Source organism: Pungitius pungitius, chromosome 14 (assembly GCF_949316345.1).
Source record: "Pungitius pungitius chromosome 14, fPunPun2.1, whole genome shotgun sequence".
Lineage (NCBI taxonomy): Eukaryota > Metazoa > Chordata > Actinopteri > Perciformes > Gasterosteidae > Pungitius > Pungitius pungitius.
In genome coordinates this window covers 13,853,208-13,997,386 of record NC_084913.1, presented here as the reverse complement: position 1 = coordinate 13,997,386, position 144,179 = coordinate 13,853,208, and the positions used below count along the sequence as shown (strand labels likewise).

Genomic DNA, 144,179 nt, shown 5'->3' with positions numbered 1-144,179 from the left:
GTGTATTAATGCCAAATACCAAAACCATTAAAAAACGTTGACGTTAGACATGATGGTTGTACCATATACTAAGTTATATTACATTTTAAGTAATACACAGAATCTGTACAGTTTATTCACTGCGTATTAGGAGGAGAGCAAGACATGAAAGCACTGAAATTTACACACAACTTGTATTGTGATGTAATTCTTCAAAGAGAATTCCGTGTCCATTAATTATGAAGTTATCTCACTTGTGAGGGAATTTCAAAAACAGCAACTTTTGGTTTGACTTGCTGAAGTATGTCCTAGCAAGTCACTGGACCCAGCCAAGAAACAGTCCTCTGCACATGCTAAACTACGCTAATTGTCTTCCTATTTCACAGGACAAGAGAGTAGTACACCTTCTCACTCTACCCTCAGCAGGAGCGAGTTACATGCAACTAAGTATAATGTCGAACTTTCCTTTTAGATGCAGAAATCTTACCACATGTTTTAGCGGTGAAGTTCCCTTGGAACTTCCCATGTGGAAATAATGTTCATATTGGGAACTACATGTTAATCAAGTCAAAGTTGTCCTTGTCAGTGGGCTGCAAAGCAACGTGCACCACTGAGGAGCTGACATTCCATCCTGGCAAAGGTTTACCACAACTTCCTCCTTGGCCAATCAGCTCCTTGACAGTCAAAGTGACCCTGATGCTCCACAGACTCTATTTTTGCTTCTGCACCAAGGACAGCCGTGGCACAGGCATCATGTTTCAGGGTTTCCCTGTCAACCTGTCTATATGTACATCCTCACTGGATAAAATCTAAAATAAACTGCAACTAGACCGGTTGGCACAGTTATTTAACTGTGAGGTGGTCATCAGTTTTAAGTGTCTTTGCTGCATTTTCAGTTTATTCATATTTTTTGCTGAAGGCTATGAATCAGTTCACCCAGAAGGTCCGTAGTTCACTTGAGCGGTTAAAACCTTCTTGCCCCCAAGGCTGCTTCAGGCTTTTAGTGGAAGAAACACACAAATGTCTCTATTCTGGTGTTACAATATATGTTTGTGTTGAGATCAAAATGGGAATTTCTTATTTATTTCAACTGAAGCAGAAAGTATAGTCTAACCACCAACAGGTGTAACTATTAATCATTCTTTAATATCCATACTTAATTGGAAGTACCCCAATGGTTTCATGTAATATCACAAACTAATTCCAATTTACGTTTTGCGTGCTCCTTCCTTAACACCAGCAGATTTTGTGACTTCTGGTTTAATCTGTCCGACAGTAGGACATCCATATTTATTCTCGAAAAGTGTAAGGTGCCATTAGCTAGTGGCTCTATATGATGGGAAGGCAGGGATTCCTGCAATAACAACTCTATCCAGAGTTGTTATTTTTTTTCTATTTGGAAGCAATTTCTTTGGACCCATCAACACCTTTGGCCGCCTGTTGATCTGAAATATTCATGGTTTTTCAGATACATTTTACGGTCCGCTGGACACCTATGGCAATGACGATCCTGTCCAGTGCATAGAAACCGGCTAACGGTGCTACTGTGTTTTGTGTTTTCAGTGTCTGTCTGCCCCATATTTATCCGATGGATTGAATGTCCATGGGTCATTTCCAAAGGCGTCTGAAATCGACAGCATAGCATCAGTTTTTTAAGCACCCTGGGTCAGAACGATTTTTCAATGGTTCATTAAGACAAATTGAATATGAATAGAAACTTAGACTATACAAAGGACTTATGTCTGCGCTATTTTTATGAAGGCAAATGATATGTCTTAGTTTATAGCCTATATGTATTAACGCTGGAATGGGTGTATTCAGAAGAACTTTTTTCTTGTTTTGTTGGGTGCAAACAACAAGACAGTCGTGCTGGAGACCCCAAACACATGCACAGACAACCCAATCAATGCCATAACAATGAGAAACGTGTGTGTCAAAGGATGAAGAGAAGGGTATCGGGCCGAAAGAAAAAACAACAGGAACACCATGTGAGGAGCAAAACATGTCTATGGTATTTCGAACAGCAAAGAGCTATTGACTTTGTAATAATGTCATCCATTGCTGTCTGCTGTTGAGATTAAATGTTGAGTGTTCAATGGTGGATATCAAATCAAATAGTTCAACATGAAGTGTACATGGATTGCACTGGTTCATCACCTGATAGAACAGGTAGGTGGGTGAATTGCTGCACAATTAAATGATGATAAGTCCAAAGAGGCTGAAACTAAAGGTGTTTAACCAATGGATCCAACAAAGTCAGATAATTACCTCCCCAAGCTTCAAAAACCATGTTAAATTGCACTGTGCAAACCTAATTCTGGGGTGCTTTCATGAATGTAAAAAATGTGTCGCAGTCTGTGTCAGCAGACTGCATTCCTTCCATCTCCTGATCACCCCAGCAGTTAACAGGTTGCATTTAAATCAATTCAAAGATTCAGTTAGCTTACAAACATAAGTAATGATGCATGAAAATGATTTATTTTTTTAGTAACAGTATTTGGATTCTGGAGGAGAGACGCTTTGGTAAAGAAACTGTTGTAATAAATTACAATGTTGCCATCCCCTTAAAGCATACCCTGCTTTACGTTGTATTTCTGACTGAATTGAAAAAAAAGACTGCACTATTGACAGTGAATACTGGGGTCTTTGATCAAATGAGAAGTAGTTTCCTTTTTTTACATTTTTAAAAACATTAAATTTTTACATGGACTTTTGTGGACAATCTGACTTGTTGATGCACATTTAAGGGACTGAAGCATCGCCTTTAATCTTCAGAACCAGATGTTGCCTACTGTTCTTAATATGTGTGGCTCAGAATAGAGGAAATGCCACAAATGGAAATACCTTTTTATTATAGTATATAATCATTGCCTTTAACATTTGTTGTCTCATTCTTAACTGAAAATGAATCACATTACAGCCCTGGCTCTAACCTGAGGTAAAGTACAAAGACCAGGGGAATGTTTTCTGGCATTTCTGAGAAAGTAAGTGCACACTGCAGTCTTGTGTATATATATTTTTTTTATTGACCTTGAGATTGTGGGCAATAGCATCTTGTACTTCTACTGGCGCAATGAGCCTTTTAAAAACACTGTTACACTTCCAGTTCATCTTTGCACAACAGTACATTTATTAAATCATACAGCCGTGACCTTTTGAGGTCTGTCAAGATCTGCACTTACTTTCTTTTTTTACAATAAAGAACTTTCACAGACCAAAAATTACAGTTAGTCAGTTCTTGCATGAACAAATTATTATATGAAAAATAGGCGCCTGTGTAATGGGTAAAGTGGATCAAATGCAGCCCAATTGTTCAATTAGTTCAGTTAGCACTTTTGAAAATACTCTTGCCATTGAGCAGTTCAGGGGGTTATATTCTAGCTTTGTATTGTACCGTAACTGACACAAGAGGAAAAAAAACAGCATATTCTTGGACCATCCTTGGATTTTTCAAACCAAAGAGGCCTTTTTTTCCAAAAGAAGCTTGTTAACTCAATGTTCTGAGAGTTGTTTTGAAACACCATCAATTCTGGTCTCTCTTTAGAGGCTGGGGTTTGCTTTTACCTGTGGGAGATTTAGTCGCAAACCCAGGTTACAAAAATACAATTTAATTTTTTCCTTTTCAAAATCAAAAATCCAAATCAGGCAAACAATCAGGGGGGCAGTGACAGCACAAACACGTGACAAAATAAACAGACCGGGGGAAACACGTGGCACAATCACAAAAAATGTCTCTCAGCAAATTACAGATCTTTCCACGTATATTGCATTTTAAGACCTAATCAGGTGTCCATGTTGGCTCATAGATCTTCTAGATTTATTTCATAGAAACAAAAACATTTACTTTCTGCATTAAAATGTTAACAGTGATGAAATATCAGCATTATAGCAGTGCTGGCCAAAACATCCCCCTAATCATCATTTCCTCTTTCAAAAAAACAACTGAGCTAAAACACGCTAACTGGGTAGCTAATGTTGAAGGGCAGATTTGTTTCATCCAACATTGTCTTCTTTATTTCACACCATTTAGACTCTTCTTACTGCAATGTAAACCCATCTGTGGGAAAATACTACTGTGAGAATAACAAGGAACGTTCAGAGCGAGTGAGGGAGACCAATTTGCATAAAATAAAGAGCGGTAAAGAGTTCTCATCGTGGGCGTGAAAGGAGGTGGACGGATCACCCATGAGCACAGGGTTCAGTAATTACATTGCTGACGTACTATGCGTCCATCATTATATTTGAGCGCTTATCGTGGTGAGCCGTAAACGTTGCTTGACCTGCTCGACTAATTCAAAGTGACAACCTGGTTGCAGAAGCTGTGGAACACTTTCAATTCAATTCATTTTATTTTGTATAGCCCAAAATCGCAAATTACAAATTTGCCTCAGAGGGCTTTACAGTCTGTACACATGCAACATCCTCTGTCCCGAAACCCTCACATCGGCACAGGAAAAACTCCCCAAAATATGAAAAAACCCTTCAGTGGGGAAAAAAGGGAAGAAACCTTAGGGAGAACGTCAGAGGAGGGATCCCTCTCCCGGGATGGACAGACTGCAATGGATGTCATGTGTACAGAATCAACAATGTAAAAGATGTACAATACATTCAATTTCTCTAACTGAAATGATACAAGTAATTGCAAGTAGCAGAAGAGGTGTACGGCAGGACCACTGCAGGGACAACCTCCATCAGATCGAACCACCATCCACAGAGGCTTCTGTGGGGAGGGAGAGCAGAAAGATGTTAGTTTTTGATGACAGTAATATGAGTCATATTTAAAGTAATGATGATGGCAGCAGCAGGTGTCAGCAGAGCCATGAGCCAGCAGTCAGAACCGGGGTCCGCACGAAACTATGATCCACGGAGACCTGCTAGGCGAGAAAGCACAAAAAACTCCCGGAAAGAAGCTTAATTAGTGATGTACATTAATAAAACAAAACATGGATGATTGTGGGAGGAGAGAGTGAGAGTGTGAGAGTGAAAGAGGGGCTCGGTGTGTCCTAAGAAGTCCCCCGGCAGTCTAAGCCTAGAGCAGCTTAACTAAGGGCTGGTCCAGGCTAACCTGAGCCAGCCCTAACTATAAGCAATATCAAAGAGGAACGTTTTAAGCTTTATCTTAAATGAACTGACCGAGTCTGCCCCCCGGACTGAAAGTGGAAGCTGGTTCCACAAAAGAGGAGCTTGATAACTGAAGGCTCTGGCCCCCATCCTACTTTTTAAAACTCTAGGAACCACAAGTAGCCCAGCATCTATGGAGCGTAGATGCCTTGTAGGGCAATACGGTGTAACAAGCTCTTTAAGATAAGACGGTGCCTCACCAGCAAGTGCCTTGTAGGTGAGGAGAAGTACCTTAAATTCTATTCTTGATTTAACAGGAAGCCAGTGCAGAGAAGTTAATACAGGAGTTATATGATCCCATTTCTTAGTTCTTGTTAATACACGTGCTGCAGCATTCTGAATCAGTTGGAGAGGTTTAAGCGATTTACAAGAGCAGCCTGATAACAAAGAATTACAGTAATCCAGTCTAGAAGTAACAAATGCTTGAACTAGTTTTTCTGCATCACTTTGAGACAGGAAGTTCCTGATTTTCGATATATTCCGTAGATGAAAAAAGGCAGTCCTTGAAGTCTTCTTTATATGAGAGTTGAAGGACATATCCTGGTCGAAGAGAACTCCAAGATTTCTGACGGTGCTGTTGGATACCAGAGCAATTCCATCCATAGAGACTGTATCACGTGACAGCTGACTTCGAAGGCGCTCTGGGCCTATCATGATAACTTCCGTTTTTTCCGAGTTTAACATCAGGAAGTTGCAGGTCATCCAAGTTTTGATGTCTCCAAGACAGTCCTGAAGTCTAACAAGTTGGTTGGTGTCTTCTGGCTTGATCGATAGATACAGTTGAGTATCGTCTGCATAACAATGGAAGTTTATGCGGTGTTTTCTGATAACGTCGCCCAAAGGAAGCATGTACAGGGTAAATAGAATCGGTCCAAGCACAGAACCTTGTGGGACTCCGTGACCAACAATTGTGGTCCTCGATGATTCACCGTTCACAAACACAAACTGGGATCGATCCGATAAATAAGATTTAAACCAGCTGAGTGCAGTTCCTTTGATGCCAATCAAGTGTTCCAGTCTCTGCAGCAGGATACGGTGATTGATGGTGTCAAATGCAGCACTGAGGTCCAGCAATACAAGAAAAGATACAAGTCCTTGGTCCGATGCAAGTAGAAGATCATTTGTAATTTTCACCAGTGCCGTTTCTGTGCTGTGATGCATTCGAAATCCTGACTGGAAATCCTCGAACAAAGCATTGTTTTGTAGAAAGTCACATAATTGATTCGCGACAGATTTCTCCAGGATCTTAGCGAGGAAGGGAAGATTAGAGATGGGTCTGTAGTTAGCCAACACCTCTGGAGCTAGGGTAGGTTTCTTCAGAAGAGGTTTAATTACAGCTACCTTGAAGGACTGTGGTACATGTCCTGTCAACAAAGACAGATTCATAATATCCAGTAGGGATGTGCTAATTAACGGAAAAACTTCCTTAAGCAGCTTAGTTGGAATCGGATCCAGGAGACAAGTGGAAGAGTTGGATTTCAAAATTGTAGAAGTCAGTTGATCAAGGTTGATGGAAGAGAAACCATCCAAGTAGGTATCAGGGCCCACGGCTGCATCCAAGGATCCTACATCCGCGGACGGGTTGGCTCCGGTTGGGGGTAGTAGACCATCAATTTTCTCTTTGATAGTCAGAATCTTATTATTGAAGAAGTTCATAAAGTCGTTACTACTGAGGTCCACAGGAATACACGGCTCGACAGCGCTGTGACTCTCTGTCAGTCTGGCTACAGTGCTGAAGAGAAACCTGGAGTTGTTTTTATTTTTCTCGATTAATGATGAGTAATAGGATGCTCTTGCGTTACGGAGAGCCTTCTTATATGTTTTAACGCTGTCTTGCCAAGTTAGCCTAGATCCTTCTGATTTGGTGGAACGCCATAACCGCTCAAGTTTCCGCACAGTTTGCTTTAGGTTCCGGGTTTGAGAGTTATACCAAGGGGCGAACTTCCTTCTTGTTGCCATTCTTCTTTTGAGGGGAGCAATACCGTCCAGTGCCATTCTCAAAGAGCCTGTGGCAGTATCGACAAGATGGTCGATTTGTGACGGACTGAAGCTTTCACAGGAGTCTTCTGATATCTTGAGACAGGACACTGAACTTAGAGCAGAGGGAATGGTTTCTTTAAATGAGGCTACAGCGGTGTCCGATAAACATCGACTGTAGAAACCCTTGGCAGGAGGAGGAGATTCCGGCAGTAGAAATTCAAAGGTTATCAGACAATGGTCGGACAGGAGAGGGTTCTGTGGAAAGATTGTTAAGTGTTCTATCACAATACCATACACAAGAACCAAGTCGAGGGTGTGGTTAAAACAATGAGTTGGTTTGTTTACAGTCTGACAGAAACCAATTGATTCCAGCAAAGAGAGAAATGAAGTACCAAGGCTGTCGTTATCGACATCCACATGAATGTTAAAGTCACCCACTATAATTACCTTGTCCGTTTTAAGGACCAAACTCGTTAAGAACTGTGAAAATTCACATAAAAATTCAGAATCATGGGCATTAATGTCTCGAGTTTATACCAACTGTGTGTGTAAATTTAGAATACAAACATGGCATGTTTTTGAAAGAATTCCATTGTAATTATAGCTGTTTAATGGATTGTATTGCACAAATGGCTGGATAATCAAATATTATTCAACAAATTAATAGACTATCTTTACAGGACACAAATGACACACAATTACAGCCGACTATTAGAAGAAAAAGGCCCTGATCAACTGTCATGTGACACCAAGGACAACAGTGCGGATTATGCTTATGAAAACACTAAATTTTCACTAAATTATGTGGTCCTCGGTAGATTGGTTCAGTCCGTCTAAATATAGCTTCTGGAAATTGTGCAGAAGTGGTAAAATGAGTAGTTCCCTTTGCAGTTTTACACTGTAGCAATAGAATATATTGGAGACTAATATCCCATTTATCTTATGTGTGTGTTTCCTGTTTTATTTTTGCAACTAACCTCTCCTCTGATTTCAGTCTGTCCTGATTTCTCATTCACTACATATGCATTAAGTGATCTACCCCTGGTCCTCCCCCCTGCTGACCGCACACTTATAAGCGTCTCTGCTCCAGTGACAGATTGTCTGTTCCACCCTGTGTGCTCATTGTTTTCAGGAATTCCTAACTTTGCCTGTTCTGATTTCAGCATGCTCCCCGTCGGATTTGTTGTCTCTTCTGACTGACTTCCCATGCATGACTACCTTGCACTAAGTACAAGACCATGCCCACTCCTCGTGCCCCTCGGGTTTGTCAGACCCAGAATCGCTTTTCCCCTCTGGTAAATGTAAGCTTTATCTATTGTATTTGCATGTTTCCATAGGGCTATAGATTTATGCATGTATGTTGATTCCATGCACAGCATGTGCAGCCTCTATTCCCAGTTGATTTAAATCGTCTTGTTCTTCCTGCTGCAAGACTAAGAAGGGATTATCGTGTTTTTGGATGTGTGTATCTGTCATTGTGTGTGTGCGTGCATGGAGATGGTTTTGGAAACAGTTGGAAGGAAACTGATGTCATTTTAGTTGGATATCCCATCATGAGTTCTTAGGGACTGGTCTGTCCATTATTATGGGCACAGTGTGTGTGCAGATACCATGAATATGAGAAGGGGGGAGGAGAGAAACAAAAGGTGCATTAGGATTTCCTCTTCCTCAGGCCGAGCATACATGTAAAGGTATATAGGGAATGGTGCAATGACTACTTGCCTTTTTAAAGTGTCTGACTTTTCTGCCACAACAAAACCCTGCAAGCATTATTTTCTCTATTCCCTTTTAGGCAACTAAAAAAAATGGTACAATCATAATGATGATCCAAACATGCAGCAGTACTAAAGAGTGCAATTAATAAGTTACATTTCCAGCAGTGCTGTTGTTAATGAGGGTAAATTGTTTCTCTCTTTCTCTCTGTTGTCCACAGATGGTAACTGTAGCAGAGATGAAGGTCATCTACGCTGGTTTCTCTTTACGGACACGCTGGTCGAGATGGCAACAGACTTTATTTTGACTTTCTTGTTCGCTGCAGTCTGCTCCAGCCTCTCTCGCTCCCAGTCCTGCTCACTGCTTATATGAAGGGGAGACACTGCGCTTGTTAACTACCGTCACTGTTCCCTGAACCACTCCCCCTCTGCAGCTGAGCTAAAAACACCCCGCCACCACAGTAACTTGTATCTTTTAATTTCAGGTTAATCATCTGTCTGTATTATGGAGCTACGGTCTTAGGTTATCCTTGACCCACTCAGGTCGGCTTGTGGCTAGAAGGCTCATCGGGTCATTTAAGTTGTGGATAAATCCACAATAAATCCCTTCTTGGAAGTGATTAAGTGGCACTCGCCCCTCTATCATTGCCCACTGCTGTAACGCCCTGAGCAATTGGCTCGTTGGCATTAGCATAAAGCAATCAATGAGATATGCAGGTACACCAACAGGACTGCAAGTAGTGTTCTTATTACAGCAATTTTCTTTACTTCATTTTTTCTTGTTGTGAATTAGAGATCAAAAAGATCTTGGAGCTTGTGGCCAAGACCGATATCTAGATCGGGGGGAGTAAAGATGGGGAGAAAGATTCAATAAACTTGACCCTTGCACTTTGCGATCCATCTTCAGCAACCTGACCACTAAAGCCTCCCAGTATTATATGTTTTTTGTCTAAGGTGGTAGAGTGGTTTGTCCATTAACCTTATAGGGTTGGCACATCCGTCCCGACGCCTTTTGTATACGTTATAGTAACATGAGGAATAGATTGCCGCTGTTGGTGTGTGGGCAGACTGTATTGCACTCTCTCACGTTAGTGTATTAAAATCGCTTAATAGTCCACTTAACATTTTATGTTCTTTTCTTATGTTTAGTTCAGGTCAATATTAATGTATCTTCCATCAGCTAAAATCAAGTAATGTATCAAGCTAGTCCATTATACGTCTTTTATTTGTACTGAAAACCTCAGGAGAATATGTGTGAATATGTGGCTCCAGGTGCAGCTGCACTGAGCATGCTCTACTCTACAAGTCCTATGCAGCCATTTAACACAACACAAATCCCTTTTTATGATTGAATCTCTGCAACGCGTCAGACAATGAGGCTGGGCACAGGGCAGATGATTAGGCGAGCACAAATGAACCCACAGCTAATGAAGCCAATCCTGAATTCACAATAGCAGCCAGCAGTGAAACACAAAATGTTTTCCCTCTGCTAATGTCCATGAACTTGGAGCACGCTGTCCACTTCACCTCCTGTTAATCATCACCTGGATGTTCAGCGTCACATCCCCCTCTGGCAATCTGCTCTGCACACCTCCGCGTCCTACACACATGCTTTAAGCAAAGATGCAATATTACTTATGAAATAATGAAAATGTAATTAAATTATTATAATTACTACATTCTGATGACAATGCCAGAAGACGGAACACAGCATACTGCAACTGGAATTTAACATTAATACAAATATGGTCAGGTCTTGATCAACTTTTAAGTATTGCTTTAACTTTGTCTACAAATGAACAGCTACTGTTGATGAAAATTTACTACGACCACTACTATGTGTTTGTACCTTTTGACAAATTGGTACAATTACGCTCTTTTTCTACATCACAGCTTTCTTAGAACAAAAAAAAAGACTCACCCAGCTTTTGTTTACCAGTTATGCAAATAAGACTGTTAAAATTAAAAAGGTTGTTTGAGGGTCCTGCAGATGATAATAGCATTATTGTGTATGACATGCAGCATTATTAGCTCAACTCTTGCATTATGCCAGAAACTACCGTTTCCTTTCTATCATTTTATTTAAACTCTAGCAGATGAACATTTTGCTATTTTTGATCTAGTGAAACAATAAAGAGCAATTTATGTTTCAAAAACTTCCCCAACTGTAGTTCTCAGTTTATTTGATACAGAATATAATAATGTTCTGAAAATGTAATTGTTGCCTGTGTTTTGGGTTTTATTCAGATTACAATACACTTAAAAGTTGCCAATAGGGCTTTTTAAGGGCAAAAGTATATGCCATTATGTATAATGGCATGTACAGTATATGTCACAGGGGGTGCAGGTCGAAGGCAGGCAGGGAGGACTCAAACGCAGGGTTATCAACAAAGTGCTCTTTAATATTTTCAAAACAAGGAACCGACATGCACCAACCTGAACGGGTATCAGGAGACAATGACGCGACACGAGACAATGAGATAAGAGACTGACAGGGCTTAAATACACAAGGGAGGTGCAGGTGATTGAACACAGGTGGAAACAATCATTGACACAGAAGACAACCACAGGGGAAGACAGGACAAGGCAGGAAGTGAAGTTACCCAGGAGACATGAAACTACAAAATAAAACTGGAAGCAGAACCCAAACCGTGACAGTATATTAACCAACTAAATTATTGTCATCTTATATTCAACATTTTGTTTGGTCCTGCCGTAATCTCAAACTGTAGAAATTAATTAAATCTAAAGCCGAGAGCTGTAAACAGTACCAGTCAAACGTTTAGACAACTTCTCATTGAATGAGAAAGTGTGTCCAAACCATTGACTGGTACTGAGCATAGATGTGGAACTGGATGACCATGGGAGCAGGAGGAAGAGTAAATGAAAGTAGACAGCAAAGGAAAACATGTCGAGGACACGTGCCTGAGCAGTAAAGCTTAAAATAGTATTGCGGCTGTTGCTCAGGAGATTTTTAGTGTGCAACTGTGGTATTAAAACAATGTTTTCAGCAGCAGAACAGAAAGAAGAGACTGCCCGTGTTGTTGTTTACCGGATACTACGTATGAGGATGAGTAAACATCAAATTGAACATGAGTCTCTCAGGGTAGACCTGGTGTGTGTGAGTGGGATCTTGCTATGGAGATGACCTAAACGCTGAAGGTTGTTTTTTTTTTGATGGAAAAGCAGAATCATATTTCAAATGCTTGTTGTCTGCCAGGAGAGTGAAAAGAATAGAATTCTGTGAAACACAGATTGTGGGTTTTTTTCTGGGGATCTTGTATGGTGCAGGTCAACCCAGTCTCCCAGCAAAATGTGTAATAGCTACGTTGGTCCACAATCGAAATGCATACAAATGCTGATGCTTTCTTAGATAACAAGCCGACAGTCCACCATTTTCTTTTTTCAGCTGACGGAAACTTGATAGTTGCAAGGCAATGTAAATGAATAGGCCGAAAAAAATGTAATATTGTCACAATTTTGTTGTGAGACTGGGTTGTGCATGTAGGACATCACCTTAAAGGATCTCTAGAGACTCAAACTCACATGGAGCCAATTTTTAGATTGTAAGGCAATACCGCTACTACTCGTTCACCTCACTACTTTGAAGGGAATGGGGCACATGAAACTCAACGGATTGGTTTGATGTAATGCTCAAAACAGACCAACAATTATCTAGACGGCTACATCCAACCCCTTTGCCTAATTCAGCTCACTTTGTATCCAGATCGTGTGCTGTTAAACTACCAAAAGTGGAATTAGACATGCCCTAGTTGAACTTGCATCATGTACTTCAAACCATGCACCATAAATTATTTTTAATAGAGCCTCACTTGTCCGTCTAACTAGCTAATTACCTAGAGTAGTGATTTAGCATTAGTCCTAAGGCCTGAGGTCACACAGGCACATCGTTAGTTGACTAACTGCATCTGCTTCATGCACGTACATTAAAACAGCCCCGTTCAGTGCTTCAGAATGAATTCCATATTTCCTGACTGTGAAAGCTGGCCCTAGATGCTATACATAATTAGGCAAACATAAGTAGCTCTACATTAGATTTTTACTCACACTCCATCAACCCCCAACCAACATTACTTGAGAACCTTAAATTTGCCAAAGAAATGTGTAAATAACCCCATGGGTTTTATTTTGGGTTGAGTATGCACTGATATTGTATTGTTTGAAGAATTGATAGAGGCTTTATGCTACTTTCTCTCTAATAGATAAGACTTTCATTTTTAAAATGGATCGCGGATTTGTTCTGTTACGTGTGAATGTGAACTTGAAAGTACGGATCTTGTTAGGGAAGAATGCACATTTATACATATAAAAAATGTGTTGTAGTTGAATGGATCCGTATGCAGCTGAAGCTCTTGCTGTGGCGCTGTGGTTTACCAGTTTATTGAATGTATCTGACCCAAAAGAAGAGAATAAACAAGTCATTTTATGCCACTTCATGCACAGGGATCCTAACAGTAGTTATTTATGGTAAAAACAAAGTATATGACAAACTTGTTGCTATGTTATGATGAAATTATCTGATACCATTAACCCTGTATTGCAAAATCAAAACAATGGTTATTCATTCAGTCAAAATAATGATTTCTACATGGTATGTAATCCCATTCTAATAATCCAATCCAATGTAATCTCCCAATCTCCTCACTATGCTGTTATTATTCAAATGTCATTTTTTCTACATCGATACATTCAGCCATTAATTAATTTAGTTTAATCTCTTGTATCAGTCAATCACATCCTTGATCTATCCTTTAATCCCCCCGCTGCATTTATATTTATCCACCCATCCTTTAATCCATCAATCTCTATGCAAGCCGCTCCGTGCACATAACCCGTCCTGGGATCATCTCGCTGACATAAATACATCACCACCATCTGTTTATGCTTTCTCATGTACATTACATGTTACTTATGTGCTGTAAGTGTGCATTTGAAGAGAAAAGGTTAGCGTTCCGGGTTTGATATATACTCTGATGAACCACACGTGAGGCATGTAGGTACAGGTAGATTGGACGGGCATCTAAAGAGCATATAGGACATAGGAAAAAAAAAGGCCCTGGAGGACAATAAAGCTGCTCTAGTAAACATTATAATAACCTGATGTCTTTCACTCCTTTTGTTCTCTATCCCTTAGTCATTCCCTGAACAGACTTTCGTCTGTTCTGGAGCTGTTCATCTGAATCAGTTTTGTCTCCATATTAGTAAATATCAGAATACCAGTTAAACCATTGGTGCCACACCAAAAGGAACTAAATGAAAACATATACAAGGAAAAAGCAGGCTAGCATTATAGAAGGACATTTGAGTGGTAAAAGGAGTAAAGCTGTGAAAAGCTCAGCTCAGTGTCCTCAGTGATCATTCTGCAGGAAAACAGCTTGATTCCATCTGCGGCTGCTAGAGTTGAACCTCCGGGGTATTCTGGATGAATAATAAAGGTCACACAAAACTATCAGAATTTATCTTCATTAAAATATTATCATGCAAGACTTCATATGACATTTCCACACAGTGCTCTGGAAACCTGTACCACGTGTCGCAGCTACTAAACTATTTATTTTGCCTCAGTAAGTAAGTGAGCCTTATGGGGAAAAGTTCCTTTTCAAAAGCATGCTGTGTACATGCAGCATTCATCTTTGTTTAAGTGTGCTGCATATTAACTTGTGTATCTCAGACTATGTCTGTGGATTTTAAAATGAAAGAAAAACGCATTTTATTGCTGAAATCTTCTCACAAACCCCAAATATCGAATTTTTATTGTTGGAAGTTTATTTGTGAATTGTGTAAAGCTGCCACAGTACGGTGGTAAAGGTCCGCAGCTCCATGCAGAAGCCACAGTACCAAAATTCATGAGCGTGAATTCCACTCACATCTGTGCAGCGCTAGCAACATCTGAGTTAAGGACTACTGGCTGATTCATCGTTCTATGGCGAGTCTAAATTAAACTGCAATGAGCCGGCTCCGTGTTTTTGGTGTCAGCTGCAACTGCAAAGGGGAGAGTGTTACTGTGTGGTATGTGGAAAAAACATATGGACACACATTGGCATTACCCAGATGGGCTGATCACTGGGAAACGGACAAACAACTAGTATTTAGTGATTTCAATTTGGTTGAGTACTTTTGTATTTTTTTTGTTCAGTATCTGTACAGTGTATTACAGAAGTTTTTTCCATGTTTAATATTTCTATAATAATAGTTCATAAATTGCTATTTCAGTGTTACGGCAGAGGATTGTGTCTGTCTTCGCCACCTTCTCTAGTAAGTGTTCAGAATAATGGCAACAAAATATATCCTCAGGCTCTGTATCCATTTTTTTAATCCACTTTAGGGAATTGGATTCTCTTGGTTGAATGTCGTACGTTGACTGGAGCTGATTGTATCTTCAACCTTTTATACCAGCCACCCATTATCTTCGGCTTGCACTGGGTTGCTGTGGCGCAGGATAAAAAAAGGGTATTTCTGAATTTCCTAGCAACATGTTGCAGCTTTTTGGGGCACGACCCCAAGGTGTTCACAGACCAGATAATCTCACTCTTCTGGATCTACCCCGTGGCCTTTTACTAGTTGGAGGTGCCTGCAAAAACATTTAACAGAAGATATCCCGAAGGTGTTGGCTTCTGAAAGTACTGAACAAACATTGAGGACGTGGATTCTGAACTCCCTTCCCCCTTACTGCTTCTTGAGATGCTGTGCATTAAAAATACAAAAAGAAACAACCTCACAGAGACAAAAACCTGATAATGGGTTTGACTTCATGCCCAGTATACGGACCAACTCACTGCAAGGATCAGGTGTCTTGTAGCAGCGACCCCTGAACACTTTTTACCCACATTACACCAAACTGGGTTCCCCGGGGTACATGGTCGTCATCTCCATGTCAACAAAACACACTCTCCTAAATGAAGAGGGCACAGAGGCTTTCCGCAGCTCACAGCACTTTGCCACATGGGAATGCTTTCACAACCTCAGCAATTTTCCTCAGGGGATATGAATGTTTCTTCCCTGGAGTTATTAAACTAAGCTTGTTCCAAAGACATCTTGATCAGGTGCAGGAGTCCTGTCATGCCTGGGCTTTACTCCCCCGCTGATACATTTCCATATTTTCCAAAATCTAAATCACAATTTGTATCTGAAGGTTGAATTTAACCACACATGGAATGTAAGACTCAACCAGTTGTCTCCAGTGAACGCTAGCATAGAATTTCCCCCCCAATATAACAAAATAATTTAGCAAAGTATTTGATGATTTGTATTTGGCTCTCCAGAATGTGCATGAGGCTAAAACACCATTAATGGTCAACCCAGATGAATCTAACCATAAATATTGGTATGCCTTAGTTGTGTCTAGCTTTTAAAATAAGAAATCAGCCGCCCTCCTCTGTAGACATGCTTGCATTCACAACATCAACTAATGTAGAAATTCCATGTTCAATCAGAGTAGGCCTCGTATCTGATGGTTTCAACGTATGTGTTTGTCCCCAATAATAGCTCCTCTTTTCCATTTCTCAGTCTGCATGCATGCTCAGGTCCCTCAAAATGAAGATTTAAAAAACACATACTGCCCATTCATTCATGCATATAAAGCCCCGTCTTATGTGAACAAACACAAATATATAGACCCCTCTCTTCCTTACACGTCCTTTATAGGTGCTCGGTTTTCAGCATGCACAAGCAACAAAGTTGATCTCAGTACCCTCTCCTTGGGTTTTTGTTTAAGAAACCATTTTTTACACATTTATGGATAAGGGAATCCTACAGAGACTGAGACGTCACTGCCTTGAGAAGTCAAATAAACTGGAATTATTTTTTCCATGTGAGTTCACATGACTAGCAGTATTGCACTTTTTTTCCACTTCTACTATGTATCCAAATTGGTGTGTGCGTGATAAGCAGCGCAACCTGCTCCCATGCTTCATATTCAATTCAACAACTTCCATGTAAAATTCTCTTATGAAAGTCAAAGTGTGGCGTTTACATAAGAGTCAACAAGCGTTTAAGAGCTACAGTGAGGTATTGTGGGTACTGAGGCATGGCACAGCTTGGCATTTGGCATTTCCTCAGGCGTCACATGGAGATTGTGTTTGCTCCTTGTGTCCCTGAAACATCCCTCTTTATTTGCTACGGTTTATTGTACGCTTCACTTCCTGTTGTGAAGCTGCGACCACGCCAGGACAACAAGGAAAAAATGAATTATTAGGGTCCTCGCTACGTCGTAGAGGAACCAATTGAATTTCAAGTAATTATTTTTTCACACATTGTTTGCCTTTTTGGGGCCTTTATCATATTCAAAACATTTTCAAATTTGGCATTCATATCTGGTGAAAAATGTGTTAATTTTAAGGTCTTGCATTAAAGAGACTCCAAAGCACCCCCTAAAAATTACCACACTAGGCCAGTTTTTCCCCCTGATGCCTGATTGACTTGACATTTGGCACATATGTGCTCTACAAATGCACACTTCGATTTGTGAAACATTGTGTCCGATTGTCAAAGTTTTCTGTGGATCATTGTTGGCTCAATGTCCCCCCTCATCATAAGAAACGTGTTGATATCGTCTAATTAACTTAACAAGGGGTGTGGCTTGAACTGTCAAATGACTTGGCATGCCCTCACCAAATTTGTAGCATACAGTATGTATACATTCAACCTCTGAACACACCCTAATTGTTCTGTAATATCTGAAGACTAGGGGGCGCTGTAGTTAATCCTTGGAAATCTGCCATTTTGGCCTATTTTCAAATTGGTGCAGTGTCATATTGAGAACTTGAAAATGGCATTTTCCCAGAAGAAATATTAAACTACGTGCGTACGGAGAATAAAAAAAAAAAAAGAAAATTCAAGTTGTTTTATCTCTACCACACTAGAGGGAGCGAGAGGGAGCATCAGCAAAAAAGTCTTGTGAATGACATTTTGAGAGGCTTTAACTTTGAAATGGTACATCAGAAAGTCCTGGTTATCCCTGAGTGACACCTTGGGGATGTGTACTATCAAGTAACTATTGATTGTTTTCTTTTAAATACCATCTGAAATTGATTAGAAGGAGGTTGGTGAATGAGGTTGAAGAGAAAGTTTGGTAATGTATGACATTTCCAGACGCTTTGATTACTAAAATGGTACATCAGAGTCACACCTTGAGGATGAGTACTCTCGCCTGAAGTGGAATAACTGTGTAACTATGGATGGTTTCCTTTTAATTCTAATCTGAAATAGACCAGAAGTAGTCTCGTTGTCACACATTTGACCACATCATGTCTTTGTTTTTTATTACATTACATTACATATCATTTTTTTGTTTTTCATCCAACCTGCATGCTTACTAACCCTCCTGTCATTTCACATCAGCTCATCCTCTTGTCAGCCACTCACTATTAAAGCCTGTCACATTCTGTTTTTCCCTGCCAGATTATATTGTGTGTATGCGAAGTGTTTTTGACTTAGCCTATATCTTTATGTTCTGACCTCGCCTGCCTGATTGCCATCCTGGTTCTGACTCTGCCTGTTTTTTGACCTTGCCTGAACTCATAGTAATATCCACCAGTCTCGCCCATCGTTGTCTGAGTCGTGGTTTTGTGTTCGGTACCCAAAACCACGATACCAGTAACGGTGACACTCTGGAAAGATTTTGAAGCAAGTTGGCTCATGCATGGTATTTTCAGAGGCTTTAATTTTGGAATGATACATCAGAATGTCCTGGTTATCACTCTGAGCAGCTAGAAGCTAAGTAGGATATGATTTGGCGTCACTGAACCGCCATGACAATAAAACAATTACAAAACTCTGAAGTTCCTCAGCAGACTCTGTTTTATGCTGCAGATTTTCTAGTTTGCATTGATTCTGTTGTGATAGTTTTTCAGGCATGTGTTAGACACACTAATATGTCAGTTACAGATAATCGCATTTTGCAAAATACATGAGTTGCCTTTATTGTCACTGAAGCTCGGAAAAGCCAGAAGCCCCATTTTTTTTAGACTACACTATTTCTAGTTTTCTCCTACCAGTTCCTTGCTTGTGAATGCCATCGCTGCACCTTCTTTACGGTTTCTCCGGTTTTAAGAAAACAACGACAAACGAGCAGTCGAAAAGGGCTGTAAGAAAGAAAAAGATAACCCTAATCAAAATCTATATTATGTAAATTTATAGTAATTTGCCACCCAACTAACCGTTTAAACCGTGGTGCTTTGTTTTGAAGTTATCCCACAACACAGAACGAGGCCAGCTCTGCTGATGTGACAGTTCTGGTTTCTTGCACATATCGACCCGTTGGGCAAAGAACAGCTGCTGTGCTGGTCACACTGACTCCTGTGACGCAGGGCCCGGGCCCACCCCTGGTTCAACTAAAGTGTGAGCTTGATGAGTTCATCTCCCAAATGGGACGTCCACCAGAGGAAAACCCTGCCTGTTCCGCCTATTGCTTTAAAAGTGGAACCCTCCATTAGAATTTTCCCTGTGGTACTGAATGAGCTGCTTCTGCTTTAGGATCGCCTTCCTCTGCTCAATTTAGATCACTGAAATTAGTTGCTCTTTGTGTACCAATTCTACAGTAACCTGCTCAAGGGAAATCATCACTGATCATTCTGCTTTTCCCACCTGCTGGTATAGATGCCCAGTACGCCTCACAAACCTCTGGCAAAAAAACAATAACATAATCACTATTTGCACTTGTCCCAGAATCCCTACAGGGGTCCGTTTCAAGAAGCAGGTTTAGTTGAAACTCTGGGTTGTCTGATTCAGAAAGGGTCCTCAGGGTCAGCCGCTATGGTAACTGAGCCTGTGAACCTAACCTGGTCCAGGAGGGGGTTGGTGAGGGTCTTCAGGTGGGACAGTAGTAACTGTTGAAAGGACTTCATGACTACAGATGTCAGGGCGACAGGCCTGTAGTCATTCAGTCCTTTGATCCTGGGCTTCTTGGGAACACCGATGATGGTGGTGGAAGATAACCACACTCTCTGGCCGACCCGATAGTTAGGGGCTGGAGTCCGTCGCCGATCCGCCGGCTCTTCAAACGTGCAGAGTTTTTGAGGAGGGCCTGGCGGGCTCGTTTCCAGGTGCGACGGCAACGGCGGACCATGGCCAGCACAGAGAGCACCCTGGAGTCCTCCTCTAGGGCAGGAAACAGGGGTGACATAGGCACACTAGAACAGGGAGAGAACCAAAGACAAAGAGGGGAGTGTGTTGTGCGCATATTCGATCGGTTGGGTTTTTGGAAACCAAACAGCGAAGGCCGGTCTCTAGCTCCTGATTCAAACACTCCATCTGCCAATTGGATTCCGGGTGTTAGCCGGAAGACAGACTGACCGTTGCATAACTCCTTCCAAAACTTGGACTGGGGACCCCGATCAGATACCACATCTGCAGGGAAACCATGGAGACTGAAAACGTGAGAGAGCACCTCCTCTGCCATTCCCTTGGCGGAGGGCAACTTAGGGGAATGAAATGGACCATCTTAGAGAACCGGTCCACCACCGTGAGGACAGTGGTGTTGCCCTCGGACCGGGGGAAGCCCTGTGACGAAATCCAGCAAGGTGTTTATCCCATTGGATAACCTGAGACCGGAGAGAAGGAGGGACAAACAGCCTGGTGGGGGACAACCATTAGGAACAGAGATGCTTGCGGCAGCCTACCTCACCCTCTCCTCGATTTCCCAGGTGACGGCGCCGACTAGGCAAGACGAGGGCAGAATGCTGGAGGGTTGGTTGGGCGGGGAAACAGGGTCAAAAAGCCAGGAAAGAGAGTCTGGCTTCACATTCTTTGAGCCTGGGTGATAAGACAGGGAAAAGTTAAATCCATTAAAAAAGAGGGCCCACCTGGTTTGGTGAGGGTTTAGTCTCTTAGCCGTCCTCAGATACTCCAGGTTTTTATGGTGCGTCCAAACCAGGAATGGGTGTTCTGCACCCTCCAGTCAGTGCCACCACTCCTCCAGGGCTACCTTGACGGATAGCAGTTCCCGGTCTCCAATATCATAGTTCCTCTCTACAGGTGAAAGGCTCCGGGAGAAGAAGGCGCAGGGATGCAGTTTGTTATCCTTCTCGGATCTTTGGGAAAGTATTGCTGCCACTCCCACATCTGAGGCGTCAACCTCCACCACAAACTGCTGATTTGAGTTTGGGAGGGTAAGTACCGGGGCAAAGGTGAATGCCTTCTTGAGGTGTTTGGAAAGCAGCCTCGGCGGCAGGGTTTCACTGGAACTTGACTAGAGAAGAGGTTAGTGCATGGAGCGGGGCTGCTACTGAGCTAAAGTTCCTAATGATCCTCCTATAAAAATATGCAAAACCCAAAAATCGTTGGACAGCCTTGCGGTTGCTGGGAGTGGGCCAGCCTGTGACTGACTCCACCTTTCCCGGCTACATTTGCAATTTTCCTCCGGGATAATGAACGAAGGAACGAAACAGTAGATACATGAAACTCACACTTTTCAGCCTTCACGAACAGTTGAGGATCAAGAAAAAAAGATTTTGAAAAGAAATCATTTGTTGCTTCTTCAGTGGCACTATCTTTAATTAAATGGTAAAGCAATAGGTCAAGTGAACAAACACTCAAAGGAAACCACTCAGTAATTATTCAGTTAGTGTCTTTGTTTGTGAATCTGTGAAGATAATGATCAGTAACCTCTCAGCGTCTACATGAAAGAAATAGGATGAAGGAGTTATGGCGATGAGCAACACTGCCTTGATGCTTTAATCAGTCCTTCAAAATAAGACTGATTCTCTAAAAAGTAGTCTGGAATCTTGTACAACAAATGGAAATGTTGTATTTGTCATAGTCTTGTTTGGTTCTCCAGCAGTGTTGTTTTGCTGCACAGAGCCTTTTACTGAACTTCTCATTTTAAGCTCTGATAGCATTGTACCCAAGTTAACTCAAATCTGAGATAGTTAGACAAAAAGCTTGAGTCTACTTAATCAGCATTTTATATTTTTACATCAAAAATATTCTTTTGCCTTACGCTTGGCTGCGGGAGAAATGTTTTGTGGTATGTCAAATGGGTTTTGATGTGGAGCTGAAACAATTAACAGCTTATTTGTCAATTACTGTGTGCTTAGCTAACTGTTTTGTTGGTTTTCAATGAATAAATAGCATCTATGAAGGTTATATTTGCTCCCTTCTTTCTGGTGATCTGATTCATCGCGCAAAACTTCATAGCTATTTACAACATATTAATAAGAGTTCCTATAGCAACTAACATTAATACTAATAGTAAGCACTGAGGAACTGGAGGTTTTAGACTAGAAAAAAATATAAATCCATGTATGGAACACAATAGTTCAAGATTGACCCAACAAAACAAGCAAGCACTGTTGGCAAAAACGTCTTTGCTGCACACTATCTAGTGGAAATATATGACAAATTAATTTGAATTAACAGTTGTATTTATGTGAGGGATCGTATGAAACAGTTTTCTTGCGAAAAGGCATTTCTCAAGAGATTTGATTGAGTTTTTTGAATAATTGCTTTTGTGTGTCGGTATGTTTGCATCAACATTTGGCAAATACTCTGGACTTTAAGAATAACAAAACACAGCAGATGTAGTAAGTAGCTAGTCAAATAAGCCTGAAAGTTCATTTTTTCCTATTACATCCTGGCTGAATTAACATTGTTAACAATGCTTTGATGGATTCAAAGGGAAATTACGGGACAAACAATAAATTAAAAACAGCGTTCAAGTGGAGCCAAAGCCAGTTAGAGATGATGAAAGTGTGTTCAATACAGTTCGTTAATAATTCATATTTTATGTCGAAAACATGGTATTTCTACTGTTGCTTAACTCTCCCCTTTGATTGCCCTGTAGGCTCTGACCTTCTGCTGTGGAAACACACATGCACACACGCTGTACAGGTGTCAGAGCTGGTCCTCATCTGTACAGCTGCGCACAACAGCCCTTTTGCACCAGCATGACCAAAGGCCTTGGTCCCTCATTTGCTTACGTAAGACGCAGAGTCACGCACGACCCTGAGGAACCGAGACAGCCGTCGCACTGTGAAGTTGCCGCGCTCTTGTTCTCGCCTCCTGTCTCTTCTCTCGTTAACTCAGTTTTTCTCTCCTTCATCCTCCCCGCCTGCTATTAGCCAGTCTCCTAATTTAACATCCCCACTCCTTTCCCTAGATCCTCCTCCCTTTCCGGCAGTCTCTTTTTACTTTATTAATCCTTTCTTTACATCAGTGGCCCTGCGCTCATCTTCCCTGGCTCTCATCACCTCCCCACTGTACCCTCTTCTTCTCCTTCTCCAAAGACTGGTGGTCTCGGTTAATAATTGATTACGGCTGTCACAGCGTGCTGACATAGACAACAGCAGGGCCATTAAAAGCTCCTTGTCTGTTCTTTCTTCTTGTTTTGTCTCCCATTCACTTCCCTGACACAATCTCTTGTCTCTCTTCCGCCTTGTTTTCCCACTTCTTTCACTCTCCCTCCCTCTTTCAGTAAGGAAAAAGTGGATTTCTTCCTCTGGGTAAAGTACCTGATACATTCAGGCGGTAGGAGTCACATAAAGAAAAACGGCAATGTAAAATTGAGTGTACCTGAATTTAAGTTGTATATTATATAATACTAATTTATAATAAATATTTGCAGATTAAATGATTCACCCGGGAAAAAAAAGAGCATAAAACAGGCGGATTGTCCCACTTGGCTCCACATGTTAATACCTTGTTCCTCACGCTCCTGTTGGTTCAAGGAATATTAATAACTGGTTCACTTTGAATTGCATATTTCTCTCCTTTCTTTCCTTAACTTCCCATTTTCCTCCTCTCCTGATCATGCTCCTTCATCCACACCTTTCGTTCTTCTGCATGGCCTCCTTCTTGTCCTGATTGTGGTTGTCTTCCACATGTCAGAGCAGCGCCACACCAGTGTATACAACACGCAGAGCAGCCCTAAAGCACACGCAGTCCGCCGTTCACACATACTCCTCTCCCTGAACTGTGGGTGGAGTAACAGCACTAATCTGTCACGCTCGGTCTCTCCCATTCATTGCCGGCACCATAATCCAGCACACCTCCGATGTGATCAGCCTCCAATTAGAAATCCATCAAGCTCAAGGTGCGTTTAATTGCCTTCTCTGTGTCGCACTTCCCGAACTGCCTCGCTTTCCCCCTCCCAACTCTTTACTTTGTCTCACTCTAAGGTGTAATCCTCCCAGGCAGCACAATGTAATTTTGCATTGACAGTGCTGCACTCTTGCCTATGAGAGTACAAATACTTGATGAAGCAGTGTAAACTGTTAGATTTTTTGTAATTTAGGACTTTTTACAACCTTCAGTTGTATGGCTGCAAGTTCTGAGTGTCGAACCAGTCTGTCCCATATTTGCCAACAACAATGTCACGATGGAGCTAAAGGACTCGCCTGGGGCTTCACCAGCAAGAGAGAGAGGGCGGTGCATCGATGAGGGCTTTGATACAAATCTGTAGGTGGTGTGGACGGAAACATAAACAACTATATTAACCATAATTTCATTACAGATAAAAAACCAGACATGAGGTCACTTAAACACAACATGCGACGATAATTTACATAAAGCACTTTGACTTTTGAATTCAAACCGGTATTTGTCATCTCCTGGATATGTGTTCCGCGTACCCTGACCTCCAGTGGATTTTGTCGTTCTTTTTTCTTTACCTGATGCAGAGAGCAGTTTCTCTGAGCATCCAATGTTACCACGGGTCTACATCCAAGAAAAGACAGAAGGAGGCTGAGCAGGGGAATGGTCTGAGTCAGGCCATTGGAAGGTTTCATTCAAATATATCCCTTGTAAATGATACAGTTTAGAACACAGTCATATGCATGACCACAAGACAGCAGATACACGTCCGGCTGTATGGTGAGTGAAAATACTACAGGGAGGCTGCTCTATCGCCACTTACAAAACCTCAGATAAAAAACTAGAAAATGCATTGGAATGCAAAAAGCTGAAATTAATTTCAGAAAGTTTCTTACTGTCACGGTTTGGGTCTGCTCTATGTCTTATTTTGTAGTTTTCATGTCTCTTGTGTTCCTGGGTGACTACACTTCCTGCCTTGTCCTGTGATTGGACACAGGTGGAATCAATCAGGCAATCACCTGCACCTCCCTTGTGTATTTAAGCCCTGTGTGCCAGTTGTCCTTTGTCGCGTCATTGTCTACTGTCGTTCGTCGTGGGAGCACGTATGGTCTTTGTTGGAATAAAGAGCACTTCGTTTCGGAAACCCCTGCGTTTGAGTCCTCCCTCCCTTCCTCCCTGCAACCTGCGCCAGCCCGACCCTCTGACAGAATGACGCGACCACCTAAGGACTCAGCAGGGTTTGAGGAGAAGAACCCGTTTTTGGGAACCCGTCTGGCCTTTGGTGTGCCCCGCAGCGTTCAGCAGGCTGCCCGGCGCAACGCCAACCCCGGCTCGCCAGCAGGCGCCGGGCAGCGTTCCGGTCACCGCCCTCGCCGCCCCCACCGCCCTACGCTGACCTCAGGGGAGGTCACCAGCGGGCATTTTCCGGCACCAGGACCCCCCTTAGTCTGGCGGCCCTTCCCTGGGGTCGACCCTCATGTCGACTGGGTGCTGACCTTGGCTGCCAGGCTGCAGGCTGCCTACAGCAAGGCAACACGGTCCCCCAGACTCCAGTCTCCGCCCGTTCCGGCCCCCAGAGTCTCGCCTCCGCCCGTTCCGGACCCCAGACGCCGGTCAGCGCCCGTTCATGCGCCGAGACGCCCGTCAGCGCCCGTTCCTGCCCCGAGAACCACGCCCCGGTCCCGGCCCCGCGGCGCCCGACCATGAACCCTCCCTCCCATCCTCTTGGGACCGCCTGGAAGTCGGTCCTTGAAGGGGGGTTGGGGTTGGGCCGGAGCCCCACGCCATGCAGCCGGAGCCGCACAGCTCGGCGCCCCCCGCCACGACGACGCCGCAGCCGCACAGCTCGGCGCCCCCCGCCACGACGACGACGCAGCCGCACAGCTCGGCGCCCCCCGCCACGACGACGCCGGAGCCGCACCGCAGACCCCCCGAGCACCCCACGCCCGGCCGCCGCCCCGGCAGGCCGCCGGACCATAGCTGTCGGGTCCCCACCCTCCCGCCCCTTGTCTGATTTTCATGGTTCTGCCCCCCTTTAGGACAGTCTGGAATTCGGTCCTTGAGGGGGGGGTTCTGTCACGGTTTGGGTCTGCTCTATGTCTTATTTTGTAGTTTTCATGTCTCTTGTGTTCCTGGGTGACTACACTTCCTGCCTTGTCCTGTGATTGCCTGATTGATTCCACCTGTGTCCAATCACCTGCACCTCCCTTGTGTATTTAAGCCCTGTGTGCCAGTTGTCCTTTGTCGCGTCATTGTCTACTGTCGTTCGTCGTGGGAGCATGTATGGTCTTTGTTGGAATAAAGAGCACTTCGTTTCGGAAACCCCTGCGTTTGAGTCCTCCCTTCCTCCCTGCAACCTGCGCCAGCCCGACCCTCTGACACTTACAATACAGAAATTAATTCTAAACATTGCTAAAAGAATATAAATAGGAAAAGCTGAATTTTAAGTGATTGCAAAAAATGCAGAAATACTACATTTTTAATTTATGTAGTAATATAAGTAGTAGTTATAGTTGTAAATTGTGGTACTAGTGGTAGTAGCCAGGGTTTGAAATGACTTAGGACTCTTGGGGGGTCCCCTAAAATATAACTATAAAAAATACTGAAGACTACCTTGCTACACTATATACTGCAGGCAAAATTATATTGACATATTTTGAAGGTGGATAATGGTCTTGGCATGTTTTTCATGGTTTGGGCTAGTCCCAGTATTGTAGTGGTTTCTGGAGGAGTGGATTGGCTATAATCAAACAGGTAACCCTCTAATTCTGGAGCAACAAAGTTACAGCACCTTATATAAATCCCTGACATGACAGGAAGTTAACTAAGTTACCTATATCCACCAGGTGTACTCATTATGGCAGCACCATGCACCTTCAAAGGGTTTGATCAAATACAACTGGCGTTTCTCATCCCTTATGTTAATGGCATTTGTAAAACAACTAGCCGCTGGATTGAATAATAATGATGTCTATAAAGACTACCTAGCATCTAAATCAGAGTTGCTATTCGGTCCGGTAGATAACACACCTGTACCGCCCAAGAGAACCTGTAAATATCTATAGTTCACTGCGTAGAGCAATGTGCTCTTTGGCTTTAGGATGTTTTGACCCACGGGGTCAGTGATTTACAGAGAATTCACACCTCAAACAAATGTACCCTGGTTATCCAAAAAATAATTTCAATTTTGAGAGATCCAAGACTCTACCGAACGCGTCAGTGTAGTTTTACATGTCTCTCTGTATTTTAAAATTGCTCAACTAGCCGTTTACAAAACATTTTTTTTAATATGTCGGGAGATTTGTATTGGAGCCTATGGGGCTTGAGACAGACTTTGTCTCACTCTCTGCCTCCTCACGCATAAAGTAAATAACTGTGGGATTCCATACTCATGAGTCAGACTAGCACAAGCAGGGCATCGTTTTGATAAGTTTGAAAAGTTAATATTGTGGCTGTGAGGGTGAGAGTGCATTTTTTTTTACAATATTCTGACTTTGCTCCACTCTTTTGTTAACTAGTTTAAATGGTGTCTCTAGCTGAAAGATTGGCGATGCTGAAAAAGTTGAGGAAGATTAAGAGCATTTGAAAACCATGTTAAAAAAAGTTTTATGTTAATTAATATAAATTAAATTCTAAAAACTAGAAATGTCTGAAAAGAGCTGAACATTTTAATATTCGGTTTAAATAGCTGAAAGTGTGAAAAAGTTTTAGCGTGCCACGGAAGAAATAGAAAAATAATATTAAGATGTTGGAATAGAGATTAGAAAAACAATCAATGCATTCCAATAATAGAAGTTTGCTGCTTTCAGTCTGTCTGACAAACAAAATACCCCAGGGAACCACTAAATTGGCTGGGTTAAAAGTTTTCTCCGTTATGCTATACAATGTTGAGGTTTTTTATGTCCTCCGGAAGCTGACTTATTTTGACATTGTCTTCTGAGTCCTTTTACTCCAAAGAAACAAATGTATCAGTCATTTCTAAACTGATACTTGACATCTCGCTACACTAAAAGCTCATGAAGCAGTTTTAAACATGCACCCTTTTCACCCACCTACTGAGGTATACACATTCCTTCTAGACTTGAGGGCACACACCCAATTCCATCTAAACCAGCTACTGCTACTCAGAGAATAAGACGAAGGTCCTGGGAATTTGAAAAAGCGGATGGAAAACACAGATGGCCATTTTTACACTTCAATGCAGTCAGTGTGTCAATACTGTGTTTTTTGATGATGTTATCATCTGACATAGCTGACTTTGGACACGTTGATGGCAGGTGTTAGCAGGATACGAAGAAATTATTTGTTTGTTTATGACATGCGTAGCTTATTAATTGACACTGTTGAGATAAATGTATTTCCAACAGATAATGTGCTCAATTCAAGTCTGTGCATAAACATTTGTACTTTGTGGTACACTCAGTCTGCCTTATGAATCTTGACTAGTGGGGATTCAGTGTGAACAGGAATTAATAGGACTTTTCATGTCAGAAATGGGCTGAAAGATAAACAAATAGTTATCCCTGCTTTTAGCATAAAGCCTATCGGCTATTTGGTCACATTTATCCTCATTAAGTTTGTCCAGTGGAATTTGGCTTGTGGAGTTTAACTTGCTGAACTTTGCAAAACGAATGTGAAATGTTGACATATGAAGGAGAAAAGTGCTCAAAATAAAAAAGGTTGCTATATTTTTAACATCGGATCCTTCAATATATTGAAGCCAAGATCCTTAAGGTGAGACGCGGGAACTGACAAGTTGGGAAACCTGTCAGTTCCCGGAAAGATTTTTTTTAATTGTTCGTTGACACTCCGACTTCATGTCAACATTTTCCCGCCACATATGCAAAGTATTTTGCAATATGCCCTAATGAGCAATTCATTCCTACTTTTCAACAGTATGGATTGTGGTGTCAACATATCCATTCATAACACAAGTTCAGGTGAACAAACCCCCTTTTTTTTAACATCTAACAATGATGTTCCACAAGGGCTGTGGTCTCTCGGTTATTTTTACCTCTTAATGGCATAGGAAGTAGGCAGAGAACCAAGCAGAGTGAGTGACGGGGGCAAGGCCAAGGAGACGCTGAGTGGTGAGCAGAGAGGGACAGGTGAGTGTGACATTTTTACATCGGCATCATGTTCAAGAGACAACGCTCCTCAAATCCTCTTGACATCCCACCGCTTCTGTTAGAAATACACAGGGTTACGTACGGATAAGAGTAAACTTAGAATAGACATAAAGTGAATTTACCACCTTGCCAATCTCTAGGTGCATAGAACTTGATGAGATTTAGAAGCAATGCCAACCTCATAGTGCTTCTAGTGGAAATGTCATGAGATGATAAATGTTTTGGTTGATTATTTCTTTGTTGGGAGAAAAAATAAGACAAAGACTCTTCATTTGACATCACACTATGTATGCAAATTTCCCAAAGAAAATTGCCATGTTGGAAGCCCAGCTGACATGCAGGAAAAGCTGATGTCTTAATTTACAAATAATGCTGGGTATTTTCCATGCGTCAAACAGACATTTATATGATTATATAATTAATCAATTATATAATCTTTTTTGGGGGGGGCCACGCCCCATTGCCCTTTATGGACCAGCCGTCACTTTATTCTGATCATAAGAACGGGAAATTCTGTAATCGGCACCATCTTAGTTGAGCCAACTAACATCTGCTATCACTAAACACAAGGCGCAGCCATGTCCGATGGAACATAGTTTTAAAAGTTAGCAAGAGGGAGGGACTTTGGTGGGTGATGATGAGTGTCTTCCTCTTGGATTATCTGTAAAAATGTAATGCATCTACAGCTGTTGAAATACCCTCAGTCAACACATGCAAGCTGTCAAGATAGAGAACGAGGTCTTAAAAAGCAAAGGCTTTCTAGTTATCTCGTCTCTAATTTTCATTCTGAATGATAAGTGATAGTAAGGTATACCTGAAAATCTGGCCTCCACTGGGGGAGAGTTACATCATCTTCAATAGAAGGCACATTGAACCAGGCTGATGTGACTTTTCACAGAAGTCAAGGCGAAAGCTGCACAACCATCTTTTATGTTGTTAGTTTTGTACTTTTGAATACGTATTGTGAGAACAATGTGTCGTTTGATGTACAGCAATTACCCTGACACAGGGTCCTTGCTTTCCGCTTATACCTGTTCTGAAGAGATTCACAGGAAAGCCACATTCATCATTCATAATACGTGGAATTTTACACTGAGCAAGAACAGCAGGTGATACCGTGTAGCAAATGGAGAACAAGGATAATGTAATTTTTCCAAGAAACAGCTACACAAGCACCTTCTTATACTGTTAGTATGGTGTCAGCTCTACCATTAACAGAGTATAAACTGTTCAAATGTATTGCACACTTCAGTAATCACATTAAATGACCCTCAGGTCATTAACATAGATATTAGTAATACACCTATTACCAGCTGGAGTGGGTAGCGATAGCGGTAATTTTATTGTCCAATTCGTTATTGTAGTCAGTGAGTAGAAATGCCGACAAAGAGGCATTTCATTCTAGGCAATTTCAACAACCACGCAATTTTTTTATATATTTGGCTGGGTAACTTCATGAGGACATTTAAATGAATAAATTTAAATATCTGTACTGGCTATTTTTGAACATACTGAGTAGTCATAAAACAAAAAAGGCAGAAATTAGCATGCACAGGCAAATTACTCCCATATTTACAGGCCAAAGGCCTTATCTCAGTGTTTTGAGGTGAAGATACTACATAATACACTCACCGGCCACTTTATTAGGTACACCTGTCCAACTGCTCGTTAACACTTAATTTCTAAGCAGCCAATCACATGGCGGCAACTCAGTGCATTTAGGCATGTAGACATTGTCAAGACAATCTCCTGCAGTTCAAACCGAGCATCAGTATGGGGAAGAAAGGTGATTTGAGTGACTTTGAACGTGGCATGATTGTTGGTGCCAGAAGGGCTGGTCTGAGTATTTCAGAAACTGCTAATCTACTGGGATTTTCACGCACAACCATCTCTAGGGTTTACAGAGAATGGTCCGAAAAAGAAAAAACATCCAGTGAGCGGCAGTTCTGTGGGCGGAAATGCCTTGTTGATGCCAGAGGTCAGAGGAGAATGGCCAGACTGGTTCGAGCTGATAGAAGGGCAACAGTGACTCAAATAACCACCCGTTACAACCAAGGTGGGCATAAGAGCATCTCTGAACGCACAGTACGTCCAACTTTGAGGCAGATGGGCTACAGCAGCAGAAGACCACACCGGGTGCCACTCCTTTCAGCTAAGAACAGGAAACTGAGGCTACAATTTGCACAAGCTCATCGAAATAGGACAATAGAAGATTGGAAAAACGTTGCCTGGTCTGATGAGTCTCGATTTCTGCTGCGACATTCGGATGGTAGGGTCAGAATTTGGCGTCTACAACATGAAAGCATGGATCCATCCTGCCTTGTATCAACGGTTCAGGCTGGTGGTGGTGGTGTCATGGTGTGGGGAATATTTTCTTGGCACTCTTTGGGCCCCTTGGTACCAATTGAGCATCGTTGCAACGCCACAGCCTACCTGAGTATTGTTGCTGACCATGTCCATCCCTTTATGACCATAATGTACCCAGCTTCTGATGGCTACTTTCAGCAGGATAATGCGCCATGTCATAAAGCTGGAATCATCTCAGACTGGTTTCTTGAACATGACAATGAGTTCGCTGTACTCAAATGGCATCCACAATCACCAGATCTCAATCCAATAGAGCATCTTTGGGATGTGGTGGAACGGGAGATTCGCATCATGGATGTGCAGCCGACAAATCTGCGGCAACTGTGTGATGCCATCATGTCAATATGGACCAAACTCCCTGAGGAATGCTTCCAGCACCTTGTTGAATCTATGCCACGAAGAATTGAGGCAGTTCTGATGGCAAAAGGGGGTCCAACCCGTTACTAGGATGGGGTACCTAATAAAGTGGCCGGTGAGTGTATATAAATAGGACTTCATTTAACCGTTAAAAAGGATGGGACGACGGGGAGTTAAATATAGCCCTAATATAATCTATGAATTGTTTCTATTGAACAACAAGGACATTAACAAAAGGGTAAGGAGCATTTGCACTTGAAAAATTAGTGGCAATAAACTTAGCAAGTTGAGCCTAGAATGATACCGGGAGAACATGTTTGTGCTACAGTTAATCATCTTGTCCTTTTAGTTAACAATGCCCACTTAAACTCAGAATGTTAATCTCTAGCTTCTCCTATTATTTAAATGATTGAGACATATAGAGTGAAAGAAAATGATTATGCGATAATGATACACAGGAAATCTAAACATAATGCAATTAAAATATTCTGCATGTTGCCGCAAAACTACTCTAACTCCTAAGAGTTTCCAAAATCCAACTACACACATAGTCAAACGGTAAGAAAACTACAAGTAATGTCAATACTAATACATTATACATTTTGTGCTATGTTTTACAAGGAAAAATGTCAGAATTCCTGACTGTGTACTCTTCCAAGTTGAATTCATAAGCAATTGATTTAGTTAATACCACTATTCCACAACGTCAGTAGGCATTACAAAAAGGATTTTAAATTATACTAGAGCTAAAGGGAAAGTAACATTTGCAATGATTTCATACTTATTGCAGTTAATCCTCTGGAGAAGATGGAATTTTAAAACCACATCACCTGAGTCCCATGTTCCTTATAAGCTTCATCCAACTTCATGAGTTGGATGCTACTGACCAATGTTAAAACATCATTTTACAGACATGGATTTGTGCCATATGAATAATACATTTTTGCAAACACATCTTAACACTATCAAATGCCGATCTCTATGCTCGTAAGCCGTCTGTTGAAATGTTTGCTTCGCTTTTTCTCACAGAGCAACTTCGGTCTGCATGAATTACTGCAATGGAGGAAAATACATATTTACATATACATTCATAGATGAACTATAGAAAATCCTTGTAGCTTACTGCTCACTTATTCAGTGTCTGAGGTGCATGGTGTAAAAAAATATAAATCAAGGGTTGTGTATTATTTCATTGGCAGATTTATCTGCCTTGTGAATTTTTACAGATGGCAATCATTCAATTCTAGTAGTATAAGCCAATTGAATTACCAAAGGTTTTCACTAATTATGTAAGGCTCACGTACATGTACAATGATACAATTACACTTGTATTATGCATGCCAATTTTAAAGCCTATAAATAAAGACTCCGAAAAGGCCAAAAGCCTTAAAAGAACTTGTTTTGGTTCTGAACAACTGGTTTATGTGATCTCGGCCTATTTACTCCCTAAGTCCAGATTCACCCTCTCGACGACAGACCTTGTTGAACTGAGAAACTCTAAAAAGAACCTAAACAATTTAAGATTAACTCCATACAGCCAAGGCACGCCTGTTTCGGCGCTTCTGTGAAAGAACGAGAGCTGATGACAGATGTATATCTGGCAGATATTTTCAGCAAACTGATCACACTGAATGTCTCTGCATGGGTGCATTTGAATACCATCAACCCCAACATCTGTGTAGAACATGCAAATGAGACTCTGTCTGCCTACTTTCAAGTCACTCGGTCATCGGTGGCAACAAGTAAGCCAATTGGAAACCATGCCAAATTTTTAGGGGGCGCTATAGAGCCATTTGTTCATACCTAAATGCATGACCCAAAAAGTCTTTACTGATTAGCTCTCACCCAACTTTCAGTGGCTCAGGCCCTAATAATAATTCCTAGAAATGGCAGATCTTCCCAGGTGTTGAACCCAAGCCCAGATTAAACAAGGTTGGTTGTGACAAAGGGAAGTGTTTATTAAACACACAACTGTTATTGAGATGGTATTCCAGACGTGTAGACAGGTGAGTACAGGTGATGGACCACTGATGGTGGTGGTGGTGGTGGTGGTGACTACTGCAGGGAGGTGAGTAGTGGTGAGTTGGTGGCTTGATGAAATATGGCTAATGATCTGGGAGGGGACTGGATGTCAGGTCTTGGCTTAAATAGTTATGTAGAAGATGATCACGACCAGGTGTGTTGATTGCTGATTTGGAACAGGTGGGAGCAGGCACAGGTGATCCCAGATTTCCACCCTTGTACCGGAACAGGTGACATTCAGGAACGAAACAAAACACAAAATAGACAAACGGGGAAAACATTCTCAAGGAGATGGGATTTTGACAAGAAATACAATATGTTCCTCTAGCGAGGACCCTAATTAAAGTGTTGCAACATGCTGAAAATGCACCCGCACACACACACACACACATCCTTGGGCCCCGTCTCTCACTCGATGTTAGCTTTGATTGACTCCAGCCCCCCGCAACCCTGTATGAAGGATAAGCAGCATAAGAGATGACCGGCTGTTTTCATCTTGGAATAGAATATGAAAATGCTAAAGTTGTGCCTTAACCTTCACTGATATCTTCAGTAACTTGATGTTAGATCATAGTCTTCCTGGACTTGTCACACTGACTCATCATCGCCAATATTTCAAATGTGAAAAATGTATTAAGAAAATCTTCAGATAAAAAACTCCATTGATACTGACAATGATAGCCCAGTCTGTGGGTCAATGCAGGCTTATCTTTATGAACTAACGCACATGGCCCATTTAATTTTAGCCAATTGGACCTAAGAGGAATTTGCTTCTAATTATTAGGCAGCATTTACCTTGCAGGGATTAAAACAGTTTTAATTACATTTTAAAAATCAGCACTCAAACGCAAAAACAGGCAAACACACACTCAAACACGCCAGCACTGCTCTACATACTAATGCATCAGACCAGGTTTAATTTGACTCACAGGCCTGAGGGAATCATTGAGAGTCAGGTTATTCAGCACACATCCTCTTTCATGTGCTCAAAATAATGAAGATGATAATCTAAAACAGATTTCTTCCCTTTGCCCAGTGGTAATGGAAGGGTGTGTGTCTGTATACGGGCATGAGGTTTGAGATGGTGAAGGACAGATAGTGTTTCTTTCCCCAGATGCTGATTTATATACAGCAAAGCAGAGGCCAATATGTTGGGGTAAGGGCATTCGGGTAAACCTTGCAGCTACCAGTATCTTGCAAACATCAAACATTATCCCGAGGGCAAAAACAAGCTTAGAAGACTTGCTCCGTCTACCTTACAACAATGTTAAAATACGAAAGGCAATCAAAGTGCATTAGCATTGTAAGGCTGTTATTCCATTCCATCCAGGGGGAGACTTAAACGTTCCCTATCGCAGTATAAACAGCTTCTCATAAGCCCAAATTGCTGTTCAGCAATACTTATACCTCAGAGTTATACAGTAAGCTCATGTTGTCCACCTGCTAGTTGCTATGCTGATGTTATGCAGAGTGAATGCATACAGGAGAGTTAAACATCTGCCAAATGAAGCTCTTTTGGGCAGTATGCTGTGTATTTTTTGCTAACCTATGGTTTTTGATGTGTGTTCTGCAAGATTGGTCTTTTTGTTATTAATGAATTATTCATGGCACCAGGGTGCACAATTTTAAAAGTAAAATGTAATGCTTTTTAAGACCTCAACAAATATAATTTAAGACCCAAAAATTGTATACTTTCTTTGGAATAGGCTACTCAATTTATTGCCTCATACAATGGAAATCAATACTTAAATTACAATTCGGCATATTTAAACTACATAAACCACATCTACCAACAGTTATATAAACCTCTAACTCTGAGCTAACGTGTTGTTACCTGTTAGATTGTCAATGTGACCATATATTACCTGACTGGAGCACATAACCAGTCCTCTGCCTGGAGTGGGAACACTGAGCACTGGGGGAGTGTTAGTGTTTACACCACTAGCATATGAGCTTTTAACCGCACTAACATTACTCAATTTTACACCATACTTAGTATGAATAATAGTATTCAGACACAGTCGTAAACGTTACTTACATTGAAATGACCCAACATGTCCTCGGCTCTGGAGTGACCCAAGAACACGGACCCATAGTACCGGGAGATGACGTAGTGTGTGCCAGTCTCATTATCAGTAGTCCAGAACCGCAAATGAAGGTCCATTTGTTTGTTCTTTGTCGTTTTATTCAAACTTTCGTCAAACATAATGACATATGGCTTCTCGCTAACACTGCACGATAGCTCCTTCTTGATGAATGCCATATTTGGTGACATATGCGGTTTTATTTTCACCACAGGTGAATGACTTTGCAAGCTGCGAATCAGGGAACATGGCAGCAAAGATGTCACGTATGTTCTCATTAGATTTAAATGAATTGTGCCTCGTCACAGTATGGAGAACACACAGTACTTCTGCCTTTTGGGTGTCTGGCGGTGAAATGAAACTTGTTATAGCCGACTGTGAGGTGGCGTCTGAACTAGTAGCATCGTTAGGTCGAGTTGCAAAGAATGCAGGGATTAACCTGGACCCGCTATGACTAGCTGCTGCAACGTACCACTGATGCTTTCCTACTTTCATGTGCGACTCGACGGCTTTGAGCACCATGGTCCCTGATAAAAAGGTATTTTTGTAGAATTTACAGATTGCCTCATGGTTATTTTCAGCCGGCGCCAACCACCTCCTAAATACATCCTCTTCCATCCACTTGTCGTTAAATTTACACTTTCCCATCTTTGCATTTTGAACCTCACCTCAACAACCGCGTAATGGCGGTACGCATGCGCAGACCGACGTCTGCGTCTGTAGCCGACCTACCGTAATAAGCTATTAAATCGCGGAGACTCATTTCACACCTGTTTCACACATACTAAATTAATCAACTATTAGGGAAGCACAGTGGCCACTGTAAAACATCTATCGTCATTAAGCACACCGGCTGAAAATGTAATACCTACAGCAACTTTACGGTAAATTTTAGACAATTTAAGACCTTAATTTCACGGATTTTAATTCAAGACATTTTAAGACTATTTAAGGACCTGCGGGAACCCTGGGCACTACCATGTACAATCACTCCCACACATAAAGGACACTATTGAAGATCCAATGACTAATGGCTGGCCACATACATGCTCCAAAACAAATGGGGGGGCAGAATTTTCCCCTCTGCTGTATAAAATCTACATTTACATCAAGTTATCGGCAAAAATCAATACAACGTAAATTCAACACAAAATGACTGAACGCGGTAATGCTGGCAGTGACAATATCCATGTTAGCTTATTCAGTGAGCCAGATGGCCAGAGGGGCAGGGTGGACTACGGGGTCCGTTGCCCTGTTTGACGGCGAGGTGGAGCAGCACGTGGTGCGAGGTGGAGGAGCAGGTGATGCCCGAGTCTGACTGCCGGTGTAGACTGCTATCTGGCTTGGTCCAATGGGTGCCTCAGAGTCATGAAAAGCGTCAAACTTTTCCTCCCTGAATATAATTACGGATCATCGATCTGCTTTCGCAGAGACTCTCCTCTCAACTCTGTCTTCCTCTCTTGTCTCTCACTGTCAACTTACGACACGACGAGCGGCAAAACCCCCCGGCTCAGTCGCTGTCGGAATCGGTACATGATGTAAGAGCCACTATGCAAGCATCGGAAAGGAAATAGCGTAAATACCCCAAGGACACAAGAGACATGAGACTACAAAATAAAACAAGAAAACCCAAACGGTGACAGAAAGGACCACCTCAAGTGCCGGATACCAGATGGCCCCCAAAACCGGAAGATTTTCCACTCAAACAGTCTCGGGACGATACTCTACACTCAGCCTACCAAGTGATAAGAATTGATGGTCAATGCCTTATTCATACGTTCCATGACGCAGGACAGTCATATCCGCACTTTTCATTGATTAGGGATAGACTATATTAAGTGATTCGTGACACTCCTACGGAGCAGGAAAACACCCAATTGCTGGTGCAGAGAAGCCGCCGGGAAATGCTTTTCCACGCGTCTCAATATAACCCGATGGCGGGTCACATGGGATACGGGAAGACACTAGACCGGATAATGACCCGATTTTATTGGCCAGGCATCCGGGGGGACGCGCGCCGCTGGTGTGCGTCCTGCCCGGAGTGTCAGCTGGTTTACCACCCGGCCATACCGAGGGCACCATTGCGTCCTCTACCCTTGGTGGAGGTTCCGTTTGAGCGAATCGGCATGGACCTCATCGGGCCATTCCACCGGAGCACACGCGGATATCGCTTTGTGTTAGTCCTCATGGATTACTCAACCCGTTATACGGAGGCAGTGCCATTGCGCAATATCTCTGCAAAGAGCGTTGCGCAGGCTGTTTCAGGTCATCTCCCGGGTCAGAATCCCGAAAGAGATTCTGACGGACCAGGGCACCTCGTTCATGTCGCGCACACAGAGAGAACTTTTGCGGATTATTGGGTTTAAGTCCGTTCATGCTAGTGTGTACCACCCGCAGACCGATGGGCTCATGGAAAGTATGAATAAGGCAGCGACAATTCACACCGGGAGAAACTGTACTTTTATTACTTCCTTCTTCCAACTCTTAAACTCCTGGCTAAGTGGCATGGCCCTTTCGAGGTCACACGGCAGGTGGGGTATGTCGACTATGAGGTGGTGCGGTCTGACAGGTGCGATGACACACAGATATACCACCTAAACCTCCTCAAAGCCTGGAGGGAGGCGGAGTCTGTTTCTCTGGTTTCCTCAGTATCAGAAGGAGAGGACCTGGGGCCGGAGGTGCCAAAAGCGGCCAATTCCACCCCGCTCCCGTGTGAGGCCCGTCTATCTGAGGGCCAGAGGACAGACATTGCCCATTTGCAGAAGCAGTTTGCTGACGTGTTCTCCCACCTGCCAGGCCAGACCGACCTGATGCACCGAATCAAGACTCCCCCAGGGGTGTCGGTAAGGTCACGACCCTACAGAATGCCTGAACACAAAAGAAAAGTGGTTTGGGAGGAATTGGCTGCTATGTTTGGAGATGGGGGTCATAGAAGAGTCCAACAGTGGCTTGGAGCAACCACTTGGGGGGGCGGGCAGGTGCCCCCTCAGGTGGACAAGACGGCGGCTATTGCGGCCTGCCCGCGTCCCAAGGCGAAAAACGTGTTTGGGGGCTGGCGGGGTACTACAGACTGTTCACGGACCTCACCAGCCCCTTGACCGACCTGACCCGGAAAGGTGCGTCAGATCCGGTTCAGTGGTCGGAATAGTGCCAGCCGGCATTTGAGAAGGTAAAACAGACTCTCTGTGGGGAACCGCTCATCCACACCCCTAACTTTTCTCTCCCCTTTACTATGCAGACCGACAGGGGGCTGGGGGGCCGTTTTGTCTCAGGAGGTGGTGCTATACATCAGCCGGAAGCTGTCAGAGAGGGAGGCCAGGTACAGCACGGTGGAGAAGGAGTGCCTGGCCATCCGGTGGGCGGTACACTACCTCCTGGGACGCCCATTCACCGTCTGTTCAGACCAGGCCCCGCTCCAATGGCTCCACCGCATGAAGGATACCAACGCCCGGATTACTCGGTGGTATCTGGCTTTACAGCCTTTTAACTTCAAGGTGGTCCATAGGCCGGGGGCGCAGCCTGGACTTCTCAGTCCTGATCGACCACGGCTCTTTAGCCCAACATGGTCCAGGTCAGTCCACACATTCTCCAGCCGGTTCCCTTCCTCGGTCTGTGTCAAGTAGGGTGTTTTGGTAGATTTCTCTTTGGACCCTCGAGGTCCAGCAACCAGCAGTCTTCCAAAGTTTTCTGTGCCGTCTTCTCACTCCTTTCCACGGGCAGCCTTTGTCAGTTCACTTACCTTTACCACCAGGTGTCTTTAATCTCTTCCTGGCCCCGCCTTCTTTATTTGTTCGGGCAGGTGGGAGAAACCAGTCAGCAGACTTTGGTCTGCTACAACGGGTTGCAGGACTGGCAACACCAAAGAAAGAATATACAATACTAAAACGGAAATTCTTCTGTTTACTGCACTAGATGACAGGATACCCATGATAAAAAAGTTAGTTTATATCTTACTGGCAAAGAAAAAAAAATGTGAATTCTGAGAATCGCCTAATCACTACTGGGTATCCAGGCCCATATGAAACATGGAGACACCATAAATGTCATTCTCATTTCAATTACGGTTAACTAGAAAATGTACATGACATATAGTTCATTAGTTTGTTTATTTTTAAACAATTTTATCCAAATGAATGGAAATGAGATATGCAAATAAAATGCATAAATCCTGATTACTCAAAATATTTCTGTGTGTGTTTGTACAAAGAGACAGCAGCCGTTCCTTTATTTTCATGAATATCAGATTATTACTGCTTTCTGTAGTTTTATCTTCATTGCTTTTTTAAGTGCAGGATAATTCAGTTTAGAACAAGGCTCTTTCCGTCTTCAGGACAAGGACTCTCATGGAGAGGACTCAAGTGAAGTATCCCTCTTGTTTTACTTATTCTGACGTGTTATAATTGGATCAACTTTTCACAAATATGCGATGCATGATTTCAGAGCTTCAGTATCAACCAATGTGTCAAATTTGCTCTCCACAAATTGAATTCCTAAATCAACTGTTCGGGTGATGAAACCTCAATAAATCTGTACTTTGCGCAGTGACACCACTTGGAACTTGGAAGGCTGAAAAATGATGGTGGTGCAGAGTTAAAGTGATATTTCGATATTCAGAAAGGTAGTGAACACAACTATTTACCATATTTGTATATATTAAATTAAAAGCAAAAGAATGTTATGCATTGAGTTATTGTGTGTACGTCAGTCAATCATTCTCAAACAGTAAATGTAAAAATGTTGCTCAAGCTCCCACTTTCTAAGAGGCTGAGCTAAACTTGTGGTTAGCTCTGAGGCTAACCACAACTTTAGCTCAGGCTCATTGTATAAAAGTTTTTGATAGATTGACACCTGATTCCCCACACTGCAGCTAAACTATTGTTGCTGTTTCATTTGTAAAGCTGATGATTTGGTGGTCTTTGTTCTTAATTTCTTTGAAGAAAACCATGGTTACTGTTGTATTTTGTACAAGCTTAATAACGGCTGCATACATAGGACTTTTAAAATTTGAAAGAAAACCTTAACCTCATAAATAAAAGAAAGTAAATCCACTTTTCCTCAGGCTTCTAACCATATGACCTTGTCTTCAAGCCCGACTTGGATTGCATCAGAATTTAGCTTAACATTGGCACCTCTGTTCTGCCCTCTACGTTGTGCTCCATTTCAACTTATCAGCTGAGATATTGTTACATTTTTCAACCTTATTGGTTTATCCTGATGTTAACTTTTGCATTTGTATTTCAGCAACAAATTGTCTCTGTGTAGTCCCACAATTTTTTAATTCAAAGAGCTTTATTACAATATTTACCTTTTTTGAATTGCTGTAGTGAAGCATTTTCAACAAAGTCAAAGCGCCAACAATACTATCCGAATTTTAAAGGTACATGACATGTTTTCATTAGCTCTTGCATTCTTGATATCTATAACAGTTTGACAATATTGATCTCTTTACATAATTTCCTTGATAAGAGAAAACTAATTCTATCATTCTATCGGTGCATGTCATTGTGCAGTATGTTACAATACCTTGAGGCGGTGTAATGACTGTCATAAATCATTTAGAAAATAAAAAATACACATCAAATTTCTTAATTAATAAACTGTTAACTAACTTCCCTAAACTCAAATTACAACAAAGGTTAAAATTGGTATTGGTATTAAAATTATCTGCCAGTGGAGGGTATGCCCTTTAAACACAACTCATATTTGACCTTTTAACAACAGTAAAACACAGACAATTGAGGACAGTGGGGACTCTGTGAGTCACCAAGCAGAATAACATCTCCCAAATGTGTACTATCTCGGAGGAAAAGAAGATGAAGAAAGCAAAAAATAGTTCAGGTTGGATGCTTTAAACACGTAAACCATGTTTTTGTTCTGGTTGAATATTCGTCTTGGGATGCAAATGGCAGACAGAAAGAAGAGAGGAGAGCAGAACAGAGAAACTTCTTATCAACCACATCTTTATTTAAACAGCCAATAATGTTATCATCAGATGTCTGAACAGTGATTGTTCTCACAAATATATCTGCGAACATTGAGAAGTCTAAAGGCCCTGATGTAAATGTGGACAGTGTACAAGCAGTTCCTTTTGTTTATACCACATTATAGTTGATCCCCATGTCAGGTCATTACATTTTGTATTGCAGATCGTTGGAAATGGGCTGTTAAGGAAATCTTATGGTTATGCTACAGCTGTGTGGAATCACCACACAATTGACATTTTTGTTTGAAACACCTTTTCTTGTTTTCATGGGCCTTTTCCTAAAAACTGGGATGTTTTTAACGTGTGATTATTTTCCTTTCTAGTAAGACATTTGCATTGCCATTTATTTAGAGAAATTATAAGCAACACTTTTTCACATATTCTAAACGAGACATTTTACTGAATTTTAAACGTTTTTAAAATTTTAGACATAAAATGTCAGGGACAGGAAAAAGATTGTGGAAGAGGGAGGAGTTATCTAAGACAGAGCTTAGATGCATTAAAATGCTTGAGTTCCATAATCTGCTTTCATCTCTGAGTTCAGGATTCATTTCTAAAGTCAAGTCAGCCTAATTAGGATCACCCCCTCTCACGCACAAAGGGCCCTCGAAAAGTGTCCTCCGTTTGTAAACCGTTCACAAGTGTACCTGTGACAATCACTTCAGGATCATTGTGTCTATTATTTCTTAGATTTTGTCAGCACTTTGTATTCAACTTATTGTCAAGTATGCACTTTCATCATTTAAAGGCTAGCTGTTATTTTTAGAACAGCTTTGCTGTCTCCATCACTATACTCTCATACACTATACAGTGATAGGACGGCAGTCCACAATACACACTCGAATGTTGCCATAAACCTCTGTATGGTCTCTCTAGTTGTGTTTTCTTCAACTCTAAGATATTATTTTGAAAGTGCAGTAGTTTTCTTGCATAGTCAACCTCAAGAACTATTAAACACATACATTCAGACAATATACCAGGTTCCAGGAGTCATTGCTGTGAAGTTGCTTGGGAGTCACTGCGTCCAGCAAAGAATTAGTGACACTTAAAGCCCACACAGCAACACTACAGAAATAACTTATGAGTTTTTGCACATGCCTAACAGACAGCCTAATAAGCACTTTTGTTTCATCCTTTGCTACTTTCTATTCTTTTCATGACTCAGCTCCAAATTACCCTCCAACTGTACAAACAGGAGATTAGTGGCATGACTCCATACATACACTCAGTGGTCCTTTTTGTATTTTGAAGCCATTTTACTAACTTTCTGTCATGTCTCTCCAATGATAGCATCACTGGTTGCCTTGCTAAGAATACATTCTTAATATCATAAACATCTGTAACCTGATTAAATTAAACGCAGTAAAACCGGCAAGCAAATATTTTACGTCCCTGGACCAGAAGGAACATCGTTCTTTTCTGTCGCTCTGCTTCGGAGCAGCCTCCACGTCAGTGTAAAATTGGCAACTCCACTGCAGCTGTTAAGTGTTTCCTTAAAGCTTGTACAAGATGGCCTACAGTCAAAGAAAGAGGATATACAGTAAGGTGAGAGAGGCATGCTACCATTTTCCTGTCGTAGAAAAAATATAGAATACATCTTGAAAGAGGAGAGATATGAAGAGAATGTCTACTAGTTTAATTTTCTATCTCTCTTATCCCTTAATGACCCCACAGCTTCTTTTATCTCAGTTAGTTCAGTTATGAATATAGACGGACCGTTAATTCATAATCCATAAGGCAGTGCCCTATGTATTAAACGGCAGATAATGTTCATCCATCCGCAGTAGTGATAACAGCAGCGGACCAAACTCCACAGTTACATATATTTACATTACGGGGCAGTTTTGTTGTGATTAGCAGTCTAACAGAAGCATTAAATGTTTTTTCTGTCTGTGTTTAAGAACTGTGACAGGTTAGTAACATTTGCCAAGTGCGTGTTTGGATTGATATCTAGTGGTTTGAATCTGATTTATTCACACAACTCAGGGATGACCAGGGTCGTTTTTTTCTAAAGAGCAGCTGTGCAAGCTCAAACCAATGCTGTTCTGCGCATCAGGTTTATAAAATATTTTGGTATCACTTTCTAGGCTCAGGTAATTAAAAGGAAAAGTTTTGGGTTTGGTGCAGTTCTGGTTGTGGTTTTGGTTCTGACGTAATTCCGATATGAGTAAAAGATTCCAAGGATAGTGGCAAATGTCAGAGACCCACACTGTAAAAGAAAGTCAGTAAAATTCACGGTATCCCACAGTAACAGACGGTTAAATTCAGTTGACAGTGAAACACTAGTAATGACAGCCTTCGCCTGCAATGGTTTATTGTTAAACTTCAATTCCTCCTTGTGCTCGTTGACCATGTTTTGCTCGGCCCTGGTCTGTCTATCACACATTCTGCATAAAGGCCATCCAAAGACAGATTCTCTCTCTTCTGCATTGTCTCTTTATAAGCCTTGTTCCTCCCTGGGAATGGGAAAGTTTTGAGGGCTTTCAATGTGTCGGCCTTGCCACTATGAGCCTCTTTGAGAACCTCTAAATTCACTCCTCATATCGGAACGTGGAAGCAGAGTTTATTAGTAATGGCAGCCTTGTTGTTGTTCGGTGCTGAACAAATAAGAGGCTTGCAGGGATGGCTTATCTGTCAGGCTGCACACACACAGACACACACACACACACACACACACACACAAACACTCTGAAGGAACAGACATCCTGCAAAATACAGAAACACACAATCAATAAAAAAAGGCAAATTTCCTATGACACAAAACCCACGAGAGCATCATTATGTAAGCACAGACGGTAACGCACCCTTGGACGCACACTTAGCGTAGTAACGATGAAAAACCCATAAACGTGTGTGTGCACAAGCCCACTTTGGTCATGCTGATGTGCAAGCAAGTAAAAGAGGGCTTTAGAGTGATTGTGGCCTTGTCTTGTTAGGTGCTGCATGAATAAGAGGCTTGTGGGGAAGGCTTATCTGTTAAGAAGTGCACACACTCTCTCGCACACACACACACACTCACAGACACACAAACTGCTATACACCTTTAGGAGCTTTATCTGAGTCAGAGAAGATAACATTGCGAGGCAGAGAGTAAGGAGCACATCGCACCGTGAATGGAACATGCACCTTGCTGTGCAAACCACTCGAGTGGGAGACACAAACGCACAGTCCCCCGGGTTATACAGCAGACGTTCTGACCTGAAGCCCTGTCGCTGGAGAAAAAGCAAACATGATTAACGGTGCTGTCGTCCCGGCAATATTTACGCACAGAGAAAGGCGAATGGTAGGGCTGACTGATAATGAGAGACATGTTTGGGGAGAAATAAATCACGCCGTAGCAATCGTCTTACAAAACTGGAAGCGGTTAAAACTCAATCAGTCGACTGCAATTGGTTACTTTAGAAATGGGCGAGGAAAGATCATTTGGATTTTCTCATTAGAAAATGTGTTCATGTCTGACTTGAAGAAAAAGTATTTTGTGTGTCCTATGTGTTTGATTTGACGCAGATGCTTACTTGGTCATATTGTGTTTTCATTAAGTGAGGGAATTGAAATGGTTCACTGCAACGATAGCTTTCCCTTCTGCTCTCAACAGCGTTGACTGACAACATTATTACTTGTAATTGGATATTGACAATATATTGAGAAGGCAAATGCTAAAGTAATTGGTAACATAACTTCATCATGGTCTCTGCAACTAAAAATCTGATTCATTTTCCCTGTGGATAATGTCAGGTAGGCCGCCATGGTGGTATGGTGCTTAGCACTGTTGCCTCACACCAAGAAGGGTCTGCGTTTGACTCCTGCCCGGTGCCCTTCCTGTCTGCATGTTCTCCCCGTGTCTGCGTGGGTTCTCTCTGGGTCCTCTGGCTTCCTCCCACAGTTAAAAGACATGTTCTGGGTATTTGGTTGATTGGGAACTCTAAATTGCCTGTAGTTGTTTGGATGTGAGTGAATGGTTGTTTGTCTCTGTGTTTCCCTGCGATTGGCTGGCGACCGATCCAGGGTGTACCCAGTCTCTCGCCCGTTGGCTGGGATAGACTCCAGCCCCCCCGCCACGGGTTTGAAGATGGATGGGTAGATAATGTCAGGTGCGCTGTAGTTAATATTTTATATGGACTAACTGTATTAGAAAGGCGCTGGTTCTCTCCCAAAACGTTGAAGTGAACAACAAATGTTTTGGGGAAGAAGTGAACTACTCCTACCAAGGTAGATTCCAGTAAGGACTCCTTTCACCAAGTGTAACCTTTGGTGAAGTGTTTTTCAGCTTTATCCAATATACGTATGCCAAGGTTAATGCTGACGTTTCCTTTAGAAAATTGGTAACTGCTGTGTAAAGGTTGCTGTATTCTGTGTAGCTTCTTCTCTGTAGTAACTGTAACCATGGCTTGTGGGTACTGTAGTAATTAAACCCATAATCTGAGCATCCTGGTTTAAACTGAAGAATGCAGAATGGTCAATTTACGGGGCAGGTGTTTGAAGCCATTAATCTGTGATTTTAGCTCTTTAAATATTGGTTATTGATATGGTTCAAGTCACAGTGTTGCAAACTTTGGTTAAAGCTGAGCTCACAGGACGACTTGATGCTGTAAATTGTCATCCTCCATTCCAACATCTGGACCAAAGGAAGATGGGGAGCATAAGGCTTAAAAGGCCCACACTTGCAAACATCCAGATAAAAAATAAGTCATAAAGGGTTTGATTTCCAGATTTCAGCATTAAACGTTGTCAGGTCAAGTTGTAACACTTGGTGGCATCTAGCAGTGAGGTTACATATTGCAAAATACAGAAATCACAATAGATGAAATATTAGATTTTATGCTAATTGTGGGTTTCACTTAAAATTAAGATATTCATATTTAAAGGGAGTGTGGTATAATGTAGGATATTACCTTCACTGGTGGTGCAGGGGGAAGGTCCTGTCTTATTGTGTGTGTGTGTGTGTGTGTGTGCGTGCGTGCGCATGCTTTAGCATGGAGAGAAAATGTTTCCCCGCCTTATTATTCCAGAACAGAGCTGACGGTGTCAGAGCTGTCAGAACTTTGGCTGCTAATGAAGCTCACACTGTATCTGTAGATGCCTCAAGCACAATAGATGACTCAACATTATAAAAGGCCAACTTAAGTGTTCAGCAGATCACCACTTGAGGCATTATTTTGATGTGGATAATTTTATTTTCCCATTGCCGTTAATCCCTACAATTTGAACACATCTGCTATAGTCAGAGTTTCTAATGTATGTTCTAAACAGAGCACAGTAGTGCTTCTGTCCAGCTGCAAAGTGCAATTAGCACCAAGCTGATGTTTGATCATTTGGGGGTTTCAGTTCAGTGCTCGTCTGATTCATCCATTCATTCTCGAAATGCACAGCATCGCCCCTGAAGGGATTCTGGCGCTGTCCGTGGTGCTGAACAGCTCTTATCAGGAATGAATCTGTGGCCCATTGTGATTACAGATGTAAAACATTGCTGCGTCTTTGCACAGCATATCTCTCAATCAGGGCTGAAAGGTTCGTCCGAAACAGCTTGAATTGCCTTTCATTCCAGCCGCCATGCTGAACTACGTTTGAGCTCCACAGAAGAAATTATAGGCGACTGAGGGATTACTCACTAGGTTTGCTTCTATGATATAATGTGTTTGTTTCTTAGTTTTGCATGTTGTTGCCTATTATCTGAGTGATCAATAATAACATATTTTCAGTAATCCTACTCTTATGTAATAGCACAAAAGCATTGTGGCTTTGATAATGCAACTGTGATCAAAGGACGCATTTCACTATGAAATCCTTTAAATGTATTTTTTATCATTTCGTCTAATTCCTCCCACTATTTGCTGAGCTTTTGCAATGAGATGATGTCATGTGTTAATTTTAATGATGAAAGCCTTTTCATTACATGTCGCTCTGAGTTAATTTCATATTATTCAAGGCGATGACTTCTGTATAACTGTATCTGTAGTGTACAAGACCAAGGAAAATACTGGCAGCTCAGCAATCAAAGGCAGAGTCAGTTCCACAGTCGTCCAGGGTCTTTAATAAAACAACATGTAACATAAAACCGAGGTCAGGACCGACCTCCAACACAAACTCCATAAATACCTTCTGCCGGGCCGCTAGCCGGCTTACCGGTCTTAACTATTAATTACCCTGGTGATCTTTGGGAGAAGCCACTCGGCTCTTCTCACTCTTCTCTTTGATCAGACTCCCTACTTGACATTTGTTCCCCTCGTCGATGAGGGAATCCGCTCCAGTTGTGTTTCTTCACACATCTGATCCAAATGCTCTCCCTTAAGGAAGAAGGTGGAGCCTCCGGGCTGGAATAAAGATGTGTGTAATTTGTTCATCTTGAGGCTAAGATGATCGCAAAAGACATTGTATGCGCCCTCGTTAATCTAAAGAGCTGTTTCCCCCAAAGCATCGTATATCAGAATGGTCTTAGATGTGACTCTAGATTAACAAGCTCCTCTTTTCCGCTTGTAGGAGGAATTAAATATACAATGTACGTCATCGGTCAGTGTCGGACCTCCTCTGACTGTGTCCTCATAAAGTTACCTGAATCAGCTGAAATTTCCCTAATATTAGGTTTCTAAATACTATCTTTTTTGTAATAGTCCAATTTAGGACATCCAAATTGGTAAAACAACTTGATAACACTTGGAAATAGATTACCATGTTTTCTCACTTGTGTCTCAGTGCTTCCGTGGAATTTTCCTCTAATGAACTGACCTGCACCCACTTACATGAGTCTCACTAGGCAGAACGCTGTCGACTTCAGCAAAGTCACAGTTCATTTGCATACAGTGTAAAACGAAATGCACCAATGAGCTGAAGAAATCCTTTCTTCAGAATAACTAAACAACGTCGTACCAACAATTTACTGTCTAATACTTACATATTAGTTCTATCTGTTCTATTTGTCTGTTTAAATCAGCTCAGACTTCATTATGTGCTTTGGCCCCGGTTTCCCTTGGACCTGATTATATTAGTGTTTGAAACTATGATCCAAAAAGAAGGAAAAAAAAACAAACTATAAAAGGATTACCAGCAGCAACACATTGATTGGAAAAGATACGAAAGGCTGGAATGATTGATTCATACCTGTGAGATATGACAAATAGTCTAACTCTGGGTTCTGCTTGTACCCCAGTGGGTACAATAAGTATAAAAGGATTGATTTCAGGGTCACTGGTGTTTGATACGTCACTGAATAGCTGGACAGACACATCTGGTGAGTCCAGTATTGTTTCCTTGAACATTTCAGAACAATTACATAATATAAATGTTATGTCGGGGGCCTTTATACTCGTTAAGGGGGTAAAAGACTGTGTAGGTAATACTTTGAGGATTTAAAGCCACTGCTGAGAGTGTACTTTCCGGACCACTCATCAGTGAAAGGATTTCGGTCAATATGAACTGCTGCCGTCTGCAATAGTCATAACAGCTAATCAATAGCTTGATCCACAGTGACAGAGAGCTAAAGCTTCAGAAGCTTATGTTGATACTGACGGTGCCATGTATGTTCCCATCTTTTGCTTATGCTTTAGTGGATAGAGTTATGACACAAACACCATCAGGGTTCTGGATTTTATGTCTTCAGTGGCAGCCAAGTCTGTCCCAATCAAAAGACACTTTTTTCATAAAAAACACAGTCAATATTGCTAAAACTGCAGAAGACTTATTGTTATGTGATTTAAGGCAAAGGAGGTTCTAAAAAGCAACAATCTTGAAGCAAATGTTTAGGAATTGTGTGTAGTTCTCGTAGCCTTACAGTGCATCACATCTCCTCTTAATTTGGTTGCTGGATGTCTTCCACTCTGAACACTGATCCGAGTCACACCGAGGGGATTTCCACCTAGCCATCCAATTATTTATGTCTTACTGCCGTTTCCACCATGGTCCCCAGATGATCAGACACTCAATGCACTGATCAGCACCAGTACAAAGCACTTTTACTGCCTTAGCGTGTCCAAAGCATCGGCCAGTGACACTGTGCTTGTTAAGAAAAAGCCCCTGCTCATTAATCTTGGAAAATGTAGGTCGGAATGATTGTTGGGCTTGTAAATAAGGACATTTTTTCTAAAGCAAAATTGTAGTTGGAGACAAGATGCAATTGCAAGGATCCCTTTCTACTCAAATGAGTTCTTGAAGGAAAAAAAGGGTTTGAGAAATAGGTGACAAAATGACAATTTCACGACCTACTGCCACTAAGTCATATAAGGATACATCCTCTGGAAGCTGGAATGAGCACACTGTGGTCGACAGCTCATAATATAAATTGTGAGTCTAAAAAAAGAGCACTGAAACACCAAAAGCCTGTTGATCAATGGTTCTATTGAAGCCCCTACTTGCAGCCAACTTGAGGCCATGACACTGCAAAACAATACAAAGATAGCATTTATTGCCCCCTGGGTTGATTTTATCAATAAAATGAAGACATATTTATTAGTCCTGATTAGGCCTTAAATGCTTTACTGGTTGTTGATTGTCCAAATATATGACTGCTCAAATGAACAAATGAAAAGTGATCTCAGTAGGGAGCTTTCCCATTGGACACCTGACACTGTCTCAAGGACGTTATCAATAAACTGATCAGTGGCTGCGGAGGCTTTAATGTTAGAATACGCCAGTTTATTGCCAGTGACCAATCTTTCTCGTCGCTGAGAGAACGTTGGTTGTGTGTTTCAGAAAAATTATGAGATTAATGTAAAATGGCAATAATAATAAAAACAGCCTATATATATATACATATTTATACACTTACCTAATAATCCTTTAGGTGAGTGTATATATACATATATATGTGGTCCCCCACAGTGAGCAACTGCTAATTTTAGTGCAATTTTAGTTAAGATGGCACCAGTATAATAGTGTTATAGCCATTTATTTCTACTGTTTTGAGGCACAGTAGTTGAATTTAACAACTAAAGAACTATGTGAAACATGAGATGAACACACCTATGGAAGTTCATTCAAAGTTCTATAACACTGTCACAGAAATTAATTATTTCTTTCTTTTCTCGATGAAATGCACCTATGCATTCCAATTTCAACCTCGCTTCAGGATTTGAGCCAAATTAGTGATCTGTGATTATCCACCAAATAATTGAACTTAATTGAACTTTATAGGCCTAACAGATGGAGTTAAAGGTCAATGAAACTTTGTGAAACAATTCAGTTCAGTTCCCCAATAGGACAAAAAATAAGTTCACAATCAATATTTTAAAGACATCTAAATGACAATAAAATTCAAGAGCAATGGTCTTGTATAATTCCCTTCTTAGTTATTACTGAATAGTGACTTTACGAAACAAAAACCCGCCAGAGTCCTGCTTCACTTTTCAATTATTTTGTGACACTGGCGTGACATTTGTTTTTCCCGGAAAAACCTTGCACCGCAAACCCAAGACACTCAAATCATAGACCCCCCAGTCTCTGCTTCAACAGAACACCATCAAGCTTATCAGTGCCCTGCAGAAACCCCCATATCTCCAACTTCAATGGCACTGAGAGGTGCTGCGGTCCATCAAATGTTAACAGCTCAATAAACCCTTACTGAACTCCTCAATCTGATATGGGCTGCAACTTTAAAAGTTAAAAATACTTTTATAGTTGTAGACTATAACCAATTGTTTACCAGTGTCCGGAATCATTGCCCTAATTACGAAGCCTTTCCACAAATTGAATGGATTTCTGCCCTTCCTCTGGCCTTTGTAACAGCCAGAGGGTTAAGAAAATAAAGTCTGGGAAGTTGGCATATATCTGCTTCTACGGTAGCATACATGGGCCAGATATTTGGATTTGAATAACTTCCATGTGAGCCTTTACTCCGTTCATCCGACCATGCGGAGTGTAGGATGCCACGAGGCCGGTTCTTACCAACTTCCATGCAGCAGATCTAAAGAGGAGTCAAGTTAGATAGTGTAATCAAATTTCAGTCCGGAAATACTTTTTTTTAACTTCAAGATAAAAGCTAACCACTACCTAAATCTATATCTGTTTTGTCAAAATGTTTTTTTTTCATTTACTGATGAAATAAAGGGGCTACTTGAAAGAAATTGGTATCCATAATGAGGTGATCCTTGTAATTGATAGCAAAGTGAAACTTATAATTACTTGATCTAACTGATGCTTGTTAAATTGCATTATACCCAAAAGCAATATACCACCAATTTAATAATGCATTTCATTTCACAGCACTGTATTTAAACTAACTAATCATTTAATTAATATATTAATTTAATTTTTGTTTATATGGCCCAAAAGCCGGCTTAGAATGTGTTTAATAGCATGGGGCAAAGTATTAAGTTTCCAACTTGTTTATCACACGACAACCTTGAGCTGGAAATTGATTGCCACTATTAATGTCCTTTTTCTCTCCAGTAGATATTGCAATTGAATGGTGCATACTCCACTTCACATATTTATTTCCACATTAGTTAACATAGGCGTACATAGAGTGAGGCTTTTGAGCTCCCTTTAAGTATGGGGATCTGCGGAGATCGCGGGACATTGGTTTTATTTTGAAAGGTACACTAGGAAGTCGCATTATTCTCTTCTTTCACACCTGCCAATTCCCGCTGCGCTACACGGATTACGGTGCGGGAGAAGCAGCGGGCGAGGTGGTGCACTGAGGCGCCGGACCGGGCCGGTAAAATCTTCGTGTGAATGACCGGAATCTTCACTGTGACGCTTTAAAGGACTCATTTTGTCTCATGAACTATTCATTATTCATCGTCTCCCCGACCCTCTGATATACTCCAGATATCTTCAGAGGAGACGCACCGGGCCGAGTTAACAGAGGGTGAGCGACGTAGAGAGAGAGAGGAAGAGAGAGAGGGAGAGGGGGGGGGGAGATAGTGCGCGGGAGAGAAAGCGACCAGCTTCGGCTGCGAAGTAAAACCCCCCCAAACCCGTTAAATGTACAACGGTCTCCGACAGAGCCGGAGAGACGCCACTGTGGATTTTTTGGGATTGTTTTAACTAACACGCGAAAAATTGTTTCCTGGTTAAACTGGACTTTCGCTCCTTACTGCGTGGGATATATTGTCGTGGAATTCTTCCTCATTTCACCTGCACGAGGACAGCGACCGGTGGGTGAGGAGGAGGTGAGAGATAGAGAGAGAGAGAGGGGAGGCAGTGGCGAGAAGAAGAGAGGAAGAAAAACGTTCGAAGGTGGGATCTTTTATTTTTAGTTTCTCTCGAATGGGATTCCTCCCTCACCCCGCGAATGGGGGGGTTGAAACCGGGAGTAAAAAACGGGGAGCGAGAGAAAGAGAGCGGAGGATGTAGCCGTCGGGCGCTGTGAGAATGCAAAACGGACGCACCCCTCTGGAAGACCGGATTGAACTATAAACCCATACGGAATTTACAGGCACCGGAGGGAGAGCATGCACATTCGGCTCGAAGCCTCACCTCTGGAACCTTTGCGCGTGGAGTTACAACTATAATCACCACTGGCGTTCAAATGATGCCATTTGGAAAGATAATTGCGCACTGACGCCCGGGGAACGAAGGGACCGCAACATCCCGGCACAGGTGAAGTTTAAACTCTTTATTATTTGTTTCATACGTTTGAAATGACAGCTCGGTTCCCACCCCCCCCCCCCCCACCCCCAGACTGTCGTTGTCTCGCTGTTTCTTCGAAGTCTTTAATTATTTCCGCCTGCGTCTGTTGGGGCAGAGGAATGGTTATGGTGGTTGTTTATGGGCTGAAAAAAAGAGTTATCTCTGCATTATATCTAGACCTCCCTCTTTCTGGGTGCTGAAGGGAACTCGGGTGTGTGTATGTGTGTGTAGGGGGGCGGGGGGTCATCTATTCGGGTAGCGGGAAGGGGTCCCCAGAACATGGCAAGGTCAAAATTGTGCCCAGTGTAAGTTATGAAAGCTCGGTGGGCCCTCGTGGGTGCGCGTGCGTCTGAGCACGTGGTCGGTGGACAGACATAGGCCAGATGCGGTAGGCGCAATATCAGCCCAGTAGGCCGTCAATACACTCACGCGGATGTGTGTGTGTGTGTGCCGACGCGCGCACGCACGCACACAGAAGCGCGTTATGGTGCAGTCGCACTGAAAGACAATCTGGGTGCGCGCGCGACATGTTTTCATCGCCACTTCACGCAGCTTTTGATTTCAGCGGACTCTTAAGGATTGACAGTTACCACCCAAATAGCGGCACAGCGTGTGTAAGTGAGCGAGAAAGACAGAGTGTGTGTGTGTGTGTGTGGGGGGGGGGGAGAAAAAAAAATGACCACCGCAATATAACATCCCCGCACACCTTGTTTCCGTATAGGGGCGTGGTCTCACGCGACGACAGGTGCATACGCCCGCGCACATCCTGACACACAACGGTGGCTACGTGACCGCAGGCAGCAGGACGGGGCTCAGGTTGTGTCGCGCGGGTCAATTAGGCGCCCTCAGTGCTCTCTGGTGAACTGCAGGCGGCGTGAGTCACTCCATATATGGCTCCAATACTCCTAATATGTTGTTTTCATTGCACAATTGCGTATAATGATTTGTGTTGTATTCACTTCAAAGTCAAGTTCTCTGTACAACTCTGAACTTAACAAAAATTAATTTTGTTTCGTTGGTCTTTAATGGTGAATAAATGCTGAGTGAGTAAACGCACAAACCCTCATAAACAAAGCATCTGCTATTGCTGAATTAGCTCCGGATGGGATTAGATCAACTCGGCCTATTACAGCTATATTTGGCCAAACGTACCATACTTTATGTATAATTGATATGGAAATGTTAGAAGGTTTGATACTGCCGTCAGCTCGGTTAATGGAATTGTATGAATCCATAATTGGAACCTTTTCAGAAAAACCAGAAGAAGAATTTGGCATGGTTTGGACTTCTGTTATTCATGGGGCAGACATTTTACAACACCATAGCGGGCTTCACAGACTTGGCTCAGAGGCTGGAAAATGCCCGTTTTGTGCAAGTGATCTGAATGTTGTTAATTTGATATTTCTGCCTCTGTGATGTGATCTCACTGACCATGCAGGGCCAAGTCCAGTGATGACTCTGCATTATCACGACCCACTGACAACTCTCACAATGACCTCTACTTCTACGCCATCGAAGCGTATTGTGTTGACACAGTCTCTTCGCGAGGCTTCTATGGGCAGTAAACCAGTCGTATTGATTTTTACAAATCACCAGTTCAATCCTGCCTCTTACCAATGAGGCTCTGCAGAGGGGCAATGCATGTTGTGCATTTGTCTTTTTCTCGGAGGTTGAATATTTTGCAGGACCAGAGCTGGATTTGAATGGTACACTAGCTTGCATTGATCAATACATTTGTGCTCGAGGGTCCAATCGCGCTGGCGCTGATGGCCCGCCGAGGCATTATGCAAATGGTTCCTGGCTTGGGAAAAAAAGGAGTGTGGGTGGCCGAGTGAGGGAGAGGAAATGGTGATTTTCAGTCCATTTCGGCTGTGTTCAGCCGCCTATTTACGTCTTAGAGAAGTGATTTGCTATGCACAGTTATACAATATTCACTTAGTTTCTTCGAGGTTTGATTTGCTGTTGAGGCGTCCCAGACAAGTGAACCCCATTTTTAAAGAATTTGCTGATAAAAAACTCAGTCAAAAACAATATCTCTGCTTTCCTCTATTAGGTCCCTTAGCGCTCATTATTTCGTTTGTCTCTTTCACCTCAACAACAAAATAAAGAGATATGATAGCTGTTATCAGGCACCAGTGCAGGGGAGTAAACAGGCTGTAAAGGCTGTTCTTTATTCTTTACAGGGGCAGGGAGGATTTATATATTTGCCCTCTTTTTTATCTCTGTGCAACTCTGTCTCTCTTCCCGTTTAGCTATATGACATGAGCTGCAGGATCCTGTAGAGTGGGTGGTGGAGCTCTAATTCAATTCATTCTCCTGCTCAGAAACAGACAGAGAGAGGAGAAGGATAGGAGAGGAGTGGAGACCACAGATGTTGTGGAACATTTCCTATTAACAGCAGAGAGGTGGGCCTTAGAGGGAGCTGACCTGACGCTGTGACATCTGGATTGATTCTGCGGGTCACTGAAATTGTGTGCAAGCGCGTGTTCTTTATCAAGAAGAACAAAATGTCTTGGAAATGCCTTCGATTGGTGAGTCTGAAGAGAGAACTCGGAAGACGTTTTCCCGAATGCTACACAGATGATTGGCAAGTCGGTTGAGAACACAAAGAAATTAAAGAAAAAGTCCAAACTGTTCCCTTGGAGAGAGATTGCAGAGGCTTTGAGAGTAATCTGGTATATTATGCCATTAATGTTATGTGGATTTGTTTAGCACTAAAAGAACATTCGGTTCCTTTCTCTCATTTTGTTTTGGTACATTCTGTACACAGTACGAGACTAAGTTTACATGTTGTCCTACCTTGTCATTTGCAAGTGCCTTCATCATTTCAGTGTTGATTGTGAAAATACATCCCCCCCTTAGCTAGTGCTGCATTTTTTGACATATTGAACAATACTTGCTATTCTTTTTTTACTTGGAATTTGCTTTTGATGGTCAGGCAGAAGGGCGTTATTACAGGTATTTATTTAATTTGGCAACACGTTAAGAATCAAATGTTTAATTTAAACTGAAAGCCTGGAATTCCAGCAGACCAATACGACCGTCGTCACTCCTGTTTGTATTTGGGAAATGCAGCTGCCAAGACAAAGCCCTCTACAAGCTATATGTGGCCCTCCGTGCGCTGGCTCCCACATGAACAGGTTTAATCTTTCACTGATCAGGTACTTAGAGGTAAGCTTAGCCTCAGCTTTTATTTCTACAACGGGATACTCACTGCATCTCATAGAGTTGGCCTTTAAAATACAATTATCAAAGTGATGTCTCTTTTTGACTCTTTGGACTTTATCCAGAGTTGTAATTCACATTTTTCTTTACGTTCTACAATCAAAGAGCAATAATGCACTAATGGACAAATTCATTATTCTTTATGGCCTTGAAATAGCGTGACAATATAAATAGCAATACTACTTTGCTGCTCTACCGTGTTGGAGCGCTGATGAAACACAGTGACTCTAATTAAATAGCCGTTAAGCTTTGCCAGGGCAGGATTTAGTCTTTGGCTTGCTGGTAGCTCTAGTTAAGTTCCTGCTTAAAATCCATTACCGAGTCATTAATTACATGGGAGTAGATTGGCGTGCCGTTGTTGCTCTGTGTTTGTGTGGCATCTTTTTGCTAATGCATCTCATTAGCTGTGTAATTGAAGCGATGGTGATAAACACACAATACTGAAATACATTAAATCTGTGCTGTTATGTGAATTTCAGATGTGGATTTTTTTTTCCTACGGTTTTATTCTCACTGTCCTTGCTTCTTTTCTGTGTAAGTTAAAAGAAATCCCTCACACACGTGACGCCCCCCCCCCCCCCACGCACAAAAGCTAACACCGCTTGACCCTCATCTCTTTGCACACCTGCTGCTTAGAAATCCCCCCGTGACGTGTCTGACGCTGTAGATCGTGTGTGCGTGAGAGAGGTTGTGAGCACGGGGGGTTGGTGACGGGATGAATGTGAGGCGTGTTGGGCGATAACAAGCTGCGTTCAGGACAGGAAACTGTAATACAATGCAGACGTGCTTCTGGCTCATTGCCCACAATCCCACTGCCTGTGTCTGACTGTCTGTATGTTACGTGTTAATAATGAGTATTCAGAGCTATGTCTTTGTCTCTTCGTCTCACAAAGTACTTAAAAACCAGAGCTTCCCTATTGCCATCCCGTGTACGCTTAGGAGTTTCTATGTGCAGCGCATTAGAAGAGCACTCCCATTGGTTCTTTTCACCCATGACATGCAGAGAGTTCATTCACACAGAAGGGATTTATAGTGTTGAATCAAGAAAATGTAAGTGCTATTGTAAACATGCTATAAAACATTTACGAGACAAAACCACGTAAAATGTGTGTTTAGTGGGACCGCATTGCTGCTGATTTACCTCATCCTACTGTCATACACTGTGCTAATGTCAGCCCCAGGGCGCTAAATACGTTCAGTATAATGGTATTAATTGGTGTCATAAAAGAACGTTAAAGAAAAGGTGTGTATGTAGCCCCGTTCAGAAGCTGTCATTGCCATCATTATTCAGTTGCCGGTTGTCTTTGTGACTTTAAATCCAATCTCATGAATTTACGACCTTAATTTCTGAAATTGTGATTTTTTTATCACAGCCTTCCCCCCGGCTCAAATACAATGGGCCTTATACTATGTAGTAAAGCAATGTGTATTTTATGGCGTTTCTCTAGGCCTGAATTTGGAACTGCTCATTGTACCGACACATACTGTATATGGAAAATAATTATACGGGACAGTGTCCAATCAACAAAACGATTTTTTTAATAACATGAGTGATCTGAGTGCAAGAATTCACTTTAAATAAGTAAGAGAAGGTATAATTTTATAGTGACCTGCACATTTTTAAATGCAATATGTATTGTTAATGTTTCTGAGGCTCTTGAATCAATACACACATTCTCAACCCAACACATTACAGAGAAAGCTGTAAAGAAAAAAACTCTGCGCTTCTGTGTAATATTTGTACTTTTGGAACAAAAATGTCTCCTAGCTTTAAGCTCAATCCCTTACTTTATGTGATGTTTAGTGTAAATGCATTTGGCATTGATCCTATGAAACCTTGCTCTACCTCTTTGTGCAACACCGGGCTGTCTGTGAGTCCTCATCCTTGGTTAGCAAAGCATGATGAACATGTGTGTGCGCTCTGTGTTTTTCCACAGAGCGCACACACCAACATGTCTCTGAAAACGCATAAACTATGCTTCACACCTTGAGGGACACAATGTAGCACCTTGGACAGCTACCACAAGCATGCACAACCACAGACAGCCGCGTTGTGCATGCACAACTTATATTATAGATATTTCAGACCCCCCCTCCCAATGGAATACTATATTTACTTATCTATAACAGCATAATGAGACCAAGGAAACACAAACATATTTCAAGATAAGATACTGAATTTGTTACACCAGCTCTAGTGGCTTGGACTTCATAGTGTTAAGTGAACCGTGTGGGAATCAAAGCATGTGGTGAGGGTCGGTAAAAGGCTGCAGCTCGAGTTAATGTCAGTATTTGGCTGTGCAATGCCGTTGCAGCTTCAAATAGACATTTCAGGAACGTGCTCAGCTTAAAGGCAATATTTTAAAGTCAGTATGTGGCAACAGCTTTGAGACATTTCAGCTCCTCAAAGACTTTGCAGCGTGAACTAGACAAGTTAAAGCATGCAGACAGTTCAGGAGCACAAGGAGGGGGGTGCTGCATGTTACTAGGGCTGCAACTAACGATTATTTTTGTAATCGACTAATCTATCGATTCATTTTTTCGATTAGTTGACTAATCTAACAATTATTTACCACAGTGTAGTCGAGTAGAAACAAAGAGGCAAGTATTCCTTTTGGCCACAACGTGTGGCCGTTTATTTCCATCTAATAAAATAACACGTTAATAGAAATGTAATCATGATAACAAATACATTGAATAGTAATACAAAATGTAAGTGCAAATATGCATTTAAAAGTAAAGACAGTGCAAATAAAGTTTTAAAAGTAACTCAAAATAGCAATAGTCTTTGCAAGTGACGAGCATGTTGAGGATGTTCTCTGTCCAGACTCCTTCATGTGAGGGGGCAAAACACAGAGCTTCAATTATCATGATGTAGGTTTTTATTATATTAGAGTAGATCTCTCGTAATTGTATTGAGATTATTTTACGCAATCTTGTGTTTGAAGAGTGGAGGTTAACTATTCACAACGAACGAAAACACAGGCTACAGCAATTCACTGATAAACTACATTAGCATCCTCCACGAGACGTTCTGTTCTCCAACACCTATAAACCTTACGATAAGCTAACAAGGCTAGCCTTTAGTTAGCTAAACTTACCATGAGGAGAAGACGTGGTGGCTCCAGCGCGTATTAAATGTCCGTGCATTGCCGTCATGCTGCTGTGACACAACAACTCCATTTTGGTTTGGTTCGGTTCGCTGATGAAATACTCCCAGACTTTTTGGGCTCTCCCACAATCAACTTGATCAACTTCAACACGATAAAATGATAGAAATCTGCGTTGATGATTTACCATAATTGATAACTAATCGTTGCAGCCCTACATGTGATCGTTGCCTTAGTAACCAGCTCAATATCACAGACAGCTCTGACTGGATACATCTTTCCCAGCAATTTAATTGAACTACAACTGTCATTTTGAGACTTAATCTAAATCAATAACATTAATATGTATTAACAATGTATCGGAGGCTGTTGAATCAATACAAACACTCTCAATTCAACAGTTTACAGAGAAAGTCAATTCCCTTATAAAGTGCATACATCTGCATACATCTCCTGCAGTTTTCACTGTTTTGACTAAATTTCCAAATGAAGTATTTATTAATCTTGTTTTGTTGACCTGTATTTCCTCATTTATGGGTCTATCAGTGTCACCGTGAAGAGTGAGTGTCAATTTGATTCTTGCAGATTGCAGTGTTTACACTTTCACAGAACTGCTTATAAATCAGAGGCTTTCTAATGGGATGAAAAGTGGAGTCGTAATCACCAGGACCATCAGGTCATATGTGATGAACAGTGTGTGGTTTTTTTGGGGCAGCACAGGGACAGAGTAAAACTGACTAGATTAAATGGTGCATTTAATTAAGGAGGTGGGGATCAGGAAGTCAGAGATCAGTTTTGGTCCTCGTCAACAGTAGCTACATTTAGCCTAGCTTGTTAGTGTGCGCCATCTGCTCACACAAAGATTAACACTGCACAGGAGGCGCTAGCTACGGCTACACTATCCGGTTCATAACAGTATAGGCTGCTTCTCATTAGATCTTGTTTCAACAGAAAGTCTGATGATCCAAACTGATGATGTTTACATTGATTGTCTACCAGTTTTCGATTGTCAATTAATCCAATTAAAACACAGACACTGCATGCTGATGTGAAAACATTTTATTTTCCTTTGCATCTTCTTTTCATGTAAGAGGGGGTGTATCTCATTAAACTAACCATATGTCAGTGCTGAGGATACTGTTCAGATGTTAAGATGGAAATACATCCGGAAAGTGCTGTGTTGATGGTCCCTTTCAAATCCGTAAAGGCCTAACCTTCATTCTTCAACCTATGGACAACCAACTAATGTTGCACGGTGTACCGGTACTAGAAATGTACCGCGGTACCCTTACGAAAACAGTACGATTTTGAATATTTTTAGTACCGGTACTTCATTTTAAAAAAAAGCAGCAACCAGAGCGCACTCTGTCGCTCCCTGTCCAGCTGCCTGCGCGCATTGGCTGGGTGGGCGGGGCTACCAGCTCTCACATGCAACAGGCAGCCGTCGCTCATAGAGAGTCATTGCTTGACGTTTGACTATTAGGAAAGTTGTTGTCACGCCAACCAACACAGCTACAGGGCTGCCATCTCTCACATGAGCGGAACACACACGCTTTGCATGTTCTCGCACGCACGCACGCCACACATCCAATGTCTCACGCTAAAAACACAATCCGCGCTGGTTCATCTCCAACCTCGCCGACGGTAAATGGCGCATCTGTGACGCTGATTGCTGCACGTAGGGTTCAAAGTAGCCGATGAGACAGCCCTTAATACCAGCATCAATGTCCACGCGTGTTATAACAAGCTTGCTAACGCTAACGAGGTGTCTTGCTAGCGGCTAAACTTCTGAAATAAACTTCTAAAATCTGCTAACTTTGTTTATGACAAATCAATGCTATGATTTTACCATGTCGTTTTCATTATCTTGCTGTGGGCTAATACGAATATGAATACAATTTGTTAAGTGTTCAAAAAGCTGGGCAGGAACAAGCTGGTAAAAAGGGAACCTTACAGATGTTTTATTTATTACTAATCATAGAAGAAAAAAGTGACATATCATCCTTAACACTGATTTAATCAGCGTGTGGTTCTCCATCAAAGACACGGCCTACGCTGGGATTTAGCCATGTGCTTCACAAGCCGGGATCTAATCACTCCATACAACGTAGGTAGCTGTTACACCAATTACTACAAAAAACAGCCAGCCAATCGTAGCAGTTGGCAGCATTTTCTTTGTATTTATTAATTGTTTTACTTGTTGGCTCGACATGTTTAGCTGAAGGATATTGAAATGGTTTCAGGTAGTTGCCAGTGATCCCAGGGAATATACAGGATACTCGTATAATGTAAAGCTCAGTTAACTGTGTCCTACTAAAATAACAAGTAGAACAGCATTATTTGAGTCGACTGATTATAAGTGGAATCGTTATTTGGGACATGTGTCCAAATGAGGGGGCCAGAGATGTACTTTTATACAGCACTTGAAATGACTTGACTGAAATGATGCTGGTGGCAACAGATTCCTTGGAAATGCAATATTTTTGTTGCACTATTACTGTCAAGCACTAGGTAAAAAGCTCACAAACTAGAACATACATCTCACAGTCCCCATGCATGATGCCTAGGAGTAGACCCCCCCCCCCCCCTCCTTATCTCCACCCAGCACACCCTGAGCCACACATACATATCATGAGGCCATTTTCTTGTGTTATCCTCAAAGCAGAAGGAATCCTAAGAGCAATAGTTTTATTATCACATCCAGAAGCATAGCGTATCACATATCACAGGAGGTGCTAAGGTGCTTCTTAGTCCTTTTCAGTAATCCATTCATATTTAATCCGCTGGTCCACGATGACCAGATAACAGCAGATATGTGGTACAGAGTAAATGGACAGCTTGAGCTTTGACCTATTTTTTTAAAATTATATTACATTGGTCCTTTAAATCTATTCAAGCTGTATTCAAGACTTTTTTCAAAATAGGTTGCTGTAAATTAAATAAAATGTGTGTTTTCATTTTGAAAATCTATAGTTAAAGGTACCCAGCGGTATTTTTCTTTTTAATAGGAAAATGACCGAATTACAAATGAACTTTTAACATATCAAATTTTGTCAAGATTACCAACTCTTCAAATTAAGCATAGAACACGCTGACACGTGAATGTGTATTTGAAGTAGAAATCATTGGATACTGGATTTTAAGCCGGTAATGAGGAAGACCATTCAGTTTTATGAGCTGATAATAATGAGAGCAATTTTTCTGTAGAATACCTGCAGTAAAGGCGGATATCGGCAAATTACAATTAGTCACTTTAATTACTCCTTAATACGCTTAATTAATTTGAGATGTATGAAGCAATGTGAACTAACCATGATGACAAACGGATAACTTATTAATTGTATTTTATCAAATCCAATATTGAATATTTCCCTAAAATTTATGTTGTTGAATTAATTGCAAAACAATTTAAAACCCAACATGCATAGCCTCCCTCGACCTTGTTTGCAAACAGCAAACAAAATCTTCACTTCCCCCACACGATGGGGTTCAGGTTGAAAATTGGCAGGGTGGCCCTTAAAGCCCGATATCTTGACTTACAATCCACTTATCCAACTGTATGTGCACGTTGTGCGTTGCTGTGCAGAAATGCGTGAGCACGCGGTGATGAATCGATAAGACGTGGAGAGCAGGAGGAGTGTAGATTGGTAAAAGACAAACACTACCAGAGCTTCTCTTTAAACTCCCGCAGACTGCAGATACTAAAATATCTACTTCGGCAGGGAAGTTTCTGCACGGACACACACGCAACCCAGAGTGGGCCGATAAAAGGATGTAAAACTTAACCGCAGCCGCCCTCTGAGAACTCAAGCGAAAGCAGGACTCCATTTACCAGCACCTTACAAGAGATTAACTAGGCACAGTGAGACATCCACACATGTATATGAACAGATACGTAACAGTGTCCAGGATACACTAGATGGTGCGTAGTATCATAACTCTATATTAAGGCTTTAGGAGATGTTTTATAGAATTTTAAAGGGAATTGAGCTTTATGGGTTGAAACTTGTCTATGGCAGCACCCTCGATCACAGCTGAGTGGCTGGGTCACATCAGGGTAAATAGCGACTTAACAGCATCTTGAATCCTCTTTTTGTTGACCCCAAGGGGTTTAACTTCCCACTTTGATGCAGGGATGTAGAGGTGCTCAGCAGTGTGGTAACAGCTTGAAATGTCTGACTAAAGTGGATGGTAAAGAAACACTTTCCAGCCTTATTGTAAGGTTACTGTTCAAGGCTAGGAGCAGACATGTGGCATTAACAGTTGTGTCAATATGAAAAACATGGAATGTAAGTACCAGACCTAATAGATTAAATGGGACTGACACTGACCCGCCAGAAGGTGTTACAAAGACATGCATAATCAAAGAATAAGTGACAAAATGTGTGACAATATTCCAGAGTAAATGGGCCTGTCCTTTAGGGCTGTCAAAAATGACGTTTGAATACCCCACATAAGTCACGTCCAGACTGAAAGTCACGCACGCAAGGCCGCCGCAGTGTCTTTCCTCCTTGAGGAATTCCATAGGTCGCACATTAGACCTCAATAACATGACAAATTAATGCAAAGAGACATAACTACATGTATAGGTAATTCCTTTTATGTTTAAACATATTTAACAACATATTACCTACGTAAAAATAAGTAAATGAACTAATGGCCAAGATGGCAGACTATGGCAATTGGCAATTTCACGATTCTTGTCCCAAATATGGCAGGCTTCATTTAGTGATTGAAACATATTAACATTAATAGAAGTGGATAGAGTATTGAACCGACATTGAACACTCCTAGCGAGCTGAGCTGTGGTAAACATGGAACTTTACTTTTCCTTGGCATGAAACAACAAATAATCAAACCAGTGCATGAAGCTGTTGTAGCCTGTCTAGTTTTTTTTATTCATGCAATATAAAGTCAGTACAGTAGTCCACCACCCGCAAAGCCGCTGCTTCCGCTGTTTTTTTTTTTTTTCAGAACATTCGAATATCTGTTTTTAACAACTATTCGAATATAGAGTATTCGTTGACAGCCCTACTGTCCTTATTATATCCCAACTGAAAAGGTTCCACCATCCATTAGTGGAAGGGGCAAGCAAAGCCATCACAACTACATTATGTGGAAACCACCAAGATAATAATAAAGTCTAGCAGTGCATTTAGTATTGCTCTGTATGTCGGCGGGTCGCTGCTAGATGTTGCTGCTTGGCACAGCAGCCCTGTGCTGAGGCCTTTTTGCAAGGTGTGGGCTTTCAGTCCAGGTATATAGTGCACCATGCAGTGAGTCACAGCCTGTGACCCAGTTGAGCTTTGTTGCTCAGCATGGCCTCATTCTGACAGCGCAGTTAAACAAATATGATGCCAGTGCAGCTGTTTCCATCAGACACATCACGCCAAAACATACTGGAGCAGTGCAGAGACAATCTGCCCGATTTAAGGCGCACTGGATTTCAACTTGCCACTTTAATGTCTAGCAATGTATGTGAATGCTTTTAGTCATTTGAGACAGCACAACAATTGTAACAATACTAACAAGAAATAATTAACACTAAGGCTTGGAATAGGAATGACAGTGGCACGATGCGTGATCTCAGGGGTCCCGAGTTTACAGACAACAACAGGCTAGTTGGCCTTAATCCTGCATCAGCACAGATGTACAGCTCCTGGTGTGTGTGTGTGTGTATGTGTTTGGATGCGTCATTTGTAGCACATTAACAAGCATTCATAGGACCATACGTGTGTACACACACACACACACACACAGTGTGGTGCACTAAGCTTGTTAGCAGAGCTTTGGCTCAAAGGAAGTAGGAGTATCCAGGCAGCGTTTGTTCGTGTGTGTGTGTGTGTGTGTGTGTGTGTGTGTGTGTCTGTAGGTGGTAAAGGGAAAGAGTGTCTGCCCTTTTTTCCAAATTTTCCTTTGACAACAGATGGCAGGAAACTCTTTGAGTTTGGACTTCAAGACATGTCAGTGTTCTGAAGATTACACTATCTTTAATCTGCCTTGTTTAAATGGCACTAATCTTGTTTAATCTGATACGAGGCCGGTTCCAGGCAGGGGCACATGCTTTACTAATAATTGGGACTAAAACATGGAGATAGGAGTGCAACCCCTCTGAACAGCTTTCATACAGGTCGGTCACCGTACAAAAAGACAACCAGGGGTTCGGTACCCTTTATATGCAGTCACTGATAGCAGATTTACAAACATTAAACAATTTTACTTAAGTGAAAACAACACCCAGCCCACATCTGGTTGCAAAGGCTTTTCTTTGCATCTTTTTTTATCTATTTTCTTAACAAAAGTAGCGTCTCATTTGCTCTCATTGCGTGTGTATAAAAGGAAATAGTTTTCATCTGAATGTTCTGATACAACATAAACATTTCTATCAAATCAATTATCAGTAACTACCTGATGGAAGAATAATATTTCTACAATAGAGAAAAATAGAGAGAGGAAGGATGCCACCCACAATATTGAATAGCTTGTTAAAGACTAGAAGCCATGATTCACTCTACTTTTACTTTCATAGAGCCAAACTCATTCAAATCTGCACTAAGCAAGTCACTGAGAAAGTTGGAATAGTGGCATTAGAAGTTACCTTCTTCCCCCTTGCTATAGATCAAAACATAAGACTGTGCGCTTCATAGTTTACAATCCTAGAGAACACTGTTTTCAACACTAATCACTGGTGACAAACCAACATCTCTCCCCCCCGCCCCCCTCCTCTTTAAAGCATTCCAGAAGAGGTCCTGATTGGATCTTTCTATCAGCCGACTACAGGAACCCGCGAGAGAAGGTGGCAGCATAAGATTACTGGTCCAAAGCGGTCCTCGTGGACGAGCTTTAATCTCGCGATAAGCCATTGTTGAGAAGAGACACCAGACTTTGATGAATTGATTAAATCCCAAACTATTTACGGACCCCGACAACTATCGGTGAATAAACCTGTTTTTGTCTGTTTTGACACATTCTGGCATTATGAATCCCCCAACCCAAGTACTCTGGCAGCTAAATTCTTGCTCCTTTCTAGTCACCTGGATTCACTTTGATATACGAGACATGTTGCCTTTGCAACGAAAGGCGTCACATTGTTTTGCGTGTTTGTTCACAAGTTTGTTTGTTCACGCATGTGTGTGTGTGTGTGTGTGTGTGCAATCATTATGTTGTGATCTGTAGCCATCTGGGTTGGCTTGCTGATTTGCATAGCCGGTGTTAACCAACATACATATTCATATCCAGGGTCTAAACCGGTATGAATATTCAGGTTGCCTCCAGGCTGCAGACGGCTGTGATTCCAATCAGTAGAACGGAAACAACAACCCTTTATTTAGTGGACGGACCCACGATGAGAGGGGCGGGCCCTTGGTACGCTTGGTAAACTCCATAGGTATGTGGAATGCTACGTTTGCTTTACTCTACTTATTTAATCACATCTCATTCTTGGGAAAATGGTGTCAGCAAGACCCATAGGCACATGGAGACTTGTCTTTAGATAAAAACACTTCTAAAGACAACAAAAATAACTGTCTGACGTGGGTTGGACGCTGCAGGGCAATCCATTCACCAAAGTCCGATTCTAAGCTGCTCTTGATTTGGTTGTTAACACCATGAACTGCTTCTTCAACAGTTTATTTGCAAGAGCTATAGGGCTGCAACAACGAATCGATGAAATCGATTAAAATCGATTAAAATCGATTATTAAAAGCGTTGGCAACGAATTTCATTATCGATTCGTTGTGTCGCGCGACTATTATCTTTGAGTACTAAAAGAAAGTTGCGCGCGCCGCGCAGAGCTGAGAAAAAAAAAGTTGAGCGCTCGCGCAGCAGAACATCGGAGAGACCCGTACTACTGTTCTGAAACATGCGGAGGAAGAGAAGCCAATGCGATCTAAATCGTAGCGGGCAACGGGGGGGGGGGGGGGGGGTGCTGCGGTTTTCTTTGCAGCGCCAGTAGTTTTACGTTCTAATCGCCGCGCTCGACTTCAAGGTGTAACCTTTATTATTGTTCGGTCTGAAACAGCGCGCCCAGTGACGGTGGTGCAGCAATATTGATGTGACGGGTGGAAATCAGGAGAAAGGTCGGTCCGGGATATTTTCGGGAGGGGCTTTGAAATTCGGGAGGGTTGACATGTCTGATTGTAAGATATGCAAAAGCGACATGGCCTGGCACAGGAGCACCACGGGGATGATTCATGATTTTGTGCCTAATATATTTAATTTGGCGGCTGTAAAGTATACATCATGCGATGTGTGTATGTTTTTTGTGTTAGTCCATTTTATTTGCTTACTTAGGGATGTTCAAGGAGCAATCTGTTAGTGCAAAAGATATTTAGAAAGTGCACAGTCAGTTCTATTTTTCAATAAAGGGTTGGAAATTAATGTTTTTACATTTTTTATTTTTTTTATCCGATTCATCGATTAATCGAACAAATAATCGACAGATGAATCGATTATTAAAATAATCGTTAGTTGCAGCTCTAAAGAGCTACCTTTAGCTCATTTCAACTGTTAGAATGGACTAGACAGCTGCTTGCTGCTGTACAAATGATCTAAAGTTAGCCAGGAGGTGGATTTACGCAGTCGGAGTAGCTGTTATTTTTCATCCCTGTGGCTGTGGCCTGTGATTTGGACCTTGACCAGTTCTGCCAATCATGGCAACATCAAAGGGTTATTTGGGTGCATTTTTCATTTTGTTTGATTTGAATCCAATGTGGTTGAAGCGGTTGTGCCTTTGATGTGTTGACTCGGTTCCATCTCCCCTTTGGATCTGGTTGCCTTTGAGATGGTCCTTGGTGGAATAGGAAATGACAAACATGGTAATTAGGATGATAAATGTGTGAAGAAATAGCAACAAGCAATGTTGGCAAGTAAGATATTACTCTGACGCATTAAAACAAATGCATCTGGCGTTTGCAGTCACCTCTTTAAACATCCCTTTGGTGTGTGAACCTGCACTACCCCTCTCTGGAGGCCCCGTACTCCCATCAGACCATGCCCCGGGCCATGCAAAATAACACAAAGACACACGCACGCTGTTGGAATTATATTCAACTTCAGGAGAGCTTTCAACACAGGGACAAAATACATAGTTGGACAAGTCAAACCACGTCCACGGCCACAGCCTGCTGTGGTTGGCTCACGCACCTGTCAATCAGGCAATCTTGTCAAACTGTAATTACCCTGCCAATATCATGTACCATGTATTCACAATGATAGTTACCTTTCTATATATAAGCATCATAACTTTGATATCTAGATCTATATGTTGTGTATATATATATATATATATATAATGTATATATATATATTTTTAAACCAATTTGAAATGATTGGAGCTTTGTGACATGGTGCATTGTCCTGCTGGAAGTAGCCATCAGAGGATGGGTACATGGTGGCCATAAAGGGATGGACATGGTCAGAAACAATGCTCAGGTAGGCCGTGGCATTTAAACGATGGCCAATGGGCCTAAAGTGTGCCAAGAAAACATCCCCCACACCATTACACCACCACAGCAGCCTGCACAGTGGTAACAAGGCATGGTGGATCCATGTTCTCATGCTGTTTACGCCAAATTCTGACTCTACCATCTGAATGTCTCAATAAAAATCAAGACTCATCAGACCAGGCAACCTTTTTCCAATCTTCAACTGTCCAATTTTGGTGAGCTCTTGCAAATTATAGCCTCTTTTTCCTATTTGTAGTGGAGATGAGTGGTACCCGGTGGGGTCTTCTGCTGTTGTAGCCCATCCGCCTCAAGGTTTTGCGTGTCGTGGCCTCACAAATGCTTTGCTGCATACCTTGGTTATTTCAGTCAAAGTTGCTCTTCTATCAGCTCGAAGCAGTCGGCCCATGACCTCTGACCTCTAGCATCAGCAAGGCATTTTCACCAACAGGACTGCCGCATACTGGATGTTTTTCCCTTTTCACACCATTCTTTGTAAACCCTGGAAATGGTTGTGTGTGAAAATCCCAGTAACTGAGCAGATTATAGCACCAACATCCATGCCACGCTATAAATTGCTTAAATCACCTTTCCTCCCCATTCTGACATTCAGTTTGGAGTTCAGGAGATCGTCTTGACCAGGACCACACCCCTAAATGCATTGAAGCAACTGCCATGTGATTGGTTGATTAGATAATTGTATTAATGAGAAATTGAACAGGTGTTCCTAATAACCCTTTAGGTTTTTCTTTTCTTTATGAATTGATACATTAGTATATTCAGTTTATTTTAAATTTCTTCATTATATGAAATCATATCAAGCTAATAATAAATGAATCATTTATTTTATCAAATATTCTAAAATACTTTTTTTACAAGTACACAAAATATTTTTTTTTACAGCATTATACAAATACATGGATTACATACATAGACAAGATTTAAATTTCATTCATTGCAGCCGGCAGAAAGAAATAAGTCCTTTAACTGGTTCTTCAGACTTCTGGAACTGCGAGGGAATACCACATATTGAGGACAAGAACATTAAATTAGTAGATAGTACCCACTGGCCACAGTATCACTATGTATAGGATTAGAAATACACATAGACTGTCTTGTCTGGATGTGGTTCAGGTCAGCTGATCAATAGGGGGAGGCAAAGAACCTCCACCCTCCTTCTGCTCGACTTCTGGAGAGAAAGAAACAATTAAACAACCTCTACAAGTGTTTTTAGTCACAAGTTGTGTGTGGAGAGCAGTAGCTAAAGGCGTGGATGATCTAACCAAGCAGTTGGAAGTGGCCTGAAGCTTAGACCTGATCTGTTGGGGGTCTTACGTGCTGGTTGGAACGTTGCCAGGATTCCTTGTTCTACTTCTCTGTGTTCTTCAGCTGGGAACTTGGTTGTAGCTGTTTAGCTCTGGAGAAGTCAAGGGCTCAAACAACCGACCTGGTAAACGTTAGCGACATTACCTTTAATATATATATATATATATATACACTCACCGGCCACTTTATTAGGTACACCTGTCCAACTGCTCGTTAACACTTAATTTCTAAGCAGCCAATCACATGGCGGCAACTCAGTGCATTTAGGCATGTAGACATTGTCAAGACAATCTCCTGCAGTTTAAACCGAGCATCAGTATGGGGAAGAAAGGTGATTTGAGTGACTTTGAACGTGGCATGATTGTTGGTGCCAGAAGGGCTGGTCTGAGTATTTCAGAAACTGCTAATCTACTGGGATTTTCACGCACAACCATCTCTAGGGTTTACAGAGAATGGTCCGAAAAAGAAAAAACATCCAGTGAGCGGCAGTTCTGTGGGCGGAAATGCCTTGTTGATGCCAGAGGTCAGAGGAGAATGGCCAGACTGGTTCGAGCTGATAGAAGGGCAACAGTGACTCAAATAACCACCCGTTACAACCAAGGTGGGCATAAGAGCATCTCTGAACGCACAGTACGTCGAACTTTGAGGCAGATGGGCTACAGCAGCAGAAGACCACACCAGGTGCCACTCCTTTCAGCTAAGAACAGGAAACTGAGGCTACAATTTGCACAAGCTCATCGAAATTGGACAATAGAAGATTGGAAAAACGTTGCCTGGTCTGATGAGTCTCGATTTCTGCTGCGACATTCGGATGGTAGGGTCAGAATTTGGCGTCTGCAACATGAAAGCATGGATCCATCCTGCCTTGTATCAATGGTTCATGCTGGTGGTGGTGGTGTCATGGTGTGGGGAATATTTTCTTGGCACTCTTTGGGCCCCTTGGTATCAATTGAGCATCGTTGCAACGCCACAGCCTACCTGAGTATTGTTGCTGACCATGTCCATCCCTTTATGACCACAATGTACCCAACTTCTGATGGCTACTTTCAGCAGGATAATGCGCCATGTCATAAAGCTGGAATCATCTCAGACTGGTTTCTTGAACATGACAATGAGTTCGCTGTACTCAAATGGCCTCCACAATCACCAGATCTCAATCCAATAGAGCATCTTTGGGATGTGGTGGAACGGGAGATTCGCATCATGGATGTGCAGCCGACAAATCTGCGGCAACTGTGTGATGCCATCATGTCAATATGGACCAAACTCCCTGAGGAATGCTTCCAGCACCTTGTTGAATCTATGCCACGAAGAATTGAGGCAGTTCTGAAGGCAAAAGGGGGTCCAACCAGTTACTAGCATGGGGTACCTAATAAAGTGGCCGGTGAGTGTATATGTATATACAGACACACACACACACACGTATGCCTGTACAACAATTATTTGGAAAATCAAGTCCCAAGATAGATTTTGTAGAGGAAAAAAATGGACTGAATTTAGTATGAGTAGTAAGCGTCCTGTTCGTTACTCCAGGTGATGTTGTGAATATAAAGATGATTTGGTGACAAAGACAGAAAAAGAAAGAGAAAACATCAGTATTCGGGAGAGAGGGATTGGGAAGCGCCAAACTATAATGATCTCTAATCTTCAATTACACACGCTCATACATACATGGCATTGTTTTCAAGGATTGCAGTGAATACTGATACAAATGGTGATTTGAGATGCTCAGAGAGGCAGATATTTTACTCAGACATGCCAGAAACTTGTTCTCAACAAAAAATACTAAATACTAAACTAAAAACATTTATGTACCTTCATCTTGTGTGCCCACGCATCCATTTATTATCGTAGATAATTTGCATTTTTCCATGTCCGTGCTAAATAAAACCAGATGCTGCAACAATAGGTTGTCGATAGATTTCGCCTCACCGTGTCGGCTGCCTCGTGCATGCGCATGACCGTGTGCTTGAACAGAGTGAAAGTGGAGGAATCAGGAATTAGTTGGCCTTCACTCACCTGCACAAATAATGCACAAGCATGCACACAATCCCAAGTGCCTAAGCAGAAAATACTAGGGGGGGAACAAAGAGCCTCCTTGAAGAATAGACATGAATTATTCACTCCATCAGATAAGAGGACACAGTGAATGAGAGAGAGAGCAACCGTGAGGGATGGAGATCCAGCATAGGTGTTACATGGAAGAGGCAGACGGGTGGATTGACAGGGACAGCAGGGTACGACATTGCATTAGCAGTAACGACAAGAGATTTTAGATAAGAAAACGCAGCGTGCCACCATGCACTAAATCCACAGGGTGTACAAACATGGAAAAGATGAATGAATAAATCTGCTCATCCACATACACAAACGTTACTTATCTGCTGACGACCAGGTGCTTTCGGTACGGGGGAAGTGTTCATCCCGTAAGAATCCACAACCAGCAGCGGCCAGGGGAGAGAAAACACTGCCATGTGTGTATTACTTTAATACTTTAAGTCAATTGTACTAAACAGTGTACTGAAGTACAGTATGCATTTAAACAGCGGGACTATATAAGTGATATTACAACAAATCACTTTTGTATATATAATTATTACCAAAGTCCATTTGTCATGATCTGCATGTAGTGTATTTTTACAATTATATTTTTTGTAGTTTTCTTCACGGGTTTCTTTACCTTGCATTTCTATAAATGCTTTTGATTTAATAATACATCTCCAAACGATTTGTTTTTTACGGGAAACTTAAGGTGGATTATCTCTTAAGTTTATTCAAGTAGACATGGCTATGAAAGGTACTAGAAAATGGTAGCAGCGTAGTGCTCGCTGTACTACTAGTGCCAATCACCAGGACAAAAACACAGAGAGAAATGAACGAGATAAAACGGATTAAAGGAATAACAACTGCAGGGAAAACTTTGCAATCTCATCTGCTATTCAATTGCAGAGATAAGAATGAGTGACTGGCAGGCAAGCTGAGAAAGGAAAATACTGGAGTGATTGCGGAGCCAGATTGAATTCCATCATTTATTCAATAGTCCAGGAGAAGATAGAGAAAGGTAGCCAGGTAAAGTGAGAGTGGGAGTGAAAGGGCCTATGAGGCTTTGAAAGACCCCGTTAGAAGTTCATTATCAGGTTTTCTAATCTTCTCCCTTCCATTTCATCCTTCAATCACCAGCCCCATAGCTGGCAGCCAGTCACTTGGGGAGGCGGGGCCTAAGATAGAGATGAGGTCACCTGAACTCACTTATGCACTTCTGTCCCTTGTTACACTCTACACACGATTCTTGCTGGGCTGGTGTGGTATCAAGTTACAGAAAGAGGTTTGTGGGGAGGAAGCTTTGCTGTCAACAAAGATGGAAAACAACATTTGACAGAAGCTTGAAGAAAACATATTGTTAAACCATTTGTTCTTTGTCAAACGTGTCACACTTTATCGCCATGTGACCTATACAGATATATGTGATCATTATGTTAGAAATAATTTCTTATTGTAACATGGCTATATATTCAGAAAAAAAATCTTGTCCTTGCTGCTTAATCTTTGGTGTTGAAATTTTTAAATAAGATGAGATATTGAGGCAATTGAAGTTGAATTTTAAGTGACAGTGTGAAAAAAATGAAGAGAAGGTGGGATATCGATTGAGGGGAAAGGGGCCGAAGAGTGACATACGTGTTAATAAATGTTAATAAGATGTACCAGTTGAAGTTTCTGAAAGGAACGGATGCAAGTTGTAGTGTATGAGCTGAGCACTACAGAGGATGTGTTTAAATATTTCAAATAATATCTCAAGTTTATTCTATTCAAACACCTAGGACAATGCAACGCTAAAAAAACCTTTTTAATATCCACATTGTTTGGATGAGAGGCTGCTGGGACGCGGCCCTTTGTTTGGTCCCCACTGAGTTAAAGTATGTCCCTGCGGATTTCATTTGTCTCCAAACCAGAGGTGACGCCAGCCACTTGCTTCCTGTTCACATGCACACACTGGCCCAGATGAGGTAAATGAGCGGAGGAATGGATAGGACACAGGGACAGAGGACAACAAGGAGACAAATGAGAGACAGTGAGAAGGAGACACAATGCTCGCCAGGTGCTAATGACATGACAAAGCCATATTCGAAAAGTCAGACAGGATGGAAGAAAGGGAGGGCAAGGTCTGGGAGGAGGAGTAGGAGGAGCAGCAGCAGAGGACAAATAGAGGTGGAGCGAGGATGACACTGGGAGGGGCTAGGGGAGAGGTTGATTATGATGATACTGCAAGATGACTTTATTAATACTACATTCTGGGTTTCACTTAACAATTGATTAGAACATTTATAGGAATTCCACTCATTTGATGGCTCACCTTGAGGTGGATGAGAAGACGGGTACGGCCGTTAAGATGGAGGCTCGTCACCAAGAAGCCAGAGTAGCTCCAAGTGTTAAATGCTAAGCTAAACCCATTCAAGGTTGTTTCTGGTTACATTAAAAGATGTCTGACTTTCTGCTAAACCAAACCAATGGCGTTTGGGCGCCTCCCAAATTGTGGATTCATTTCCCTTAACTCGTCCAGTGCGTCTTTTTACGACCAATTGCTCTCTACTGTCACCATTGCTAGAGCTCCCTCACAAGAGGACGTGTTTTTTTCTTTTTTCCTGCGCATTCCTCTGTAGCACGTTAAAATGAAAGAAGAAACGTTTTATTTCATGTGGCTGTGTTAGATTTGCTCGATTTGATGTTTGACTCTTTCTTTGTTCATCTGCCGTGTGTACTGACGTTTTGCTCTGCCGATTGATTGCTCCAATTGTCATGAATTCTACTTTGAAGAATGTTGTCCCATGGTAACACGCTATTTGATTGCTTCATTTGCCTTTGCCAAACAGCTTTGTCTTCCCCCTCCTTCCCTCTCTTGATGCCCCATTTATCTCTGTGGAGATCCCTCACATTGTCTCTCCAGCATCTTCTTTCATCCATCATAGTTTTACTCTTGGATCAGTAATACTCACCACTACAATGTCATATTTGTCTCAATTACAAAGATATAATGCACACACACACATAGACATACATTAGGCCGAGTATCACTCAATTCTGTTCACAGTGGGCAAGCTGGGAGCAACTTCACAGCCAATTCTCTAAATACCCCTGCTGGGTGTGTGTGTGTGTGTGTGTGTGTGTTTGTGCTGTTTGCTAATGGGAATAGTGCAGTGGGTTAACTCACCAGCATGCCTCTTCTTTTCAATTATAATGACGGCCCTGGCGAGGCCAACAGAGAGAGTGTACTAGTGTTTTTCAGTATAGATATTAGCTCACATGGGTGCTACAGATACAGAGAGTGAGTGAAAGCCCCAGGCCTGACTTTGAAGGAGCTTTTCTTCATTCTTACAACACTCAGACAGATTCACACACACGAGGCAATCCGTTCCATCCCTTGTAAGAATAAATGATTAAATGGGCCTATTAAACCCATCATCATTTCGAGGGGGGGCGTGTCTGATAGAAAACAACTAATTGCTTCCCTACGATGGTCTGAAGAGGCGTGATTGAGATGTTTGGAAAGGAGATGGAGAGAATCGGCCCATGACACAGATCCATGCAAACGAACCACTCAGACACAGACACAAAACAGATACAATCTGACCTTCTTAGTAATCATAACCATGGAGATATGTCCATTTTACTTTATTGACTTTTTATTTCTTTGCATTCATTAAAAGGAAATGCAAATGCTGTTACATTTGGAAAAAGTCTGGTTCTTTGATTTGAGTAAAGATAACTTTCTCCTTTTCTTGTTTCTCTCTCATCCAATGAAAACCGCTGAGCAAATATTCCACTAAAGACATTACTATCACTAGTACAGGTTGCTGTACGTATTGCTTTTTGAAGGACAAATATGTCGGAGAAAATAACGTTGATGTTCTTGTCTTTAATTACAGATTACACGCAGGTTTGAATGATGTGAGCATTCACCTGTCCCAAGTTTGTAAATAATAATATGTTCAAGTTACATTATGGGGATGCCCTTTTCTTTAGATTGTGTAATAAATATATATATTAATATTTAGAGCTGCAACTAACGATTATTTTAATAATCGATTCATCTGTCGATTATTTGTTTGATTAATCGATGAATCGGATAAAAAAATAAAAAATGTAAAAACATTAATTTCCAACCCTTTATTGAAAAATAGAACTGACTGTGCACTTTCTAAATATGTTTTGCACTAACAGATTGCTCCTTGAACATCCCTAAGTGAGCAAATAAAATGGACTAACACAAAAAACATACACACATCGCATGATGTATACTTTACAGCCGCCAAATTAAATATATTAGGCACAAAATCATGAATCATTGCCGTGGTGCTCCCGTGCCAGGCCATGTCGCTTTTGCATATCTTACAATCAGACATGTCAACCCTCCCGAATTTCAAAGCCCCTCCCGAAAATATCCCGGACCGACCTTTCTCCTGATTTCCACCCGGACATCAATATTGCTGCACCACCGTCACTGGGCGCGCTGTTTCAGACCGAACAATAATAAAGGTTATAATAAAATAATAAACGTAAAACTACTGGCGCTGCAAAGAAAACCGCAGCACCCCCCCCGTTGCCCGCTAGGACCCGCACCCCCCATTTCAGATCGCATTGGCTTCTCTTCCTCCGCATGTTTCAGAACAGTAGTACGGGTCTCTCCGATGTTCTGCTGCGCAAGCGCTCAACTTTTTTTTTTCTCAGCTCTGCGCGGCGCGCGCAACTTTATTTTAAAACTCAAAGATAATAGTCGCGCGACACAACGAATCGATAATGAAATTCGTTGCCAACGCTTTTAATAATCGATTTTAATCGATTTCATCGATTCGTTGTTGCAGCCCTATTAATATTCACATATGGAGAATGTGGGTACTGTCAAGAAATGGCATTTCTGTGGTTTATTCATGATATGAAAAAGTCAGAAAATATACACTTTAATGTCAACTTTAATGCATAAACTCTCCCAGTCAAATATACTGACACATGCGAGGTTTCAGATTGCATCCTGTGAGTCACGTTCCCCAGTGAGACATCGGCTGTCTGGCCCTGTTGCACTGAATTATTTAAGACTACGTGCACACCTCATTTTACACCTCACTTCTTTATAGTCCAGTTAATTAATGCTAACAACAACCAATTCTAAAGTGTAATTGCAAAGTTGCAAATATGCCAATGACATGGAAATATGCTTTTGAACACATTGAAGTATTCATAGTTTATTCTCATTGCCACAACCTCAAATGTTGATGCTTTTTACCACTGCGTGCGATACCACACATACAAAGCCCTTATTAGCAAACACATGCGATGCCCCGGGATCTCTAGTGACTACAATGTACATATTGTTGTTACGGCTGATGATGCAGTTAAAGACCAAAAAAGACACCGATGTTGAAGACGTTGGTTTGATTTAGACGACAGATTTGTCCTGTCCACACACGTTCCTTCAGTCATTTTTCAAACCCTTGCAGGCTCATTGTGTTCTATTGATTCACCTCAATCTGATCATCTCATTTTGTTCCATTATGCTACCACCAATAAAGGCCCCATTACCCACAAGATGCCACGTTCTATCAACGGCAAACAGAACCGAGCATCCGCTCAAGTATTATTACATGCTTTTGCCAGCGTTCGCTTGTCACCGGACGGCAGTTCTGTCATCTGTCTGAGAAGAGCCTCACACTCACACTTACAGACATTCCTCCCCACACATTTCTTCTCAGATCACCTGACCTCTGCACTGACCTGCCAAGTGAGAGGCACAGCAGCACTTTGTTGTTCTTTTTAACAGTCAACGTTTGCTTCCAAATGACACTTATGTGACCTGCCGAGGATAATTATGTGTATTTATTCCTTAGATAACCCTGTTGAGCGCGACTTGTCTTTAGCGTCTCAGTGGTTTTGGTCATCCCTCCCCACAGGTAACGCCGGGATAAATGGAAGGAAAAGCCAGCCATAAAATAGTGTGTATGTAAAGTTGACAGATGTTAGACTCCCGTGGTTATTATCACTATAATCACCCATAATGACAAACTGGTTGAAGTGGGAACTCAACATCCCTCCTCTCTTCTTCTCTGTGTCTCTACCTCTCTATTTGACCTTGCAGCAATCAATCAGTATGCTGCCGATTCATCAGCGATGGCAAACTGTGTGCGCCGCCCTCTTTGTGTGTAACGGGATTAGTCTGAGACAGTTGGGATATCCGAGCTGCGTGCCAGCGCCAGAGTGTTCTGGCGCATGCGCGAGGAGTCAAGAGGGAAGCGGTTGTGACATGTGGCATGCTTGGTGGGCAGCAGTGTGACAGTATGTTGCATGGAAGAGGAGCAAACACACACACACACTTAACAACCTGTCACTGCTGTCACTGCTGCATTAGAGGCTTTTAGCACTTCGTAGAGGAGCAGCGGTCCTTGAGGCCGTAAAAAGACACATTGCACGCACACACACACACACACCCTCTCCTCTTCTCATGATCAAATGTGGTTTCTGCTTTGAGGATGTGGGCCGTGTATTCTTCGGGTGTGTAGTGACAGAAGGATCTGCGGTAGGATCCACGTGGGGAGGTTAGAAAACCGTCTTCAAGGTGAGGCTCACCTGATGACCACCCAGGTAAACAAGGTGCTATAAAGATGCTCTTACTCTTCGTATGAAGATAAAATGATAGTGACAATGACCAATATGTATTGTCACTATTGTTATCTAGGCCTATCATGTTGCTCTTGCTGTGACTTCAGATTATTTTGAGAGGAATACAGAGCAAGTTGCATCTCTTATTGTGTCTACTTGTGCATAGGTCACACTGCCGATCTTTAATTGAAATTGTGGTTTTTGTAAATGATCGCTGGCAGCGCTCTACTCATCTTTACTGTTAATCATCTTTTGCTAACTGTCATAGGGCAAAGAGGGGAGGTGTTATAATGTTTGGGACAATAAACAGTTTGCTGGTGAAACTGGAGATGACTGTTCTCACTCTTAGTCACACATCTTCATTAACACGCTGCTTCTTTTTCTGCACTATGATCTGTTTTATAATGACAATCCATCTGCATCCAGGATGTGTCAACGCAGAAACCTGTGAGGTCTGGACACTTCCTGCTCGCTGCATGGTTTGGAGAGATGTTGTGTTCATACTGGACACATTTTGACCTCCTCGCAGTTGCGAGCTTAAAGGACAATGAACCAGAAAAGCGCTGAGGAAAGCGATCTTGCTACTGATGTCAAGTAAGCAACCTTAAGCACATCAGGTCAGACGCAGGGAGTGTTCAGGTATGTATGTCAGGCTTAGAAATCAAGATTGCGTGGGCGTGTGCATAAATGTTGCGGAGAATGCTTGTCAGCAATGAGCGATTGTCTTTTCGCCAGTGGAAAGGAAGGAAGAAAGAGGAAGGGAGGGAGGGAGGAAGCCGTCTGTGCTTGTGTGTGCACTCAGTCATTGAAGGAGCTGCGAGGAAACACGCTCTCTTCTCAGCCGACGGGGGGGTTGGGGATCCGCTCACCGAGAAAGGTGGACTGATGGTGTGGTTTGAGGTTTAAAGGGGGACATGCTTGTCTGCGTCAGCTCATTTACGTTCAGACATTAGGACTGAAGTAGCTGTCAGGTGGTTATTTAAGAATGTGCAGTTATGCTGCCCCATTTTTCATACAGCAGATTAAAAAGAGCTTCAACTTTGATCTGGTTTTACTTGATATGCAATTCGACTGAGTGTGTGTGTGTGTGTGTGCGTGTGTGCGTGCGCACGCACGTGCCTCCATAAGAGCCTGCACAAACAAAGCAATTAGTTGTACCGTGTAATGTGTCCGAACTGAGCTCTCAATTAGAGGCAGACAATTCCATTCATCATACTCATGAAACTTACCTCAGGTGCAAGCACTGTGAAGTGTGTGTGTGTGTGTGTGTTGTATTCATGCATGTGTGCTTTTTGTTGTGTTTATAGCACTCGTACATCATCTCCGTGCTGACATACACGCACACACACACACACACACACACACAAATAATGTAATTCAAGGTTATGGTCAAGTCACACAGTCTAATATACATGGGCGGGGGACATTGTTATGTCAGAGGAGGGTTTGGGATCTTTGTGGTCATGACTGTGTTTGTGTGTGTGCTCCTAACCAGCTATATAAAGAAAAGCATGAGGATATTCATTCAAACCTCAACAATAAAGGAAGTAAGTAGTCTTCTTGGTGCATATTGCAATATGTTGAGAGTAAATGTACTCTTTCTTAGAGTGTTGTCAACATTACACCTCCCTCATTGTCTTCATGGAGCAACAAGTACACAGGCAACCAACACTGCTCGAGGTGGATTCATTATTTAATCTACTTCCCTTATTCACATGCGTGTCGGCCGGTATCAGCCGACGTTATTGTCTTTGAATGAAAGAAAAGAGAAGGCCGTGGCCTAGCTACTGTGGCCACATGAAGGAGAGACAATTAGTGGCTTTTTGTGTTTTATTTTGCATTTGGTGGCCTCTTGTGTTTTGGGTTTCTTTCTCTTCCCGCCCTACTGAGTGTGTGCCTCGACTCCAATTGGTTTCTCCACCTCCCCAGTGTATTTAAACCATGTGTGTCCCAAACCGTTTGTGAGGTTTGTTTAGCTGCGCCTTTCAGCCCGTAAGCCCCTTTTCCTTCATTGAAATGGATCCTTTGACTCTACCTGCCTACTCTGCGTTTGGGGCCTACAAAACGGTGACAACAATAGCGTGCTCAAATCTTGTTGCTCGGCCAATGGATTGAATGCAGGATCGTATACAATAATTTGGGCTTAACATGACTTATCTCTGGACTTAATGCTTTGATTCCTTTACTATTGTCCTGTGTGGCCCGTTTGTGGTATTTGCGTTTTGCCATTTTTTTTAGGAACAAGGTGTCAGTACGAGGGGGTGCGAGGGCAAGGAGGGAGGAGTCAGACGTGGAGTTTCAGGAAATAAAAAATACTTTAATAGTCCAAGACTTCAAAAATAAACTCAAAACCACTCCAACCATAAAAGGGGGAAGGAGGGAAAAAACAAGGACGAGACGGGGGATCAACATGAACTTTGCATGACATGACATGACGAGACGTACCTGAAACACATGTAACGACACAACAAGAGACTCACAGAGCGTGAAAACACAAGGGAGGTGCAGGTGATTGGACACAGCTGGAAACAATCAGACATGGCAGAGAATCACAGGGGAAGACAGGACAAGGCAGGAAGTGAAGTTACCACAGGAACACAAGAGACATGAAAACTACAAAATAAAACAAGACATGAACCCAAAACCGTGACACAAGGCAGGCCTCATAGAGTTGGAGTAATACAGTAATTACATGAAGTGGGTTATCGTTATTAGTTTGACAGGGAAGAAACCTAAAATAAAGATGAGGAGAAAGCGTTTGATTAAAAAAAAAGATTAAAGTCAGTGAGACAAAGAGATACGCAGACAGAATGGACAGACCCAAAGTCCCAAGCGGGATGCCTTTTCAAGCTGAGGCACAGCCCCTGTCCCCCTTGCAGCGAGACTTGAGAGACGAGGGTAGAGCGAGTGTAATGTCATCTCGGCAAGCGAGGGAGGTAAAGGCTACGACCTGTGTAGCGCTCACACAGCCTGACACAATGTCTGTTAACAATGTAATTACATCAGCGCCTGGCAGACAGCCCAGCGCTGCCGAACCCGATTTAATGCGGGCAGCTCGTCCACAGTGAAGTGGTACAAGGGGCCGACAGAGGAGACACGGCCAGAGAGCCCAGCTGGGCCTCAACTAATGCAGACAGAGACGTCTTGCTGTTCTGTGGGACCTTGAGCTTTTAGTTTTATTACAGTTTACGACTATCTTTGTAAAATTTCTGGCTTCCCAAGAAGGTTAAAGGTTAAAAACAGTTTGATTATGTTTGGTTGAGTTTCTTTACTTCCGACCTAAAGCTGGGGACCAGAAAAGGACACTTTGATCATTTAGTAAATGATACCCAGTAATCTTAAGAGATATGTACATGCATGCATTACATGTATGAAGGTATTTATGTATACGGTATATGTGTGGCTCCTTTATTCAAATAACAAAAAAGAGAAAGCCACTGTTTGGTGAGAGACACGTGGCAGAAGATTAGGAATGTGTATGAGGTGGTTGTTACTTTGAAACATCTCAATTACTCTCATATAGTAACTTTTTTTCATGTTTAATTTAATTATTTGTAGCAAAAGTAAGTAAAAAAAAGAGGATAATCCATTCATCTGCTCTGACAATTTGTAGAAGTTGAGAATTTTCTGGTAACTGGGCATCTGAGGTACAATTCTATGTTCAGTGTGATTGCATAATTTAGTATTTTATGACACATCTAGTGTGTAAAAGTGTCAAGTGAAAACTGAACATAGTGTGTCCCCCTTTGTCAAGAAGCTTGAGTGGAGAAAAAAGAAGTAGGTTAGCTATTATTCATAGGGTCACTATCGCCATGGAAACCAGATGGTGGGTGTTCAATCACAATGTTATGCAATACATATATAGGTGTTGTGGGGCTGCATTTATATGCAATTTTTAGAACATGGAGTATAGAGCAATCTCTCAGAGACTTGTTCATGCCAAGGTTTGAAGCGCATGGTGGGGGCTTAAAGGTGGGCCACAGGACACATCAGAATGTGTAAGGCCTGCACAAAATTAGCATTCAAAGGGGATATTATCCATTTGTCTACTAGACAAAGACAAACATATCACAAAAAAAAGATCATGTGTTTGTGTGCGATGGAGAAGACGGGAAGGAATCCCCTAACCACGTAGTGCATCATGCTCAACAGAGGGCTACATGCAGAGATAACACAATGCAGCTTGGTCCGTCTGTGGCTCCAGCATGGTGACTACACAGGCATTTAAAACACCAACTGCAGAAATGTAGACACGTGTGTATTGGTCCAGCAGTGTAAGCAGGGCCGGGTCTAGACAGGCATGTATGAGGGGGCATTGTGCTCCAGCACCTAGTTTTAGGGGGCACAACATTTATTTGAGGGGGCCAGGCCCCCTCTTGCCCCTGCCTAGACCCGGCCCTGAGTGTAAGTGTATAATTGCGTGTCTGTATAGATAATGTATAAATAAGGAGGAGCACTCGCAGTTCAGTGGGTTCAAATCCTCCAGGTCCAGCCATAGGGAAATATTGTGCAGGACCCAGTGAACCCTGAAAGGCTGTGGACGAAAAAGTAGTTCTCTTTACTGCTTCATATCCAAGAAGCTTTGTATTCAATAATAAATGAATAGCCTGTATGAGAAGCCTTCATCTCAGTGATGACTGTATGTGTAATAAGTCACTTTAAAGCGTATGCAATACATTTTGTTCATCTCTTTGCAGTGATGCAGTGATTTAGAACTAACTTTTAGCCATACTGTTTGTGTTTTCCCTCAAAGGCTTGCAGTTGATACGGCATAACTAAACATTTAGGTGGATGTTAATTAGTTCAAAGGCCACCCACTCAGGCCAAACAGGCCGCTGCTTTCACACCCTGCAGGTTCAGCAAGCTGGTTACTATTAAGTTCTCTCGTGTCGGCTTCTTTGAAGGCTACGGGCGACGGGGGGGTGACTGCCACGTGCAGCCAATAGCGTCACAGATGCAGCAGGAGATGAACCAGCGCGGACTGGTTTTTTAGCAATTAGAAATGGGATGTGTGGCGTGAGTGCGTGTGAAACGGGCAAAAGTGTGTGTGTCACACGGGGAAACCGTGAGAGATAGCAGCCCTGTAGCTGTGTTGGCTGGACAACAACTTTCCTAACAGTCAAACATCAAGCAAGTGCAACACGAGACAAAGCAGACATCCTATTTTACCCGAACATGTGTAATAAATACTTCGTACCCAAAGTATTTCCAGAGCTCACTTCTGGCATGTTTTCCGAGGACGGTGGGCAACAGCTCCTGCACATGAGGACATGTCTCCCTGAGATGACTCCCTGTGAGTGACAGCTGCCTGTGCTCTGATTGCAACTGTGCTCTGATTGCGTGCTTTTTAATGAAGTACCGGTACAAAAAATATTCAAAATTGTACTGTTTTCATCGCAATGGTACCGCAGTACCTTTCTAGTACCGGTATACCGTGCAACATGAGTTGCCAGTATGAATAATTCTTTGGCTTTTTGTCAATTTCTGTTAAGGTACAGAGCAACATTTTAACCGCTCTTGACAGATGTTCCCCAGTTTCCTAGCAACAAGACTCTTTTCATTGTCTGCCAAAATTATTTATCTATGGCTGTCAATTATTTTTTTCTTCTCCAAGAAACAGTGTTGCATCATTTGTCCGTTCTAGTCTTCACACACACAGTGTGTGTGTGTGTGTGTGTGTGTGTGTGTTTGCTGATTTTCCATATTTTTTCTTTTTTTTTTATCTCTGCATCAACTCTTTATCCTTGAACACCTCTTTTGCTCTTTGGTTATGTATGCAGACCCAGCTGAAATACCAACACTACACACTTTACCAGATACACACACACACACACATGAACCAAAAGACACTGCTGCGGAATATGTTGTGGCCTATTTCTCAAAATAATAGGATGTGCAGTGTGTGTGTGTGTGTGTGTGTGTGTGTGTGTGTGTGATGTCCTTTGAAGTCCACTGACAATTTGTTGGAGGACACATAATTATGCACACTCTTACACACACGGTCCGTGCACGTGTGTGCGGGCCGCCCGGTTTCATGGGGCTGCAGATCAAAGGCATTTGTGTCTCTGAGGCGGACCGTCTTTCTCCTCCAACTATTGGAAGTTTCTTCAAGTTTAGCACAAATGATTTTGTGTGTATTCAGCGCTGTCTCAGAACAGAAGGGCTCTGCTCAGAGAGTTCATGTGTTTCATTGAAGGGATGGGAAACCTGAGATGAGGAATTGGACTGTTCTTTACTCCTCAGTCAGACCCTCGTTTGGAAGGGTTTTGTCACAGCGGGGGATAAATGTGTGATAGTCTCTGTACTGTTACAGAATATTCTATTAGAGGTGGGGTATATTCAGATCATTTATCACAGACCGTTTGCCGTAAAAAAGGGTATATGTATAGAAAAACGGCTAACCTTGTAATTCGTGAATGCTAATTGACGGATGTGATTGTAATTCAAGACGTCAGTTGGATGCTTCCCCTCTGAGGAAAAAATATCTTCACACTTTATATTACTGGTTATATGATAAAATAAAATAACCCTAGCAACTACAAACACAAAGGTATTCCCTTGGATTATTTCCATTCTACCTGCCAACCAAACAGAATCAAGAGTTAGTAGCAATGGCATTAGTGCAGTTGATCCGGGGTTCTAGTGTGTGGAAACTAATCTCATATAAAGACTACTTCTCTTGAACTATAGGGGAGGAAAGGAGGCTCATTTGAGCCAAATTCCCTACTTCCTTTCCTTTTCCCGTACTATGGTATTATACAACATAGGCCCTCCTTTTCTCTATGCAAACGTATTTAGACTGTCTAAAAAACACATTCTATGTATGTGCCAAACATGGTTTTTAAGCTCCTTCTTATTATCGTCTCCGTTTTTTATTTATTTCTGTGGACGAACCATCTGCTTGGTCGTGCTGTGAAAGTATATTAATCCTGACATATCACCCCAAATATAGCTCAATGGAGTTAGCAGTCTGGAACAAATAACGTTATTATTCAGAGTGGATTACACTTAGGCATCAACGGACCACCTGTTTCATGAAATCAAAATGGCATAAATCCCAAGTGAAACAAATAATTGAAACTTTCTTTTTACGACGGGGGATTAAGCCTGTGTTTACTCAACGAGTGAACTAAAGCAAAAACACTCCACAGCTGTCACGTCCGCTGTCTGGCATTACAGTGTTTAAAAGGCAGGGATGTTCCCGGCAGGGTAACCTCTCCAGAGTCTGAATTGCCAGGTAAATTCCCAGGCCACCTGGTAAAATGCTGTGGTTGTGACTGGGCAATAATGGCTGGATGCAACTGATGCTCTGATTCTTCCAGCGATTAGTCACTGAAAGAGATAAAAGGGGCCGTGTGGCCAACACAGCTTCACTCCTAACTCCAATACCCACGTCAGAACAAAAGACTCAAGGTCAGCCTCTCTGTGGCGGCTTTGGATGTGTCATATATGCTTGTTACTGTCACACGGAATGAGGTTCGGGCTCTACGAAAATGTGTCATTTTTCGCAAAGTCATTTGCAGATCGGGAAGATTCTTTGAATTCAATGAGTTAATGCAGATGTTGTTGAGTCCAACGGATCTCCCATTATTCAGTTTGGAAAGTAAAACGTGAAAAGCTCTGGTTTGCAGCTGAAGAAAAGTTCTCTTGCCTCATTTTCATACAATTTGCTGATGAAAATAAATGTCATCTTTGCAATTCAGGAACAAGCCACTTTCGTAAGATGAGCCCATGGAACAGCTGTGGTAAAAACATGCAAAATGAGCACTCCAATTTGGTACTAGATTCAAGATTAAAGCCATGCATTGGATTTGTTCCACTACTCTCACTTGAAAATAGTTGAAACAACTAAAACATTTGAAAGGATTTTTTGTCTCAGCTCTGATAATCTTGGTAATGAGCAGAGTTGTAAAACACTGATGTTTGCCAGTGTGCTTCAGGTGTCTATGGTTACGTGTTCTAATTTCATTGCTGTATATACTTCATTGCTAATTAGAGCAAAAGTGTCTTTTGGACGTAAAAAAGTCGTTCACAAATATTTTGAAGGCCAGTTCTAGCCATTTTAGCAAAACAAATGCCAAACGTTTATTGGTTGCAGACTGTTGTGTTACTGTTTAGTTATGTTGCATAAACCTTTGAATTATTAAGTACAAATGGATAGTTGTTACCCAGAAAAAAAGAAAATGTTGCAGCTTATTCAATTACAAAAATATTTGTAAGCAGTTAATCGAAAGCATTTCTGTGAGTGTGTGTGTGTGTGTGTTAGAGGGTCCAAAGCAATTAGGAAATCATCATATGTTCAAGTCAAGCGCACACATAGTCATGTCTGGTCTGAAAGGCGTCGGAGCTAATTAAAGGAGAGACGCAGGCAGTGTGAGTGTCTTGAGATTCTGCTGAGTGGGCGCTTATTGTTCTAAAATGGTGAATATGTATTGGAGAATTAGCGTTGAAAACCAGAGGTGTCTCTCTGTCACAGATCACTGAGGTCACCCTCCTCATCTTTGAGTGTAATGAACATCCAAAATGGAGGATTCAACACAGATTGTCTTTTGTCCTTTTGTGTAACAGCTCAATATTTAATGGACCCCACTGGGGATGCTTCTCTCCACCATGACGAGATGTTTCCTTAGCTAATGAGTAAATAAAAAAGATGAATCAGAGCTCCAACGGTAACTCTAGAGAGTTTGGATTTATCATTCACTTCATTTTTAGCTATTCCAGTGTAATGAGAGCAGATACAGTATATTCTGGCTGAAAGATGATGGACAGCTTTTCTGCCAGTAATTTACCGGTTACTTAGCAACAGCTTTGGCTTACGTTAATGACATTTTGACGCTGAATCACAGTGCAAATAATCAAGGGTGGAGTGAGAGATGAAACTCAGAAAAGCACGTGTCTCTGAGGGGATATTAAAGGCATGAATGAGCATATGTCCATATATAAAGTAGTGTCACCCACTTAAATTAACCATACATTATTCACTTCTTTGTTTCAGGCCCTTTGTGTTCTGATTCAAGCAATGCAAAAACATCCGTAAAGGCGAAGCAGAAGTTTGTTGTGTTCATATGGTTCTTCAAAGGAACTCTGTGTCCACCTCTAAAAGCCGCACGCTGGCCTTTTGCAGAGTGTCTTTTTGGCTGCTCTGTGATGGCGTGAAAGGAGCTTCAGTCTGGCTAAATTGCTGCCATCGTCCTTTTTGGACTCGCACAACTTTTTTGCGTGTGTCAATGCTGACTGCACTCTGTGTGGGAGTGGTGCCTCTCATTTTTTAATTCTTTTCATGGAAAGAGGGTAATATTGTTGAACCAAGGTGGATGCCTGCTTTATTGTGTAGTTGGTGGAAGGTCTGCCAAGGTGGGCCACTGATGCTATCTAGGAGGCACACATTGAATCTCACATCTATTGATACGCTTGCTTACCGTTGATTATCATCTGGAATAAAACCAAGGATTTTACTCTTTAAGGGAGGGCTGAGATTATATTTCTGCAGGGAACACTGTACATCAGGGGTCTCAAACTCAAATGACCTGGGGGCTGCTGGAGGCAGTAAGACTGGGCTGCATCAGGTATTCCACAAGAAAAAATTGCTAAAAAAATCCAAACTTCTCAAATGTCATTACTAACAGTGCACAGGACCTGTGCACATGTACTCAGCGTTCCAGCACCTTGTGATTTACAAGTGAAGCACTGGATCCATCATGACCTGCGTGGAAGAGGGCGGAAAACTATGATATTTACCCTCCTTCTCTCCACACATCCGAAGCCATTCTTTTCTCTCCTGGCGCTCTCTCTCTCTCTCAATCACTCTCACAAACACACACACACACACAGACGACCCCGCCCCCCATGACACTTACACGCATTCACTGGACAGGCACACAGTAGGAAACCAGAACATCATAACATTGTCCCACACAGCAGCTACAATATAAACATTAAAATTTCATATTACGGTGGGGGCCACAAAATATTGTCCCGAGGGCCGCAATTGTCCCGCGGGCCGCGGGTTTGATCACATATACTGTATTTATACTGAAAGACACTTACTGACCTGCTTATACGCTCAAAAGGTTACCTCGATCCTTTAAAACAACCTCTATGCTGTTACACCATCGGTCATTCATCTTTGCTGCAACTAAATGATAAAAGCATCTGCTGACTGACTCTGTGAGACATTTACACCTAGAGGTGATAACCAAGGGTGATTTACCATAAGGAAGCAGTAACAAACAATTTACTGATGAGAACTGCATTTGAGAAGGACACATTCATGAGGGAGCCTGTTATGCAGCCTGAATCCTTACTGTGGTTTAACATCTTGACACATGCAATACAAAGAACGTTTTGATCCTTCTCCTTAGCGCAACTAAGGGGGTGGATAGCTACGGATGCACTGAAGGATGATGGGAAAGGAGATGGAGCCGGGTGGGCAGAGATGGATAGATGGAAAGGAGGAGAAGGAAAGGAGGGGTGGGCAGCAGTCAAAGAGATGGAGGGAAGAGGTGGAGATGAAAGATGTTCAGGCTGGAGAGCACAACGCATACACACACACACACACACACACACACACACACACACACACACACACACACGGAATGTTGTCCCGTGGTCTTTAGATATTTTACATATAACTATGTCATATAAGATGGCCTGATGCAAAGGTGTGAAAAATGGAAAATGGCCGAGGTGTCTGTGTCCTTTCTCTATGGGTTTCAGTAAAAAACATCATCTAAATCTTGCAAGACTCTTGCTGAGTTTTACTGTCGTTACCAGTATGACTTTCACAAATACCTTTCAGAATGATACATTCTAAGCTTTTTTGAGGTTTTGGAATGAAGCTTTGACTTGCCATCAGCGGCCTAAAAAGATTCAAAGCCTAGCATTGTTGGTACAGGGGGACAGATGTAATCTATGATGCTGTTTTTTTGAATAATGTATACATTTTTAAAATCAATTACATCTATTTTTTGGGGTATGTAAAGTAAATTACAACTCACTGGAGTTGTTGTAAGTCACATGATGCAGGCAAAGACGTTTGTTTGAGTTAAGTCGTCCAAGGTGTGGGAGCATTTCACACTAAATGAACTCAAAACGTGTGTCAATGTAACATGGCATGAGAGGACCACGTTGGAGGAGCCTCCAGCAGCTGATGTGCTGCTGCTGTTTACTCGTCATCCAGCTGATCAAGATTGCGTTAGCTAGATTAAAGACACATTTTCATGTACCCTACTTTTTTGGACTATTCATTTTTTAATCTGTTGTCTTGTATATATTTTGTACTTAGTCTCATATCGGTTATTGTTGACAAATATATTTGTGTGTGTTGACTTTTTATTGCCATTTTTAATTAATCTCATAGCCCTTGGCTATTTCTTAGGTGTATTTAGATGTGATGTGGTTTACTTAACTTGCACTGATGGTAATAATTTAAAAAATAATCTTCATGTGAATGTGTGCGTCTGTGAGTGTAGTGTAGAGAACAAGTTCTGATGTAGAGCTGCAACTAACTATTATTTTAATAATCAATTCATCTGTCGATTATTTGTTCGATGAATCGATGAATCGGATAAAAAAATAAAAAATGTAAAAACATTAATTTCCAACCCTTTATTGAAAAATAGAACTGACTGTGCACTTTCTAAATATGTTTTGCACTAACAGATTGCTCCTTGAACATCCCTAAGTAAGCAAATAAAATGGACTAACACAAAAAACATACACACATCGCATGATGTATACTTTACAGCCGCCAAATTAAATATATTAGGCACAAAATCATGAATCATTGCCGTGGTGCTCCCGTGCCAGGCCATGTCGCTTTTGCATATCTTACAATCAGACATGTCAACCCTCCCGAATTTCAAAGCCCCTCCCGAAAATATCCCGGACCGACCTTTCTCCTGATTTCCACCCGGACATCAATATTGCTGCACCACCCGTCACTGGGCGCGCTGTTTCAGACCGAACAATAATAAAGGTTATAATAAAATAATAAACGTAAAACTACTGGCGCTGCAAAGAAAACCGCAGCACCCCCCCCCCCCCCCCCCCCCCGTTGCCCGCTAGGACCCGCACCCCCCATTTCAGATCGCACTGTTTCACAACAGTAGTACGGGTCTCTCCGATGTTCTGCTGCGCGAGCGCTCAACTTTTTTTTCTCAGCTCTGCGCGGCGCGCGCAACTTTCTTTTAATACTCAAAGATAATAGTCGCGCGACACAACGAATCGATAATGAAATTCGTTGCCAACGCTTTTAATAATCGATTTTAATCGATTTCATCGATTCGTTGTTGCAGCCCTATTCTGATGTTAAAGAAAATCCTGTTAATTTTTCTGATTTGTTTTTTTCTTTATTTTTTATGAATTATTATGTTCAAGGAGCAACCTGTATTGGTATTTTTGCAATGTAAATTTGCAGTTCTATTTAAAAAAAAGAGTTAAAATCAAAGCTTTTTTAAATGCTGTTTGTTTTGATTCATTGATTAATCAATTATCAAAATAATCGTTAGTTGCAGCCCTAGACGTGTGTTCCCCAGAGGATGAAACCCAGCAACGCCATCAGATTGAGATCTGTGCTGATCTGATCAATGCACTTGAAATCTGTTTAGTTTGAAATAATATACACATCCACTGTATAATCCGTGTAAAATCACTTACCCTTGGTTGCATTTCCATTTGCAGGATGATTATGATCTTTACTGTTGCTAAGGGGACATGGGGCTTTACAGAAACCTAAGAATCCTTGCCTAAATTAGATGTCAAAAAATACAAAATGGATAAAGTCGAGGTGTACGTTCGTGCTGATAATTTAATTGCGGCTTCCTGGACGTCCAAATGCTAAGATAACACACCTCGGTCATAGTGATGCAAAGTTTAGCTAAGTTAGAGATGTGTTGAGTGATGAACGTGATAGATAGATAGAACAGATGTTTGGTATTTGTCAGTAACAATAATTATCCATATTTAAAAGAATTAGGTACTGTATGACATTTTTTGATTAGCCGGGGTCCAAATGTTCAAATTCAACCATTGGAACATCTGCTTCACATTGTGTAGTTTCTAACTCATTAATTTGCCATGTATGGAAGTAAATCTGTGCCATCGGGGGTTGAAATAAAAAGTTGATTGAATTTCTAGCACTGAATATTTATGCATTGAAATTATGTACCTGAATGTTTTTCAACATTAAAACACCGCAAAAAAATTCAACCTAAAAAAAAAAAATGTTGAAATATTCGAAATGGAGGCTACAATATTCAACCGCAAAAAATTCAACCTTGGCACACCAATATGCGGAGGCTACAATATTCAACCCAAATAAATTCAACCTTGGCACACCAACATCCGGGACACTAAGGAGGAGCAATCGATTCTAGATTCAAGATCAGTAGCGTGCGTCAAGCTGAAGGAGCGAGCACCCAAAACACCTTCGGCTTTGGATTGTAAACATGTCCAATAATAACGGGGCTTTAACTCTTCTTCATGTCATCAGTGTGGTTTGTGTCTGTAAGATTCCGTAATAGACAGCTGACATTTGTACATTAACAGACTGTGTTGGACATGAACTAAGCGGAAGTTAAACGAGAGCGTACAGCCGCTCACAATACGCCTCTTCTTCTAGTTTTGAATTCATTTAATGATGCTGAGATCCTTCGACAAGCTGTTAGGAGTGATTGGCGGAGTTTTGAAAACCAGGAACGCGCTTGAAGAGGCACATGAGCCGCTGTATCGTAGTGGGGGGGGGGGGCAGCGGCAGCGGCTTTAACGGAGCGCGCAGACGCATAAACCCGACAGGACATGCAGGAATAACCGCAGTAGCGTCGGTGGAAGGATCCTTTTTCACAGCGGCACAAGCCGATCTCAGTTGGGTATTAAGCGACATTCAAAGTCCACGTAACGTTAAATGAGTCTTCATGACCATGGGTAAACTTTATTGAGGATCTGGCACAACACAGCGACCTGCAAGTAGCGCAGAGTCTTACATAAAGGGATGTACGTCTTAATGCGAGGCTTTAGAATTTATCTCAAAGGGATCCTGTATTTGCTCGTAAAGTCTGAAACGAGAACCCATTTTTCAGTGACGGTGTTACGTGCCTACTGGTTTTTGAACTACTGGTTTGGCTACGGGTGCGTGTTTGTTTTCCCCCGGTGTTACGTGCCTACTGGTTTTTGAACCTACTGGTTTGGCTACGGGTGCGTGTTTGTTTCCCCCCGGCAGGCAGGTGTTGTCTGCCTCCGTCACTTGAGTCGTCACACATTTGCAAACATATTGTTCTGAAAATGTTCAAAAATGCATCCCATATCCATTGCAGCGATTACGATTGTATAAGTGAGCACTACGTCACTGCCACGTATGAAGAAATACATAAAAGAACATATATTAAAAGTCCGCCACAACCGGGATTCGAACCGTGTCGCGCAAAATAACGTAGTGCCACAGAGCGGCTGTGCTACCCACTCGGCCAACCGAGCTTAAGGGATTTCCGTTGATTTGTATATTTTAATAGAGTTGTATATCGTCAGTGGCAAGCAAACGTTTTGGTTTAGGGTGAACATTATATGTTCTTTTATGTATTTCTTCATACGTTGCCACACTGATGGCATGAAGAAGAGTTAAAGTCCCGTTATTATTGGACATGGATACAATCCGAAGCCGAAGGTGTTTTGGGTGCTCGCTCCTTCAGCTTGACGCACGCTACTGATCTTGAATCTAGAATCGATTGCTCCTCCTTAGTGTCCCGGATGTTGGTGTGCCAAGGTTGAATTTTTTGCGGTTGAATATTGTAGCCTCCATTTCGAATATTTCAACATTTTTTTTTTTAGGTTGAATTTTTTTGCGGTGTTTTAATGTTGAAAAACATTCAGGTACATAATTTCAATGCATAAATATTCAGTGCTAGAAATTCAATCAACTTTTTATTTCAACCCCCGATGGCACAGATTTACTTCCATAGCCATGGCCCCTGGAAAATATCTTGAAACCATTCTATAAAATAAAGGTTTTTCCCTTGACATGAGTGGATTCAATAAAAACTGAAGAGAATATTGACAGAGCATTCCTTTGTTTTTGGTTCAGTACGTTGTGCAGTACGGCACACTTCATTTTGACCTTATCAGGGAGCACTGCTTATTCTTGGTTGTAATTCTTCTGGACTGTATGTTGTATAAATGTTATATATTTTTCTGGTTGAAGGAGGAACAAACAAAAAGCAGCAGGATGGAGTGCAGCTGCTCTGAGGCGAGTTGAGCTCTCAGAGCAGCTTCTGAAGACCTATTCAGTGGCCAAAGATAACTTTCCCCAATAGAAATCAGTCCAAGTTTGCCTTTTCCCTGATGGATGTTTTCTGGTAGAGTTCTGTATTCAGAAGGCTGAGCTATTTCAAACGCATCCAATCCTTGCAATATTTTACACTTGTACTGTTTTTTTTGTTGTATTCATGAGCTTTGAAATGAATAGAAGGCGCAGCCATTAATCCTCTCTAGACGGTCTTGGGTAGAACAGAAAGCTTAAGCTGTGAATCTGTGGTGCAGTGCTGCACACAAACAAACTACACACACACACACACACATATACTGACGCTGTTCTCCTCCTTCTTACTGGCCTGTTTCAATAATTCAGAGGAGTAAGTTGCTGGCTGGCAATGGGCTCCATCCACGTACTCAGTCAGCCGTTACACACAAAAACTCCCCCCTCACACCCCCACAGGCACACAGGCAAATAAGGATAGTGTTTGCTATTCTTGGCAGTTTTCACTCTACACAACTATACTCACCAAACAAGATTCAACATTCGACATGTAAGCCTGTGTCCACTGTGTGCTGCATGGAGTTTATTATGGGTTCATAACACCGACACGCAGTCCATTGTTAGAGCACTGCAGCTGATGGCAGCTGATGTGCTTTCTTTAGTGAGCGATGCATTCCTACTTGGCTCTAACAGGAGATACAGTGTGTGTTTATACGTTTGAGATGTATTATTCTAGGTGCAAGAGGTTTTAACGCTTATGGACTGAAATTGATATTTGATTAAACCCACCTTTTTTTCTCAAGAATTCAAGGTAGTTAAGTAGTGATACGTGTGACAATATTTTTTAGGCAGTAGGTATTTGAAGTTTAAAGGCTTTGAAATCTAATCCTGCAAACCGTGCAACACATTTAACTTAAAAAAATATATTAGAATGGCTGATAACTGACAAATTTCAAACCACATGGGTTCCGATAAAAGCCACGAAAGAACAACGATAAGGGCAGGAGAGAGACTTTTAAAACCGCTTTCTCTCTCATTTCCAGCACAGGCAAACATTAGCTTATCCACAAGAACGCCGCTAAAGGGGATTACAGGTTGGTGATGAACGGCCTCATGGTTTAAACCCTTTCCTCACAGGTCCCTGGAATACTTCCCTACTACTAAACGTTAAAGTTTAGTTAGTTTCTCTGGAGAATAGTGAGTGAAATAAACTAACCAAGAGTGCTAAAACCCGACGTTATCTTGGGTTATAGTGTGTTGATGTGTTTTGTTCACGCTGTGGCCGGTGTCTTGTTAACTATCACAAGTTCACAGACTTATTTTCTTAAGTAAATCAAATTCTTACTTTGTTGCTACAATTTAATAACAATAAACTTGCCTCAACCATATAACACAAGGTTTCTTTATTTGTGTCATTGTTTGCACTTAATATTTATTCCTTCACTTAACTTGATAAAATCATTGAAAGGATTTCCATTTGAGTGTAATCACGCAGAAAAGCCTATCAATTGAGCAATAAAACAAACGGTTGTCGCACCGTGGTCCATGGTGTTACTACAAACTGAGAGATTTCATGCTGTGAACTCTGAAATAACAAAAAAACACTGTATTCCTGCAGACCTCTGGCGGACGTGCAGCCTAGTTCTGGCTTTTCCTAGTTTGCGGTTACGTAAAATATTGAATAATTGAAAGTAATTATTTTTAGGAGACATTTTTTATCCGACCGAATTGTGATTCTGGGTTCATGCGGCGATTTAGCTTTCATCAGCATCTCCATCATCAGGGACCCATGTTATGCTGCCCCACTGTGGCATGCCACCCCAGGTACCCGGGCTGATTAAAGCATACACACACACTCTCTCAAAGTCCAGACCAAGACTGAGTCAACGGAGTCGTCCCCCCCCCCCCTCCCCCCGGGGCGCAGGCTCATTAGACTACACCAGTGTTTTTTTGCCATAGGGGATCTACAAGACACTAACCAGATGACCCGTAGTTTCTGTAATGATGTTGTCTGATACAACTTTAATGCTCGGTGTTATTCTGGATTTCATCAAAGTTTAATGCTGCGGCTGCTGCTGCAGTAATTCTCAGCTCACTGAAACACAAGTTTGATGATGCGTTTTTGGTGACCCAGACTGGCCACAAAAAGGATATTTCAAGCAGACACAGATTGGAAGCCTTTTTAGATTCTCTCCCGATTTTTTAACACACGCTATGTACATATCGTTTTTTTACTGTACTGCGACTTTGGTGAACCGGTGTACTGTGTGCTTGGCTTTGTATTGTTTTAAACTGTGTTCAATACTGTGGCCCATGCAATATTTCACCTTTGGGACAATAATCTTACCTGAATTGAGAGAAGGCAGATAACTTTTATTGTCTGTAAATGGCTGCCACAACTAAGTATGGAGTGGTGTTACATAATGGCCTTGGCCTCGGTTTCTGCTGTGCAGGCAAGTTGGTGGAATAATTTCCCCTTTGTTGTCGGCGTCATGTCTCGCTCAGGGTCATTTTAGTAGGATGGGATTTAACATCTCTCAAGACCTAATGAAAAATTCATATTTGGGAAACCAAACAGACGGAATTAAAGATTGAATCATTCATTAGTATTTTGTGTTTACTTTATGGTTGAGGGGCACGTTCAAAGACTAAGCAGAACAAAGACGTACGGATGTCTTAAAAGCAGTTTGAAGTCCAAATCTCTACGGTAAAGCAAAGTCATCCTCATTTTTGAGGGCATCTGTTTACGTGAGTTTTGCTTCAGTAGATTATTGGCTGGGTGATTGGACCTATAGGCAAAGCACTGCTGAGCACCACGAGGGTATCACAGCAACGCTCCTCCGTACGCACTGTGTGTCCCTGTCTCTCCTCCCAGTGCCCAGTGGCTGTCACGCTCGTGGCCTTGCGTTCAGTTCGGGGCGTCGTCTCACATATTAACACCGGTCAATCACTTTTAGTGCTTCTGGCAGATTCCCTGTCAGAGGTGCTAGGTTTGGCCACCCTGAGATTTGAGTTATTGCCGTATTTTCCGTATTGCCGAGGTCATATTGAGAGATGGGAATTATATATTCAGATCCTGCTGATGGCTGTGAGGGCCTTCTCTAACTGTCCTTTGCATCCATCTTCATCTCCTTCAGTCTTTCACTTTCGCATTCATCCTTTCCTCTGTTTCTACCTCCATCCTATTTGTTCACTTATACCCCTCTGTGTCTTTAGCCCCATCCTCCATCTCCCACCGTTGCCCCCATCACGCCCCCCTCTTTACTTAGTTTCCATCCCTTTCCTGCTCACCCTCCCCTCCGTCTTACTCTTTGCCCTCGTTCTGATCCTCCCATCCTTCGCCTCCTGCCTCCATCCTGCTGGCTCAGCTGGTACAGAAGCAGCCTTTGTTTCAGCTGTGTCCTCTTACCTTTGAAGGAGAGAAGCTGAAAAAAATGGGTAGGATGAGGGTCGAGAGGAAAGATGTGAAGCATGGACGGGATAGGAAAGGAGAAAATCCAAATGGGAAAACAACAAAAAACAAAGAGGTGGGTAGGTGGATGAAAGGAAAAGGGGGGAAACGATCGATGGGAGGGAGGGAGCAAGGGAGGAAGGAAGGAAGGAAGGAAGATGGTTATCTTTGGATCAATGGGATGAGTTGTTCAAGTCAGTGACATCCAGTAGCAAAAGCATGTGAGGCCTGTGTGTGTGTGTGTGTGTGTGTGTAGCACACCTCCAGTTGGCTCAATAGTGCACATTCACTGCGTTCTCTTTTGTTCTCAGTTAAAGGGCAACAGTTTATTCAAAATGACACTGCTTTGAACCCGGTCAATGCCGGAGCGGCCTCTAGGCTCCATATTCTGTGTGTCCTGGAGCCCCAGGAAACGCCGACAGTTTAATCACTAGCACTGCACTGTATTCCAGTATTGAACGCCCTCCTGTTCCTCTTTGTTTCCTGTTCTACAGTGATCGACAGAGAGACGATTTCGGACCTTTACCCTCTACCATGATGTTGTAGCGGTGGTAACATGTGAAACCTGTATCGGAGTCTGATCCGCTTTTACATCTCTAAAGGTGAGTTGCCTTCTTTTCTTGGACTCATTGAAAGGTGACATGTTAAGATATAGACTGATTTGGTTTCTTGCTGAGAGATGGATGAGATTGGGACCCCTATTGGAACCGCTCTCATGTCATTTGCCATGCTACAGCCACCTAGCTTAGCATAAACAGCAAACTTGGCTCTGTTTAGAGTCAACAAAGCAGCCTACCACAACCTCTAAATGTATTTGAATCAGGAGAGAAATGGGCATAGTGGACTCTGCCCTGCCGTAGGACAAACCAGTCAAGACACTGGTGGAGGTGGTGGAGAATACGGTTGGTGCAATCCTGATACGCCAGGTTTTTCTGCGGGTTGGAGGTGTCAGGGTGGTGGAGAGTTGCATCTGCTGCGCTCTGAAAGGAGAACAGTTTTTAATGTTTGAAAGCACCAATGCTACTGGTTTACGGAAACAGTGCCCACATCTGGTTGGCTGGTTCTAAACGAGCCCGCCCCCATTCAGGCATACCACAGGGAGAGAGGGGGCAACCTGTGAAATGCAAAGGGTTGTTCAGCTTGTCTTCCTGACTGAATTGACTCCTTCATAAACATGTTATGTCGAATCATTTTGATCTGGAGTAAAAATCCAAATCAAATAAAAGAGCTGACAGAGACTTGTTCTGTAGCAGGGGTGCCCAAACTTTTCAGGCACCCAAGCTACTTTTCACCTAACCGAGTCATGGCGATCTACCTCCGGTGACGGGGGTCGGGTGGGGGGACCAGCCGGCTGACGGGAGGGTGGTAAGTAGTAGGGGTGACCAACAACAGGGCTGCCGTCAGTGCAAAAACGAGTCGATATGGAGAAGACAACGAGCCTCTCATCTGTCAGAAGGAGGAAACACTCACAAGCTTCCTGCACATTCTTGGTCACTACCTTACTGGAGTCAGCCTGGGTTGCTTTGGAATGAAATTGGATGCGTCCGTTAGTAAGCAAGAATCGCTAATTAGCATTAGCATTAGCATTAGTTTCGGGTCATCTCCCATCGCGATCAACCGATTGGTCACCCCTGTTCTAAAGGAAGTCACTTGATCGACCCAACCAAGATGTGTGCAGGAAGTTACTGACCTGCTTGCTTTTTTTGTAGAGACTTAACTGGGGAATCAAACTCTTCAATGAACAAGAAAGAAACACAGTGTAAACTTATGCTTCAATATGAAGTATATAAGTTATATTAAAGTTTGTTCCTCTTAGGACAAAGCTCTTGCAGAGATTTAAGTCTCAGTGGTCAAAGAAATACTCTCTCTAGAACAAAAGCAGGCGTTTGCTTCCTTTAATCTGGCCTGGCAGAGGTCTGGTGGAAACTGTTAGTGAGACTTGGTTCTTTGTGCGTTAGCCGTGGTGACAGGAATAACCATGCGTTCCCCCTGTAGACGGAACCAGGTGGGCCCAGTATCTGCTGTGGGAATCAAGCTCGTCCATTTCAGTGAGAATCTCGAGGTCTAACTAAGGGCATAATGTCTCTTCTTCTCATGTGTAAAATCTTCACATCTAGTGCTCAACTCTCCTTTTTCATCATCCCTTAACTCTCCACAAATGTTTCCAGGCGGGATTATGGTAGCTTTTTATCTTCATATAAGCTTTCTCTGTCAGAAATCCACCTCCAACCTCCGTACTCCCTGAGACATCGATGCTGATCTGCTCTTGCTCTCTTGACCCTCGGGCTGCTCTCGCATTTCCTCCCTTCAGCTGGCTGTTAGATGTACATGTCTAACCTTGATGCTCCCTTTAGGGATGCAGCTGACTGCTGAATTCTGCCAGAGGAAAAGGAACGGGGAGTAAGCAGGAATATAAGAAGATAATCTCATAGATCTAAACTGAAAATTAGAGGGTTGGCAAATGAAGAGAGTTAAGTCATCCCACAATCCACTATCAATGCTTTTAATGAACATATTAATGCCAGTGAAATGACATTTGTGTGGGTGAGCTAAACATTGACAACACTGCAACTGGCGAATGTGAATCTACTCTGACTGACTGCACATACAGGTCTGTTTGCTGAGTTACATTCATAGAGGTGAAACCAGCTCTTATTACTCCCATGAAGCACATCAATACCTCAACCTCCTCATTTCATTCCAGTAATTGGTGTAAAAATTCCTAAAATGTCTTTGGCTTAAGGGTGAACCAATTCTCTCTTGAAGGTCAAAGGTGCCACTGGGACTGTGGATATTATTTCAGAAGTCACGCACATTTTCATGATTGACAGAAGGTTTAAGTGTCATCCCCTCCCTTTGCTTCAGATTCTAAGATGCTATCATTTGCCTCTCATTTGTCATACCAGAGTGAACTGTATATTAATTATTTGATGTCTGACATAACAAGCAATACCTTACATATCAGTTATAATGGCTTTCTTTTTCTCTGTGGTCTGGAATTTCTAAGGTGCAACCCCAGCAATGCAATTCTAGGATTCAAAGATATATACAGTATATATATATATATATATATATACATGTGTGTTTATTTCCTCTTTAGTGACATCTGCTTGCTTCGGGGTGAGAGGGAGTGAGACAATGCAGAGACCAACTGGGAGAAAGATGGGGGATCAAACAACAGCTTCTGTTTACTTTATCTTTTTAATGAACAATTTGCCACACATTGCAATGCTTTGGGGTTCACTCAGAGGCCTCCATGCCCGTGGGAGAACTCAACCTGCAACCCGAGAACAACTTGAACTAATGCTCTCTTTAGGACTAGATTACCATTGAGTGTGTGTGTGTGTGTGTGCTGAAGCCCTCCACAGCTCAGCAAAACAGATCAAAGTCAAAGTCAAGTCTCCCTCTGTCCCCTTCTCACTTTGATGAATGGATGGGTGGATGGATGGAGAGAAGGGGGAGAGGATAAAAAGGGAGAAGATGGAGACAGGGATGAATGAGTGACTGAAAGTACAAGGAGTTCAGGAGGGATTGACGGACGTGGAGGCAGAGGGGGTGAAGGCAGTACGTGGAGTGGAAGTAGATGAATGAAAGGGCGAGTGGATGGGCTTGACCTATCCATCACCCTCTTCAGAGGTTTACTTAGTTTTCCCTGCTTCGATATTTAAATCCACCAGAGATCTGTCCTATTGCTCTTTTAATATCTTCCTCTTTCGTGTGTTTTTTTCCGTCCTTTTCCTGTCTTGTCTTACCTTCCTGATTTAATTACTTTTTTGCACTCGCCTTTTTTTCTCTTTCACACATTTTCCATCTTCATCCCATATTCCATTCATCTTGGCTTTTGTGCTTTCTTTTCCTTACCACCAAATAGAATTTCTGTTCTCCACCCCTCTCATTTCCTGCTCTCCTGCGCTTACCTACTCGTTCCCTCCCTCTCTGGCAGCCTGTGAGTGTTCATGTGTGTGTAGCTCACCAGGCCGTGTCTGTGTTTATGCTCCCCCTCTCTCTCCCTCTCTCTCTCTCTCTCCCTCCCTCATCCCTGGGGGAAGTTTGGCATGTGAAACCTACCCAGGGCCAACCAGGCCCGGGTCACCAGACTAACCTCCTCCACCTGCTTTGCCTCTGGTCCCCTGGGGTAATAGGTGTGAGGAGCGCTGGGGAGGAAGAGGAGGGATGAAACAAATGAAAGAAGTGAATTCATACAAATGCATAAGACACACCCCAGGGAAGGGAGCTAGTCGTGCTTAAAACCTCCTGTTCCTTTCCCTCTATTGCTTCATGTGCGTTGTTAGTCACGCTGAACGACCCCAAAGTGTTCTTTTTATATTCATTTGGTCGTTAAAAAAACCCTTACACACCAGCATGGCACAGATATCTGACACAAATACACACAAATAAGCAATTTAGTACAGCGCAGTGTTCATTTTGGCGGCTATTTTTGATTTAGTCACCGAAAACTCAACATTTTATTCTAGTTTTAGACACATTAAACTCCATTTCTTCCCTTCTCCGGCCCAGGGACCCCCTGTGTTGTGTCTACAACTGCCTAATAGTCTAGCTTACAGTACTTAGCTTGTCCATTAGATATACCTCCTAGGACAGGTCTATAGAAGGGGGGGGGGGGGGGGGGCAAACATTTTGACTCGCGGGCCACAATGGGTTCTAAAATTTGACAGGGACCTAAACGCAACACTTTGTTGTCTCTGTCTGTTTACTCACAAGGCTTTTCATGGTCCTTTATTGCTTCTCCCAACAAAAGAGATCTTAACATCCTACAATTGGTGCAATACATTATTTTTGGGGCTGGATAATGCACCAGCCATTCTCAACTGGACCCCCACTTTTTATTGAACAGTCTTTTCTTTCTCTTTCTCTCCTCTTTATTGTTTGGTTTCATGACCAGTTTTGTTCTCTTGTGTCTGTCCTCCGGGTTTCCTCCACCTGTCCGGTGTGCTCGCGCGTTGTTTGTTCCTTAGTAACGAACGTTTAACACCGTCTTCTCAAGATGCCTGTTAGGTGCACCCACATTAAAAACAAAAAAAGTATTGTGACTTTGTCACCACCATTTTCGTCTCGTCTTGTTAATGAAAGTTAGCATAGATTTAGTCATAGTTTTTATTTTCTAAGATCCATTTTCGTCTCGTCTTGTTAATGAAAGTTAGCATAGATTTAGTCATAGTTTTTATTTTCTAAGATCCATTTTCGTCTCGTCTTGGGAGAAAGGTTATTAATGAATATTTTTTGTCATAGTTTTCATCAACGAAATTAACAGTGGTACAGCGTGTCCATCATGAGACGAAGACAAAGATACTCAAATATGCTACGAGAGGTTTTTCCAAAAAATACTTTTTACAAGAATCTTTGCCCAAAATATTTCAAAACCCCTTTCAATTGTGTCACACACGGCCGGATACAACAAAGACCAACCACTGTCCCGCTGCATATACCTGATATTGTCAGGTGTCAAATTTCATTTAAGAGGTCCAAAATTATTATTTAGTTGGCGCAAATCATTTTCCGTTGTTGGACGTCTGAGTTCATAATACAGCGGTTGGCTCAGCCATGCTCTTCCATGCCGGTGCGTGGAAGGTGGAAGGTAGCACTTCATTTAGGACAGTCAACGCCACGAGGGAGACGAACCCAGCGATGGAGAAGTATCTTAAAGAGGAACATTGCAGACTCTGAACGCAGCGCTGGTGGAGGTTGATCTACTGTAACGTTGCACTATTTCCACGATAACTTGCACCTTCAGAACAAACCAAAGTACCTCTGCTGCCTCAACCTACCCGAGCTGTTTCCGATGAGGATGGAAGTTGATTATAACCCTTCCATATGGATATCATGGAGCAGAACATGTGTTTCAGGAGTTACCACGTAAAATGCACAAGGAACACAGAGCTCATTTGCATCAGATAACATAGGAGCCGTGTGCAGAGGCTGCAGACAGAGGAGCTCCACTGATCAATGCTCCCTCTATGTTCTCTCTGTAGCCGCAGGTCACACGATCATTAATATCCTGCGCTCTTGTGTTGTGCTAAGTGCAGGGCTTAGCCTCTCCACACACACACAGAGGAGAGGAGAGGCAGGGAGAGATGATGTTGTTTGTTCTCGTTACAAATGGGTCGGTATCGCGAGAATCACAGTGGTTGTTGTCGGAACGTTTCCAGAGTCCAAAGGTCGAAATCTATGGAAAAAATAAATGTATACTATGTATATGTCTTGTCTAGTATCTTATTCTGCTACAATATACAGAAGATCTAATGGTTTAGGCTTTAGGGACATTAATTAAATTAATTTAAAAAACTAAATAATTAAAGTTGATTTAATTATAAAGAAAATAAATCCTGTTTAATCCTGTTTTTCTAAATTGAGGATTTGTCAACATTATAAAATATGACCTTGATTGAAGCTCTGATTGTTACAAAATAATTACTTTTAAATACCTGTCCCTAATAACAGTATTAACAGCCACGGTATTGCAGAAGAACACTAAGAGTGCAAAGGGGATTTGCCCCATCTGGAGCGCCTCTCCTAAAAAAAGAGCTAAAAAAGGAGAAGGTAATATTACATTATAATGAATCTCAATATTTGTGTTTTTTAAAAATTGAACATATTATATATAATATTTGTAAAATATAATCTGGGCAAAAGGTTTGCTTTTCCTGCCCGTTCTGGCCGCACACAAGGCGGGTCTAAGAAGCACTTCAGCCAATTGCTGATTAAATAAAAAAATGTGTGACATGGGTTTTAGCCAATGAGGGCCGGCACTGCTCGCTCTCGTCAAGGCTGGAATCGAAAGGGCGGATGACATTCTGGAGGAAGCAAAGAGCACAGATTTAATCTCCATTCACACAGAGTAGACGACTGACATTTATCCAGTACATATATTATGCTTAATATTATTTGGTTTATATACTGTGTATATATATTATATCATACTGAATTGCCTGTGAGTGACAAAAATAAGATCGTCAAAGTGTTATTTACTGCTTCTTTTCATGTTGGAATGAATATGAAATATTTGACTGCTAAGGAGCATAGGTGTGTTTTAATACCTTAATTGTTTTGCATTAAATGGATGTTTGCTGAAATTGACACGATTGTAGAACATTCTCCAACAGGCCCCACTGGTAACTACTTTACTATTTAAATAATAGAGTTGCAGTTCAACTGATGCAGATATTCACTCTCTGCTTAAAGAGTATGCTGTGATAAAACAGAATCACTGTGGCTCTATTAGGGCCGTTTCATCTTGTCTGGGACATTTCAAGATGCAATAGTATTTCACAAAAACCGCCCCTCAGGGAGCGAGTTTTGTCTCTATCGCGTCGCACACAGTCCTGTCATTAGTGACTTCCTCTCTACAAATCTCTGCGCTGTGGCCTGACCTTAGGCTGCGGCAGCAAATGGAGTGTGTAAAACAGGATGTGAGGGTAGCCATACTTGTTTGTTTTAGACTGAGAGCCCACAGCCTGGGTAGGGACCACGGATGGATGAAAAAGATGGACACAGACAGCGAGGCCCGGGACATTTTTTTCTTCCCTTTGCTTATGATGACATTTTGAAATACAGTTTTAAATGTTGATGGAACAACCTACAACAAATCCTAATTCTAAATACTAAACACACGAATCCACTCAACGGGTTTTCAGAGTGGAATGATTGATTCAGGTCTATGAATTCTGTAGTATTTATATTTAAACATTTAAACGTTTTTAGTAGCGATTCAAAGTAGGTGATTGCTAGTGTTTGGATAGAAAAACCTTAAATGAAGACTTCATGTGCGTGTATTTCAAAAACAGAAGTAAAATATAGGGAACGCTCGTGTCTTGCGTGTAATATTTCCAAGTCAGTTCTCCCACACACTGGGTGTGTCGAGAGTACATGTTGAACTTGAATTTTCAAAGTGTATTTTCCCTCCCTGCTCCCCTCTCTTCTTGCACCTCCGCCTCGGTCTCCGTTGGTATTTCCGTCTCCATCGCTGCGACTTGACTTCACTCTGCTTCCTTCAGCGTCGTATCCATCACTTCTTCTTCTCTGTTGTCTTCACCGGTCTGACAATGTGCTGCTGGTGATGTGGTGACGTCACGTCCGTATCCATCTCCATCACCGCGGCAACCGTGAGTGACTCAACGGGGACACACTTGTGTGTTTCAGGTAGTTCCTTGACATCGCTCGTACTTCTGCCCGCAGAAAGTAATGCACTATAATGTCTGAGTGAGCCAGGAGAACCATGCAAAGTACATACACATAACTAACAGCCCAACGTAAACATAACCAAGTGGTTTTGTTCTCTTCAGTATCCCCGACGGCCGCATGGATACTTTACGTCTGTGGCATTTATATTGTTATTTCTGAGCATTAATCTACAACAGATCCCAAATGAGCATTAGCTTAATAGATCCTAGGAAGAACATCCTGCTCAACACAGGTGTAAAATCATTTAACAGAACATTTTCAATAGGAGCAGAGTGGGAAACAGGCACACAGACGTCTCATCTCATCCTCCCAATTACGTTTAATGAAATGACTCGCACACAAGTTATACACCAAGGTCAAAAGCTCTCAGAAACAATGACACACACACACTCTATGGCCTTTAAAGTAATATTCCTTAAAAAGGAAAACAAACAATAGTTTGATTATATGTTTTTGTTTTGGCATCGAGTACTTATCAGTTTGCATACATATTTTCCATCAGATGTAATGTGTTTTTCCTCTAAAGAATGAATGAATATGTCCTGTGGATATGCAGCCATGAGAGGATTTGGCTTTGTTTGCAATGTGTTCGCTGTATTCCCTGTTGTGCTTTTTAATTTAGCTGTTTCATTAATGCACGTCTCCACATTTATGTTCCGTCAGCTGCCCCCGTTTCCCTCTTTAAAGCGATGTGTGGAGTGAGACAGCTCGCAGATGCTGTCCTTCCTTCCCCTGGGGGCCACTGCTTTTTTACCAACTCGTTGGATGCTTTTCGCTGCTCTCGCTCTCTGTTGTGCCCTTTTTCCTCCTGTTCTTCCTGCTAGGTGGATCCATTGCTTTTTTCCTCTCCATCTCCCTCTGTCTTTCTCTCTACCCTTTTTCTATTGAGCAGATTGCTTTTACATCACAAGGTTTCACTCACTTTTTTTTCCTTTTTCTTATTTCTCTCCCTCTGAATTTTAACGCCTTGGATGTGAATGCGTCTATTTTGCGACCTGTCTATATTCTTCTGTGTGTATCTTCTCGTTCTGATGGTAAAAATATCTGCTCTAGCACATCCTGAACCCCTGGTTCTTGTGGAGATTAAAAGTATAACTCAGGTGTTATCTGAGTTCATTTTGTGGCCCTTCTGCTGTATTTAGGGCTGCATTTGTCCCGGCGTGCTAAATAGTACTTTGCGCACTAAGTGGTATAAATTAGCAGACCCCTCACATTTTTACTTGTTGTGCCTTTTGTCTGTGACATTTAATGAACAATAAGCACAAACACTCTCTCAACCCCAAAATCGGAGCGTTAGAACGAGTGTCATCAAGTCCAAAGTCTGGAATCGCTCCAAAGACGATAAAAGCCCTGCAACCTCCGACCGGTTCCTCTGCCGTGGCCCTGCTTCAGCTGCTCCGCGGCCGCAGAGCGGGACGGGGACTCGCCAGTGGCATATGTTACTCTCGGGCCCGCTGTGCTGCATTGATAAATGGTTGAGCAGCAGAGGTTTGTTGTTGACGGATCTGCTTTCAGCCCAAACCTTTTGTTGTGGCGTTTGATTTATTTTCCTTGCTTTTATAGCTCAACACCCATGCAGCAGCTGTGCATGCATCTGCTCCGTACACTATAGACGTTACAGATTCCTCTCATCCAGTCCTGTGACTGGTATCGACTTACTTTTTGGTTGTAAGTATGCACATACGAGTCCTATTTTTGCCAGTGTGCCTTCAATGTTCATGAAGCAGCTCCAAACGTTACCAAGTGTGGACTAGGGCTGGGCGATATAGACCAAAAGTCATATCCCGGTATATTTTGGCTGGATATCGATATACGGTATATATCCCGATATTTTCTCCACATTGAAAGGGAAGAAAAGTTGTTTAATTGAAACCAGCTATTTCAGTAAGGAGTTGCAAAATCAAATAAATAAAAATGAATAAATAATAAATTAAATTAAACAATAAACAAATGCTCAGCCGTTCAAATAATATGTAAACATAAAGTGTATAACAGGAGTATTTTTTGAAAACAAAGCTCCATAAGGTGCACATATAAATAAAAAAATCATCTCCCAGTCTTGAATGAAGTGAACTGTCACGCTCATGTAGGGCTCAAATGTCCTGCTCGACCACATATCGCTGGTCAATGCAAAATGGGTCACATTAGCGAGCCGGTCTGCCTGACTTCAGGATACATTTTTGGCAGTGCTTCTCTTGCAAAGTAGTTGCCACTGGGAAGCTCATATCTCGGGTCAATCGTTTTCAGGAGCATTTTGAATCCGACTTGTTCAACAGTTGCAACAGGGACCATATCTTTAGCAATGTGAAAGGACACCGCTTTCGTTATAGTACACCACGTGTCACTTTTTTCGGGGCTGGAGCTTGTTCGGGTTGTTTCTGGCGTGCGGCTTCTGCAGCGCGCAGTTTCCACACACTCTTCGTATAGCTGTTTGTGCCGTTGTTTTAGGAGGGGGGGGGGTGGGCAGCGCACAATGAGCAGCGCCAGCCTCACTGCTCATTTTAACAGATACGTCACAACAACCGGGAGGTTTTCGCGCGTCATTGACTTAGCAGGCTGTGATTGGTAATCGGGACTGGAGCTGTCCCGGCCGGGACAAATCAAAATTGCCGATAATTCGGGATGTGCCGGGTAATACGGGACGGTTGGCAGCCCTGATGTAACCTGTTTATGGCACTCCCTACAGATAACGTTGTTTTGTTGCTCATCGGATACTTTAAATCCGAACCATCTCCAAATTACTGAGCAACTGTTTTTTTTTAACTAACCAATTGCTCCTCCGAACGCTGCGCAGACGTTGTTGCTTCCTCCATGTTTGTTGAAGTGTGTGTCCTTGCCCCTCCCCCCTCTGCGCGTCAAAGAGGATGGGCGGGGCGAAGGCGAGAAGCAGTGCACAGCGCTCCGGGTCGGCAGCTTGCTTTCAGAGCGCAAATTGAAATATATCGATGTATGCGAAATTGTCTAATTCCATATCCCATTAAAAATTATATCGATATATTCGTTTATACCGATATATCGCCCAGCCCTAGTGTGGACCATGGTCACTGGGTTTCACAGTAGCTCAGACCAATCGAAATATGGGTTCAGAATTCTTAATTTAAAGGTTTTCCCCTTTAACAGGATGAAAGACATTTTGTATAACAGGGATCTTGTCTTAAAGCACAAAACCAGACATGCTTAAAATAAATAGCTATGGGGGCTTTTTGCTCCACTACATCCCTGATGTGTCAGTATGGTGCGTTCGAGGGCAACGAAGGACTCAGACGCGGAGTTCAGGGAAAATAAAAGGAGTTCAATAGTAGAAAAAATCCAAAAATAACTCAAAATCCAAAAAATAAACTCGAAAGCACTCCAACCAGGATAAGGGGGAAGGAGGGAAATAACAAGGACGAGAAAGGATCATACAAAAAAACCAACATGAACATGGAATTGGGTTGCGGGACATGACCGAGACATGACGTACCTGAAGCACATGTAGAACAGACAACAATGACGCGACAAGAGACTCACACAGCTTGAATTCACAAGGGAGGTGCAGGTGATTGGACACTGCAGACAATCACAGGGGAAGACAGGACAAAGCAGGAAGTGAAGTTACCACAGGAACACAAGAGACATGAAACTACAAAATAAAGACAAAGAACCCAAACCGTGACATGATGGGTTTTCCTTATCCATCTGTCCCATTATGTCTCTGTTTAATAGTGATGCATGTGCAACATGTTACACAGGAAGTCCCGTGTGATAGTCCAAATATGGATGTAGAGGACTTTAGTCATTAGAGATTGATGCTGTCAAATCTCTCCACAGGAAATGTGCTGCCCACGCCTTGTTAATGAGTTGTTTTTGTGTATTTGGGTTTGTATTACAATAGAATTGTCTAAACAACAAGTCATTAGTAAAGCAATGCTTTGCATTCAAGCAGATAAACAACCCTCATAGTATAATGATGGGAATATGCTTAAAATTTAAAATGCACTAATCAAAATGAAAGACGTTACCGTCATCATTTGGCTCAATGTGTCCCTTTTTACTCATTGCAAAGCAGCGCTATTACTACTCTGCACTGCGACTGACCTGTAAATTGTCACGTTCTGCTTACAGTGCGCCTATCATCTGGTAAACAAGTTTAAATGATGTAGTGGGTGGTGAGAGCCAAGAGATGAAATGTCAGCTTCGTTGGTAATTAGAGTTATTCTCACACTGTTTTCAAACCCCAGAGCGTCATATGGTGCCCAGGTATGATGCTGGGGGGAGAAAAATAAGAAGCATTTACTGCATAGCAATTACCGTAAGGCTTTTGTTATGATTGTTTACTAAACAATTTGATTTGATTTTTCTCTTAGCATAGAGGATAAAAGGAAACAAAATAGTTTAATCAGACAGGTTGATCCCACTTAAGAAAATATATACTTTTTGTCATGTGTACTTTGAATGTACCGCGGGTGAAATAAGTATTGAACACGTCACCATTTTTCTCAGTAAATATGTTTCCAAAGGAGCTATTGACATGACATTTTCACCAGATGTTGGTAACAACCCAAGTTTCATACAAAGAAACCAGAACAAAGAAGTTCAGAAATAAACTTATGTCTAATAATGTGAAATGACACAGGGAAAAAGTATTTCTTTGTATGTATGTATTGTTGGGTTGTGTCTCTTATTGATTTGTGGGAACATGATAACGCCAACGTATGGAAGTGGCAGAATTATAGAAATATCTTCTGAAGCTCTCAATGACATGCTGGCTACCCCTCGACGTGTCACCCTGCCAGGAGGGATCCGCCACCACCAAACCGGAGACGCATCCCTGCATGGCTCCACTGCACTTCCTCTCACACATTTCTCTTTGCTCTCCCACAAGTGAGGCAGACCATAACCGCCCGAGGTCAACCACGGTGGTCCGCAGGGGGGCGGCTCAAGCTCAGGCGTGGGTGCCAGAGGAAGGATTGTAGCGTTGCTGTAGCAGCCTGGGGGCAAGGGGCGAGCCTGGGACGCTGATTGGCACGTGTCTCTTCGTGGTGAACGTCAGCGGCTCCTTCTCCGGTTCACACCTGGTGCATCTAAGGTGGGAAACTGAATGTTAGCGTTCAGCTAACTTCTGTCAGCATGACCATAATCGGTGGTCACGGAACCTACTCACTTTAGTAAAAGCACTTTCATTGTTATTTGAACCCAACAATCTTCTCCCCAACTAAGTAATTTTGTTGCCTACACCATTACTTAGTTTACAAGACTGGAGATTTCCTTCAAAAGGCTGTGTTCATGTTATAGGCAGAAATGTGATTCGTAGGAATATGCGTGAAAGTGAGGAACATTTTGTGGGATATCATATAAAGCATTGTGTGTCTAGTTGGTTGCTTGCTCTGAACTGTGAAAGTGTGTAGAGATGTGGCCCCACTTTGACAAGGCAACAACCACCTCTTTCCTGTGGGAATGCAATAAGAACATGCGAGATCTCTGCCCTCAACGGCACAGGCTGCTGTTTGACATCCATGTGGTGAGCGCTAGCTGTGTGTTCAGCACCATGGAGAGTGCTTCCCTGCCAGTAAGTAGTCTGAGCCATTTAGTTAAGCCTCTGTTGTAGCAGATGGAATCTTTGTGATCCTCTCTCCTGTCTTATTTTTTACTGACAGGAGCTCTGAGTTTAGTATTTTTGAAATCCAGGTAATGGACTAATGTTGCGTATTCTCAAGGAGAAAGACAGAACTATTTTGAAGAAAAATAGGCTGGAAGAACTACTATTTTTCCATCTTTCCATTTTTCCATGTTTTCATGCAAGAGCAATTCATGTGAAGTGATATTTGGCTTTTGAATGTTAAATGCAGATCAGTATTATGAAGTCATCACACACAGTAGCATGTAGGTATTTTTCTGTAAAGAATACACACTAATACGCGCGCGCACACACACACACACACACACACTTGGAAGCTGTGTTTAGATATTGTGGTGGTTATTCATGTCAACAAGCACACACACACACACACAATCTGGTGATCTATTTTTACCCAGATACTGTGTTTATTAGCCAGAGGCGACAAAACACATCCAAGCTCAAAAATACATGCACGCATGACAACTCATGCACACACACACACACGCAAACACAGACTGATGATGACACAAGACCTGGTTGAACACACATGTCCAATGTGAGTGTGTTACTGCATCACATCCAGGTATTAGAATTGACCCAATTAACTGAATACTTAATAGATAAGCAGCAATGTGTGCAGGCAATTAGCTTGAAGCCATCGAATGCACCTGAAGACACAGTGCCCCATCCGTTAGCTGGCAGTCGAATACGCTGTCCAAATGAGTAGCAGGTGGGCATGGAACATGCTCTCCTCCGAGTTAACACCACCACTGTTAACACACACGCCGCTACTTGTTTAGAGGAATGAGAGAGGGGTCAGGAGGCATTCAATGGCAGAGTTGTAAAAAGGGATGAAATGGTGTTAGCCAGAGGGTCCTCGGGCATGCAGACGAAAAAAGAAGCTACCCAAAATGTTTGCTGCAGCAGAATGTGAGAGTAGCTGTGGTCAGACACAGGGATACACACCCGTCCACAGACGCACACACACAAACACACAACACATGTAACAAAAACCACATGATTATTATGGCCGCAATCATTTCAGTGAGAAAAAGGTATGTGAAATAGACACTGATGGAGTTAACTGAACAGAAAATGATGACAATGCATAAATAAATGAAAGGGATGACTCATTGAGGACTTTATCAACTGAAATGATTCACAATGTCCTATATTTATTTGGAAATTCCACCAGAACTCCCACTAAAAAAAACTCACAAAAAAATAGCTAATTCTCTTTGATCTACAAAGCAGATTCTGGAGTCGCCTGGAATAAATAATAAATGTCTCAAAATCAGATGCATGCAACTTTTAGTTTTTATTTTATACCAAATAGCCGTACTGCTGCTTCTCTGGGCCCACGAGGTGAGAGCGGTGTAGGTAATATCAGTTGTGTGACTTCATTAAGTCAACACTGTAACAATGCAATCTGGTCACACTTGGTGGTGTAAAGTAAAGCAGTTTCAGCAGTTTGTCTTTGCACATATAATGTAACGCTTTATTTCATATCAACAGAGATTTGTATACATTTGTGTGCATGTTTGCTAGACTAACTATATCCCTGAAATCTGAACCAGCCCATTTTCTTTATGGCACCACGACCGAAAGGTCTCTTGAGTAGTCTCTATAAATAGAGACTACAAAAAGCCACAATAGATAAGACATCAAACCTGTAAATATTTTAGCAGTACTTCATCTTTGCATAAAAAAACCCATTGTATATTATAAACCCGTAGAAAAGCAAATATGTGTATGTTTATAACTTTTTGCATAACACCTCAGTCTGTTACATTCTAGCCACTAAGCTGCTTCAGTGGAGCTGGCTGCAGAGATCAAAGGGCATCTCGGCTGTTAGACTGGGCCTAAGCGCATGTTCACGTTGATGATCTGGGAATACGTATTCGAAAGAGTGTTGCTTATGTAGGGTGGGCATCTGGGGGAAGAAAGAACTGTAGAACCAGCAGCTGACCCGACTACAACTCCCCCCTCTTTTAACTTTGAAGTACTATTTTTGTATTGCTCTGTCACAATGGGACACTAAGTAGCGAGGTAAACACTGAGAGAAGAGCTTCATGCAAGTTTAATATTCCCCCCGCGTCGCCGCTCTCTCTTCCTCTGCAAGTCTCTGGCTGTGATTCACCTTTACTTCTTTCCTCCCTGTCCTTCACTCTCTGCCGCTAAGATTTCCTCTAAATGTATGGTAACTCAGATACAGAATGCATTAAATGTGGTGTGTGTGTCAGTGTGTGTGATTGTGTATTAGATGTGCCACCTGTAAATAATGAAGGAGTGTGCTCATGTTTGGCTCAGTGTGAATTATTTAAGGGCGCCTGCACGCACACAAATACACCCCTGTGACACACTGTGTGCGCCGCAGTGCTACCAGTCGCTCTCTGTCCGTCCCTCCCTCTCCTCTCCTGCTCTCGCCTCCTCATTTCCTACTGAGCTCCTCTGTTGGAAATGACAAGGTCAGGACGGCGTTTCTCAGGAAGCCAGCATGGCAGTGGGCTGGCTGTGCACCAGCGGTTTCATACTCTGTTTTCATAACTGGCGTAAATCCTCCAGCTGGACATGAATAAAGTCTTTATTATGGTGCCTTTGTTAAGAGGATGGATGATGCATGCAGGAGCCAACGGCTCATTCAAGCAGAAACTCTGGCTGTGTTCTTTGTGTTTTAGGACACTTATTATGTGTTTCTTTTCTTTCCAATACATCCCAGACTTTCTTCCAGATAACAATTGCTAAGGAGGTAAGAGTGTTTTTTGAGTAGTATTTCTATGAATACCCAATTTTCTTTTCATCCTTTTGCAAAGCAGCACTTGAGAGTGAGTGCGATAACGGCATTTCATGGTGATGATGAGAATGCCAAAAACCCATTAAAGCAACTTGACACGATTACACCGTCTGTAACAGTGTTACAGTCGAACGTGTGTCAATTACAAAGCGCGGGAGGTGTTAAGTCGTTGAGTGTTGTTGGTTTTATGCTTTGAGAACCCAATTTGAAGCCGACAGGCAGGTTTCTGTGACCTTTAGGGTTTGTGTGACCTGTCATCATTTCTCCTAATGAGTAAGAGGCACACCTTATTTACTATCATATCTAATAAAACACTGTCACTGGCATCTCTGTGCTTGGTTAGTTTGGATTAACTCTGGATTAACTCTGTAGAAAACAATGGCTGCTGGTCCAACCGGTTTGTCAGATATTGTTGGTGACACAGCTTTTTACTGCCTTTTAATCACAAAGCAGTAACTATAGATTACATGTGATCGTCATTGAGTTGTGCCAATGAGAAGAAGGCATCCTCACAAGGCCCCTCGTAACATAATCATCACCGTTTGGATTTCTATGCATGCTAATGGAAAGGTTATGGTATTTGACCCTAAGAGATGTACATTTTCTGTGTAGAAAGAATAAAACAACCACAGCAGTAACAACAGAGCTGCATCGGTCTGTGTACACAGCACTGTTGCAAAGCCAGTGTTAATTAGCTAATTAGTAAATACTTCCATGTGTGTAGTCCTTTGCTATGAAGGAATCATCTGACTATCTGGATGTCCCACGTCACTGAACCGGCTGATAGTTGGCTGTCAGCTGTGAAATGTAATGAGTGCGGTATGGAGAAAATAATGGTGCCATTTGCAAAAAGCAAATGAGATATAACCCTATTCTAATTAGCTAAACCCCGTTTTTTTTGCCTGTAAAATCTCAAGCAGAGATCTCTAATAGGAGTCATTAGCCAGGACGTAAGCGGGCTTCCAGCAGCATTCACACGGGGAAGGTGAATGAACAGCATCCATGGTGATCGGAAAGATAATGGAGTTTGACTGGTGCACAGGTGTTCACAGGTGTACCTGCACCGCTCTGGGGTGCGTGAACTCATCGCCTATTCTGGAATCTACTGGAGGATGATTCCAGTCAAATTACTTTCTATCTGAATCAGAAAAGTCTTCTTGGAATCAGAGTTGAATTGATAAAGTCTGAAATAACTGGATTATTGCCTTCGCCTTTGAAATTTCAATATCTGCTTGAATCGGCTTTGAGGAGCAAATCTTGTCAGTCGAAAATAGAACAATCGAGCAATTTGCATTTCAGGTAACATTGAGAATGAAAGGGTCTGCCGGGGATTGTCTCGTATGCTTGTTAGACAGCGCGGCTCTTTGATTGCTTCTGCGCCTCCGCGGGAAAAAACATTCCATCGTTAACATGCGAGGGGAGAAGAATCGGCTCCTCCTTCAGAAACATCCTCTCTGTGAAACGCGGTTTCCCATCGAGGTTTTCCCCGCGGTTGTATTCTTAATTGTTTGGAAGATGAAAGACAAATGGTTCCTGGTTGTCCTTTCCTCAGTAGTTTCTCACTTTGTTCTCCCCCTGCACAGCTGGAGGTAAGATGAGATATAGGCAGGCGCGCGGATGAGAGAGACACACGCCTGAAATCCACAACGGGTCATTGCGAGCTAATGCCATAATGTGTTTGCCGTGCCCTCCCACAATGCCTTGCTCCATATGCCACCACCGTTTACTGATCTGCACGCATACAAACAAAAACAAGGTCTTTGTTAGTGTGTGTGCAGATGGGTTTTGTCTCTTCTTATGTAAGCATGCAGCCTTCTCTTGCCTCCGGGGCGAAGATGGAAACTGTCATCCTCCCACCTCTATCTCCCCCCCCTCTCTCTCTCTCACTTCATCCTTTGAAATCAAATGTGCTTTATTGCCACAATGAAGACATTTCCGGGCTAACATAAGTGCGGCGACCAACACAAATATCTATCTGATGGAGAACGCATTCCAGCAACAGTGTCGGCTGCTGGTTTGGTTCTTCACACAGCGTGGCGCCGTGTCAGAGGCTTGACAATCACTGGAGGAGAAAGAGGCCACCAGTGAGTAAATGAATGCGTATGAGAGCAGTCACAACTACTTAACATGTTACTGGTTAAAAATGAATATTAGCATGTATTGTTTATTTCTCCCTAAATTGAGCAGTTTGATACACTTTATAGGTATTACTTTTTCCAAAGAATTATGCTGATGTCCAATATGGGGATGCTTTCAGCTGTTACAGTTACGACGAGTAGGTAGTCCCACTCAATGAAAGTCTAACTTTCAAAACTAAGAGTGCCCAATCACGGCCCACTTCAGTCTTATTTAGATTTACCACTGCCAAATTGACTCATCCCAGAACCGGGATTGTGAGTTAGACGGGTCAATGGTACCTTTGGGCAGCAGCAGACACGGAGGAATGGTACATTGGATGCGCACTTTGTTGGGGTACATTGCCATGTGTTGTACCAACAAGCCAGATGGAAGTCAGCTTGATAGAAATGATACTGATTCAACATATTACAATAAGTACAGTTTGCAAAATGATGTATGTATGCTGAAGGTCACTCAATGCATGGCCTCATTTCTATCAGGGTTAGGGTTGTATCTATATGTCATGACAATCCACTTTATTGGGAGCAATGTCTTCTCTTGTTCCTGCCTCTTTCTGTCTCCAGTTTTATGTCTCTTGTTAAATTGCTCAACTGTAAAATACTGTATTTTAGTCCATTATTGTCATATATTCCAAAATAAGACAGCCTGACCCAATTTAAACTCTTTGAATAAAACTTTTATTGCCTCTTCCCAATTCATGATTAATACGTGGAGAGCCCAGTACAAAAATAAATCCTTCTCAGTATCTTATCTTGCTTGTCTTTTAGTAATTTTTCTCATATTATTTTTGGTCTTCTCAGTTTGGCCAACGTACTTTTACATTATCATTTCCATAAATTTCCTTTTTCTAAACAGTTTTTTCTTTCTTGAGAACTATGGAACGTTGTCATTATTAAATATTTAAACTGCTTTAGGCTATCGTCGATTGCAGTTCGTTATTTTACCCTCAGTTTGGTCCCACATGGACTTCATGTAGAAGACATGGTACATTTAGCCAACGCAGAATATACGGGAAGACAACAGAAACTAATACGCTACTGTTTGAAATCTGAAATTGTTAAGGACCTCATTTATTATTAAGCATTTAGTTAATGCTTCACATATGAGTGAGTTAATTAATCAAATATGGAAGAGTCTGCTGCATCAGTTCCACTAAAAGTCTCTGGCGGACCAACCACTGCTGGGTGATGAGACACTAAGTGACGCCACAGACACCTTGTTCGTAATACGGCAAATTAAAAGGCCTTCATCAGTCATACATATCAGCTCAGTCCCCAGTGTGTCATATCATTGGTTGAGCAAGTGACTTAACAGACATTCATTTCAATGAAAGTCTCCATGATTACTCCTCTGAGCCATAGCAACTTAAATTAAATGACGTAATGGAAAATGAATGGAAAGCCATTGTTTTTGCTCTGAAGGCTGGCAGGAAGTAATGCATAATCCGAGTTCATTATCTCTGACATGCAAGACATCGCTGGTGCAGAAGGTGCTGCTGTACATGGCAGACTTGTTGGAACTGGGATGGTTTATATCAAAATATGTGCACTCATATATCTGTAAGCATGAATATATTGAAACCACCATCACGCGTAGCCGCTGTATATGTGGAGGTGAGAAGGCGTGTTTCCACCACCAAGAGATGAAAGGGATTTCTTCTGTACGGAACGTTTCTGGAGGAGGAGCATCTCCAGCCGCTGTGGCGGTGAAACAAACGTAGCCTTTTTACAGAGGATCCATGGACGGCCTGTGGAGCCGCTCTATTGGATGTAATTCATGTGTTTTCTTTATGCATTAAACATGCAACAACAGCTCAACGTCTCGCACTTTACAGCCCTATCCAATCACGGCCAAGGATTTAGTGTTTTGGAGACCAGTGCAGTTACTGAAGAACCGCTCAAACAAACCACTTCCTACTCAGCACTGCACTTCTCCTGACGCCACGGCATGGCGGCATCCGATCACTTTAGTTAACAAGCTGACGTGCATTGCCCATCGAACACAACTTTTTTTTAATCGCGAGTTCAATACAATCTTGCCATGTTTGTCCGACCGAACAAGTCCCCCTCCAGTCCCCATGGGATAAGGCCGTTGAATGAGATCCATGCTCTAAATATAATCTCAAACCAATATGATATTGACTAAATGATGAATGGTTATGTATTTTAATGATAACAATCCCTCATAGAACAAAGGATGATAGGATAAGATAAATCCCATTTCAGCATGAAGAAAGTGCACACTTGTATACAATTTGAGGGATTGCGATATTAGTGTTATGGCATAGAGACGGTCTTGAGAGCACAATTTTATCTCCTAGCCAGTAATGAATGCTTCCAAAAGAAACAGTATTGTGATGTAATGATGTGGAATAGCCTTGTAGAGCAGATATTAGAGCGTGCAGCCATGAATCAGGCACTTAAAGCACTGCTGCTCTCACTGCCAAGATCTCCTATTGCAAATATCTTTCTCCATTTTCTTTCACCAGCCTCCTTCTCTACCAGCCAAACTCATAACGCCTATGATTGTGTTCATAACTGGATCTGAAATCAATACTCAAGTGGTCTACAGTATGTGTGTGCATTAAACATGCATTTGCAATTGTTTGTCTGTATGTGTGTGTGTGGGTCCAGCTGTGTGTTCCCGCGCTCCTGTCGGACTGACCTTGGTAGTGAGCGTCTGGTATTCCTGGCAGCTCACGTACTCATCCAGCTGGCCGTTCGGTTTCTGCCTTTGATTGGTTTGATTTGATCCATTAAGTCCATTTCGGTCCCGAAGAGGAGATTGCGATGGAGGCTGCGAAGCAGGTTAAAGGAGGATTTCTTATCCTGGATGCAAAACAAAACATCCATGAGCAAAATGAGATCTCAGGTCAATATGAGCAAAGTGGATTGATTGAAATGGATGTTAAACTCCTCCCCTGGGCGGCAATTGAAAAGTCTCTAATGTGGATGGAGCTGTAGTAGGATTGATACCGAGGGTGGTGTTTTACAGCTGGGTCGGCTTCCTTCTGCTGGTCGCTGTACAAGTTGAAACTTGTTTGATTTAGATTCAAACAGGTTGAACTCTCGTTACGCCGCGTTCAGGCTTTTGACTGTCAGCCATAACTCTTTATCATTAGTCCTTTCACTCTCCTCCTCTCGTCCTGTCCTTTTTTTTGTGGTGATTACATTAGACATTGTAGAGTTAGTCTAAAGTTAGTCTAAAGTCTAAGGTACATAATGATTTGAAGTTTATGACATTAAAAAAAAGGATGCAATGTTTACACACTGCACGAAGGCTGTCTTTGTGTAGTTGGATGTTCCACTAAGTCTATTTTTAACTTTACAAGCTTTTAAAAACTTACCAGGCCACCTGACCTAAATAAAATTAGATGTCCAAGCTGGACATGAGAAACTTGCTGATGTCGTCACTCAGCTTTTTAATTTGGCTGTATATATATATATATATATATATATATATATATATATTCCCTTTTTTGGTTGTGTCATTAAGAGTGTAGGAATGTTTTATTTGCAATCATTGTGTACATAACAAAGAATGCATTTGTCATCTCTTTTAAATGCAAAACACAGACGCAGATGAAAACTAAGTCTTTGTGTGGTTACGATTACTTGTGTTTGTTTAACTATTAGTGGGCCTGTGTATCTACATTCATATAGGCATGTTCAGAGCTCGTGGAGCTTGCCTGTGTGTGTGTGTGTGTGTGTGTGTTTAGCCTTGCTCGGTGCAGCATTCTTCTCAAAGTGCACTAATTGAACGCAGGATGACTGTGATGTATTTAAGCAGTCGCTGACCCCTGTTGTTGGTAGTGGGCACGGCCATTAGCTTCAGCATAGGATCCACTCCTGTGGAAGCAAAGCAGAAGGACGGCAGCAGGTTAGTTTAGTTCATTTCTTTGTTATGCATTACATGCTGGTACAAATAACTGAAGGTACCAGCCTGAAGGCACAGAGAAGCATGAAAACTATTAATCCACTCGAGACAATGAAATACAGCAGCTTAAATGTTTTCCAATAACAAGAACAATGTACATGCTGGAAAGTAAAATCCGCGGCGGCAGTGAACCAAACGTTAAAGTATGAATATGATCCCATTTTGCTGAGGTCTTCTGTTTAGTGTCTAAAATGCTTTTCACTTCATGTTGCCTCATTGATGACTTATTTTGTGTGAGTATAATGGAAGCTGGTACTTGCATTATTTTCACATCACAGTAGAACTTAAATGTCACATGGTTCTAAGTTTCCATATCGTACATTTTTATTTTTCAGGCAACTGTAGAGAACTAAGTGGTACTTACACTAGCAGTCGGTTCCTCATGCATGTATCCAGTAAAAAGCCAAACCAGTCATGTGACATACAATCACCAATCCTATAAACTATATCGTCTATAGAGCATATTAATCTGCATGCTATTTTCCATAATAGGACATTGAGAAGCTAGTGAGTAAATGCACCATGTTAAATGAAATGACATGGAAATGCACTCTGATAATATTCTAATCTGCTGCAGCCTGTATGTGATGAATCATTTATTTATATGCACCACCCTCTGAGGCAGAAGAAAGAAATTCTTATTCTTAAATGTGGTTTTCCACAGCATTTCAACCTTTTCGGTGTGTGGATTGGGAGCTGTTTGAAATGGACGTTTCCGTGAACAACATCGCTCTCCTTAGCGCCCCGAGACTGCTGGAGAACCCTTCTACGTGTGAAGTGTTTTCCTAACTCTGACATGACTAATCTATTTCACCAACACGAGTACCATCGCAAACTACGTGACGCTCCTCAGCTAAGACCTCTGCAAACCCCTGGATGACACTTTAGGATGACAGAGTGGTTTCCCATCCACGTCACGTGATCAACAGGGGTGACGAGCACTTCACTTGATGTTGTTGTTGTTTTGGACTTGGAAGAGGTTCTGTTGGGCTGTGAGTTGGGATTCTGATTAGGAAGTACCTTAATCTTTGCCCCGTATCACCTCAGCTACAATGACCTCTAATGGCATTACGCTTTTACCCAACCACTGGGTTAAAGAGATTACACGATGTCGCTCAAGGCATCGCCGGTTTAAACCCGTCTTGAACCTTAAAATGCAGCTAAGCCAATGATGGCCCCCGTAGACCTAAACGTAAGGTTGTAAATCACTGATTAGCACCCAGATGTAAATAGTCCACGGGTAACCACGGTAATTCACTGGATTGCTTATTGCATCCCTTACACTGCCGCATGAGGCATAGGACCACAGAGGTAGCAACGGGCTAACTGGGTGTATATTGACCCGATCGGGAGAAACTTCAATGGCAGCTTCAGAGGAGTTTGAATGTGTACTTACAAGGTGTGGCTTTAAACTGCCAAATCGCTCCACTGTTTATTCTTGTGAGAGTGGGATGCAGCCCGAGGTCCACGGAGCGCGCCCACAGTCCGTTTGAGCCAGCAGGCTGGTTGTTCATCAGCAGGTGAAACATGGCTTCATGGGAAACCCTTCGGGGAAGTGAGATGTCCGCGTGGAAGGCTTTCACACCTGTGTGTGTCCTCCATGATCCCCTTGGTTATTTCACCATTTGATCCCAGCGGCCCCACACGTGACCTCTAGCTACAGTAAGCCTGTGACTTGTGATGTGATTGACTTATTTATGGAGTTTGTGGGAAGTGTAAACCTTAATATTTGAATGTGAAGATTGATACTCGTCCTTGTCCATAAGCAGGACAGTGTGTCGCGTCATTATCCCTCCTTCTTAGCCTCCTCTCGCTGAATAAAATCCTTCTCACAGCTCAGCTCTTATTTTAATTAGCTCCCCATCCTTTTTTCTCATCCCCCTCTGATAGTTTTCCCTTATTTCCTTTGTATTTCTCCCTCTCACTCACTCACTTGCTCTCATTACTCTACAGTCATTTTGCAGATTAATTAATGAGCTGATATCCACTTCTCTGGCACAAGGGTGATGAGCTTTCATTCTCTCTCTCTCTCTCTCTCTCTCTCTCTCCCTCTCACCTCTCACCTCTCCCTCTCCGTAGCATATGAGTCATCCGGCGCTCTGTTTAGCTGCCGCTCTGTCTTCCTGCTCTTCTCTCTCTGCAGTAAAATGGAGAGAGAAAGGGAAGACAGGGATCGTATGACCTCCGATGTCACCCCATATTTCTGCTCAGTAATTATGTTGAGGAATGAAAGCAATGTGCCGTCGGTGGAGCACTTATAGTAGAGACAGGTGAATGGCTTCTGTGGGTAGGTAGTTGATTCAATATGGATAAGCAGCAGTAATCAACCTGCCGTAGAGTCATATGACTCCATTCAGAGAGCAACATGAAAGGTGTAAGTCACTGAAAACGTCCTTCTGCCAGTCCGTGTAATGCGCCAGCATGGAAAGATACGGGTTGTCATTCTCTATATGTTTGTAAATACCGCCAGTCCCATGAAAAGAGGAAAATGAAGAAAAAAGAACATGGATCAGATGGGTTTACTTAGGCACAACCTGAACTGCTTTTACCCCAAACCTGTACACGCACGTAAGCCTGTATTGATGTTCATACTTCTAATCTCTTTAATGCTCACTCTCCCATGTCCTTCAAACCCCAATGAAGGTTGGCATTAATGAGCATTTTACTCTCCCAGCCTCTCTCTCTAAACCATTCATAATTAACTACAAGCACTGCTGCTTCCTAATATTGACTGAATGTGCGTGTTTATGTGTGTGTGCAATGCAAAACGGATGAGCAGTGAATCTCTCTAATAACCATCTCCTCTGGTTCGATTAGGGATGGATTAGGGTTGGTGTGTGAATCAACTCTCCGGGGCCTTTGGGTTCCTCTCGTCACGTCTGATCATTAGGATTCTTCACTTCAGGATGGATGGATGGATGGATATGTCAGTCAGACGTGTCCATACTGCGCTCGTCTCTGTATTCAGAGGGGCATTCTGTTTTGGAGATGAAGAAGCAGGATATTAGTCGGACGTAGCATGTGAAAGTTTTACCCAGTGCATTTATTCATTAAGAATGTCAATAAATGGGTGACAATTCTTTGTAACTTGGTTAAGTGAAGAAATGTCGTCTGTCTTGCTCTTTGTTTCCATTCTGGTGATTCGATACGTGCCAAGATCCCCCTGAAGCAACAAAGATGTCTAATGACATTTAAAGTCTCCATTTCCTCCTCGCTTTTGTCTCCGTCCGTCTCAGGTGTCGCGTCCAGGTGGGGTGGTAACCATGGAGAGGCTGTTGCTGTGTGTGATGCTAGCGGTTGCCATGGCGGTGAGGGCGCAAAACTGCCCAAAGCGCTGCGTGTGTCAGATCCTGTCGCCCAACCTGGCAACCCTGTGCGCCAAGAAAGGTCTCCTGTTTGTACCGCCAAACATTGACAGGCACACCGTGGAGCTGCGACTGGCTGACAACTTCGTCACAAGGTAACAGTCACCTCACTAACGCTCCTACGGGCGGGATCCTTCCCCCGCAACGTTATCTGGTCTACATCAGTGTCTCCACGGGGGCGATGAATCCAAAAAGGTCATGGTTCAAAAAGAACCCCACAATCCTTTCTGAATTCTTCACACTATCCATCCAAAAATAAAGTCTTATTGTACGGGAATGCACATTTCTTTTCCTCAAAGCAGGAAACAGAGACACAGATCTATGAGGTCATGATGCGAGAAAGCCCGCAGCTCTCAGGCGGAGATTAATAAGTTGCTACATTTTTGGACAGCGCAGGGTGCATTTTTTAGACAATACGCACATTATCGGCCGGCACTAGAATGAAATAAAACTTAGTGGGCGTGAGGAGAAAACACATTCTTTGAGGCTGCAGAGTAAGTCGATGAAGCTGCTCGAGGGCGTCTCCTGATTGCATTGCAGTGTAGAGCAGGTCTCAAGTTTGCAGACATTTCAGAGACATTTTCATATTCACTAAACATTAAATGAGTTCTCTTCATGATCCAAATGTTTTTTATTGAAGTATATCCGTAAATTGGCTGAAGTCAACTGCTTCACGTGTTGGTGTGGATTGAAGCTTTAGCACCATTAGCAGGACCACCACCAGAGGACACATGTGATGTCCCCCTGGTCTTATCTGAATGCTGCTTATCCGTGTCCACAGTGTGAAGAGGAAAGATTTCGCAAACATGACACGGCTGGTGGACCTGACATTATCCAGGAACACCATCTCCTACATCACACCTCAGGCCTTCACCGATTTGGAGAACCTCCGAGCTCTACACCTCAACAGGTACGCATGAATACAGAAGGCTTTTTCATGTGAGCGTTGGCCGAAATCCCCGTGATAAATGCAGTTTTTTCTCTGCCTCTCAGCAACCGGCTGACGAGGATAGGCAACGATACGTTCAGCGGGATGTCGAAGCTGCACCACCTGATTCTGAACAACAACCAGTTGGTGCTGATCCACCAGGGAGCGTTCAACGACCTGCTGGCACTGGAAGAATTGGACCTGAGTTACAATAACCTGGACACTATTCCTTGGGAGGCCATCCAGGTCAGGAGCTCCTTAAAGTGCAAAGTCTTAAGTCTAAGAATGCCAACAAGCGATTGTTGATTCACCAGTAGTAGTCAGTTGTGATAAATGCTTGAATTAGTTAATTGTGTTTTTACAACTAAAACCACACAATCACTTTGTTCTTTTCAGTGCCGCTTTGCATTTTGAAAAAACACAAGTAAATACCGTAAATCAACTTCAAGATTATCATCACCTCTGTACTATGTACGTGACAGTAGCATTAACAAGGACAACACCGCCTGGGAAACATAAAACAGTTATTTGTATCGCTACATTCTCCGTGTCTTCCACTTAAGAATAATGAAGTCCTGTGTTTTTCTCCGTTGTTCCTGCAGAGAATGATTAGCCTCCACACGCTGAGTTTAGATCACAACATGTTGGACTATATTCCAGAGGGGACGTTTTCCCTGCTACAGAAACTCAACCGGCTGGACGTCACCTCTAATAAACTCCAAAAGCTGCCACCGGACCCTCTTTTTCAACGAGCACAGGTACACTGCGTCCAAAACAATCCCACAATCCTTAAACCTGATCAGGGCCTCACATAACGTCTATTGTTTGAGTCACAACACAATTTAGTGGTTTAGTAGTTGTCCCTTGTATGCAACACTGATAATCAATAATGAGATATAATGATTTGTTCGTGCCTCTTCATGTCTCCCCATTCTGTTAACTCTTAAATGTCTTAAAGCATTTATTAAACAGGAAGATGACAGCTGCAAAGGGGAGGGAGAGATAATGGTTATTTTTACTTTTTGTAGACCATGGGGCGCTATTCCTATATTCCTATATTGGTAAAAAAAAAGGTGGGGGGGGGGGCAAGCTACAAAACACTCCACGGGCATAAACTATAGCGGATGAGTGTGAACATGTGTATTAGAGTGTACAGCGAGGTTTCAGGGCCACTCGGGCTGAGTGGAGAGCCTGGTCATCCTTCAATCAGAAGGTTGTCTCTTTGATTACCGGCTCGGCTGATCTGCATGTCGGCGTGTCCTCGGGCCCTTAAACATTGCTCCTGTTGCTGTGACTACAGTGTCTGAATGGTGTGAATTTCATTGCTGATTTATGGTGGCTCCGGTCATCACTGTAGAATGCTGAGTTAAAGCACTTTGAGCCTTCAGAAGACTAGAAAAGCGCCATACAAGAATGGTCCATTTACCATTAACTCCAAAATAACAATTTGCTTAACCGACGATCACTGTTTCACACTACCAGGTCCTGGCCACGTCAGGCATCATGACCTCCTCCTCATTTGCCCTGTCCTTCGGTGGGAACCCTCTCCACTGTAACTGCGAGTTACTGTGGCTGCGGAGACTGAACAGGGAGGACGACCTGGAGACGTGTGCGTCCCCCCAGCAGCTCTCTGGCCGATACTTCTGGTCCATCACTGAGGAGGAGTTCATCTGCGAACCCCCACTCATCACCAGATACTCCCATGAGATGAGGGTGCTTGAAGGGCAGAGAGTTACGCTCAGGTACCCCCATCCGCTTTTAACTGAGCTTTAAACAAATATTCTGAATGTGCAAAAAGGTCAAGATAAGATCTGCCCAGTTGAGTAACACACACACACACACACACACACACACACACACACACACATACTCTGTGTTTTAGTTCATAGATGCACTATGTTTACACACAAAATACCCAACTGTTCAATCAAGCACGAGACAAGGACATCACACTCAAATCCTAAGGAGGTTGCAACTAAATCAAGAACAGGTCTTAGAGATGATGATTACCTCATTTGCATATATATTGGTCACACGCTTCCAATCATGATAGATATTATGCTTTCAAATATAATGGGCAAAAAAAATGGCCATAAAAATGAACGGGACGCTATTATTCACTTTCCTTTATTGTATCTTGATACAAGGTATATACACGTATGTAGATTATTACAACGTATGCATCGTCCACTTTGATGCGTTCAACAACCAATTACAACAAATAAGAAATGTCATTTTTGTTCGCTTATAATTTTGAAGACAAAGAACTTTTTTTGATGCATCAATTTCAATTACGTGACGCACTGAAACAAACAATCATTGTAGAAAATCCATCAGCATGAATACAAGGACCGTTCTTCTCCAGCTCCCCAATATTTGTTTTACCTGATTAATGTTTGTTCTGGAGTGATCCGTGTCATAGTCGTCATAAGGCCTAAAATCCATAATTGTTGAACTGTTTCCTTTCCTTTTATTGCATTGCAGCTTCATAAATGAACCACGTTTACATTTACAAAGGAGCCAGTAGTTCACACTAATGTAATTCTTTTGTTGATTGTATAATTACTACTTCAGAGCTGCACTAGAAGTTGATTATTGGATGAGTCGGTTGGCAGATACTTGACTGTGTGGTTGTGCATCATTCTATAATTCAGCTTTTCTTAAATGTTCTTGGTCCTCTATGACGGCCATCGGAACATTTGCGGTTTTGTGACTTTGGGAGAGGTGAATCTACTACTTTAAAAAAAGGCCCTTTGAACTTGTCATGAACATTTCTTAAACTCTCTGACATAATGCAGAACAATTATTTAAATTAATGATTAAAGCAAGAGTAAGCAGCCCCAAAATATCATTGAATCATTGAAAGGATGAGGCTCATAATTGAAAAAAGTGCAATTTATTCACTGCAGAACTGCTACCCCATTATTCACTAGCATCTTGCCTCATTCCCTTCCACCATCATCTTTGTCCCTGTAAGTATTGATTTGCTGCCCATTAGGTAAATATAACGGAGTAATTTGCAGGCTTTAACACAAAGCATATTCCACCTCACACGCATCTGACCCCACTCTGTCTTGTTTCTGATGTGTTCCACTAATACTACGTTCCTCTCCTTCCAGGTGTAAGGCGAGAGGTGACCCAGAGCCAGCCATCCACTGGATCTCTCCTGAGGGCAAACTGGTGTCTAACTCCTCCAGAACATTGGCCTACTCCAACGGTACCCTGGACATCCTCATCAGTACAGTCAAAGACACGGGCTCCTTCACTTGCATCTCCTCCAACCCTGCGGGCGAAGCCCACCAAACAATAGACCTGCTCATCATAAAACTCCCCCACATCTCCAACAACACCAACAACATCCAGGAGCCCGACCCGGGGTCGTCGGACATTTCCACTTCGACCCGAGGCGGAGTCAACGGGAGCAACGTGACGGGTGACGTGAAAGGCGGAGTGGACAAGAGGGTGGTGACGGCCGAGGCCACGTCCTCAACGGCGCTGATAAAGTTCAACTTCCAGAGGACTGTTCCAGGCATCAGGATGTTCCAGATTCAGTACAACGGGAGCCAAGATGACTCTCTGGTCTACAGGTAAGACTGACAGCGCGGCTCCGTCACCACGGCGTTCATTACAGCGCAGTCACACAGTTTGCAGAGCGGAAGATGAGCCTCGATATGGCCGATGTGGAGGTAGATAATTACCTGAGTCAAGGCTGTACGGCTTGGATTACAGTAGATTAGATTCAATTTTAATGATCTTGTTTGGATCATGTCGCCAGGAAGCTCTACGAAGGGCGCTTCAATACTTTGATTCTTTGAATGGAAGACACCAACTCAGATGGAATGGCAAACACAAATGTGTCCGGGGCTAGTAAATATTAAAATGTGCAAATGCCTCAGTTAGAGACAGATTTGCATTACTTCATAAACATTGTAAATGTTTCCCCTGTCACAAGCGGGAATGATGCGATCAGATAAGATGCGTAGACTCTTTCTCACGGGTTATTGCATTAGCGCACATACAGATCATATCAGGGCACATTAGATCAACACAAAGAGGAAACAGCGATGGACAGCAAAACGGCAGCCTAACTGCCAAGTGAAAAAGTCCACGATCCAGAGAATGATTGCTATTTGAGCTAAATATTTACTCTGGTGAAAAGGGGAAGAAGGAATTAACCTTTTACTTTGAAAATCAGCCAGTAATATCGCTGCCAATCCCGAAAGATACTTCGTCAGTACGCATCCTCCTGAAGAGCATATGGGACCGCTCAGGGTCATGGTGATGACAATACTCTTGTTGTCAGGTTCTCCCGTGAGCTTTGGATTTATGACTCCTGATCTGTCTGTATCTCTCTGGGACCACACCAATATATGATTAACACACACCTATCTGTATTATCTGCCTTGAATATTACTCCCAATCTGTGAACATATTTAATCAGTACTTAAACCGATTCAGAGAAAGCCCCATCAATGGCTTGGCGCTGATGCGATTTATATCTGTCTGTCTCGCAAAGTTATAGCGTCATTTCTTTTCATATCAAGATAGAGAGGCTTTCTGTGTGTGTCCATCTCTTCATCTGCTCCGCTCTCTTTCATGCTCAAAAGCACACAAGGCCTTTATAAATTTGTAAGATAGTCAGCCCACCAAAAAGGCTGCGTGTATGCTCACAGCCTCTAAAATACTTATTTGGAAATCAAAAAAAGGCCTAAAAGAGAAAGCGCTTCCTGTTGGGGCGATGAGACGGCCTTTCCCCACCCACCCCGGTCCTCTGGGACATCACTCAAAGTTTTTCTTTCTTTGCGTCTTGTCATCCTGCCCTCCCCTCTTGGCATAACCCCCATATTAAGCACCGGAGTCCTTTGTGTTTCTCCATGCTATTTGGCTGCTCTCTTGTCTTTAGATAGCAAATTGATTTCCATTCAACACCTCGGCTGGCACAAAGAAGCAACCCATTGATTGTTTTGTTTTTTTCATTACCCAAAACACTGAGAAGAGAGACGGGAGGGTTGGAGAGGGATGAAGAGAATATAAAGGAGTGTGGCTGGGGAAAGACAAGTGGAAAAAAAAGGAGGAAGGTTATAAAGGAGAGTTGATGAGAGTCAGAGGGGGAGAGAAGGAAGATGGATCCAGCCGTCACAGAAAGGCTCCTTTCAGCTTCAATGAATGCTTGTTGATTCACTCATATTGACGTTTGCTCCCCATCTGCTCAACATAATGCTCTTGGGTTTACATGTATGTATCCTTCCCACTTTGACTTCAGCTCGCTGCGTCAACAGATGGAACCGTGTGCAATAGTTTAGTAATGGTAAGCTTTAACGGGCTCCCGAGCATGTGCTATTAACGTAGTAGTCGTAACAAACAGCTCCTGGCTGGGTCAGGGGTCCGCTCCTGTATCCTCAACATGAAGCTTCCAACTATCTATTCGCGTAGAATGGTGATGAATGTGTTTGAAACGTTGGCCCATTGTTTGATGTATGCATTTCACGTTGCCGTTCTATACAGTACTGTAATTGTTCAGCCTCGACCCAAAGTCCTTAAGTTGGAGATTTAGTTATTTCTGCCTCATGTTGGTTATAATTTAACGAGGGACCATCTGTCAACCCATAATTTGCTTGTTTTGTTGAGTTGTCTTCAAGGCCCTAACACACAGAACAACAACTTTGATGAATTATCTCGTAGAGCGAGGGGACTCGTGTGTAGTGGCTGTATCAAAAGCTCCAAAGCGTTGCCGCCAAAATGAACAGGTCTCTCACTAGTTGTCTATTGCACCTCGGGGGGCTGTTTTTCACTTTTTGTGCTCTTGAATGCAAACTGGATAGAGTTATCCACACAGCATTAGCTTATATCAAGGGAAGTTACTCACAAACGCACACAAAAATCCTCCTTCCTCTGTCCAAAGTCCTGGTCTCCTCCGCCTGACGTGTTCATTCAGCGGCTCTTTTCTGCTCCAGCAGATTCATCGAGCCACAGGGGCTGGTTGCCATTTGCCAGAAAAATATACACATCAAGCAAATTGTGGGGAAAGCTGTTGTGTTGTGTAGGCTACACAACAGGAGATGTGGGATGAATGCAGGCCTTCAAGAAGACACTCCCTCCCCCCCGTCTCTCTCAAGCCACGACGTAGTTTATCCTTGTCTTTGTTCCCTGCAGCTATAATGTTCCAGTTTAATGTCAGAGCGTTATTGTAAGTAACCTGAGAGGTTTTACTATAGCAGCAGTAAGGGTGACTCTAAAGGGAAGGAGGAGTGGTAAAAAGGAAGCAATCAAGCCAGGAGGGTTTTAGGATATGTAATACTGCTAGATGCGATCAAGCATTCTGATTGGTTGAGAATGATTTACCTGAGTGTTCCGTATCAGTACACACTCAAAATGGGCCGGGCAGATGGAGGTCTGCACCTAGACACAGATGGAGATGAACCGCTTCGGTTGGACAGGTCCTGAGATCCTCGTGGAGCATTTGCTAAATATTTTCACTCGTAGGAGCTAAACTTGGCTGGTTAATAGTATTCATAAGTAAGCCATTTTCCCTCCAGCTATTGGAGTGTGGGAGGATGATCTGGAGATAAATCAAAAGATGCTGCTGATTACAGTTTTTAACGATCATCGACTGTGCCATTTAAAAAAAAGAAGGTTGTTTTATTGGGAACTACAATGTTCTGACAGTAATTAAACTGTTCAGTGTTGGGGAAATATTCCCCTTATAACGTGTCTCCTGAGGAAGATGTTACAACCATTCATGGCTTGGCCACGAGCCAGGTGGCTACTCTTTACCTTTTTCAGTTCTCTGAGTCCAACCGGATTAAATGCAAAACATGGACATGGAGGGGACAGCAAAGCGCACGTGGCCAGGGCTCAAAATCCCCGTCCCACCTGTCACTATGAGCCGTGTGGCTGCTTGTGAACCATTAGCACGGGAATCAGCGGCCTTATGCATGGTAGACCAGAGATAAGACGCTCCTGAAAAGGTCTGTGTCTGCCGTACAGACTCAGGCCTATTAGCTTCTAGGTCAACAGTAATGGGACGAGATCTGAGCTCCCATTAATCCTCTTCTCTTTATACCTACCAGTTCCTCTTAAAGGGTTTGCTTTTTACTAGAGGAACACCTTGGAGTGAGCTGGGCTTTGTTAATTGTTGACATGAAAACAGTGTTGCGAAAAATGAAAATACCAGCGTTTAGTCGGTGTAGCATTAGGGTCAAACCTTCTTCAGTCTGGAGTTGCATGTCAGCATTTTGAGGTAATGGTCAGAATTCAGTAGTTTAGCTAAGTTAATGTTCGGCACATTTATTCCAAATCCAAAACACTTGCTTCGAACAATGTTAAATGATGAGGATGAGGATTGTACATGTTTAAAAAGTGCCATGTAAAGAAATGTTATTTAAAACCCATTACTCCTTCTGCATGGCTTATGTGACAAAGTTCTTCATGTTCCAGGCTATTTAACTTAGACGTGTTTGCATTGCAGCAGCATGGGAGGCTTTAGCCAGAAGCACTGAATAACATTTTCTGAAATAATTGGACATCCTATTTTTATTCTATCTGTGACCCACATTCTGGTTGCATCCCTGTTTGGGAAACTCTGCTTTGCCATTCTTAAATGCTTTTTCTGTTGAACACACTATTGAAAGTGGGTGGTGTTAATAAAGGAACCAACATGTTACAGCTTAATCTACTTAATTATCAGCTTGGTGTGGGATGTTATTGCATAAAAAAGGAAGATATATTACATTAAGCTTTCGGAAGTATCACCAGTGGTTTTCTTGTGGAAATGGAGACCTCCAAATGACTCAGAGTGTGTTGATATATTGTCCACGTTGGCTCGAAGACTAATGTTCACGTTGCATTCTTGATGAAAAGCAGTCAAGTATTTTTGCAAATTTAAGCTATAAAGAGTCAATTATTTATACTTAATATTCTGTTGTATGGATCTTGTCCAAATTCCTTTAAGTCAGTCAGAATCATTCAGTAAATGTCTAGTGGGACGCAATGATGTCACAACTGAACACAAAATGCTACATTTTTAGGGGGAAACTGGACGGCGTCCACTCCCATCATGAAGTGCAAAAACAATATTCCCCTTGAGCTACAGAAGACCACTAATAAGCGAGCCCAGAGCAGTGAATACAACATGTTGCTGTCACACACGGTCTGACTGCGTTGTGCTGCTGGGGAGCCACTGACTGCAGCTGACTTATTAGAAGCCTTCGCCCCTCATCCTGCGGCTCCAGCTCGACCTGGAAGCCCTCGCCCTGTCTGTTGAATCATTATCTGGAATGCCCCCCCCCCACCACCACAATCTGGTATCATAGCACTGTGCATGGACGCCATCATTTGTCTACACTCAAAAAGTAGCGGGAGCCACTACTGGAGGCCGCGTGGTCCTCTTGGCTTTGCAGCGAGCGAAGCTGAAGTCGATTAACGCGCACACAAACGCTCACATCTGCACACGTCCACGCACGGGAAGGTGTACCAGCACGCGCTGGTGTACCGGGGCTGAGCGCTGGCAGAGAGCAGGACGCAGTGACAGCCACTGGGAGGAAGAGGCCGTCACGGGAGGAGAAGATTACTGTAATGGAACACACCTACGCACACACACACACACACACACATTAGTACACAAATGCATACTCATTGAGGGCTTCGCACAGAGACACTTTCTCCTGTGTAATGAAAGCGTAATGAAACCTACACACACACACACACACACACACACCCAGGCGCCCTTGGCTGGGAGCTTGGCAGAGCACAGTAGATAGATTAGTGTAATAGTCTCGGCCAAGGCAATCATCTGCTCACTGTAGGGCTTCAAAAACTGGCAGCAAGATCCCGCTCAGACACAAAGAAATGAAGCACAATGACTGAGTCGCGTTGGATGATTCCACTATCCCGACGCCTCCCACAGTCAGGGAACAGTCGGATGCAAGGCCAAAGGAAAATCCACCGATTTGCATGAACAATATTTATATGCTGCATCGATATCACGATGCTGCATTGTATGCGTATGAATTATGAATGACGCAGCTCAGCTTACACGTTGATTATGAATACCAGCTATGCAACGTGAGTGTTATTGGCCGTCCGGTCCGGTGCTTTTTGCTGAGAGACTCATTTGGGCCGTGTCCAGGACAGGAGGAGTCATGTAGCTAATGGCTTCTTGGAAGCGTATGTTCCTGAGGTGCCGAGAGTAGAGAATGTGATCTACTCATGCGGATATGTGGGGAAGTGGCAAACAAACCCTCCAGCAAGGTACGTAATTGCTGCTGCTGCTTCTTCTTCTTCTTCAGGGGATTTTCCACCAGAAACCCATTCCGGGTTTTGGGAAAAATGTTGCACAACGGATTGACCTTGCTGTTTAAGATCATCGCTGCAAACAAAGCATACCAATAGATACCCAGATGTCATGTGTTAAGATTCTCTGTACCTTGTGTAAGCAGTTCAGTTCTGTTTGTCTACATAAAGACATCAATACAACTGTTGGCTACTGCAATTTAAATGGAACGAAATGACTGCAAGTTACACATTAATGCGACGTTCCGGAACTTTGCATTATAAATGATCTCTAAATGGACCTTGTTGAATCTGAATTGATTACCGCTGTACTATGTGAAGGCATATCCCAAAGAGTATTAATGGGCTGGTAAAAACTGAGCTCTGTTGTAGAGCGTGATAACGTTTAAGAAAAAGAAAATGAGATTTATAAAACCAACAACAAGATATGGATTAAACACAGCCACGCACACGTCTGTACACACAAATGAAGCCCAAGGCCATGGTAATAACAGGCAAATGAGTCTCTGTCAGTATTCAACATGTCACCATTTGTCAAAGTAAATGTATTTCTAAAGGGGCTTTTGAGTATTAAACACGCTTAGGGCAATGCATGTTAGTGACGGCTTCAAGACGCCTCCTGTATGGAGCAACCAGGCACATGCTTTGGTCAGGGGTGATTGGCCCATTCTTCCACACAAACAGTCTTCAGACCCTGAAGGTTCCGTGGGCTTCTTATATGAACTTTGCTTTTTAGTTCTTTTCTTAGATTTTCATTTGGCATTTTGGGGGTGATGTGCAGTGCCATTTGACCTACATTATGGCCCCAACAGCTCACTGGAATTTTCAGAAATCTCTGTAACCAACGACATCAGTGTGTTTTGCAACGATAAGGTTGCAAATGTCTTGAGACCACGCTTTGCTTTTACCCACCATGAGATGTTTCTTGGGAGACACCTTTTTATAGGCCATCGGTTGGGTGTGAACCAGCTGATATTCATTTGCATGACAAGAGGCAGCCGTGCTCTCTTATTACTAATAGATTTCAGTGCGTGTCTTGGCATTTTGCACCTCCCTTTCTTGACGTGTTCAATACCTTTTCTGCTGAACGTAGGAATGACCAGTTCTGATAGAGACACCCTTAGAATCATATTTACTGCTCCCGCTGTATGTGTATACATACAAATGAAGCTGCTTGTTGTTCCTAGCAACATTGGCTCCAATCATTAACCTGCAGACTTCAATGTCACTTTATGTGTCCTAACACCAGAAGAATAGCGCTGTGAGTGCGTGTAGGACCAAGGTTCACCACCCTCGTGATGAGAACATCACAGGAAGCAAAGAGGAGAACAGTCGTGGTCACCCAGCGTTCAGATGCTCCGATTAGTATTCATGGGGTCACATAGAGGCTCTCTCTCACACACACACTCTTACAGCCACGTGCTGTTATTGCACTGTGGGCATACCAAAGACCTAGCGCTACATTCATCGCCTTGCTCCTAATAGTAACCACCAAACCGCATCATGACTCGAAACCTTCACTCAACGCAAGCTCTACCAGAAGCTTAACAGCCCTTTGCTCCTCTCGGTGCACACAAGCGGGCTGTGGACCAGCCACCCTCTTTGCTGTTAATTATGAATTTCATTAGCATTTTATCGAGGGAATCCAGGAAGGCTGACAAGCCCTTTTTAGGGAAACCAGCAAATCATCCCCCTAGAGGTGTGAAGTGCCCACCAACAAAGAACCAACTTCACTCCAGGTGGCAAAGCACCTTTTCTCAAAAACGATATCCAGATTCTGTCACAAGCGAGAGTGCAGCAGGCAGGACTCAGACGTTTCCAAAGGTGTTCTTTATTTACAACAAAAACCGAAGAACGTGACCACACCACCAACGAGTGACAAAAGACAATGACGCGACAAGGGACAACAGGCACACGGGGCTTAAATACACAAGGGAGGTGCAGGTGATTGGACACAGGTGGAAACAATCAGGCAATCACAGGACAAGGCAGGAAGTGAAGCTCACCCAGAGACAAGAAAACTACAAAATAAGACAGGAAGCAGAGCCAAACCGTGACAGATTCATTCACCTTAAATTCACTTATATGATGAAGGATGGAATTTGTCAGTGGTTCTGCCTTAGTTTTTTTTAGAGAATCCAGCACCCATCTGTACAGTTTCACTGAGCATTTCATGTGCATATCCTCCTACACTTTACCGTGGCCTCATTACCTCTGGTGCAAGGTGTAAATATGTTTCTGCTCCTCTGCTCCCCCCGACTGTTAGACAGGGATTTACCTCATTTGCCCCTGCACCTTAGTGAAAGGTGTCTCAGGAGTATTATCACCCGACCGAACATTTTGGAGTGTTTTTGCTTATTTTTAAAGCCCCTAACTTCATTATTTCCATTCCCTCTGGCTCACCCATACAGGTGGTGGTTTTATTACAGCCCAAAACCCCTCCGTACCCTTCTGTACCTCCTCCGTACCTCCTCTGTAGCCCTCTGTACCTCCTCTGTAGCCCTCTGTACCTCCTCTGTACCCCTCTGTAGCCCTCTGTACCTCCTCTGTAGCCCTCTGTACCTCCTCTGTACCCCTCTGTAGCCCTCTGTACCTCCTCTGTAGCCCTCTGTACCTCCTCTGTACCCCTCTGTAGCCCTCTGTACCTCCTCTGTACCTCCTCTGTACCCCTCTGTACCTCCTCTGTACCTCCTCTGCCCAGAAACAAACGGAAGATGAAAAAAGTTCCATATCGTCCACTTGGTGGGAGGACACTGGTCCACATGGGAGTCCGATTTGAACATTGAACCTTGCTCTCCCCCGTTGATGCTGTCAGTGATTAAATTGTACCACCCCCCCCCCCCCTGTCCCTTCCCCTCTGCCTCTCTCCTATTCCACCATAGAATGATCCCGCCATCCAGCAAGACTTTTCTGGTCAACAACCTCGCAGCGGGGACCCAGTACGACCTTTGCGTTCTGGCCATCTACGATGACGTCATCACCTCTCTGACAGCGACGCGAGTCGTTGGCTGTGTGCAGTTCACCACCGAGTCGGAGTACATGAGGTGTCATTTCATGCAGTCTCAGTTCCTCGGCGGGACGATGATCATCATCATCGGCGGGATAATAGTAGCTTCGGTGCTGGTTTTCATCATCATCCTAATGATACGGTACAAGGTGGGTCTCTCTCTCTCTTTTCTTCCCAGTGCATGACATGAAGGAGGGAGAACACCTCAACGTTTCCATCTGTCTCTGTCCTCAGGTCTGTAACCCCGGCGATGGTGGGAAAGGCGTCTCACTGTCGATGACCAACGTTCACTCACAGACCAATGGGCAGCAGTCGCAGGGCTGCAGCGTGACTCCCAGCTCCTCTAAACACGGCGCCATTGGATCAGACGACGTCTCCGCGGGCTCAAAGAAAAGGAGCGGGGCGGCAGGAGGAGGAGGAGGTGGGGGAGTGTGCAAGGATTCGATAACTCAGTCGTCCGACTCGTCCCTGCCTGACTGCTCCACGACCACGTCGGTCCTCAGCCAGCCGTGGGGAGACGAGGAGAGAGCTCGAGCCGCCGTTTCGTCGCCCACCGCCGCCACCGGCTCCCTGACCAAGACAAAGAGGAAGCCCGGCTCGTCCGCCGCTGAAAGCCTCGCCTCGCCCTCCCCTCGGCCTCCTTCCTCCTCCGTATCCACGGCCTCCTCTGCTCTCCTGCCCTCAACCCCTCTGGAGAACCTCAACACCAACCGCAACAACTCCACCTCGCTTAACCAAAGCCCATCTTCCTTCCCCCCTCCCACTTTCTCCTGCTCCGGGGCCTCCCAGAGCCCCTCCACCTCCAACCGATTTAGAGAGACCCCTATCCTGCGCCGGGCTCCCCGCGCCGGCTCCTCGGCCTCCGCCAAGTACCAGACTCTCCCCGCGGAGGAGGCAGGGAGGAACAGGGCGAGGAGGAGGTACTCCCTCAGTGAAGGAGGCTCAAAGACCCACTTGTCCCATAAGGGGGCCGGGGGAGCACCCAAAATAGGGCGCACCGTGCGGAACAAAAGGAGCCAATCCATGAGCGGGATTCTGCTCCACAAAGACGGGGATGGAGACTCAGAAAAAGGGCGCTGCGATTCGGATTGGATCTTAGAAAGCACGGTTTGAGTCAGTCCTGTTTGTTCATCTTTTGAATGAGTGGATGTGTGTTACTCTAAATTTCCCTAGATGTGTGTTTGTGTGTTTTGGATGTGGGTGCAGTTGGTGTGTGTGTGTGTGTGTGTGTTCACGTTGGAGCCTGTGTTTATAGATGCTTGGAAGGGGGATCGGATCGTGTGAAAGTGTGGACATCTTTTTATTTTTCGGTCTGTTTTTTAAAATGATTATTTTCATCATTTTTTTCTCTGCAACTCTTTGAATTCGGTTTACAGTTGTGGTTTTTTCACCCAAACGGTTTCCAGTGGTTCAGTCAGCGAGTGGAGAGCTCGCCTTGTCTCGTAGCGTTGAGTTGTCTCGTTGGTTCCACTTTTTAGCACAAAACAAGACAATGGGCTCGCCACATCGTCACACTCACCGTGTCTGAAAATACCACGAAAAGGGAAATAATACAGCAAGAAAAAAAGAGGAATCAAAAAATCAATAGAAAAACTGCAAAGCACACCGTTCTCACGCTCACATGCCCACGGGACCACAGCAAGAGAATAGCAGTCGGTGCCTTCTTTTGCACTAACAAACCCTCTGACAGATGATATATTGCGCTTTAGGACTCGAACTGGGACCACAGAGAGTTCACACATCGCCTTTCTGACCTACGGAGGAGTAAAGGCGTCTCTTGACACTGAGACAGGAAGCAACAGACAAATTAAGACTTTAACGGACCTTGATTGATATTTTTTAAACAGAAGAATGAAAAGAAAAAAAACAACCTAAAAGCCGTGTGAGCTTTGCACTGACGTTGGTATACTAGAGCCTGTGTTGGTCACAAGCTACTGTACAGAAAAAGACAACATGTACTGTGTTATGTTGTGTAAAATAAAAAGGGATCCAATGAAAAGTGGAAATGTGAAGCGTGTGTTTTATGGACAAAGTATGCCTGTGAGGAGATGTTGTGATATTTGCACATTAAACCCAGGTTATGTTCCGCCCACATGTCTCCTGCCTCACTCCAGTCAACCTGGGAATAACCGCTGTGACATCAATTGATTTTCAGACTGCGGCATCATTTCTCTCTAAAAAAAAAAGTAATCAGTACTGGAAATCAGGACAGACGGTTGGTAGTTTTCAATTAGAACAAAAATGTCCCTTTTTTATTCATCCTGTTGTGGTTTGATGCATCAGTGTGTCTGACTTTTAAACTAGAATCTCATTTGCAAACACGCCACTTTCTGCTGCCTGCAGAACACTACGAGGCCGTGACGATGTCCCATCGTTGTTTGCAAGAAAAAGCTCTTTTAAATGTACATTATGCATTTGGTATTTGAATCATTCGGGTTTTTTTACTAGAGGACATCCGGAGAGATCAGAAGGAATGCCTCTCGTACGCAAACCCCCCCCCCCCTTAACGTCTCTTCTAAAGGACAATCACTGCATGTCACAAACGCCATAAAACGATGCTACCATCGACCCGCGCCTCCTGGCACGAGGCGCCGCGGGGGCCACGGCCTCAGAGGGGGAGTCACTGTCAGCTGACATCAACGCAGGGAACTGATTCCATTTGGAATCAAATCGGTTCGTTTGACACGAAACACTTGTGGCAGGCAATTGCAAATGGATGTCCAAGCTTCAGTCTCCGGCGTTAGTGTTTTAATGAAGTAGATTGAACTGACTGAACTGATCATTACGGAGCTTTCTGAGCATATTTTTATGGTTTTTCTGCAGTGGCAGCACCTAAATTATTAATAAAAAAAGTCAATGAAACGTAAGTGCCTTATCCTGACAAAGTTATTTAATTAACGGAAATACGAACTTGAAACCAAGATGCCCCCCCCACTACCGCACTAGGATTGCATTCAGGTTCCCTGCCTGGTTTTGGGTTCCAACGGCTGCCGATGCCCACAGACATCAGGTCAATATTTAAACAGGAACCCGAGTGGCTCTACAGTCATCGGATCGGCTGAGAGGGGAAACAATTGTCCGCTTTGCCTCAGCAGCAGGTGTGTCCGACACCACGTCCATGTCCTGCTCCACGCCCCCCGCCCTGACCTTCCAAGGTGCTTCTTAAGCCGTTAATGCCCAATGGTCATGGGCTTTGGAGGACACCATCTCTATATCTTCATTCCTCATCTTCCCGCCCCATCAGCTGCCCCCTTCATGTTCTCTCAATACCACTCGTGTGTTTCGGGGTACTAAGCAGAATGATTGACTTGGGAGCAGAACCAGGAGGACATCCCTGATCCAGTGGAAGTTTGAGTGATATATAAACCATTAAAAAGAAAGATTAAACAAATGAGATGTCATGCTATTGTGTGAATTTTAAATTTATGTTAAAATGTAACAATAAATGACTATTATTGAGAAACCATGCTATGACTTTTTCCAATGTACTTTTTCTACTAATTATTTATCATCTTGCCACACATGGAGCTGAAAAGTATTTTAATGGCATATAAAACACTATTTTTCCACCATTTTAGATACGATTTTACATTTCGGACTCCTCTTTAGCTTAGTTCAGCCCACTGCACTGTGACTTTTTTGGACAGACGTCATTTCAAAGGGTCTGGCTGCCCACGAAGGACCAAGCTCTTCGGCCGGAGTCACACAAGTTGTCCCTGAGATTCATGGGCGCATCTCATCGTCATGGTGATCAGCCCGGCAGCGGTTGACCTTCGTCTTTGCAGGACGACGAGAAACCACGTGTCAGGAGTCGATCCAGCCAAGGAGAATCCGCTGCCTGTTTGTACCTCACACCGGTTGATCAGCAGCCCCAACACACTTAAACCCCAACCTCCATCAGTCAATCATCCGTCAGACCTCTGGTTTGTGTTACCCAGGAACAGACAGTCAGGCTCTTATTGTTGTGTCAAGTCTGGTCTCCCCTGTGCTGCTTTGTGTTATAATCATTTACGTAGGGTTGCAATAACTAATCTTAGTTGATTATTTTATTCCTTACTGTTACGGACCTGCCGGCTCCTCCTCCTCGTTTTGTCTATTTGCGTCTCCCCTACAGGTGAGCGGAGCACAGGTGTGACGGGTTGCCTGTGATTCCTTCCAGGAACACCTGGGATGGCTTGATGTATCCTGGGGGGGTTTAAAAGCTCTGGAGACCTGGTGGAAGGGGGGGGCTGCTGCTTCTCCTTCTCTCCCGCACCGTTTTGCTGATTTTGTTTCCTTTTACATGACTTTTCATATACTCTGATTTCATACGTTTTCAGTTCTCTTGACTAACACTTATACTGACTTTATTTACTTTACGTTGCTCATTCGTTATCATTAATAAACTATTTTCTTTCAATCAACTCATCCGCGTGGTCTTCCCTCTCTGTTGCATGGCCAGGCACAGGCAGAATGTAACTCTCACACTGTGGTCTTACCGGAATGTGTTTTCACAATGTTGGTTTGTTTCCTGCACCTCTGCAGTGTATTTAAACCATGTGTGTCTCCTTGTTGGTTCGGTGCGTGTGTGTGTGTGTATGTGCGTGTGAGTTAGTTTGAACGTCTGTATGTCAATGTGTAAGAAGCAAACCTCACTTCGACATCACTTCATAGAAAAATAATAACATTCTTTTTTGAACGGCATCGTTATAAAAGTTTTCAACATGGTGTTGCGATGAGCAGTCGGGGCCTGCAGGAGCCAAGGATGAGCTAAAAATCTCAGACTGCAGGAAATATGAACTCATCTAAAAATGGCAGCTAGTCGCCCATGCTGCAAAACCTTACATTAGACATCTTCAGAATCCTTGATGTGTCTTTTCTTTCTTATTTTATATACATGCATTTCATGATAGAAGAAACCACCAAATCATCATAATAAAAAATAGATGAAAGGTCATATATTATGTAAGCCCCTTTAATCCATACCAGGGGAAAGAAATATTGCTGCTGTATGGAAAGTCCAGCATTAATTTCATGGATTTGGGGGAAATTACAAAGAAAGGTGTATATATAGAGCAGAATCACACTTCATATTCAGGATCACCTCGCACCACCAGGTAACACTGGAATGGCCTGCTAACTTCATCATGGAGGTTTACTACGCCTGTCCTCATGTTAGAATACATTTTACAATCACTGTAGAGAAAAGGGAAACCATTGACATCACGCTCCCCACCGGAGGAGATACCATGGGTGAGACTGCTCTTACTTTTCTGGACATTTTGTATGACTCCATTAGGTTTGTATTACTTAATTTTTTCCCAAACTGTGTTTTTATGACCATTTTAGTTTGAAAAACTGGACAGATTGACCACAATATTCCTTAAATAAAGACAGTAAAACAAGCAGATAATACAAGATTCATATCATGTTTTCAACATTATTCAAACATTAATTATTATTATCATGAATTATTTGAAACGTTAAGAATCTCACAAATGAATACGCTTCTATGTGAGTCACTGCCAGCATTGCTTCTTCTGAAGCGGTTCTGTTGTGCCTCTTTAACGTCCTGACCACGTGCAAAAGAATCTCTAAGCAGTTAGTCACACAGCCTTAAAGTCACGGACACAGCATGAATGTTTGGAATGAGAGAGTGAAGGATGTCGCCATTGTCTGCACCGTGCACATTTGGTGACGGTGCTCGGTGCCAAATACACTTCAGGGGCTTCAGCCGTTGTTTTAGAATTTGAAAAAAAGGGATGAAAGGACGAGAGAGAGGTGTTCCTACAACCCACAGAAAACCTTAAGTGAACCCTCTACTGCAGCACCCGAGGACAAGACTCATTGGACGCTGTCCAATCGCTCAGACATTGTTGTTGCATTTGTGTGGAAGGGATGCAAATAAGAGAAGCACAGAGGTAGAGGAAGGATGCTAACGGGGTGGAGGAAAGTAGTAAGACGGCCTGGATTTATATTGAGTGGGTGAAAGAGCTGCTGAAAAGACCTTTTCCAACACATTGGCCTAAATGTCGTCAACACAAGCAGATGTCGAAGAGCGTTAAGCATTCAGTTTAAATCCATCAGTGCCCCGTTGCTCATACAGGCCACAGTTGCATATAGGGCACTGGTGTTGTTGCTTATTTAAGATACCAAAGCAATCACCATTGTGAGAACCCACTTCTGAGAACATTTGTCATATCATCTTTATGCAGATCTGAGGGGGGAAAAAAATCCATTTTGATTTAAACATTTTGGAAGTTTATCATCAAATATGAAGTCAAAGAAAATAGCTAGTCTGGCTTTATAAAGAAATACAAATAAACACATTTACATCAGTGAAAGCAAGTCACAGCGGGCTGTGGAGGCCGGCGCTGTCCCTGGGGTTCATGGCAACCCAAAGAGTCTGCAGACACCGAAATTAGAAGTTGTGGGCCATCCATCACACTGGCTTGAATAAAACAGACAACACATACCTCACAGATTACTTATGGAGGTTCTCCATATCTCCCACAGATCTTTGAGCTGTAATTGCACTGTGAATGGACTCCTCCCATCATAATTGTATGCTTCATATTGTAAGCGATAAGTGAAATTACCTTTAATTATTGCTTTGAATTAGCTAATCCTCACACATTTTTTATAGTGGTACCTAGACTGCTTGGCGAACCTTTATATTACTGGGATCAGGGTGTTTGCAGCCTCAGACGTTCTGCCAAAGAGCCTCTGGATCTCTGGGAGAAATGGTATTATGGATGACTGTTTAATCAGAAAGAGAGAAACTGCACGTCATGGGGATCAATGAGTAACCCCTCCTTCCTTTAGCCTGCTTGTGTGCGTCCCCCATGTCTCGGATGTTGGGCGGAGGTAAACAGACGAGAAGAGGTGAGTTTGCTTTTGAGCCAAACAAACTCCCACCGGGGTCGAAGAATTCTCCATGGCTCTAATGAATAGTCATCTATTAGAAACAGGCTTCAGTTTCTCAAAACGCGGCGCAGAAAAAGTGTTTCTCAAACCATAATCCCCAAACATTGGCAGATTTGCAGGTGTTCAAGAAGGATTCAAGATCCGCAAAACGAATCGTCAGAAGAGTGAGTTCAATAGAAGAAAAGTGAGAAGAAGAGGGAAGACTTGGTGGGGGAGAAATGGG

At 42.7% G+C, this 144,179-nt stretch overlaps 1 protein-coding gene and 1 long non-coding RNA gene across 3 annotated transcripts in view; both read left to right on the top strand.

Moving 5' to 3' along the window:
- LOC119227949 (uncharacterized) overlaps positions 1–9,301 on the top strand; it is a 15,045-nt gene extending 5,744 nt beyond the window's left edge. Inside the window, exons 2-3 of the long non-coding RNA XR_005121409.2 lie at positions 8,244–8,375; positions 9,014–9,301. This is a non-coding gene — a long non-coding RNA (uncharacterized LOC119227949). The remainder of the gene's footprint in view (positions 1–8,243; positions 8,376–9,013) is intronic.
- Positions 9,302–52,332: 43,031 nt separating this feature from the next.
- On the top strand, positions 52,333–139,158 carry lrfn5a (leucine rich repeat and fibronectin type III domain containing 5a). 2 transcript variants are annotated; one of them, XM_037486419.2, is made up of 11 exons: positions 52,333–53,314; positions 98,287–98,394; positions 110,856–111,059; positions 123,696–123,919; positions 124,606–124,734; positions 124,818–124,998; positions 125,355–125,510; positions 126,235–126,494; positions 127,872–128,339; positions 136,926–137,199; positions 137,285–139,158. In XM_037486419.2, the coding sequence occupies exons 4-11, from the start codon at positions 123,723–123,725 to the stop codon at positions 138,161–138,163; spliced, it is 2,544 nt and encodes an 847-aa protein (XP_037342316.2). In that variant the 5' UTR covers positions 52,333–53,314; positions 98,287–98,394; positions 110,856–111,059; positions 123,696–123,722; the 3' UTR covers positions 138,164–139,158. The 2 variants fall into 2 exon arrangements, with proteins under 2 accessions (XP_037342316.2, XP_037342315.2); XM_037486418.2 differs by lacking the exon at positions 110,856–111,059.
- Positions 139,159–144,179: the final 5,021 nt, after the last annotated feature.

Excerpts from the sequence above, each read along its gene's own strand:
- lrfn5a (XM_037486418.2), top strand. The coding sequence starts at position 123,723 with ATGGAGAGGCTGTTGCTGTGTGTGATGCTAGCGGTTGCCATGGCGGTG. Across the intron at positions 124,735-124,817 it reads CGAGCTCTACACCTCAACAG|CAACCGGCTGACGAGGATAG; the intron begins GTACGCATGAAT and ends TCTGCCTCTCAG. Across the intron at positions 125,511-126,234 it reads CTCTTTTTCAACGAGCACAG|GTCCTGGCCACGTCAGGCAT; the intron begins GTACACTGCGTC and ends TCACACTACCAG.